Below are 107,837 nucleotides of genomic sequence, written 5' to 3'. Positions count from 1 at the left end.
TGTGAATCACTTGGAATTCTGTGTGAAAGGGAGAAATGACGTTACAACCCAACTCTCAGTGTGCATCTTCCACTCCTAATACTTAGTACTGCCCAAGCAAGAGCACAAAAAAGTAGCTGAATGTTTCTAGACATAGGGAAATCAGAACACAAACAGCAGAGCAGCTCCTGGATCATCACTGAAGGCTCAGCTTCGATCTGATAAACCAGGCTCATAAAGCTGTACAGAAAATCTTGAATTAAAGCAAAGCCTGGACATAACTGATCTAGACTGAGGTTTCAAGGTGTTTGAAGTAGGAGCTCAGCTCTAAGAGCAAAGCTCTTTCTTCAAGCACTCACTTAGATATTGATGCTACACTTACTGGGAATATAAACTCTCGCCAGTCAAAACCTTGGCAAAAGAAGCAGAAAGGGTATTATTAAAAAAAAAAAAGGCATTTTAATCTGGCAAACAATCATTCTGAATCACTCTAAGCAGCCATGGTAACAGTGGATATTAAGGTGTTAATGGCTTCACTCCTATTAAAATTAGTTTTCAAAGCAGGATCAATGCTACCCCCAAAGCACCATTTAGCTAAATAACTAGTTTCACAATAACTTAAGAGTTCCCCACTGCCATGAGGAAAGCCTTAAGTTGCCACATAACATAACACACTGGGGCTGGTGAACTTGGCACCCACAGCACCGCTGCATTCTGACCTCAAATAAAAATTATGTACTTCCAACTAAGCAGATGAAAAGCTGCAGGGCAGAGCTGAATGTGCAGCCCTGAAATGGTTCACTGTGTACACAGCACGCACTGCTTGAGGACGGTGACTACTTATGGCTCCCATGATGTGCAGCAAAGTGACATTCCCTGCCCACTCCAGGGGCATGGCTGGGCTGACTCAAAGTGAGGGTGACTGCACTGCACACGAGGCTCAGCTCACAGCAACTGCAATCAAGGGATGAAGCAGAGAAAGGGCAAGCAGAGGAGAAGGAAAACATCGCTGTTGGACGCACAAGAGGCCACATCCAAGAATGGAAAAAACCATCCTGCCCTCTTGCTCAAAGACTGAGTCATAAACATTTCAGTTTTCCAAGGCAACCGTAAGTATGAAAACTGTTCTGGATTTTCCTGCCCAGGGCAGGGAGGTTGGAACTAAGTGATCTTTGTAAGGTCCCTTCCAACCCAAACCATTCTATGATCATATGATTCACACAGAAAACCCTCATTAACATCACTCTGCACGTGCCAAACTCCTTCTCAGCCATCCCCATTCTGAGCAACAGCAAAAGTCAAACAGAGACATCTGTGAACTCGCACAAAGAACAGAAAGTTCCCAACAGACTTCCCAGCCCTCAAACATTCCCACTCCATTTTGCAACGAAGCCCAGGGAGTACATAACCACTTTATTAGAGACACATGACACCAGTTATGGTTGTTTGTACTGATTTTCCCTCTAAGTTTCTCCAGTCACCACCGAAACTGGACACACAGTGCTGCTTTGCACTGTTACCTGCCCCAGCTGTTTTAGTGGCAAATATAGCAGTCTTGGCAGTTGCAAAGCACTCTGTGATTGAAAGACACTTGAATATTCACTCCGTGCTCACCTATCAGCAGCAACAGAACAGCACAATATGGGCAGGCATAGAGCTCCAGTGCTATACAATTGACTGCCTGGGCTCCTGAGCACCCACATCCCAGCAGGCACCTAAAAAGCTGCAAAGGTGAGAAGGAACAGGACCACTGCAAACTTCTCAAGGCCCTGTCCACCACTTGTACATTAACCTGCAGGCTCTCAGATGAAGCAGTTGGCTCTTACTCTTCACCTGTGCTGTCTACAGTCCTGTTAGCTGAAGGGATAAGGGCTATACACAAACAGCAAATTGGCATAAATTATAGCCACTACCATAGCACTTCACACAGCACAGACTGCACAATCCCACCTTTAATCACTGTGCATGACTTGCTCATTCAGAAGGGATCTGTGGTAACTGCAGATCACAGGCAGAACTTGAGCAATAGTGGCATTTTGCTTTGAAGCAGGCAAACAGTATGTAGGGGCTGTATGAATAGGCATGTCTTGCATGTGCAAGACTTGGAGTCATCCTTCCCCTCTGCCCACACTGGCACACAGCTCATGGACGTATCCTAAATGGACAAACTGCTGAGAGCTTGAAAACAACACAGAAAAAAAGGACAGAAAGGAGTAAACTACAAAGCAAGTGGGTTAGTTCTCAGGGGAAAAACATGGGGTGCATTAAAACATTCCAAAATTTATAAAAGGCTGCTGCCAAGAGCAAGTGGACAAGCTGCTCTTCACATCCTCAACAAGAAGAGGACCCCTGAGAGCCACACAGGGGAGTTGAGGTATAACAGATAAAACTAACCATTCACTATTCCACCAAAAAAGCATAACAGTCAGGAAGTAAATTCGTTTTCTTAAAATTTTCCATGATCTTTTGTATCTCAGAAGCTCTTTGCTTTACTTATTTAGAGGTATGCACACCTGTTAATCTTCACAGGCCCTTACTGTTAAAAAATTCGAACCATATATTTTTCCAACTTCACTGCAAAACAAATGCCCATGTTACAATCTTGGTCAACTCACAGCGTTAGGAAATATCAATAGAAGGAAGAGATTGAATTGCTAAAATGAAGGATGTAGCAGGTAATGGTCTTGATCAATGGGAGCTTCCAGAGATTAAATAAAGAAACCCAAGGAATGGCATAGGAATGGCATAGCCCAGGTCCACTGTGCCTGCTCAGGGAGACGTGATTATTACATGGCTTTTGGAGGTCTTACTGTCGTGTGACTTCTGCTTGACTCAGAGAAACAGGAAGCCTCTAATGCAGGATTAAAAGCTGAGAGCAATTTATTCTGTGCGGCAGAATACCTGGAGAAACACAAACATGATCCTGGAAAGACACAGCAAATGCACAGGTGCAGCTGCGAGTAGAACAGCATCCTGTGCCAGCTGATCTGGCTGCTAATCCACCTGGCTGTTAAAAACGTACTCCAGATGTATCTTTTCCCTAAGCAGAATATGCTCTGTGTGGATTCAGCCAGTGGATTCACCCCTTTTCATCCACCACAGTGAAGAGACCTTTTCTTCAAGAATTCAGTCCTCTTGGAGACGATCCTTGGTCACAGCTGAGAACCCTTCTAAATTTCTCTCTGGTTATTATTAACATCCTCCCATCTAACAGGGCAAGCTGTCATGGATCATCAGTCAGCTGCATTCAAGGTCTCCATGTCAGGTCAGCCCATGATTAAGCAACCTTGTGGCTGAATGTGCTTATCGGTGTACATTTAATTAACACAAAGAGTCTTAACTTGCACCTCCCAGCTGCTGTGCAAGTTGTGCAAGGTCTATCTCCTCCAAAAGTCACGTTCAAACAACAGACAGCCATACCATATGCAGACAGGCACACAGACCCAGAAATGGGAAATTCATTGGCTGTGGGCAATGATTTCATTCGGGTTGGAGAAGGACCCCCAGTGAAGGAAAGGCTATAGGGATAAAGGGGATCTGTGTGTGGGAGGAAATCCTGCTCTGTTCTTTAAAATAGAAAATAAAAGCTGGCAGAGGCAAAGCCCAGGCAGCAGCGGCGATGCAGGCCACAAAGGCAAAGCAGGTCACAGGAGATGGCTGACAAATGTGCCAAGCTTGGATTGTGTTGGGCCGACTGAAATAGGGCTCAGCCTCCTGTGAGGCAGATGAAAGAGCTGGGGCAGCCCGCTCTACACGTTCCCCATGGAGACATCTCGGCACCTCAGGAACTCCTGGAATCCCTGGTGTGTGGCTCTGGCACCACAGAGACTACAGGAGAATAGTCTAGAAGGCTATTCTAGATAGAAGAGCCATTAGAAAACTACCAAGAAACATCCAGCAAAGAGGTGCTTAAGGACAAGAAAGAAGACGTCCCCACATACTCCAGACACATTCCAGTCAGAGGAACAAGAGCATGCCAGGGTGGAAAGGGCCCTAAAAGAGCCCTCAGGAGCTCTGTAATATATGATGATACACAGAGCCTTGGCTGAGGCCTAGTAATAAGCACCGCCATGGTGACTCAGAGAGGTCATTGTTGGCTGGACACGGGAGAGCAGCAGGAAGGAACAGAATAACTGAGGAGCAGGAAGCCCCTGATGAAGGACTGATTGCCCAGAGCACGTTCCTGGAGAAACAGAAACATGCTTTTCATCTCCATGACGTACTTCCATGTCCGGACAATTCTGAAGTCTCTGCTTTCAATATGTGCTTAAGAAAGCCCTCCATCCTGTGCACACACCCAGCCTGTGGCTCTGGACACACAGCATGGAAAAGAGAAGACCAGCCAAAAGGTGAGAGGGCAAGAATGATGGAGCACTGGAGATACAACAGTACAAGCCAGAAGCCAAGCATCTGCTCTGCTCTCTCACTTTTTCTCAATGCAACAGCCAGGGAAAATGCTTGGTCATGATGTTCCAACAGGACCTGCTCTCCATCCCTGGGAACATCTGCCAGAATTAGTAATCCCATATCAGAGGAGGTGAAGCATTGAGTGTCCAACAGCACTTGTAACCTTTTTAGCAATTTTTGCATGCCTGCTGATTTCACAGCAATCATCTCTTTCAGCTTAAAATAAATGCAGCCCTTCTGAAAGTGCTCAAAGAATTGTGAATTCCAGCATCTGAAAGAGATGAATCTCTGTCCACGATACTGCTGCTGACAACTCAGAGCAAACAGGTGAGCCCCAGTTTTGCCCCTGTGTTTGCATCCAGAGGACATCTCAGCTTTTTCTCTTCTCCCGTACATGAGGCTTCATATATTAAGCTGTGTAATTAAGCAATGGGTGCTCTACTCCCACACGGGCTTCTACATTCCATAGGAGACCAGGCCAGAGTGGATCCACATCACCCATCTATCTCCAAGAGGCATTAGCTCTTTCTTCAGACAGGGCTTCTTTGAGCATGAACCCCTCAAGAAGCCTTTTTGTGAGCTCTGGGCTTCCACACCGAGCACAAGGACTAAGGGAGGTCTCCTGCCTTCCAGCACAAACCATGATGCTGCTGCAGCTTGGCAGTAGCTGAATTGCATAACCAGCAAAGAACCTGAACAACAACAAGCAAAACTCAGCCTGAGGGGAACAAACCTCAGCTTCAGCTTCACAGTGGGATGGTGCATCCTGAACTGGCTGCACAGCTCAAGATGCATGGCTCCCCCAGTATTTCTGATGTGTTGTCCAGATCTCAGTTATAGACAACAACTACACCATGAAAAGGGAAAAAAATTGGGATAATGTTTGTGTTTATATGGATGCCAAGAATGTCCAGAGCTACAGCCATAATGCAACAGACATTTAATATCCTTTCCACAGTGAAACTAATCTCCAGCTACCAGTCCTCAGGATAAACCTAACCCAGAACCAGAATGCCTCCATATCCTATTCTACAGCCCAAGACTTTCTAATCAGGCAGCAAGCTCTGGCCACCAGCAGGGACCTGGCAGCAGGCTAGATTAAAGCGAGATTAAATTTCCTGTACCTCTCATTAGACCCAGTGATAATGCTTAGAATACACAGGGAAAGCCCAGTGGCAAATAACCTAATTAGAAGTGAAAGTCTCACACCTTCTTGGTGACCAGTACGTCTGCTGAAGCTGAGGGCCACAGTCCTTTGTAGTCAGCAGGATAGCAAGAGGATGAAAATATGGGAAGCTGTTCTGGGCCCCCTCCTGCTGCCCCCACCAAGGATCCAATGCTTCTCTCTATGGAAGATTCCCAACACTTTGGCTGAAATGACGCCAGCACTTGGGCAGGGCTTGGTGTTATTTTTAACACTTGCTCACATAACTCTTTGGATGAATCCTGGGAAGAGCTTGTCACCAAAATAGTACACTGTGGGCACTATTTATACACCCACTGGCAGCATCGCAGGATAAGCTAGAGCACCCCTTTATCCTCCTCACAGGGATACAGCAGGCCCTAAAAACATGGTTTGCTGTTTGGGGTAGTCCTCAGAAGTGAGCCATCACCTGCAGGAGGCCTGGTATGGTATCCCTGTCTGTCCTGCTGAGGAGACAGATTCTTGTCCATATGGGAGGGAAGCCCAGGTACACCAGGCTCGGGGAAGATGGATGGCTGAGTGCACATCCCAGCTGCTATGGACTAAAAAGGGAACAGTTGTGCCTAAACACAGAAAATGCTGATGCCTTCCTATTTTATCTCTCCTTGGCTGCTGCAGGGAAATCCAGCAGGGATTGGGTTACTTGGTTGTCACCTCTTTTCCCAAGAGGGAAGCAGCAAAGGTGTGCAGTGGCGGGGGCAGGTGCCCTAAATATCAGCAAAGTTCACTGGAAAGGAGGCACCAGACTAACAAGACTGACTGCCCTTTATCCCTAGGGACAGCATCAGCTTCAGGCCTTTCCATATAAAAACAGTGCGCCCTGAAGCACTAAAAGAAAAAAAATCAAAAGCAAACTACCCTTTTGAGACTATGCAAGGAAAAGAGGCTCTTCCCCTGTCTGATTTTCTGGGTTAAAAATAACTTCTCTAAAGCCATTCCCGAGCCTATTGGAACTTCCTTGATTTTTGTCTTCAGTGAGTTTCTCCTCCCACCCCCTTTCTCCCAAGACACATCAGACTCCTCTCTACTCTCACATCTCCTGGAGAAGCAGGTGACATGACCTGAAGAACAGGCACAGGATGCTGCATAAGAACAGACAAGACAGAGAAAAGAAGACTCCATCTTGAAGCAGCAAAGTTTGATTTTTCCAGTATGTAAGTAAAAAAAAAAAAAAGTTTACACACATCTCCTTTCCCTGCAAGAGAGGCTACAGCCTGAGCAGCACACTGGCTGTCTATGAGAGCTACAGAACAATTCAAAATAAACCCACTAATTGACACATGCTGTAAAGGCAGGGGCAGGACTGGTCACATTATTTGGTCATTAATGGTCGCATTACTTTTAGCAGAACAAACAGAATTGGGATCAGCTCCTACCTTGCCAGATACAACCACCCCAGGACGTGTGCTCAGCTCAGCGCAGCTGGAAGCCGAGTGCAGCAGCACTGGCATGAGAGCCACAGGAGGAACACAGCATTCAGAGCCAGCGATAATCCAAAGGAAAACCAGCTCGTCCCCGTGCCGGCTCGGGGATCAGGGAGCCGTGCTGCGGGGAGTCTCCGCCGGCGGCTCCCCTGTGGATGCAGGATGGCGGGCACAGGCAAGATGACAAGGCACTTCTTCCAGACAGGAGCTGGCTGAGGAATTCCTGCTGCTGCCAGCCACCTGCCCCCCGCCAGGCACAGCGGTGCCAGGGTCTCACCCAGGGAGCACGTGGGCAGGAGAGAGGAGCGAGGGCGAGGGCCAGATTGCTAATGAAAGCCCCAGTGTAAATACAGATGCGCAAAGGAGAGGGCTATGGCAGAAATGCAGCTCGTGTTACACAGAGCCATTTACAGCAGGCGCGGAAAGCGGGGAGAGCGTGGCAGGGCTGTGCGGGATGGATCCACTGCCTGCCCGCTCGGACAGGGGGTGGGAGGGAGGGATGGACCCACTGCCTGCCAGGGGAAACATGGGGTGAAGTGACCACTAGCAAGGGGAGACCTCCCCAATTCCGCATTCTCCATCAGATCCTAAGCTCCATATGCATTAAGTGCTAGTAGTAATCCAAACCGATCCCACTCCCCATCCTGCACCCCAGCTGGCACATCCCCACGCCTTCCCTGGGGCAGAGTGCCACAGCAGCCCACCACGCCAGGGAGAAAGGCTGATTGGAGCTCACACCCACTCCTGTTGTCCAGGCCCTCTCCCCAGACTCCAGGTCTCCACATCTTTGACACCTACCCACCTCTCCCCAGTTAAACGTCTTTGGTATCCCTGCCAGGATTCTTCTTTCCCTGCCATCTCGGGGTAATTTACAAGCTGTACTGCAGTTGGATTTACAGCAAATATGGAATATGGGGAATAGAGACTAGGTTGGCATCACAGACTATTCTGAATTGGAAGGGACCCACAAGGACCCTCAAGTCCAACCCTTAAGTGAATGTCCCATTCAGGGGTCAAACCACAACCTTGGCTTTATAAGGACCATGCTCTAACCAGCTGAGCTCATCTCAAGGTTAAGAAGCAAGGTGTCAAAGGGTTCAGGGTCTTTTTCTCCACTGTGCCTTCAACTAGAATTAGCAGCAGAGGAGAGATTTGCAGGCTTCATGCACTGCCCATTAAACAAGCCTTGGAAGATCTTAGGGAGCGGCTGGGAAGGAGCTGTTTCAGGACACTTCATAGCTCAGCAGGCACTGCCTGTAAGCCCTGTGCCAGGCAGGCATACAGCTCACACCAGTGACTCTGGGTGAAACTGGCAATGAAGAAAAAAGAGTTCCCGTAGTTCTCGAGCAACCATGGTCTGTAAGGATCTGGAGGATCTCAAGCTCAGCGGTGTAAAACCTCAAGAAGACCACTTCCCTGGTCTGTGCCTCAGTTTCCCCCCTTGAAAAACAAGGACCATAACACTTACCAAGCTGCTGTGGATGCTTCAAAGTTGACTTCCTCATGGGATGCTGTAGCCTGTGAACAGGAATGAGCATTCTGTGTGACTCTCTTCCCACCCACACAGCAGAGATCCCTTGTGGCTTCCCTCAACATACAAGCTACTGCTTGCAGCTTTCTTCACCCTCACCACAGCAGGTACCCTGCAAAGACAGGGATCCCCATTACCCCCAAAAGCAGAAGCATCAACCCCTCTACCAGCTGTGCCCAGGCCATTTGCCAGGCAGGAATGCAGTGCACCAGCCCAGCCTCAGCCGAGCTGTCAAAGCAGCGGAAGGGCTGAGGCTGCACTGCTCTGGAATTCCAGAAACGCACAAACACCCTGTCAGCCTGCACCAGGAATGACTCCTCCCTGCCCCGGACCAGGCTGAATCACTGGAAATACCAAAACAACGATGAGGTCACGTTCCCCGAACAAAGAACTGGAGCCAGATATAGCTGCATGGAGCAGTGTGCTAAAAGGGGACTCGCTGTAGGGGCTGGGGGCTCTGGCAGACAGGCACCATGGGCATTTGTCTCGTTTAAAAACAGCTAGGGGCTGCCAGGAGACTTTTTTTCTTCTCTGTTGGGAACAGGGAATTGGCTTTAAAGCTCTATCCTTCCCGCTGAAAGAGGCACAAACATTCTAATGTTTATGAGTTCAAGGAACAAGGCAGAAGTAAAATTATGACTGGATTCTGAGTCCAGTGTTCCCAAAATCTCATTGTGATACAATGATCAGGCTTAACCAGTGAAGAATCCACTTGCAGCAAACTGAATGGCAGACAAAATATAGTATGTCCATTACTGCTTTTTACTCTTGCTCCAGCCTCAGCCAGCTTCCACCAAAAAAACCAAACCAAACCAAATGAAAAAAAAAACCCGAAACCTGAAAAAAACCCCACAAAAACAACCAAACAACAACAGCAACAAAACAAAAAACAAACCAAACAAGCCAAAATGCCAGAAACATTGATTTGGTAAGTTTTCAACAGGATGACCAGCATCAGAAATCAGTCTGTCAATGCTTCAAAAATGAGACCTTCATTATCAGTAAATAGACTGATTTCTGTCAATGCTTCAAAAATGAGACCTTCATTATCAGCAAATAGACTTTTCAAGGCTTTACAGTTCCAAACTTTCACAGTTCTCTGTGGAGAGAGGCTGGAGACATTTTGCTATTTAGACTGTGAAGGAAATTGCAACATAAGACTTGGAAAGGATAAAGGAATTCACAATAGAATTTGCAATAGCCTGTTCTTTCCCCTTTCCATAGGACAAGACATTTGGATGGATAACAACACCACCCACAGTTATGTGAATAAGAGGCTTGAAGAATCCAGACTTTCCTCCATCAGGGCACAAACCATATCTTAATCATAAGCCAAGAGGGAAAAAAGATAGGACTGGATAGCTAATGCCAAGCATGTCACCTGCCTGGCAGGGCAGTCAGTGCTCACTGGGCTGGCACACCCTGCAACAACCACAGCAGTGCCTGGCACACCGAGCCAGCCAATGGGCTGTGCCTGCATCAGTCCCCTTCTCCTGGAAGTCCATCCAGATTTGCTAATAAAAGTGATAAGAAAATCTATGGTGAGCTGTGTGTGACTCCCACAGGAGACTCGTGAGAGCAGAAGTGGTCAAAACCAAATCAGTTCATTTTCACCCCACTGTTCCAGCATGCTCTGGTAACCAGAACCACCTGAGAGGGTTGCACCACAAATCCTTCTGGTCTAGTGCCCTATCCCTGACAATGTGGCACTGGCATATAAAATTCACAGAGTGATTTCACTGAGTGCAATCAGAGTGATCTCCCCTAAGGACACATTCTTCCAGCCTGCAACAATCAGGAACTCCTAGAGCTGGAGGTCACACACTGACCATCATGTTTCAGAGACACTGAAACACATCTCTGCCATTGAGGTGTCTGGTTCCTTTTGGAATCTGTGTGTATTTTCAGTCTTCATGCCATCTCGTAGCAACATGTTCTACAAATCAACTGTGTTGAAAAAGGACTTCCTCAGCCTCCTGTCTAATAAATTATTTTGCTGGATGTGCTTCCTCTGCACTGTGAAAATAGCAAAGTTTATTAAGGTCAGTCTTTACTCAACTTCTCCCTGCTGAATCCTGTATTACAGATGTTTGCTCTTTCCCAGTATCATCTATTTTTGCTTGTTTCATCTCTCTTCCTACAGAAGCTATCCCAGTCCTTTAATCATCCTCATTCCACTTTTCTCTATCATTTCCAGGTCTACATTACTCTTTCTGAAAGAGGGTCACCAGCTAGTATGTGATACCCAGATGCAGGCACAATGTGTATCTAGTATACACGAACATATACCAGCAAATTTTGTTTCCAGTGTTTTTTGGCTACACCTGAACACTTAGCTGATGTTCTCAGATAATAATCCACAGTGACTCCAAACAGTTTGTTGTGGGCAGTGAGAAACTGTTTCCAGATCACCATTACATGTGGCATTTATCAGCACGATCTCCCATTTGCTGTTTTACCATGCTAATAGTTCTGCATGATGCTCCTCTAATTCCTCAAGAAGTTTTCAAACCAACCACCCTGACCAACTTAGAATCACTAGAAAATTATAGTCTATGTTTTCCAAACCACAGCTAGATGTCTTGCACAGGCACCCCTGGGACCAGGCACTGCAGGTACCAGAGCTTTGATGCCCTGCAAAGCACAGCATTTGACAAGGAGCGCTCCAAGCACAGTGACCAGGAATGCTGCATGACCTTTCAGGTCCCTTCCAACCCAAACTATTCTACATTTCCTGGCTACCAGGAACCTGTTAAGAAAATAAAGCTTAAATACAAAATATGATTCAGCGCCATCATCATCTGAAAGGACCTCTGAAAGAGCCTGCAGTGTTGGGTGGCTGAGACACATGCTCATCCACTGAGGCTCCACTGAAGACTCAGGTGGAAGTGCAGAGTCCACATCAATGCTTAAGTAACCAGAAATAAATATGCTCACCAAACACTCACCCCAGGCACAAGAGATGTGAACTGTGGAAACCATAATTTCCAGTCCAGGCAAACACACACAAGAATGAGGAGGTGGAGAAACTGTGGGCTTCAGGTGAGCAGTAGGTACCAGCAGCAAAACCTCAATGAGGCTTCATGTTCCAGAATCAGAAGAACAGAGACCCAGAGCCAGCAAACCTCATTAAACACCCCGCTGTGAGTCCAGGGCTTTGATGAAGAGCTGGGAATTAAGTACTCAGTGGAAGGCAGATTACATAAGGAAAAAAAGAACTGGGGGTAGCCAGCCTCCCTGTACATCTGGGAGGGACACTACAAGCAGAAAAACTCCTCACAACCAAGTTTAACCTGAAGCACTCCAAGTTGATCTGGCAAACCAGCAGGTTCTGACACTTGGCCTAGCGGCAGCAGAGGTTACCACAGGAAGGAGCATCAGGCAGCTACAACTACATAAAGTAACTTCATTTCATATCTTCCCAGAGTTCAAAGCCCAGGAATGGAGTGGAAAAGGGCAAAGGAGCATCTCTTCTATCCCTCATCTGTTTTGTACAAAATACTGCTCACACTCCCAGAAGGGAGACAGAAATGAGATTTTAATAAACCATAAGCCCTATGCAATATCATGGTTTGGGACATTACATTCTCCAGCTCACATTAAAAAAAAGAATTATTCCTGGACATTGTCCATTGAACACTGTCCTGTCAACAGATGCATTGACCTATCCAAAAGGCAACACAACAAAGCCACTGAGTAAGGAAAATGCAGGATACCAGGCAGCCTGCGCAGGAAAATGTGTCAGACAGCATCTGCTGCCACAGCAAAAACTGAAACAGAAGCAGAACTGCAGAGAGACTACTGCACAGCCATAAACCAGGCTTGCACCTTCTGAATATTCCATGATCCCTTATCCACAGCCTGAAGGTTTTTAAAGGATGACTGCCAGGAGGTAAGGAAGCCTCTGAAGCAGCTGCTCTAGGTGTTGCTGTCTAAGACGAAACGATGCAAACCCACTGCTGCCAGCAAAAGGTCACCAGACTGGAACCTTGCCCAGCAGCTTCCACAAAGCACACTAACTAGGAGACTTTCAGACTGCAATTTTTCAACATGAGAGTACAAATTAGTTTTCTAAATACAGACCTGTTCTCTTCATGGAATGAATGGCCTGGATGCCCGCAGGGCTGATGGAGGCTAGCACTTGATGACACAAAAGCCTTCAGTTTAAAATCCAGGGCAGCTACTGACTCCCTGAGTCACCTTGGTGTGCATACTTCAGGCCCCAGCTCCCTGGTGAACAAGGAAATATTGATGCTGCCTGCCTCTCCAAGGAGCCAGAATGCAATAAAGCTTAAAAGATCTCAGGATCCCTGCCATAAATCCCAAAATTAAGGGAGGCAAACAGGATTGCTCATTATGTGCAAAAGCCAGGCCTCTTCTATGAAAGTGCCTGATTTGGATGTGGAGGCAGGATGCAGCCAGTAACACAAACACTGGCCTTCCCTGGAGACACACTGCTCAGATCAGACGATGCTGTGTTTGTGGGGTGACCTGTGGGGCTGGTGATGGCACCTGCAGGCCTGGCACTCAGGTCTGAGACCAGCTGCTCTCTCAGGGCACACAAGGAACTCAGCAGCACAGCCCTCACCAGGACACACACAGCTCCCCCACAGCCAGGCACAATGCTCACAGTGTGAACCTACAGAAAGTGAGCAGTTGGGTCATATGTTTTCCTAATTCAGAGGAAGCCTGGCCCAGCTCCGATATGCCACAACATCTCCTGGTGTTGGGAGTGGGGGTTGGAAAAGTCGAGATCCATTTATAGCTGAAAAGTCTAGCAGAGGGCTCAGCGTTGGGTGGAAAAGCAGGAGCTGACAGCTCTGTACAGTCAGCTCCACCCAGCTGGAGAGGAGAGGCAGGCTGGGGAAAGAGACAGGGGTATGGAAACCTCTTTCCTTCAGTCTGGGGGTGATGGGAGAGAGGCGGCTTCCCTACAGCGCCAGGAGGAGAAAAAACACACTCTACTTCTAAATGCAATAAAAGAAGCAGGGCAGCAGAAGAGTAGCTTCGGAAAAACTGAAGAGTAGCTGTGCTGCAGATACAGCCAAAAGCACTCAGAGGTCAAGCCCAGGGCTCTGCACCCTTCTTCTGAGCCTTCATCACATCCAGCCCTGCAGCAACACACCTTTATCACAGGGGACAGGGACAGGGACAGGGCTGTCTGGGAGCTGTGGCTGGGAACTCAGCCCCACGCTTATTGAAAAATGGCAGCTCCCTCACTCCAGCATATTTACATCAGCCAACACATCAGCAGATGTAGCAGAATGTCCTTGCCAGCCCTCATGGAAAAAGCTTGGCCCTGAGGACAAGGCACCAGTTTAAAGCATCAGCATGCGCAGACTTATTCTGTGATGACTTCAGCTCCTCCCCATGTTGTCAGGCATGAGAGGAGAGGTATTGATGTAGCTAACCTAATTTAGCTAACAATTGTGCATGTTCATAATAAAATTAGGAAAAATAACCATTAAAACAGTGTTGAAGAACACAGGGATGATGAGACTGAAAGAAAAGCAAACACAGTCCTAGGCGAGGCAGTGAAATACCAGAGCTATTGTATAGGCACTGATAAAAGAAGCATCATGCAAAAAAAAATTCTGCTCACCCACATTTAAAAATTATAAACTCAAATGAACAGGTGCAGAAAGGGCCTGAGGGAAACAAAAAACCTATCAAACAAGAAGAAACTCAAGAGCCTGGCTTGTTTAGCCTAGGCAAATGTAGGCAGAGAGCGGATAGGATTGCTGTCTAAATATATCACAGGAGACAAACAAAACTGCTGAAGCAAAAGTATAAAGCTGGCATGACAACAAGAGAATAAATGCAGTGAACACATTTAGGTTGAAAATTAGAGAGAGAGAAAAATCAACCCCTAGGACAGGAAGCTTTCCAACTGGAATACCTGGATTTAGGAAGAATTTTATCAGAGGTCTCATGGGGTTAGAGGATACAGTGCATGTGCCCAGATATCCAAGAGGGCCTTTGTGCTCCTGGTTTTGTTCCAGCTGGTAATTAGCATGGGTCATTACTGAGATGTCTCCATTCATACAACAGACTTTGCTGAGTATCCAACTGGACAGCCCAGGGCAAGCACGTACTGCTCCTCTGCCCCCTCATTTCCTAAGAGCTGCTCACAAGTAAGGACTTCCAGGCTACAGGTCAGTGGGAGAGAGTTGTGTGGATGCACACGGGCAGAGTGAGAGCTACCAGGCAGCCTGGAATGCAGGTGTTGCAGTTAGCAATGGAGAACACCCTTGACGTGCCTCTGCCCAAACGCACCTGCTGCCCCATGGTATCAGGGACAGAGATTGCTCACTGTCACCCTGTGGGTTCAGGAGAGAGAGATGTTCCAAGCTCTCCTCTGCTGCAGTGTAAGACAAGGAAACACGTCACCACTGGTTATCAAAGAATCACAGAATGGTTTGCATTGGAAGGGATCTTAAAAACCACCTTGTTCCATCCCCCTGCCATGGGCAGGGACACCCTGCACCAGACCATGTTGTTCAGAGCCCCATCCAACAAGGCCTTGAGCACTCCCAAGGATGGGGCACCCACACCTTCTTTGGGCCTCCTGTTCTAGTGCCTCAACACCACCAGAGCATTATCATTGTCATTATCACTATCACTATCATTATCATTCTCGACCCCCAAACTGCAGCCCAGCAGGGCGGCAAGTATAGGCACAACAGCAAAACAATGTTCAAACTGTGAATATTTATATTATGGAATAATGAGGAGGGAAAAACGGAGAGGGCGAAAACAAAATCCAAAATCTATTTCAGGGATTAATTCTTGACATATCTGTGAAAAACCAGAGCTTCATAAAAGACCAAATTATAATTTTCAGACACGGCACAGACGATGACACGCGGCTTGACCTCCCCCGGGGAGCCCAGCAGAGCACCGCGCACACGCGAAGCAGCGGCCCCGCTCCTCCCCGCGCAATTCCAGCACAGTTCCCGCACAGTCCCCGCACCGTCCCGCCCGCCCTGCCACCGTCCCTTACCGAGTGCCCGCATCGCTCCGCTGTTTACAGCCGCTCCACGGGGCGGGCTCTCCGCGCTGCCCGCCCCCGCCGGGTCCTCCGCCTAAGGATGTCTGACGTTTCCTCTAAGTTTCCTCTTAAAACATCCTAGCCAGGATGGAAAATTTTGGGAATTTGTGTGCTTCCCGCGTCAGGATATCAGATGAAAAGGGTTGCCGTCTCAGATCCATTGTCCCACAGACCGTCCCCCCCCGTGCACTTCTCCGTATAAACTTGTTATATCAATTAACAGCGTGCCACAGAATCTATCATCCCAATATTCTCTTTTTATTTAAAAAAAACACAATTATTTTACAAAATCAGGAGTGATGTAGGACAGACATCACTGCCAGCTGATGTGTTTCAGACGCTGATTGTGTCAAACCACCAAAAGAATTCTATCTGGTGCAAGCTCATCCAACGGCTTTATTATCCCCTACATGTTGTAGCCAACATTTTCAAATCCCCTTTTAGCCAGAAGGTGAGTACTTTGCACGTAAACCATATGAGAAGAGAGGCACAGTGTCAGATTTTCCTTGCTCTGTCAGCACAAGGTCTGCCTCTGCTGCTCTGCAATATATTCTGCTGCATCAGATGCCAGGAACAGCTTTGATAGGACTTTCAATCCACAGACCAGTCTGGGTATCATGGCAATGTCGGCTTATCTGCACAAATTCTCCTTTTCCCCCTAACCCCAGGGAGGCTGACTGTGAAAAACATAATCCTGGTCAGAAAGCCATGATTGTCTCTGCAAAGTGAATGGTAAATCAGGGGGAGGTGACAAGCATGAACTACCACAGTGGTTTCCTCAGCCAGAGTGCAGGCTCTCACTTTACTCAGGTGTCTCCTTCCAGGGGAGATCACCAGATAATTTACTCCTTCCCTAGCAAGCAGCTCCTAGACACTGAAGTCTGGACCCAGTCCCAGCTCCAGTTTTGCACTGGCCGTGCTGAAATTCAATACCACAGTTTGCAACAAGCCTCCCCAAGCAGCAGGTGCAACAGACTAGTATGGTTGTGGTTTTTGTTTTTTTCTTTCCTGCGCTGAGTTAAAACACAGGGAGATGAAACCTTCTATTAGAGCTTAAACAATCTCACACAGTAATTGCTGAAACCGGGACCACAGGCAGCAGGGTGTTCCATGAAACGGGGACATGGCTGGCTTCTTGCCATCATACACTGCTTCCTGACAGCTCAGAGACTCATGGCAGAGTCTCATAAATATCAACTGGTTACTGCACAAAAAATCCAATTCAAATTAAGGAAGAAGTCTAAATTTGTATCATGGAGCTGAAAAAAACCCCAACCTCAACAAAAAACAAAACCAAAAAACCACCCCCGTAACAACAGCCAGAGGCTTAGTCCTCTGCACAAAAAAAGCTGCATTTAGACAGCTCAGCAGTGCTGGCAGAACAGACTCCCATGCTGCCACGCTGGCCTTCCACCCAGTAACCCGGCTGATTATGGAGCTGTGGTGTGACAAAACAGTGAGCAAATCCCAGTCCCTCAAGATCACCACGTCTTTAGCTGCGTCTGTGCATTTTAGGTCCCTCTGCTGGCAGTCAGACTGGTCGGATTTTCAGCTCTCTGATACCCATGTTTGATAGATAACCTGTTCCCAAGTAAATTTGAGCCAGCACAGAGAAACACTGCAGCCATGAAACACTGCAGAGACTCCTGAGGCCTCACTGAGTTCCTCTGAATTGTGGCCACTCTGCTCATCAGGGAGGGTGAGGGAGCCACCAGGCCATGCTTCATCCCTCACACTGAACCCCACCACCAGTGGAGCAAAGGCTATTTCAGCTGCTGGCCATGAAATAGCTTTCCTGGCTTCAGTCATTCTGGTTATAATAATCACCAATAATCACCATCAAGCCAGATATGCACACACCTCATTCTGTTAAGGGGGGGCAGATGCCTCGTGCTGGCAGCTGAGGTGAGCCCTTACCATGGCACGGGCTTCTCAGGGGCCAGATTTCCTGGTTTGAGCCATAAGGAAGCCTGAGCACCTTCTGCTCTTTTATTTTAAGTCTAAATGAAATGGCTAGTGCCCAGTTACAAAACTTGAGAGGGTTCTGAGGACAATAATCCTTTACAAGAGCAGATTTGCAACCCAGATAAATCAGGGCAGGCTGATGACTGTCAGCTTCTGGTCCCTTGACCTAGGAAGGGTTTCTCTGAGCTTGCAGCACTTCCTGATGGCAGATGTGGGAAGAGGGTGGTGTTTGGGTACTGGCCATCTCTTGAGAAAGTGTATCACAGTCAAAAGGCTACAAAATCACACGTTACAAAGGTTGTGGATTTGTGGGTTGTGTGGCTGGACCTAAGGCACACCTGGGGCCAATACTGTCACCCCAGTAATACGGCCCAGAGTGGATTCATGAAGAAAAATAGAAGGCACATGACTGAGAAAGACATTGCCAATTCAACCTTTTCCTCAGGCTGAAATTCTCTTTGCTCTGAGGTATATAGTTTGAGGGAGAAAACACTATTAGCATTATGAACAATCTCAGGGAGCAGAGATGCCTCCCACAGCACGCTCTCTCTTGTGCCAGGGAGGCCCTCTGGGATACCATGCAACTCCACCATGCTCCAGCTCACCCTGCCTGCCTTCCCCAGCAGCAGCACACATCTCTGGAGAAGAAACTAGAATCAGAGAGTGCACGTGGGTGAAAGGAAAGCCCCAAGTCCTTGATTTGGCAGCCCAGAGGGCAGAGTTCTGGGCAACCACTGTCTTGGTGCCTTGCAGGCAGCACAGCCTCCTCTCCTGACAGCCCTTTACTTTGGTTTGCTTTGTTAATCTTTAAGGGGAAAAAAGGGGGGGAAGGGGGGTGTGTCTTTTTTCTTCTCTCCTTTTTTTTTTTTTTTCTCCTCCGTTACAATCCTTTGTGTTTATATTTGTCACTGTTGGGTGAAAATGTTCCCGTAGTGGCAAAAGGTGATTTTGGCCTCATGTTCCTCCCGGACATGATGAGGGCTCCGAAGCCGTGCTGGTGAGAGAAGGCGTAGCCGGAGCGGCGCGTGCTGGTCCGGCGCAGGCGCCGCTTGGGAGAGGGCGGAGGGGGCCTCTTCTTGGCTTCCTTGATCTTCAGCAGGACCTGGGAACCACAAGAGAAGGCGGGAAAAGCAGAATCATTATTAACAAGCATCATTAAGTGCATCACTATTAAGAAGCAGAGCGGAAGAGGAGCAGAGAAAGGGAAACGAAAGAAGGAATCTGGAGGAAAAATTAGGAAAAGGCATCTTCTAATCTGTTCTAAAAGGTGTTAATGGGAGTATCATCTGTAGGTCATGGGAGGAAATGATTTCCATGAATTCTCCACATCTCTGATATGCCATGGCGGGGTATGGCTGTAGGACTTTCACTCAAATCACCCACAATGTGAAAGTCATCTCAACAAGTCAAAATTCCAGAAAACTAATAAAGGAACATTCAAGAATTGGCATATTTAATATAGAAAACAGGCTACTAAAGGGAGATTCTGATACATAAAATCTTGATTATGACGAATTATGATTATAATGATGAATGTTATAGAATTATAGAATCATAGAATGACTTGGGTTGGAAGGGACCTTGAGGATCATCTCATTCCAACCCTTGCTGCCACTATATCAGGTGTATCAACACCTTATGTGACCTGGCTTTGAATGCTTTCAGGGATAATAGAGATTTATGTATTCCTTGGCAGATGGGAAATAAATACTGCACTTTATTTGCAGGTAGTGGGCATTCTGTTCCCAGGTGTCCACTGAGTTAATCTGCTGCCAAGAACCTTTTCAGAATGGGGGTGTCTAATGCAGGAGGCTGCTCTTGAGAGCCTGTGGCTCAACAGAACCCCCAGCTGTCAGACTCCTGTGCTTCTTGCTTGGCACAATGGCAGTGGCAGGTGCTTGGCTTCTCTAAACATCAGGCCTAAACATCTGGGGGACTCTGTGGAGCTGGAAACCCACTCCTATCCTGTGATCATTCACTTCCAAGAGGAGGCAGAGAAGTAATTTTATGCTAGAGAGAGAAGGATGCTCAACCTCAGCAGTGAGGCTGGGATTCTGGGTGACAGCTGTGTTTGACTTCTGCTCAGCTGGGGTAAACTCAGCCCATTTTTACACCCCTCAACTGCCTCCAACTGTGTCCCAAGGACCTCCCTACCCAGCAGTCTTCTCTAGCACCTGCCTACCCTCTCTGTGAGGGCTGAGAATTCCCCTGACATGTTCTACAGTCATCCCGAGGATGACCAGGGAGGGCCTCAGCTGCGGTGCCTTCCCCTGGGGCTGTGCTCTGACCCCGATTCGCAGCAGCTTGGCGCAGGGAGAGGAAGGAAGCACGAGGTGGCAGTAGCATTCAGCAAATGCTCCTGCTTGGAAGCGAGCCCGGGGAGCTCTGAGCGTGCTGATGCTCTTGAGGGGTCCCTTGGCTGCAGTGAGCAGTGCGCTCCCTGCCCACTCCATCACTCCCTGCCTCTCCTTGCCCTGGTGCCCTCATCTTCATATTCCCGGGGATGGGAGGGAAGCTGGTTCCAGAGGGGGCATATAGCCATTGGCTACAAAAAGTAAATTCTGAAATAAGTAAAAACATCCCCAGCAAACATATATTCTCCGGTGGAGGGTGAAAGCCTGTGGTCTGCCAGGCTAAAAGCTGCACAGTGTCAGGGCAGGAGGAACATGCCACTGAACCACAGCGCTTAAACCCTGCACCTAAAAATAGTGCAGCTTTCCTGCCTCAGAGCAGTCTAATCCACATCTAAATAATCTCAGCCTTGGTCCCAGCTGCAGATGGTTTGAAGCATGCCAAACCCAAAATTCAATCCTTGTTCTCTGGGGAGTCAGGGACAGACAGATGGCAGCAGTTGCACCAATACAGACACACACCCCAGGTGATGCCAAGCCCATGAAATGTGGCTCCACGGTGAGCCTAGGCCATGGCAAGCAGGATTTCTGGTTTAATAAGGTATTTCCTTACTTTGTCACTGGGAGTTGGCTTTAACTGAGCCTTCAGGAATCGAAAGCCAACCACGGGCAGCACGCAGAGGGTGATGCTGAGGAAGATGGCCAGCCACACGTTGGGTTGGCTGAGGGTGTTACGAGCCGTACCTGGAAAACAAACAAACACACGATTAAAACTGCAAAAGCAGCAGCTCCCACCATTATTCTCTGTTGCTCTCTGTGATTTCAGAGTACCAGGCAAAATACAAGGCAGACATCTTCTCCAACAGTGAAATCACCTGGCTGTAGAGAGAACTGCAAAGCCAGTGTCACTGTCTGAGATGAGCAAAGAGAAATGCAATGTCCAGACATGATTGAAGCAACAACCCAAGTGGACAATGGTGTCAGAGTGAGTCTTTTCTCTCTGTGAAGAGTCAAATCACAGCAAAGGATTGATAGAAACATTCAGGAGACCTTAAGCAGCAGCCCAGGACTCCAGTGCAAAAGGAAGAATAATGCTTTCTTGCTTCCCTGCACCATTTCCTAAAGGATATGGAGTACTGGCTCTGCCCAGCAGGCGATGGGAATCACAGCCCTTTGTGAGAGGAGCTTGTGTTGCTCTGGGGAGCTGCACAGACAGTGTAGCCTAATGGGGTATTGGCAGCACCACTGCCACGTGGTGGCATGTCACTGAAACCTCCTTTGAAACCAAAGTGCTCATTTCTGGCTTTTACAAAACCGTGGGAATGTAAAATAGAACAAACAGTCTGCAAAACCCTCATTACAGGACTTAATGATGCTGGTGTTGGCAGTATATTTGCTGAATATTTTCTTTCCAGTTGGCCAAATTCTGCTGTAATACAACTTCACTGAAATTTAAGTAAACAAGTTGTCTTGGTCCAGACTAGAAGCACTTTCCTTAAAAATGGTTTCAAACTGGGCCCTTATCAAGTGGCCCTCAGCATTATGGCTTCTTTGACCAATGTAGTAACACCAGAGCAGCAGATGAGATACCCCTGGCAAGTGAGTTATGATCATCATAGAATCCTCAAGGTGGGAAGAGACCTTCAAGATAATCCAGTCCAACTGTCCACCTGCCCTGGGAAACTGAACAGACATTCTAACTTCTCTCACTCAGCATTTTTGATTCTTAAAGCCATCTCAAAGTGGATGTGATCATCTGCTTGAAAAATATGTTGCAACAACTAACCTGCATCTCCGATATTTCTAAGTTGGCTAAGCCCCCTATTGTTGTAGTGAAGATAGACAAAAGAAGTTTTTACTGAAAAAGTCAGTAAAAAATGAAGGCATTGATTAATACAAAAATCTGAGACTTGAAATAAAAAATGTTGGGATTTCATAAGTAGAGACTCATAACAATGCTGTATCTATATTGGCTATGGATGCACAGAGCTATTAAAAACATCTGAATTATTTTTAATTACTTTGCTTACATATAAGTACATGTTCTTCCTGGTCAAAGTCTCAGGAAATGGATTAATCATTTTTTGCATGTGTTCAGAAATCTGTTATGTAAAATAACTACAAAGGCCTGCTCAGCACTGGTATGTTTTGTTGTTGCGGATTTTGCCATTTATCCTGGCAGAAGGCTCACCATAATCACATGGCATTTTTCTCCTGTCTGACTGGATGTTGTACTTCTACGCCTTCCTATGCTAGAATGTTAACTTATTTACAAAGATCACACAGCTACAAATAAGATGCTCCTATATAGCTGTAAAAATTGGCTATCTGGAACCCAAACATAGAAGAGCAGCAGAAAGCATTCCATCCAGCTAATTAGGTTTATTTAAAAGACAATTCTTACGACTGCATGGGAATCTGCAAGGAAGGGAACATGGCACACATTCACCTGGATGGATGGGATTCAAAATAAATCCCAGCAACCCTCAGAAATATCCTGGCATTTCTTGCAAAAGAAACAACCAATATATCCTGAAATATACACAGAAATACTTGGAAACTTAAGGCCCTGCAGTAGGTCCATTCTGAGTGCAATCCAGATTTGTCCCCAGGCTTACCAATGAAGGGAAAGGAGGCTGTGAAGATCAGGTACATGCCGTCACTGTACATGGTGAAGGTGATAGCAAAATAAACAGAAAGGCTGCCCCAGATGAAGAACTGGTTGACAACTGTCCAGTAAGAGGTGTCCAAGCCAATCTGAAAGAACAGAGCAATGCAGCTATTGTCAGTGCCTTCCTGATTTAGCAGATCTGTGCTGAACACAGCTTGTCCTCTGCTTTGTACATCTCCCCCTGAGCATGCTATTCATTCAAGCCTCAAGAAATAACCGGTCACAAATCATAAGATTCTGGGAAACCACTGAAGGCAAGATTACTACATTTATCCTATTGTTCCCTCTTCTCAAGCATTCACTAGTGGCCAGTCCTGGAGACAGGATATTAAGGACTTTAAAGATCATCCTGTTCCAATCCTGCTGCCTTAGGCAAAGACACCTTCCACTAGACCAGAGCCCCATCCATCCTGACCTTGAACACTTCCAGGGATGGGGCATCCACAGTTTCTCAGGGCAACCTGTGCCTGTGCCTCAACATCCTCACAGGGAAGAATTTGTTCCTAGTATCTAACCTAAACCCACTGTCATCTCAAAGCCAGTAACTCTTTTTCTATTACTAAATGCCCGTGTCAAAAGTCCCTCCTCAGCTTTCTTGTGGCCCTTGGTAAGTACTGCAAGGCTGCAATGAGGTCTCCCTGGAGCCTCCTCTTCTCCAGACTGAACAATCCCAGTGCCCTCAGCCTCCTTAGCAGAGGTGCTCCAGCCGTCTGATCACCTTCATGGCCCTCCTCTAGACTTGCTCAAACAGGCCCTCATCCTTCTTATGCTGAGGGCCCCAGAGCTGAGCACAGTAAGTTCCAACAAGTCAGGCTTTATTCCCCACTCCTAAGCTGTGATGTAGCACTGAAAGTTAGGAGAACAAGCCTGCAAAGACTTCAGACAGCAGGAACTATTATCCAGGGAAGTGTGATTGATTGGTTTTCTTTCAAGAAATCTCTCTCATCCTGATGGTACCATCTGAATTTTCTACCACCAAGTCTTAGCTATTTCTTCCATCAAGTTCAGGCTGCATCACACATACATCATGCACTGGGCCAGGCTGCAGAGACATCTCCATAATGAAGAACCTATAAATAACTGCCTGATGGGAGACAGACAGTCCTGTGCTTCAAACCCTTCCCATAAAACTAGAACATGTCCTTCTCTATTCCCTGCCTTAACTAATTTGTCTGTTATGACTGCAATCTTCCCAAGGCAAAGAGTCTTCTTTCCTGTCACCGTGATCTTTTATAACACACAGATCTCCTGTTCTGTTGAACTGAGGAGACTAATCTGGTGTCAAGAGACTTTTGCAGTAGCAAATGCAATGTTTCAATGGCCCTCCAGATGCTGCTATCATGAAACAACTAATTCCTAAAAATATTACCTGGGATCCCTTACCTGTACAGACACCACGATCAGTAAGCAGGTCTGGGCCATCAGAGCAAAGGACTGGTAGTCAGCAATGGCCTTCCCATCACTCCTCACTGTATTGTACATGGCCCCATAGGGGATGAAGAAGAGGATGAGGGAGCTGTAGATGCCTTGCAACATGCACTTGACAAACACCACCTTGTTAAAGTAGAGGTTTTGCTGGCCAGGCACATACAGCTGAGGGAACAGCATGCTCCAGCGATCATCCACATCCTGAAAGCAGAGAGGAGACAGTCAGATTTGCTGGCAGCTACCCAGCCAAAGACACAGAGCCAGTCAGGGCTGCCATGTCCCTGTGACATGCATTTCCATGAGAAAAGGCCTAGCACACAGTTCACTCAGTTGTGCTTACTGGCATGGCACATCCCCAGGTCACCTGGGCATATTTTCCATAAAATATTTTACCTTTCTTGTGCTAAAAAAAAATTGACAGCTGATAAAAAAAGAAAGAATATACACTTCATCTAAAGCAGACTGCATGGTCTGTTCTCCAGAGAATTGACTGGAAGCTAAGGGTTAGAAAATACCTACCCACACAGGCAAGGCTGTCGGACTTGGATCCCTTAAGTGTCCAGAGTGGAGCACTGAACCACTGGAAAGTAGCCAATACCTCTTCATTTACCTCTTCATTTAACTTGTAAAATGCATATAGGAGCAGCTTTATTGCTCCTTTGTCTAGTCAAACAGTCACAGTGAGGTTGAAATTTGTGTGAAATTACCAGAGAAAGAACTCACTAGAAAGGCTGAACTTGCAAAATCTGGTTTCAAAGATCCAGTTAATTAATTGTTTTGTCTGGTCATTAGGAAGTCATTTGCCAGGCTTCAGGAACACAGGTAGTAGGGTATGACTGCTCCAGGGGAGGGTTGCAATGGCACCTGCTGCTGTAGGCAGCAGCCTAACCCAAAATCCTCATCACACACTGAAACCTACAGGCCAAATCAGGGTAATAATATTTATCTCAACTCCCTGTTCCTCACAGGACTACTTAAACCCAAATCATATGACTAGGAGGGAATACACCTTCTCTCTGGTGCATCTTTTGTTTTGTAATTTAAGTTCTCTCTTTCAGGTTATTATTTCAGGGGTTACCACAGTATGTAGCCAAAAGGTCAGCTGCTTTTGCTTCATAGAACCGGCTCAAAATACCTGGACACAAAACCCCTATGAATAAAATCCCCAAAGTGATGACAGAAACAGTACCTGATCAAAGAGACTCATTCCTAGCACTGGGAGAGAGGTGTATACCAAATTGTAAAGTGTAATGAACCACTCATCATAGACAGTCTGGGAAAAAACAAAAACAAAAACAAAGCAAGTGAAGTTAGCAAAAAGTTGTGCTTTCCATTTCTTTGAAAGTATATGCAATTACTTGCTGCAGCACCTTGGTTTGAGTTGTTACTGAGACAAAAGGGATGAGATGACTCAAGCTCAGCAGCCCTAAAGAGGGGAAGGATCACATTATGCCAGCCCAGCCTGCTGAGCACCCACTGCTGGCTGTAGCCAGAGCAGGATCCCTCTGCACCACCCTGCACCCCCAGCCCCTGATAACTGCACTCTCCACATCTGTGTTTGGTTGGAGGCTGGTTTGCCATGAACCAACTCCAGTTTTTTCACTCCGGATGTGTTCCTCTGGCAAGCTCCTGATGCCCACAGGCATCCCAGGTTGAACTGCTTGCTCCAAATATGCTAACAGCACAAGCATAGATCTTACAAGATCTGCACCAAACTCTAATCTGTGTCATCAGCTGATGGTTGCAATCACTTTGAATACTTTTGAAAATCCTGCAAGTGATGCATGTGCTTCATAATGCACCTAAATGCCGAAGAAGGTTTATATTGGATATTAGGAAAAAAATCTTCATTGAAAGGATGGTCAGTGTTTAAAAAACATGTGGATGTGGCACTGGGGGACATGGTTTAGTGGTGAACATGACAGAGTTGGGTTTTTGGTTGGACTCGATGATCTAGGAAGTATTTTCCAATCTTAATGATTATATGATTACATAATATATATATTCTGTCTCCAGGCATCTGTCCTCCAGCAGCAGCAATGGAGGCAGCAATATCTGCTTTATGCCTATGTGGCTAAAGAATACAGACCTGAGTTTGTTTAGTGAGGTGGGAGGAATGGCTTCGTTTTTTTCACTGTAAAATGTTTCCAGATACTTCACTTGAAAATGCTAAATGTGGATTTACAGAATGGTTTTAGTTGGAAGAGTGCTGTAGAATTCATCTACACCAACCCTCCTCCAATCAGCACAGACATCTTCAGGTAGGTTGGGTTGCTCAGAGCCCCATCCAACCTGACCTATTTCCAGGAAGGGGGCATCAACCCCCTCTCTGGGCAACTTCTGTGAGTGTTTTACAAAGTTCATTGCAAAAAACTTCTTTGTTGTTAATCAATCTAAGCTTAGTTTAAAATCATGACCCTTTGTCGTATTGCAATAGGCCCTGCTAAGAAGTTACTCTACAGCTCTCTTGTAGCACTTTTAGGTACTGAAAGGTGCTCTAAGATCTCCCTGAAACTTTCTCATCTCCCAGATGAATCAGCCCTCCACCCTCAGCCTGTCTTCACAGCAGAGCTGCTGCCCTCTGACTGTCTCCATGTCCCTGACAAAACTGAAGCCATACCTACCTGTGCAGAGAAGCCAGAGAAGAAGCCATACCAGAAATGCACCAAGGTGAAGGCAAAATTCTTGTAGAAGAAGTACTTGAGGAACTTGCACATGCGGATGTAGGACCACCGCCCATGGACCAGGAGCAGGCGCTGCAGGTAGCGGAACTGCGCAAAGGAGAAGTCGCTGGACAGGACCGCCTGCATCCCCTCCTGGCCACTGATGCCAACCCCAATGTGGGCAGCTGCAACAAGAAGGTCACTTCATTATACTGAGAGTTTTCACTGCCCCATTTTTTAAAATTCATTTTTAAAATGAATTATCCAGCACCGAATACCGTGTTAATTCCCTCATGGCCTCCACAGAAAGTCAGAATGAAAAGTTATTAAAACAAAAACAAAAAAAAATTTGGTGCACTAATTCTTTCAGCAGCACTATGATTTTGGCTCTGTGATCCATTTCCCATAAGTGGGCTTTTATTATTTGAATGAAATTATAGGTTCAGTGACAGTTTACAGATTTTTTTCTGAATGCTTTCCAGCAGCACAAATACTGTTGTTTATAACGGCTGCTATTATGAAACAATAATTTTAATTTATATTGACATGTGACTTTTATTTAATATGCATGCATGTCCTTCCAGGAGCCTTAAAATATCATCCCAGACAGGCAAAATCTTCAAACCATTTTAAATTTTCTCAGACACTGTGCTAAAAGGCAGACTGTAGCCTTTTTATGTTTCCTGGGCTTTATTAGTTCAATCAAATAATAAGATAGAAGAGTCACATATTTTTTTTTAGTAGTAACTTGCATTTATTAAACATGGACATAAGTTTAATGTGACAGCTAATTAAACAGCTTTAACTAATGAATACAATCTTAATGGCTGAAGGTTGGTTTGATTCAGATGTTTCCACTGAACTGAACTGATAAAACCCCACAGTCTCAATCCTCTTGTGGGGGGAATGGATTAGTTTCTAATTATTATGTACACTTTAACTTTCTTCTCCTTTCTTTGCTGACTGCCTGACTTATCTCCCTTGAAGCTCTCTACTTAGCCTTTTCTTTCTTAATTAAGAGGCTCCAGTTAATCAATTCTTGCAAATTAACACAAGGAATATTAGCAATAGGTCTGTCTGAATAATCTTAATTTAATTATACCTAGTTAGGATTTTTTTTCATAAATTCACTGAGGTAATGCAGCATCAAATGATGCTCAGGGATAGAGAGGCCTGGAAGCCTACCATCTGTAACTCAAGGGAGATAATTAACAAACAGTCCTGACACAAATAAATGCTGAAAAAAGCACCCCACATAATATTATACAGAATATTTACAGGCACAAAGATTTTTATTTCTGCTTTGAGTCAGGCCCTCTATGATCCAAATATACATTGCCCTTGTGAGGGTGGCCATGCAGACACACTGATTGACACATCACAGCCCAAGTAGGCCTTTCATAGAATCACAGAGCCATTGAGGTTGGAAAACACCTGTAAGATCATCAAGACCACTCATTTTGTCTGCTCTAAGGGAAAAACAAAAAAACAGGCACTTAGTGCAACCTTAGCTCCTGACGGAGCCCAGTGTGACCCACAAGGCAGGAGACACAACTAACCTGTAGTGAGAGTGCTCTGTAGAGATCTGCCAAAATCTGGGACACAGACATGTTTCTACAAAGAGGTTGGTACAGGAAGCACTCAGATGTGTTCCTGCTGCTAGCTTCCCTCAGAGAGCCAGCACCTCTTAGAGTCAGTCTGCTACAGCAGGCTGGCTGTCGGCCACCACTCACTTTTGATCATGCTGACATCGTTGGCACCATCTCCAATCGCCAGGGTCACAGCCTTCTTGTACTTCTTCACCAGCTCCACCACCTGGGCCTTCTGCAGGGGAGTCACCCGGCAGCAGATCACCACTTTGCACATGCAGGCTGTTCTCACCAGCTCCAGCTCCAGGTTCCCTTCCAGCGCATAAGCCTGGAAAGGAGGAAAGGAGGAAAGGGAGCGCTCAGGGCAGGCTGGCAGCAACTCCTGGCCTGACAAAGAGGGTGCAGCAGGGTGCCCACCACAGCTGAGCCAGGCCCTTACACCAGTGTGCGTGAATCCATCCACCCAGTCACAGGGAGCATCCCCACTGCACATCACACTGTGCACCCTACTCCTACAAGGTTGCACTTTGGGGGCACCACATCTGGATATGCACCACAGCTGGGCATGCACCACAGCTGGGTATGCACCATATCTGGGTATGAACAACAGCTGGGCATGCACAGCACTTGCTCTGGCTGATGTAACCTGACAGAGGGCAGAAGTGTCAAACACTAAAAGCAGGAAGCTGCTGCAGGGCCTGAGACAGCCTTGTGTATCTCCATGTGAGAGAGTCTCTGCTCATCCCTCTTGGATTACTGTTTAAGCTCTGAGAGATAAATAGGAAAGATTTCAATTTGTTAAGTGCCTAATTAAAAAAAATGTAAAAAGTTAAGCTCAGGTGGGCATGACATAGCAAAACACAAAACTAAGGAGAAGGCTGCTTTATTCTGAGTGCTGACCTTTTAAATCAGTCAGCTGTGTTATTTCTATTCGAGAAGCACTGAGATAATTGGATGTCTAGTCACCCCTCCAGCTCTTCATGAGGAGGAGGAAGCAGTGTGAGCTTTTCAAATTTCTTTCCGATCATGCTTTATGGCTCTGTTCTTTGTTGTCTCTTTTTAGCAGACATGTACGGAAGGAATCTTCAAGGCTCACTCCTGCTGAGAGCCATTATAGCAGGGCCCACTGCCTTGTCTGTGTAAGGCAGACAGTCCTCAGGACACATATTCTTTCTTTTTGAAACAGAGAGCTGTGAGTCACCAGTGTCCCCTTTTTCCTCTGTCATGGCAGCAGGCTTGATCCACAGGAGACCTTTTCATGGTTCAGCTTGAGTAATGCTGGTCAGTGCAGTAAGAGACGGCTTTTGCCTCAATATCCTCACTGCACAGCACCAGCCAAATGTTACCACTTTGTATATGTATAATATATCACTTTGTATATTAATGGTGCAGCTGCATACAAATAAAGTGGCATGATGATGCCATTAAGGATGCTGACAATTTTCTGTTCACTGCTTTCTTCAGGCAACCCCAGATGTGTGCATAGCCCAGCACTGCCCTACCACCCCTCTACAGGCAGGGATAGAGCACTGAGCAGGTGTTGTGTGTGGGACAGTATCACACCATTGTTCAAGCTTGTAGAAATAAATAAATGACATCTAGATTTGTCTGCACTGTCCTTGTGGTCCCCACCGAGGAGAAAGCCATAATCTTGGTGAAACTCATTGTGTCTACTGTGTGGACTGGCTGCTCCCACACAGCCCAGATTGTGTGGGACATATCCCCTTGCCAGGGTGTAGGCTAGTGTGTGTTTTTCCAGGAATATAAAGAAAGCTTTGACATCACTGCCAGAGGTGTTCTGCTAGCACAGCACTCAGGGGCTGCTCTGCAGGCTGAATGGATGGAGTAGGAGCAGGCAAGGGGTTTCCAGCTGATGTTCATGCAATGTACATGGACCAAACCTGACAGACCCCTTGTCTGCTTTGCAGTAGGAATCCAGGGGTTATGGCCCTGGAGTTCAAGGGGAAGTGTAAAAGAGGGAGAAAGAGTACTTAACAACCTAGGCACTGTCTGACAGTGTTTGGGGTCTATACACATGGCACATGAGCCAAAAGTAGAGAAAGATGAGATTTTCTTTTTTTTTTTTTTTTCTGGGCTCATGTAGAGCTGGAAGTGAAAATTTCTGAGCTGTCATTAAGAAAGGTAGCAATCATAGGGAAGAGAAGCACCGTGTTTGTGGGAGGTGGAACCTCCCAGAACTTTCTAAATATGTCTGTTTGCTATGTCTATTTGCTTTCACTGAGATCTGGGAAAGTAAAATACAAAATAAACCCGACATAAATTACATGTTCCTCACAGACAGGTTTGAATTGATCTAAGTCATTTTTTCTTTCCTCTAACTGGTTTTAAAAGATTTCCTAATCTAGATAATTTATTTCAGAGTTTCCCTGTTCTCACCAGGAAGACATTTCTTTCGCCCAGAACTCTCTTATCTCTGTTTAATTCCATTACTTTGTTTACCCGTTACAATTTTGAAGAGTATTACCAAGACTGATCAGTGTTCTCCAGGCTCAGAAATCCCAACTGACTTATTTTCCCCCTATGCTTTCCAGATTATGCCTGACTCAGATGTCTTTGTACTCTCTCCCAGACTGGTGTTACCTGCTCTCTTTCTAAGCAGTTAATGCAAACACTGAGCACCAAATAGATGTGGGATAACCCTCTGCAGAGGACAGCTAACTGTTGTTTTAGATCAACAGTGAGGCCTTCACTTCCCAAGCAGTCTTTAATCTGTCACAATTTAATCTAGAGTGTATTGCTTCAGTTTTCTTGGAGGAACATTGTGGGAGAGAGTATCAATATATTAGTAAAGTCCTAATATCTATATCCTATAAATTAAGCATATCTGTTTTCAGCTATATTTAGTAGAATATGTCTTTGGCATTGAAACCCACGTCTCGTGTTATCTTCTTGCTGCAAACACAAAGCTTGTTATTTTTCTAGTATGTTTCCAGAAATTAAATATGATCCAGTTACTCTATCCCTCTTGTTCACTAAAGATCAAGGCAAACTGTTCTCTGTTCCTGAAACATCTTCTGAAACATTGTCTGTCACCTTTGATGCCTCAGATAACCACTGAACCTAGTCTTCAAAAAGGAGGGGGAAACCCTTTGCCCTCTAGAGTTCAATTTTTAAAGCATTTTTCAGACTTTCAGTATGTCTTGCAGTAAGTTTTTCAGGGAACTCATCCCTAGCAAGGTTCTGAACCTTCCTTACCAGGCTGTGGCCAGTGATAACCAGACCATACACCCCATTTGCTTGCTCATCAGGTATAATTATTTGCTTTTTCGAAGATTTTTCAAACTGAATGTTGATTTCATCACTGTCCAGAAAGGAGTCTGGCTTCATCTTTTTTCTTGCATTCCTTAAAAAAAAAAAGAAACCAGGATAATAATGAAAATCCAAAAACTTTGCAAATATATATCTATGTTTTGTAAGAGCAACTTTATGAAAACAAAAATCAATGCTTCCCTTTGATAGTTCAGGCCAATTTTTACTGTATCCCTACAACAATATGCATTGTTTAGCTGCTGCTGTCTGCACAGATCATCCCTATCTCTGAAACTCTAACAAAGAGTTGCTAAACTTCTGCTGATTTTAAGTCAAAAAAAACCATCTGAGTGCCATGAAGGATGGTATCCCAAAAGACATTCAATTTTCTGTGCATGTTGTCCGGCAGCCATCTACTCCAAGACAAAAAGACTGTGAACCTTTCCCATTTTCCACCTTTACCTAAGAACCTGTGTCTACAGAGGAGGTGAGGAAGGAAGGTAAGTTCTCAGATACTGCCAAAAAAGTATCCAGACAAAAGGCATACCCACAGAAAGGGCAGAAATGTGAATAAATGGCAAGAGCAGTACAGCAACAGCATAGCTCAAATCTGGAGCCAAAGCCTTTGTAGCTCAGGATCACTTGTTGGTCAATTTCAGCTGATACTCCCTATCTGACCGTGCTTTTAAAGGTATAAACCTTTATTTAATTTGAGCTCTTGGATCAAGAAGCTTCAACATTTACACTCAGAGGAGATTTCTACATTGTGTTTAGCTTCTGGATCTTCCAGGAAGGCAGCTCTCCCTTATCTAAAGGAGAGCTGAATGAACTGCAACGAGGAAAGCTGACAGGGAAAAAGAAGGTGGAATGATACAAAACACAAATAGTGCTAGTGCACAGCACTGAAACTGTTTTTCAGCCATTTACCTCAGCTCATTCAGTACGTCATCAGATGTGCTGCCTTCAATAATGAAAACTTCTTCCATGTCATCATTCAGCAAGTTGCAGGAGTAACCAATATTCATTGCTGTCTCTGGGAAAGATAAACCAGGAAGATAATCCATCTCAGCAGCCCCAGATTCACCCACTTCTGTGGCCTTTTTGTTCACATGACAAAAGCTCTCTTTCTGACTCAAAAGAGACTGGAGCCTTTCAGAGTCAACAGTAAAAGAGCCAGGAGAGTCACTTTGATGGATGTAGCAGCAAATTTGACTTCATAAGACCGCAGGAAAAAAATAACTCTACCAAAATGAAAAAGCTTAAAATACCCTTTGATCAACATATTTGGTGTAACAAAAAAACATTTTGTGCTGATTCAAAATTTTTTTTTCTAGATTTTTAACTTGCCCTCTCCCTGCTTCCAGAAAAGCCCCAAACCACAGCTCTGGAAAAGAACAAGACATTTTGCCCATAAAATTCTGGAAAAGATATTTTGGTATTTTATAGCAAAACTATTGCATTTGGAACATGACAAAATTAAGTTTAATTTTTCTCAAAAATTCTCTGCTCATGTCTTGGATGAAATTATTTGCAAATACTTTTGACCTCCCTGAAACACCACTGTTTCAGTGAAAATGCTATGTCTCCAAAAGAATTCTGGAGTCTATTTGCTGTTCTTTCCATCTCCAAAAGCCCATGTTTTCTCCATTTCTATTTGGGATGATAAGAGCCAGAAACAAGCTGAAATGCACCCAACATCCACTTTAACATTAAAGTTTCTGGAAAGCAGGACAAGGTTTTTTTCCAGCTTCTTCATCACCTGAATGATCAACTGGATGAAGGTGACACCTTTTCACAGCTTATGTCAGGGACTATGGGATGCTTACTGTCACCTCTCCGAAGGCAAAGGATGCTGCCTTCACCCTGCTTCCACTCTCATGACAGAAATTAAGGACAGGCACGGGCTAGTCATCTGGTCTAATTCCAGTTAACTGAAATTTTGCCTGGCTGGCAATGAAGCAAAGCCGTGTAGGTTTGTCTTCTGTGCAGTTTTCAAAGAATGAGAACACAGGTCCTAGCAGAACCACCCCACCAGTGGAGGAGAAGAGAAGCAACCAAAGCTGTAGTGCCTTTACCTTGCTTATCTCCAGTGAGAACCCATATCTTGATGTTGGCTTTGGCAAGAGTCTCAATTGTCTGTGGGACCCCATCTTGTAGCTTGTCCTCTATGGCTGTGGCACCTAGCAGCTTAACAGAAATGGCAGGGAGTTAGTGCCTGGTTAAGTCCTCCCACTGCTACCAAAGGAGAAAGCATTAAACCTACTTATTTAAGCAGACACAAATGAAATCCCCAGGAATAAGGTTGTACTGATTGTCATTCTTCCTCCGCAAATTTACTGTACAGAGTACAGCCCTGATCCTGCAGATGTTTTAGGCTATAATCTCCCCAGGCTCTGATGGATTATGCAGATCCATGAAATTATTTGCAAGAATGTTTGCAGAGCTACAGGCCTGTGTTGCTCCATGTGTTCCCTTCACAGCAGATAGAACTTTAATAGAGGGACAAAGACACTCTGGATCCAAGAGTGTCCCCAAACCTCCTCTGGTGTGGAACTTGATCCCAGCTGTGCTGTACTGCAGATGTCACATGGCTGCTAAACATCTTCTCCAGCCCTTAACAGACCTGTGTCCACCCCTGGTCCACACTGTCACACAGCTACACCACAGACTGCTCAGGACACAAACCTTCATTATTTTTAAGTTACTGCTTTTTCTGCTGTTTGAAGGTATTTGGTGGCTTTTACCTGTCATCAAAGACACATGGAGCTTTCACTGCTACCTCGGGTTTCACTGCTACTACGAACCTCCTGCTGCTTGGAGACTCAGTTCAGAGGTTGGCTTTAAGCCTGGGATCCCTTTTGGCACCCTGAGATGTCCACCATACATCAGCTATGAGTATTATCAATGTAGGTAACAGCTCTGAGGGAACTGCTCTACAGGGTGCTCAAAACTGTACAATCCCTGCTGGACAGTAGTTCCTGATCCAGCTAGAGAGACCATGCAACTTCCAAAGGACAGCCTTTCCCTAGCTCACACTTGCTTCTTCCCTGAGCACTGCTGGCATTCTGGGCATACAGCTAATGGAAGGAGCAAAGGTGTCTGCCAGGATTTCTGGGGTTTCAAGAAAGCACTGCCATGAGTGCAAAAGCTGGATTGCTTCTCTTCAGATCACACACATGCTTTTCATTCATTATTCATGGCTCTAAAACACAGGCAAATCCTCCAGGGCATTTAAAAACTGTAACAACACTTGGGGAGAGAAGAATGACCCAAAGATCACAGTTTAGCTCAATTTCAAGTTGACATAAACATGCTCATGGATATCATCTATGCATCCTGCCCAGGGCTGGAAGAACAAAGGAGACACTCTCATGGGCACTGGAAATTATTCACTGCCTGCCATTTCAAAGGCTGGAAAATAAATAGATCAGCCATTTGGACATACAAAGGATAGCTATGAAATATTTGTGTCCACGTCATCTCCTGCAGGCTCTGGTATGTCACTTCATCACGAGAAAGCTACTCTGACACCCACGTGAGTTAAAATAAAACCATTCCCCTGAACTGGTGGCTGACACCACAGTTGTGGGCTCCTGATGGAGGTGCCAGTGAACACCCAGGGCTGCTGTGTTCTGACCTGCTCCTGTCACACAGCCCACTATTGCAGAGCTGTTTGCAGAGCAGTGTTTACCAAAGTCATTCTGAGCTGTTTATTGACAAACCACCACCCTCACTGCCTCCCCCAGAGCCTGGCCCAGATTTCCTGAATTACCAACCATTAGGTCTTTTTCAATCTCTTCATACAACTCTGACAGTTTGTCTTCCCGTCCCTCCAAGGCAGTGCTTGCTTCATGGTGACGCCTGATCCAGTCCTGGAAGTAGTCTTCCTCCAAGCTCTTATAGGCCACCACGAGTGTCCTCAGGCCTTCCCCAGCAAACTCCTGCAAGACAGTGGTCAGACAGAGGATCCAAGGTCCAAGAAGAACAGTCTGGCCACCTGGGCTTACAAAGGATCTTCAGAAATCGGACTGGTAAAAGCATCTTTGTAAAGTTTGCAGAGGAAAGGTGAAAAAATGACACCTTAGGCCACAAATGTTGGGGTATTTTTAAATAGCAATTCAAGACCACTTTATCATTACCATCTATTGTCCTTATGGAAACCAACAATCTCAAAAGGGCTTTTATACTTCCTGGCTCTAAATCTTTACACTAACAAGGCATTTGTTTCTCAGGTTTGTATTTCTCAACAAGAGGTTCAAAATAGTGAGACCTAAATAAACACTGAACACAGCCTCCAATTTTGGACGTGGGTTCAACATTTTTAGGGAATGAATTCTGGATGAAATGTACAGCATGAGCACAGCTAGTCATGGCACCTCAGCAAGCCCTTATAACTGTGATTTTGATGGACAGCATGGAGCTCAGTGTTTGGTGGAACAGCAAAGAAGCATTTGTGAAACGGGAGGTTTCTCCCCAGGCTTGAAGTAAAGGTGAATCAGAAACAGGTCACAGGTCTTCTAAAGGTCATGCACTGGATTTGCCATCTTTGTCCATATTACAGAATCATAGAATGATAGAGTATCTTGGGTTGGCAGGGACCTTAAAGATAATCTCATTCCAACCCCACTGCCATAGGCAGGAACACCTTCCATGAGACCAGATTGCTCAGAGCTCCATCCAACTCGACCTTGAACGCTTTTTCCAGGGATGGAGCATCCACAGCGTCTCTGGACAACCTGTTCCAGTGTCTCAACACCCTCACAGTAAAGAAATTCTTCCTAATAATTAATCTAAATCTTTCAGCTTAAAGCCATTAACCCTTGTTTTATCACTACATGCCCTTCTAAAAAGTCCCTCTACAGCACTCTTGTAGCCCCTTCAGGTACTGCAAGGTGTTATAAGGTCTCCCAAGAGCCTTCTCTTCTCCAGGCTGAACAAACCCAAATCTTCCAGCTATAGGAGAGGTGCTCCAGACCTTTGATCATCTTCATAGCCATAGACTCACTCCAACAGGTCCATGTCCTTCCTATGCTGAGGATCCCAGAGCTGGACAGTGTTCCAGGAGAGGTCTCACAAGAGCAGAGCAGAAGGACAGAATCACCTCCCTCTATCTGCTGACTGTCCTGGAGCAGCTCACATGGCACGAGGTTCTCATGCCTAGGCAACTAATTTGAGACCTAAAGCCACAGAAACTAATTTGTTTCTCTATTCCATAACTTAAAATTGGTGCTTAAGTGCTGTTTCTAAAATCTGGGGGTTTTTCTTCCTGAAGACAAAGTATGCTGGGGAAAAGGAAAACATCAAATGCAGAGATGTTGTTGAGAAGGAAGCTCTTACATTCAGGTGTTCTGTGGTCTCCTCTTTGAGAGAGTTGCAGGATGGATGAAGCAGCTCATAGAGAATGGTGTCAGCCCCCTTGCAGTACAAAGTCAGGTCACCTTCTGGACTCCGCACTGTGAGGAAGAGAAGAAGAAGTGCTACAAATCCCAGACTGAGCCTTTTGCAGTACAAAGCCCTTCCATCAAAACCAAGAACAGTTCCTACAGGTGTCTGAATTTCCCCAAGTTTTGGCAAACTCCCAGGAATCAAGACAAGCTCTGCTTAGAAAAGAGATTGCAGGTCTGAGCAGACACTATGCGGTCCCTACAGGCAGAACTTCACTAAAAAGTGAAGAACAACTTGTTTTTAGGGAAGTGGTTCTATTTTCCTACCAGTAAACTGTAACTACAATTACAAAATTCCTGAACTATTAGAGAAAGTTGGAGTGTTAATAAAGGCTGCAAAAACTTTCTTGAATAATTTCTCCATTTTTTGTTTGGGAGAAATTGGAATTTTTTTTAATTGGAAAAAACCTGTTTTCTCAGTTTGTTCTTGCTTTCTCCTGTCCTACTTCCTCAAATTTCACTGAGGAAATAGTGAGGAAATGAGGAAATTTCACTGAAAATTTAAAAGCTGATTAGAAGAAAGGCCTTTCTTGCATTGTAATGAGGGGAGCAAGATATATGAAAAGCTAAGTGTCTTTAGGAGGCTGGCTTGCATCACTCTGGTCCAGATGTTGAGATTTATCCCACTTGCCTCCTTTAAGTATTTTTCTGGCACTGTTGCTGTGTAATTATGAAGTCAAGGCAGCCTATCTCAAGCCTGCAGAAATAAATGTTATGCAGAGCACATTTCAAAGGAGGTCTCCTAGAAAAATTCTGCATCATAGCAAAATGAGGGACAGCTCCAGAACCTAAAAAGTCAGGAAGGAAAAGAAGGAGCAAAGGGAACATACCAATCACAGACATTCGCTTGCGAACATTGTTGAAATCAAGAATAGCCAGAAGTTTGTAGACTTTTGTTTCTCCCATTTCCACAACAGTGATGGTCTCTGGTGTGCGAGCCCGGAACACAAATCCAAAGTTTCTGGCAGCAGTGACTAGGGCTCCCTCATCAGGAGACTGTGCTTGATATACCAAGTTACCTGACATGCAAGAAAAAAAATGTAATGTGGCTTTTGACTTATTTCTGAGCTAAAAAAAAAAAATACAGCATCTAAGATATAATACAGCAGCTATCCCATTCCTTTTCACTCTATCCATAGAGGTGCAGCACTAAAAAGCACCTTATGTCTACACATCTCCATCATGTCCCACCAACCCATCCTCCAGGACAGTGCAAGAGGCCCCCTGGATTCTTTTGGGGATTTTAATCACTTCTTTGGCATCTAACATCTCACTGACAGGACAAGTTCCTTGGGTTTAGCCCCTTCTAGTCAGATCTGCATGTATTTTTCTGAGCAGTATTTTCACTTCATACCTGTCAATTAATTCTAGACTTTAAAGCATGGCTTTCATCCTGTCATCCTGACCTAGTAGCTGTGGGAATACTGGGTGAGAGGAGCTAATGAATCTCCAGTGGATAGGTACTCAATGTTCTTTGCTTTTTGGGGCTAGGAGCAGAGTAGAGAGAGAGCAGGGCAAGCCTCTGCCACCTCAGGGAAGCTGTGGCACCTGCAATTTCCGCACTCCAGAGATGTGGTGTTTGCAGTAGTGTCAGCTCCACCACAGGAACACACAGGGAGTGGAGGCCCTGGTCCTTTCTCTTCCCGTGTGGCATCTCCAAACACACTGATTTATGTGTAGCCATACACTACAGAAAATCACCAGGGAGCCAAAAGGACCAATAACAGCTTCTGTGGAGAGAAGACATGCTGTGGTGTGAGTGAAGATAACCACTCATTCCTGTGCCCTCAGCAGTCCTCACCTTCCTTCTTCTCCTCTGGCATCACCGTGTGGCAAAGGGAGAGCAGCCGGAAGAACCTGTGAGTCGGGACATCATTCAGCTTCACAGCTTCAACCAGGCTGTGGTCATAGAAGGCAAACTTTGGGTCGGCTAATGGATTGTAGGAGAAGTCAACCTTCTCTGTATTCTGAAAAAAACATGGCTTGGTATTATTTGTTGAGCTCTCACAGGGCTGTACACCAATTCCTGCCCAGCACTGCCCCTGTCTCCTCCTCACATTTACAAAGGACTCCATCCTGCAGGCCTGGCTGCTTGTGGCAGAGATTTGTGGATTTAAGGAAGTGGGAAGTCAGGAAAGGTATTTAATCATAGGACAGGACAGGCACTAGATGTGCCTTTCAGAGCAGCACTTAGGCCAAGAACCAATTAGCTAAAATGCCTCTCTGAGCGGCAGCTAATGCTCCAACAGGAGCCCTGCCAGTGGATACCTACAGCAAAGAAGTGCCTGCCTTCAACACATGCCTGCTTAAAAGCATCGTGCTCATGATGTCAAAAGCTGCCTGTGATAGTGGAATGCAGGAGCCCAGTTTAAAACAGTTCAGAAGTCTGTCTTATTCACCATGTTCTCCCAAAGCCAGAAAAAAATTCTGATATGGAAAAAATAGGACAGACAGGTGAAGTAAAGGTTAAACCCCACAGGCACTACCCATTTTGCCAAAAAACAAGGAGCCCCAAGCAGAGTGGAACACACTGGAGAAATGTCCAGAAGCTTACCACATGATGTGTCATGGAGTAATGGACTGCCAAGCCTGCCTCGGACAATTCTGACTCCCACCCTATCCCTGATGAGCTCAGAGTTTCCAGGATGGGAATCATCCTTTTGACCTCTGCACGCTGACATTTAGCACTCAGTCCAAGAGCACAGACTGACCCCTCCCACACTTGTCTGTGCAGCAAGGTCCAGGCACAGCAACATCGTGGGTTTGCGGGCAGCAGGACTCTGCTCCAGAGAGTGTCACCAGCAGCAGGGTGGGGTGGACAGCTGGCAGGAGTCCAGTGTGTGTCACCAAGCAAGGCTGATGGAGAGAGGGCAGGCTGGAGGCGCAGTGCTCAGCACAAACAGCCTGTTTCAGTGGGCAATTTAAGTTCTAAATGGATTGGAAATGAATCATTGGAATAAGGAGTGGGATTTTCATCATCATCTTGCTGTTTGTTATTTGGATTACTGCATGCAGCTTTCAGACATTTCAGAAATGAAGATGTGTGCATTTGTGCCTGCAGGCAGAGGCTAAAGATAAATGTAAAAATGACACATTTTCACACTTTCTGAAGTCCGGACATCAGAGGAATTTGACAGTGACCTTGCCATTGGTGTGAACTGCACTCACTAATTCCTCACTAAAGCTTTAATTAACTGATAAGGTTAATAAAATTCACAATGTCCAAATCTCCAACAAACACCAACAGTCAAGTGTTCAAGAGAAGTTGTGCATGCGCCAGGATGTCAGGTGAAGCAGAGGGGACAGCGGGCTGTTCCCAATCTGCAGGTTAAACCCAGGATTACTGCAAAGGAACTTAACTCTGGGAATTCTCTGACATCCAGAGGAACACACATCTCTGTTTGAGCATCAAGAGCATCAACTCTTGAAGGGTCAAAAGCATAATCTGTGCAGGGCTCTGTCCACTGATACTTATCCAGGTCCACTGAAAGCACAGATCCTAATAGCACTTGAGCACTTACCTCATTTATTTCTATCCTTTGCCCAGACATATCATACACATCACCTGCAAACAAGAAAGATTAAATTATAGCCACAAACTGTGGGTAAGTGCAGTCTCTGAGGCACAAAATTGAGTAAAGTGTTTCTAAGTTAGAACCTATTTTAAAAGTTTCAGTACATTGACATGGGCACTGATGACTGATGACACGTAACAATTAGTTTCTATGTCAACATGATAAAATCTGGAGACTGATAGATGCTTGAAACACTAGGCAGTTGCCATAAAAGTGACTGGCTTTTGAGTAAAGAAGACTTGTCTTGAGCTGAACACAGAGAGAACAGGGTTTCTAGTGCTAGACAGGAAATTAAAGTGCTTCCAGGGAATGATTTCTCTTGTGTCTTCTCCTTCAAAATCCAGCTCCTGGATCCTACTATTTGCAGCAGTCCCTGGACACCCATACAAAAGGAGTTTTCAAAGCTCATTTTTCCCACATCTAGGTAGCAAGGCTGCTCTGTTGATTCTCCCTGAATGGATGATCTGGTCATAGGAATTGAAGACAAGTCATCTCCAAGAAACATTATTAGAACTTCTGCCTGGAGAAAAGTTTCACTGAGAAGGTCTGGACTGCCCCAAGGCCAGCCAGTCCCAACACTTCATTGAAACAAGATCAAAATTCAATGAATTACAGGGATGATTGACTCATGTTTGTACCAGCAACCTCAGCTGTGACCAAAGTCAATTGTAGTGCTGGTGTGCCTTCATAAAGGCCCCAGGAGTGTAAAAGACACACAATAAACACCTCTCCTGAGAATCCATGCATCAGCTGATTCCCTGGGAACCATAGCCAAGAGGCTTTTGTGCACCTCCTTCCCTTAAGCCTCCAGAGGAGAGCAGAACTAAATCATCCTTTCTGGCATTGCTTTCCAGAATGCCCCTGAGTAGCAGAGAAGTACTGTGCTAGGAGGAAGCTAAACATTTAGAAAACTACAGGCAATAGATTGTTTGCCTTCTTTGCATGTATTTCCCATTCATTTCTTGAACCCTTACCCTGAATGTATGTTGGTGGTGACATGCACTTCAGAAAAGTCACCTAAGGGCACTTGATAGAAGAGATTTCAAACTCCTCATTAGCAGTTTTAATGTTAGATATCATAGTAACACTGTTTGAGATAAGGTGGTCTCCACATATGCACAGATTCATAGGAAGAAATATCTTCTCTTATTAGGTCAGCTGATAGCACCGAGAAAAGATGCAAACTTTCTGGTACATTAGTGCATCAGCAGGTCTGACACAGGCAAAGCAAGCATCCATATACAAATAAGCAGTGGCTAATTTCTCTGGAGCATCTAGTGATGTTAATCAATTAGGCAGTTAACGAACTGCTAGCACCTCTTGAGCAGTATGAAGAAAACTGCCTGGGGCCATAGCATGAACAAGCCTTTTAAATCAATAACTTCTAGGATCTAACAGAGCTAACAACTCATGTTTCCCATTTTTTCCAACTCGCTACAAACTTTTCTTTCTTCTGGTAGCTGAAGAATGTCAGGTGTAAAGACAAAGACTAGGTCATTGACTACTCCAACTACCTGAAAAGGATGAGGAAAATCACTGCTCATGACATGAGAAATTGCTGAGAGACACAGGGTGAGAAACTGACAAAATCTGCGGATGAGCCTCATGAGGGACGGCTGATTTCATAAGTGATAAGGAGGGAGTGAGTTATGTGAATTATATATTATATATATATATATATATATATATATATATATACACACACACATATATATGTATATATATATATACACATATGTACACACACACACAGACACACATATATACATATATAACTTGTGTATATATATATATATATATATATATACACATGTTATATTTTGCAAGGTTAGCAATACCTGGCTAGCCATGCCAATAATACCATAAAAAGCTGTGATTACCTAACTAGGGATATCAGGAAAAAAAAAAAAAAAACCAACAAATTTGAGTACAGATGATGTAAATCTGGGACAAATGAGGTGAAGCGAATAGTGTTGGGGCAGTAGTGGGGCAGAAAAAGGAGATAAAAGAGTGAGAAAAAAGAGGAAACAATTATTAATACATGGCAAATGATGCAATCAGGCTGTCCAGATATCCCTGATGGGTAGCCTTACACTTGATCACTGCAGCTCCTTACATGGAATCTGCTCTGGATATCAGATGTATTCTCTGTGGATGTAGAGGCACACAGCGAGGAAAACCCAGAGAGTAAGACAAACATACCATAGGATTTGCCATTGATGGAGCACTTGTTGAAACACATGATGTTCTGGGTGAGAGTTCCTGTTTTGTCTGAGAAGATGTACTTGATCTGCCCCAGCTCTTCGTTGAGTGTGGTGGTTCGGGCCTGAGCTGGCGTGTCATTCAGAGGGTAATACATCTTACGGTCCCAGTCGATGTAGAAACTGTTACCCAAGCGTATAATCTCCACACTGATGAAACAGAAACAAAAGGTGATGGAATATTCCTTAGCTTAAGGGACAAGCTCTTCATCTTCAGCACCACCATTATCAATTGCAGTTAGAAGACAACTTTGAAGGTAATGACAGGTTGAACTCATCAGTCCATAGGTGGCCTGTGGTAAGGGATGCTGCAGCAAGTCCCACTGAAATGATCTGCTAAGTTTACAGTAAACTCATTATAAAGCAGTACTTTATAGAAGTACTTGGAACATTTCAGCAGTTTTCAGACTGAGAAGCAAGGCAGGATCAGTGGGTTTCAGTTAGTGCCATTTCAGGAGGTGGTTTCCAGCAGAGCTGTGGGCTGAGTTGAGCCCAGTGGCACGGGATGAGCACAGCCATGTCTCCAACCACAGAGAGCTCCACACCAAGAGAGCCACTGTGCCACTCAGTACAACAAAAGAGTGGCATCAGCTTGCAGATGACATGAGTTTTTACCTTGCTGGGTGACATACTGGATAGGAACGGAATTCATTCCTCATGTTTACCAGCACAAAAGAGAGTCTCAGTAGCAAAGCTGACTGAAGGTAGCTACAATGATAAACTGAACAGGGCTTTGCAGTCTCTACCCCAGCCCCAAGTTCTGAGAGCATCACAGACTCACTGCCTACCTGTCACTCTTATTTGTCAATCACCAATAACCAACACAGCTCTGCATTGTCTGGGAGGAAAGATCACTCTCAGCTGCTCACATAGCACCAAGCACTTGAACCTGGTTGTACCTACTCACCTGGCAATCCTCACACAGTCCTGAGGCCACCTCGAAGAACAGGCCATTCATTCACTGTTAGCAAGATGCTAATGGTGGCAGGCTTCCAGCCCTGCTCCTGTAGCATCCTACACATCTACACCTCCCCTTTAGCTGCAAAATCATCCTCTCCTCTTCCAGGGCTCACTGCTGTCCCCACTTCAACCCTGACAAAACCTTCTGAAGGCAGCAGAAACAGGAAAAGCATCACTGTGGTTGTGTAGGAGCATCCATGATGGGGCTGTGTTAGGTTTTAGGGAAAATGCTGCTCCCAGTTAAGGCAAAAGCTAAATCTCTCCTAAGATCAAAAGTGACAGGAGCTTCTGGCACGTACCTGACGTAGAGTGAAATAGGTACCACTGTGTTTAGAATGATCACGTATGACCAGAACATGAGGAAGCCAGAGTAGGAGGCAGAGTTGACACCCTCTGCCCAGGGCAGATAGACCTGGAAGTAGTAGCCCTTATCATGCTCCCAGATACCATTGCCAATGGCTAGGATGAGACACATCAGTGCTAAAAATGCAAAGATCTGGAAAAAAAAAAATCGAAAAACAAACCAAACAAATCAAAACCAAACAAAATGTATTGCGTTTTAGAAACAAGGAATTTATTATGCACCAGTTAATCAGAAGACCCTAATGGGATAGGGTTGGATAGCCTAAATAATGGGAAAATGTGCCTAGGGATGAAGAGGCAAAACCAGCAAAATTATGACACTTTTACCTCAAGGACAAAGCTACACAGTGCAGAGTCTGGCAACTTGGAATTAGAAGTCCTCAAACAGCTGGGGATTTAAATCCCAAGCAGACATCTCAACTAGGGTGGTTACAGCAGCCTGCTCTACAGCAAATCTCATTAGAGGAGAGCTGAGCTGAGGGTCCTCAAACATCTGGCTGCACACTTGGGAATACAAATTGCCTGAAGGACTTTACCTGGCCATTTGCCAGATGTCTCACAGTCTTCCTCACAATATCTGAAACACTACTAAGTATAATCCAGCAGCATACAGTCTGGAATTTAGCACTGGATATTATTCTGATGGTTAGAGGAGAGTTAATTGCTTTCTCAAAGCTAATGGTTGCCTCAGCATTTGCCCTCACAATTTGATTACATTTCCTTTGAGCAAATAAAAAGCAACACCAACCAGTGATGCATATCCCTGGGCTTTAGAGAAGCCTGTTTCCCGAAGCCTAAAGTAACCAGGGCAACAGCAATTGGGAAGTGAATTTCAAATTAGGAAACCTTACTGAAAATTGGGGCTTGCTCAGGAACGCTATTTAACAGACATGAAAACATTACAAAGAAAAAGCATTTTTTGATCAAAAAGGACAAGACTGTAGCAATACATTTATTTGGAAAAGAAGACAGAACGGGAAGAAATAAATTTAACAGAAATTAATACAAAGTGCAAAGAATTACAGAACTGTGAATATTCAACAGTAATAAAGAATCAAGAAAAGAAAAAATTTAAGTCATAAACAGGTGTGTGAAAAGCAAATGTGTTAACAGACAGCCTTCCAAGACAAAGGAGAAAGGAAGGATTTCTGCCCTGTGGTAGATGAAAAAGGAAGATTATGTCCACTGACACAAAGCACTGTGTGGCTCTACCTGCTAATAAGCATTTTCAATGCAGCAAGTCCATTTAATTCAAAGATGGAAGCTTAGAGGATAGTTTTTAACCTTTAAAAAAGTTAGGTTTTAACAATGCCTTAAAAGCTGGGAAGACCCACCATCTTGGAATCCTGGTAATATAATTACAATATTTGTAAGGTAGAAATGGTGATGGTAGGGGATATAAACTGCAGTTAACTTGTCATCCTTCCTGAACAAATGATGAGAAAATAATTCTTTTGGCACGGTCTTTTCCAAACATTTGACATAAAACAACCAATATAATAATAAAAAAGTGAAGATATGGAGTCAACAGGCTGCACAAAAGAGCAATTAAAAATCTTCTTTTGCAAGGATAATCATTAGGGAGGAAATATCAGTAAGTTGGACCATTATGTAAAGGCCACACAGCAACAATCATATTAAAACAGTAATCAACCTTTTTAAAAAACAGTAATTGAGGGACAAACATAGAAACGTTGATGGTAAAGCTAATATTTGTACTGCTGAGGTAATCTGTGGGAGGAAGAAAGATACTTCTGTGGAGCAATATGAATCACTTGGTGAAAAGTTCATGCCTGATCAACTCAAGTTTTAATATCAAAAAGCCACAAAAGGGAACTGCAGTGAGAAAAGGTGGCAGACTGAGTTTCAGGGGACACATTTATTTCACACATGAGCAGTAGCTTTTCTATTTAATTGTCCGAAGCCAAATAAGTTGCTCAGCTTGTGAAATGGAGACAATATTGCTTGCTGGTAAGGAATGTGGTGCAGTGTTTTTAAACCTCTGTGAACCAGAAATTAAAACATACTTCAATCTGTGCTATTGTAATTATAAGGACTTAAGAGTATTTGAGAGGCATGACCCACCTCACTGCCCCAGAGGTTAAAAATTATCCATTTGCAGAATATCACAGTCCCTGTAGGAATTTCAATGTGTGATTCAGCAATAGAAATATATGTGGGGCAGGACAGGAGCTGAACTTTCCCAAGGTGTCCCTGCCCATGGCTGGGATGCTGGAACAAGATGTTTTTTAAGGTCCCTTCCAACTCAAACCACTCTGATTCTATACCACAGCAGCTCTTGTCTATAGCTGCATTTGATTTATGCACATTTTGTTTTCTATGTACTGGGCATGTCAATGCTCTCACTACCCCACTCCTGTGCAACACTTGTGCTTGCACAAGGCTCACTAACATTCTGTTTGATCTGAAACAAAGGGAAAGGACCAAGCCATTAAAAGCAGCCCTTGAGATTAATTTCTCTGCACAGAAACAACTCTGTGCAGGGTGCTGCAATTGTAACCACAGCCCTGAAGAGAATTACATGAAAAATCATTGCTTGTGCAAGCTCATGGAGCTTTCCAGCATGAGCATCATCCCTCCCTGGTTCCTGCCCATGCACTGACTGCTGAAGATTCTCTTGGTAAGGGTTTTGTAAAGAGGAAGTGACTTTTGACTTCAAGACAAACATTGACTGTTGGACTGTGAATTAAAACAGTTTCAGTTTCTTGATTGGTACTTTGAGTTCTGGTCTGGGGTTTGAAGCAGTCAGCTTTATAAGAGATGAATGTGAGAGTTCTCTTTCTCTGAAAATTTGCTCCCCTTAGCCTGCTCAAAAGCAGCTTTTGGAGAAAAAAGCATTTCTGGAGCTGGCAAGTGCATCCCCAGTGGAGGAACATTAACTTCTCTCTCAGATCAATGAGAAACACCTCCAAATGTGACAAAACAGCTATGACTGCCATCTGGGAAGGTTTGCTTCTGATTAACCCTTGTTGGGGCAGACCAGGGCAACATTTAACAGGCACTCCCTTGGCGAACCTGCTTAAACACTGCTTTGTGCCTGGAAGTTTTATGGGCAAACAAACACAAAATAACTTTGCCAGTATTAACATGGAATAAGCTTCACTACATTTAAATTACCTATTTATAGTCAGTCATGGCTGCTTTGTATTCTCCAAATCAAGAGCACAATATACTGCCTGTTTTTATGACCACACTCTGTAACCTTCGACCACCCAGTGAGCTGGAAAAACCCAGTGCCACATCCCTTAGATGTGCAAAGAGTCTGGTGTTTAATGTATGACAGAGCTTTACTTAGACACCAAAATTTTAGGTTCCTTAAAAATGTGTAAAGGAGACAAACACACCCTTGGCTCCTCCAGCGCCCAAGAACTCAGGCAGAGGCTGATGCAATCGGCTGCAACTTGCGCAGTTTTTTTTTAAAACAGAGCCAGGAGGTAAATTCATCTCATTTGTTTTTATAAAGAGAGGCCAAACAGATTGAAAGTCCTGGGTGGGACCCTTGGCTTGTGAAAGGAGATTTTAGCAAATCTTAATTGAACATTAAATTCTAGATTCCCAGTTCAGTTTTCCTCTGCTCTGTTTCTGTGCCCTGTGGATCCCTCCACAGTCCATTCTCCTCTCCAGCCAGAACATAGCAGAACACCTATTAAAATGTGAAATTCTTCAAATGCTTGAAAAATTTTGAATGTAAGAGGCCCAAACTTTGTTTGGTTTTCCTCTCCACTTAAGGGGAGAAAGGGAAGAAAAATACTGAGGGAGACAAGCTGATGATAAGTAAGCTTGATAAACCAAGATTTTTCTTGGTGTGGAGAGATTGGTGCAAGAGTATTAAAATTAAGGGCATGTCCTTACTGCAAACAGAGCAAGGCCTCAAGAAGAATTGAAGTTAACCCTGGAGTGGCTCTCTGTGCTGTGGCATTTCTGGGCATCCCTAGGCTAACTTAAAGGACTTTTGGGATCCAAAGGAAAAAAAAAACAGGAATACAGAGGCTGAGATGAAATGTGGACGTTGGCGGGTGGTGCCACCCTGGAGATGTTTGTGCTCTAAGTGCCTGTCCTGAGGAGGCATGAAGCCAGAGAGGGCAGGGAGAGCTCAGGACAGCCTTGCTGTAATGCACAGACTTCTGTTGGATGCCTCCCCCAGGGCTTGTTCCAGTGCCTGGGAATGGATCCTGTCCCAGCTGGCTGCTAGGGTGATCTGGAGAGCAAGAGTAATAGGGAAGAAGCAGAAACAGTGAGCACTGACCACCAGACCCTCCCAGTGTCATAAACTGAAGGTGGTGCAGCATGCATGGGAAAGCATGACAAATTTGCACTCAAGGGGAAATAAAATCTGAAGTGAATGCCCTTTTCTTCAAGCAACATTGATTAAAGTAGTGTCAGAGTGTGTGTCTTCCTTCCCTGAGTGGCTTTGAACTCAAGCAGTAAAGTCTTGAGAAAGTCTGTGAAAAAATCACTGTTTCTGCCTGGAAGTATTTGCCATTTGTTAAAACCACTGATGAGCTTAACCCTCAAATTCAATCTGTTTTTCAATCTGAGAACAGTGCCTGCTATGGAAGATTAGTATTCTCAAATTTCCCAGCTGCTTAAAACACCAGCTTCTGAGCATTAAGAGACCATGTCTAATAATTTACCCTAACGTGTTAAGTCAGGGGCTGGCATCATGTAAATTAGCAAACTCAATTACCAAGTCCTGTGCAGATATCACCAGGGATGCCAAGAAATCGGGAGGAAGAGAGAGAACTGCTAATATTTATTTAAATAGAAAATGATAAAATTAGCAGAAGGAAAAAAGGGCTTTGTAGGCTTCAAAATATTTCTCATGCTAAAATGCAGAGGAGAAAAGGGAGAGCAGAGTAAATGACAAGTTCAGAAGGAAAGTCCTTAATTCTGTCAATGTAATGGCCTTGCTTTGCAAGATGGGCTGGCAGAGGCACTGCAGAGCTCAGGCTGCTAATAAATTATGATGTACTTTTTCTTTTTTTCTTTAGTCACTTCTGATATTCCCCCATTTGTGTGGACAGAGAGGTGGAGCATCTGGAAATGATGAACACATCTGAAGAAAGGAAGACACATTAATCAGACTTACCACCAGCACAAGGACATTCATGAGCCGATCGATGCTTGTTCGCTTAAAAGTTGTTTTTCCGCTGTTCTGCATCAGTTTCGTGTCTGGCCCTGGAGATGAAGCACACTTGTTAATTTTAGTAATAAAGCTTAGCTGTTCTAAAGCTGATTCCCTCTGAGGCCCCACTGTGCTTTTCAGCATAAATAACCATCACAGCTCTCATGAAGTCAGGTACACGCAGTTTAGGAGTGCTAGTGGGAAACTTGGGCAGAAACAGTTTAAGTCATTTGGTCTGAGATTATATGGAGAGAGTCACATAAAACCACTAAATCTGGACTTTGACTCAACTCTTTTAACATTCAACCCTTTCTTTCAGATTTAATCACTTTTCCCAGCATATTTGGTATTGCTATGTTATTGGTGACATATTACGCATAATTTCACATGTCTAGAGTATAGAAACAATAGAAGGACTAGGCTCATCAAAAGCACCTATCTAATCAATAATATTATTGATGACCCTGATATTCCAATGTGGATGAAAATCATATAGAAATGATACAGAGTGTTTATTTCAATACACTTGTGAGAATTCTTAACCAAATTTAATTGTTACAGTCTTTCTTAGTCATATTGATCAAAACTCCCCTCATGTACTTTGTTGAGTGGATTTCTGAAACAAGAAAGTTTTTTCTTCTTGTACCTGGTAGAAACATAAATACTTGCTTCCTTTGTGCATGCTGGGTGTGCTGTATCCCCACCCTAGTGCTGCTGGACTTTGCAATCAGCATGTCAGTTTTTTACCTACCAGCATAAATAACAAGCCCAAAGCACCACTCTGTGTTCCTGATAGTACAGCCCCTCAGCAACATCTTCTCATTGTCCAGGGCATATTTCTCTCCCCAAAGAGTAAGAGTTCCTGTGAATTTATCCAGTTTGTTGTTTGGTGCCTCACATCTGATTTCTCCTGTGAAAAGAATGTAAAAGCAAAAATGGAAATCTTGGTTCAGCTGGTGTCATCAATACTGCATTCCCAGCTGCTCCTCAGAGAAACAATATTTCACACTCTAGTTACAGCTGACTCCTAACTCTGTCATTCCCATTCTATATCTTACATTTACTGATGTTCTGGGATGTTGCTTCTTCCCCATATTCATCTCAAATTGAAGGGACCACAGTGAACCTGCATTTATCCAATTCTTTGAACACAGCAATTTTTTATTGGTAGAGCACAAAACAAAGTTTCCACAGCTTCTATATGGGTGAGAAGAAATGTTGAACCAGCAACATACTTTTAATCCATTCACAGCAAGTTCATAGTGGTAGGATGTCACTGGATAACTTTAGCTAAAAGTGCTGACATCACCTTTTTTCCTATTTCATTTTCCCTCCAACTGCAGGAGCCCAAGTGAATAGAATCATAGCCTAAAGGCTGCAGAAGAGTAATTAACTGAGGTGTCTTTGTTCACTGATTTTTAATTTTATATGTCTTATAACACAAGTCCCAGGAGTGCATTAAAAGATACCACTACCTTCTTTGGCCACTGAGCAGACACTGTAAGTGACTGGAGTGTCTATTTCCACGCTTCATATTTATTTCTTGTAATAAAATGTGTTCAGATACGTCAGTATAAAAATGACTATTTAAATCAATTGCTGCACCCAACATTTAAAGATTCAAAGCAGAGCCCTGTGGATGTATTGAGAACTGGAAAATACAAATATGCCTTACTGAAAGGCAATCTAAGAGTTCAGTCTGTTCACTTAATCAGCAGTTATTTTCATCACAGGCTATAAATACCTACTAAAATACTAGCATTTGCAGAGAGTACAGTTCTTCTAGCTTCTTCTAGCTTTCAGATTTACACACCAGGCTCAAGAGACTGGAAACAAAATCCAGAGGAGTCCAGAAGAAAAGTACAGCTTTAAGTGTCATGACCGTCTTCACCACTATAGATTTAAAATCAAACATTGTGCAAATGATCAAAAAAGCAGCTCTAATCTAGGGCAGACGAACCATCAGACATGAAAGACTGAATAATTAGGAAATTCAGTGACACATGTGGCATGAGAATTCATACCAACAACTGTGCTGCTCTTCTATTTTATCATCTGGTTAGTCCAACAAGGACCAGACCTGTGCCCCATTGTTTCTGAAAGTCTCTAGTAACCAGGCCCATCTCACTGCCACCCTCACAAACACCTTGAAAAGCACAAACGAAACAGGGTCTTTGCACTGGAACCTCAAACAGCACAATGCAAAGCAAACCCAGGGCATGCTCTCCCACCAGGAACACCGTGCCTGCTGTGGGACAATGCTCCTGTGAGCACCCTGAGTGTCCACATCTGCTTTCCCATAAGCAGGTGGGTCTGGGCTTCTGGCATGCTGATTTTGAGATCAGAAGGGATTCATCCAAATGAGACTGACCACCAAAGAGTGAGAAGCTCTAAAGGTGCCCCCAGGGCAGCTGCACTGAGCCCAGTAGCTCTGCAAGAAGGCACCAGAGCCAGGCACGACACCTCCTGTCCCCCTCACCCAGTAACAGCAATAAGAAACCTGCAACACATTTCAGCATAAAGAGTTAAATACTACCAAGTCAACTGTGATAAGTAGAGGGTAACTGGAAAGTATTGTTGCCTTTCTGGTCTCCCAGTTCCCCAAATCAAACAAAGAAATTCAGTGTTTTGCAAGGATCCTCCTTATCTGAACCATCAAACATCATAACTCACATTAAGCATTCCACTGAGTGCCTGTATTAGCTGCACAACCCTGTCCTCTCTTCCTGTCTTAAAAAGTAATTAGATAAAGAGTTACATAAATATTTAAATATTTCTACTGAGGTTTGCTAAGGGAAATGCAAGGCTGGGTCTGATTCCAGGCACTCTTCCCAGTACACTGTCAAATATAAATCATCCTGGGAAACATTTTATTCATTTCAAGTATTGTGAAGAGGCCACTTTTATTTACAACATAAGTAAAATAGAGATTTAGAGAATAAATAAATATCCAATAAGAAAATTCTGAATTTCCCAAAATATTTTTAAATGTTTTTTTTAATTAAGCACTTCCAAGAACACTGTGCCCTTAGATAACCATCACCCTAAGCATGCTTGAAAGATTATCTAAGATTAAGATTTTGCTTACAAATTAATAGACACTTCAGCCTGCTCAGGAAAATAATTAAGGCATGCCACTCCAATTATTAACATTAAGCATCTAACTGTACACATAAAAACATATTTCTCAAGACCTAGAACACCCAGAACCTCAGCGATAATTTCAAACAAATCCTGATTTACTGAGCTGATACTTGGCAAAACTCACACATATTATTGCATAAAACCTCAACAAAGAAGGCAAAAGGAACTCTACCAGAGACAGCCTCAGCTATGCTCTCTGCCACATCCCCACCACTTGTCCTGGAATCATCTACTTATTTCAAAAACTTTTTTTTCTAAAATTATTTTTCCTCTATATCTAAAAGTATTTCCTGAGAGCCTGCAATCTTTAAGGCGTTCCAAGGACAGCAGCACTCATTCCACCCCTTTCCATAGTAACTCCTCCTGTAATCTTGACCTCATATCTAAGCCAGCAGAGCACTGCAGAACGTGACTAACACCACTTGGTCTGTTCCCTCATCTTCTCTCCACAGACAGATGATGTGTGAGGATGGAGTATTCTGAGTTTGACAGCTCCTTTCTCTGTATGTGCTGCTAAGTATTCTCTGGTATCCAGTGACAGGACACATGGGAGTGCTTGAAGTTCTACCAGAAGAGGTTCAGACTGGGCCTCTTAGGAAACATTTCTTCACTGAGAGGGTCACCACTCACTGGAACAGGCTTCCTAGAGAGGTGATTGATGCTCCCAGCCTGTCAGGTTTAAGAGGCATTTTGACAGTGACCTTAAAAATACTTTAATTTTTGGTCAGCCCTGAAGTGGTCAGGCAGTTGGACAAGATGATCATTGTAGATCCATTCCAATTAAAACATTCTATTCTATTCTATTCTATTCTATTCTATTCTATTCTATTCTATTCTATTCTATTCTATTCTATTCTATTCTACTCTGTTCTATCCTATCCTCTCCTATCCTATCCTATCCTATCCTATCCTCTCCTATCCTATCCTATCCTATCCTATCCTATCCTATCCTATCCTATCCTATCCTATCCTGTCCTTTCTTGTATTTGGTACAGGAAACAGTGCTGAGAAAAGACACACTTCTTGTTAAGCCCATCTATTCTGCTTGGCTTTAGATATTTTAAAACTCAGTCTTTATTGTTTCATTGAGAGAGAAAACGAGCAGCTTCAGGGTGAGGCTTTAGGCTGGGAAGGAGTCACCTGTCCTGTGTGCACAGTTAATCCTCAGGTCTGTGTGGTGTCTGGGAAGTTCCACTGATCAGAAGATAAATGTAATCAGTGCATCAGCATTGCTACATCAGTGTGAAAATGTTTTGAGATCAGAAGTAAGCATAAGGTTTTGGGAAAACAGTTTCTATTGTGCAGTTATGTGAACTCTTGTGCTGGCTTTTAAGGTGGGTAGTCTCAACTTGTGCAGACTAACACAAAAGAAAAGTGTCCATCCAGAAGAATTGCCACCAAGGCAGAGTCAGCTTGTAGCCATGCATGGCACCAAGACCTGCAAGCAAAGAGGGACCTTTTCTTTTACTGGTGGTGTTGATACCTGTTGTACAGACTGCAGAGTGCCTGTTCTGTTTTGCTGGCATTGTTTGCAGAGAAGACCTAGCAGGGGGCATTGGACAGCTTGGAAGGAAGTGTCCCAACCACTCTCTGTAATTTGGGCAAATAATCTGTAAAGTGGATTTTCCATTTATACTCACCATTGAACTCTGTCAACTTCTGAAGATCTTCTCCAAGCTCTGCAGTGACTGTCAGTGCCTGCTTCACCTTCAGGTTTGTTTCACTGTGGTGAACAACATAAGAAGAAAACATGAACTGAAAGTCATATGTGAACTGAAAACTCTCCTTGAAAATCACTTCTGCTCTTGAGGACAGTTTTCTTCCTTAGCCACCTGATGGACTGTGATACTGTACATCTGTTTCACCTGGCCAAAGGGTTCAGATTGTCTTTTTCAGTTGCACTGACAGGCATTCAGAGAAATTCTGAGGAATAGTATCAAAGATGAAGTGGCTCTGTCTTCTTAATTTCACCACAGAGCAGCGCACTCTCCACCCTGTCACTCATGACACATTTAAACCCAAGGCATCTAAGCATATATGAGAGCTCTGAATCTTTTCTCCCATGGTATTCTGATCTGGAAGATTACTTCAGTCCTGGGACTAGCTAGCTGAGGAGCTGGAAATGCAATGTCGAAAGAATACTGCATTAGTTCAGGGCCTCTTAGAAGTGGCACTAGTGTATATGAAAACTACAAACCCATTTTAAGCAGAAATCAGATGGGGAAAGTCCAGAGGGCTGTCTGTAGGGTCTTGGGAGAGACACAATTTCTTAGAATCTCTGGTCTTGCTTAGTCACTTAGACTGTTGCTAGTTCTGGGCAAAGCAGAAAAGGGAATGCAAACTGGGTCATAAAGATGAGTCAGCTCCAGTTTATTCAAATTAATACAAGTTGCAGCCCTCTGATTTTGTAGCCAGTTGTGTCCTGGAGTGGGCAGCATTTGGAAGCCTTTGCTGTGTGCTTGCGTTGATATTATTCTACAGCAGACCAAAGGAGATTACCAGAGTTATCCATTATGATTATTTCACCCAGATAATCTGTCTCAAGGAAAATACTAGAGGAGAAAAAAGCAACAGCTTCTGATGGGGACATTGCAGGGACATGTGTCTAACTAACTCTCAGTGTTAGAAGAGCTTTCACTGAAAAGTAAAGTCCCCTCCTCACATGTCATTCACACTCAAGAAGCAAAAGTATCCACCAGAAGACTTTATTTCAAGATACCTACCCAAGGTTTATTCTACATGCTATGAAACTCTTGCTGCCAAAGCTGGGGAGGTGTGCCTGCAGCACCCAGGGTCCCCAGGATGGTGGCTTTGCAGCGGTGGCAGGGGCTGCACACCAGGGCCAGGCTCACTTACCCGTCCAGCTCAGCTGTCTCGATGTACGTCAGGCTGTGTGGCTCACTGCTCGACAGCAACAGGAGATCGGCCTGAGCACAGATAGACAGACAGACTTGGCATGAATTCACACAGTCAGCAGGCATTGCGAAGCACTGCTGCTTGCAGTTACTACCACTGATTTTCTTGTGAGTGATAAGAATGGCAGAGATTAGCTGTGGTCAGGATAGAGACAAATGGTACTCACTGTCACAAAGTTGTTGTTTTCTAGTTTTATTATATCCCCCACTTGGACATTCATCCATTTTTGCTCCTTTAACCTGCAAGAAAACCCCGAGTAAGTAAGCACATACAGCAAATGCCGCTTGGGAAAGTGGGGAACTTAGCTCTTCTCCTGGGGCCAGACTGTAGGTGCCATCAGGACTTGGGAGCAGGGCCTGTCATGATGTGTCCTGATCCAAACTAACCTGGAGGACCACCATAGTACAAAACAAAAGCAGTACAAATCAATAAAAGCACTGTTTGGGCTGACCCATGCTGGGTTGAGACCAACCCCCAAAACAGCAGTGCAGTCCATGCACACTGTCCTTGTCCTTGTCTCTGCAGTGGCTACTCCCTTCCTTCCTTTTCTTAAAGGGCCACATTGCCTCAAAATACCCTCTCTGCTTTGTGTGAAAGACTTCATCTGGAAAAACTGCAGATTGTCTAAGGTTTTCTGGGTGGTACTAAGGGCAAGAGTAGCCAGTTTTCAGGAAGGTCAATGCAGGTGCTTTGGCTGTGCACTTGACTGTCTGAGCCATGTCTGCAGTGTTCTTCACAGCACCAAGCCAGATGTGCACACAGGAAGCCAGCTAAACTGCAGGCACCAACACAGCCAAGATAGCTCTATATGAAAATTCTAGAGGTGAGAAAGATCAGTCTCAAAACAGGACTGGGAGCTCAAGCTTGAGCTCAGTTTGACCTGGCTTATTCAGTGTTGGTTAGAACTGGACAGGATCTGTGGTTTCCAGGTTTTGAAAAAGGCAAAACATTATAAAATTTCTGTGTCAAAATTTGTTTCCTAGACACAGTAACTAATACACAGTAAACTAAGAAACTGGCTTACTTAGCAGAGAGCCCAAAAAACTATGTCCCTATTCTTCAGTTTCCACTTATAATCTTAACTGTTTGGTAATCTGTTGGAGTTTACACAACATACTGCTATCTATAGTGTGGAAAAAACTCACAAAGTACCTCCCAGCTGTCTACAGCTGTGTCCTATGCATAGTTGGACTCCATGGAGCTGCAAGCACATCTGTCTGCCACGAAAGCCAAAGCCTCTGCTATTTTTTCTGCAGGAAAGAACTAGCAGTACAATGTCCAAAGCACGCAGCTGAAATGTTTTGGGTACATCTAAGCCAGAAGTGCTACACATACTCAAAGTATAATGAAATGTATGAAGGAGATATTCCAGCTTCTTAATTTGAAATATCTTGTTGATAATGCCTAGGTTTGCTTAATGCAAAATAAGTGCTTTGGGTTTAAATGGACCCAGAAGATAGCTTTGCATGTTACTTGTGGGGTAAGGAGTAAAGTAATGCATGACTCTGAAATTCTTACTTAAACATAAACACCAGGAACAGAGAAAGTTTTTGTAAGCACAAGGTCACAGCCATAATGTCTGCACAGATTCTGGTACCGTGTCTAGGGTTCATTAATCAGACACATAGTCCAAAACTGCATGATGAACTAGTGGTGTGAAACACAATTCAATTTTAAATTGTTTAGTGATCCTTGAGAATCGTGCATGCACACACACAAAATATCAAAAATATTTACTAATAGAATGCTTTTCCCTGTGAGAACTACAGCAAAAAGGACTTACATGCCATTGATCAGGACCTGGACTGGGCGGTTGTTGACGTGTTTGTCGCTTTTGTGTCGATTCTGAAAATTGGATCAGAAGGTTAAAAGGCATTTCCAGGAAACCAAACACACAGGAGCCGTAGGCAGATCATTAACATTTTGGGTTTCCACCCAGCTGCCTGAATGGGTCAGGCAGATTAGGGTCACAACTGAGTCAGTGTCCAGCACATGTTTATGACAGTGACACAGAGCATAACCAGACTGCAAAGAGGAACCAGGCTTGCACTTGGAGAGAAGAAGGAGGGTAGAGCATTACACGTCACATTAGCACAGCTCTTACTCAGCTGGCATTGCTCCCACCCACCTTAGTCTGTAAACACCAGAGAAATTCATTCCTCTTCTCTCATACGGGAAGTGGCCACTGATGTTCTGGCATTGCTCCATTGAACATCAAAATCATTTTAATAATGAGAGAAAATCAGATGTTAAACTCAGCTCTAACATCACTCTGTGAAGTCAGTTGGGCTTTTGACTATTAGCTCTGATGGCAGCAGACTTTGGCCAAAGCTGACCAAGTTTGAAAAATCACAAGTGGGTTGAGCACTTGCTTCCTACCAAATTTTTTTTCCACCTAAATTGTACTAGATGACAGAGGATGAGTTCTCCGAAGTGGAAGCCTAAGAGAAGATTTCTGTGCCTGCATCCAGACACATCTATGAGTGATCACATTTTCAGACATGCTGAGTAGTTTCAGAGAAAGTCAGTGGAGTTGCTGGGCTGTTCAGCAATTTGGAAATTCTAGCTCCTGTTTCAGTAACAAACTATAGATTTTGGGGACTTAATTTCAGACCCCATGTGAGTGTCTGCCACCAGCTGAGTTTAAGCAGTTTATTTCAGTTACTGTGCTGAAGGATCACAGGCCAACTCCAAAGTACAGATCAGAAATACAGATCTTACAAAATCATCAATGGCATCCTTGACTCCTGATACAGCCAGCACCAGCACCAGAGGCACCACTGTTGTAAACCAGGCCAGTGAGGAAATCTGAGGAATCAACTGTAGGAAGAAAAGATCTGAGTTAAGACATTTCCTGCCAGTTCAGAAAATCACTGTTTCCTAATCAAGCCGCAGACAACATCTTTCTATGATACCTGAATACAGAATAAATACACAAATGTAGCTCCATCCCTGAAATGTGATCTGCCCCCGTCCAAAGGTGGGAGAGCCAGGGAACCCATGTTTTCCTACCAAAACAAGCTATAATTTAAGTTAGAAAAACGGAGCTGTCAGAAAGTGTAGTGGGTTGCTCTTTATTATTGTTTGCAGAATCAGGATTGCCAAATCCCCAGGGTATTTCTTTGGAAGTGCTGACATGGGCAAGCCTGCTGTGAGGAACTCAAGGGATATCTGAGCAAAACCAGCTGTGCAGAGCCCTCAAAAGCTTCTGTTCTTTGTTTCAGTAACTTCTCACATTTTGCTGAAGTAAATTTTGCATCAATGGACAATGCAAGCTGTTGCCAGGGCTGACCTTGCTCTCCCAAGAGTGGCACAGCCACTTTTGTTTCCTACATCTTTAACAGTGAGAGGACCAAAGAATTGAAGGTGATTCAGTTAGGCTGTCAGTCAAGCAGAGGGAGATGTCTTACCCCCACACAGTTCTCCCCTTCCTCTAGAAGTGCAGCACTAGGGGTGGAAGCAATGTGAAACCAGCATTAGTACTCAGAGTACTCAGTTTGGATCTGGGAATTGTCAACTCCATGTGCGTTGTGAAATTAACACTGATGCACTGTCATAGTCCAGATCCTACAGGCACCATAGCCCTGCTCAGCTGTACAGGCTGCAACTGCTGCCTTCTCACCTCTCTTGGAAAATGCATGTCCCACTGGTCTGGTACAAAGGAGGGGGAGACAGAGGCCCCACAGCCTGCCCATCACATCCACTCCTGATGCAGGAACAGTCCCACAGGGATGGAGTGAGGAATATGCAGACTAATGCCTGCCCTCTTTAGGCTATCTTGATGTAAAGAAAAAGCTGTGTGCTTTTATATATAGTCAACCTAGATGGCCTAGCAAAACACACAGTGGAATAATTTAAGGCAAATACTTTGAAATAGTATGAATTTGACAGACAAACAGCTAGAGTGCAGTACAACAACGCAGGAAATGTGCTCTCAGCTCAGCTGAAAAGGAACCTTGTCTTGAAAAATACAGATGCACTGTAATTTAAAAAATTCATTCCCTGAAAATAAGCAAAAAGGATCATATGTGGTTTGCTGAAGGCTTAACCACATTTCACCTATGCTTTTTTTTTGCTGAAATTGGGAAAAAAAAAAGCATTTGAGACATTATTTTGCAAATTTGTGTGCAGTGAAATGATCAACTTTAAAACATTAAGCTTGAAACATAATCAAAATTATACCCTTCTTTTGATAACGTGCATTCTGATATGAGTCAGCAATGGCAGAGTACACATCAAGGTGCAAAGGGGCAGAAATCCTGATATCAATTTATCCGGTGCGTTCAGCTTTCAGGGTATCATTAGCAGCAGGGATGAGCAAAGTGCAACACAATGCCATTGCAATCCACAGGGCTCAACAGTGCTGCCAGGGTCTGACACACTCCATACTGGGCACCTCCCTCACCCTGGAGAAGGGAGCAGCAATATCCAGCTTTATGCAAACTAGCCAAAACCTTGAGACTTGCTGATGTTAACTCCTTCCTTCCCAGGGAAACACCACAGGTTGCAAATGTGGTGTCCTTCTTGCTGTTTTCCTTTGTGACTGCCTGTGGAATTCACCTTAAAATCTGTGGGTAGGACACAACTTGGCTTTACACTACAGGATGAATAAGTAATGCAAATCTGAGGACAGCCAGGAGTACTCAGAGGGAGACACAAAGGGATAGTAGGGCAGGGCATGAAAAAGTTGCACAATTTGTTGAAAACTAATTAACTTTTTTCCTTCATTTAGTTCAAACCCTCATATCCAAAGGTAAAAGAGAAAATTGCTTTTTTCTGCCCTACTTTCTATGTACTGTAAGATTTTACTAAGATGCTAATTCACACCAGGACTATAGCTTGCACTTCATTACACCTGCCAAACATAGACTGGCTTTGATAACAGAGAACAATCTGCTGGAAACAGCACAGTGATTTCGTACCTGCAAAATCAGCAAGAAAAGGAAGTAAGCATTGGCTATTCGCTGAAACTGCTCAAACAGGTTGAGAGGCAGGAAAGTGAAGAAATTGTATTTCGATGTTTTAATTGAATTGTTCTGTAGGGAAAAAAAATGAAAATAAGGATTGGTAAAGCAGGAAACAAAATTACAGCACAACACATTTCAACTGTGTCTTACTTGCTTATATTTAGCAATAGCATTGTTCCCAACAGCTCAAAAAGTGTTTCCTTTTCCCCCACACAATCATGCCAATCTGGATAAACAGAGAATTCCTCTTGGAATGAGTGAAAACATGATGCTTGGCTTATGCCAGTGCTGCTGCAGGTAGATAAACTTGTACGTTTTTGCTTACAACATCTTCCCTTTATTAACAGTCTTCTTACTTACACAGTGCACAAAGAAAATTGAGAACTGTAACCAGAAGACAGCAATTTTTCTGATGCTTTTTGTCAGATGCTTTGAAATACCCATTGGCTGGACAACCCTACTGGAGGTATACATCCTCTCGGGAGCAGAATATGACATTATTATTATCATTTTCATCTCATTCAGCAAACTTTCAGCTCAGCAGCTTCAACGGGTGGCTTGTTTCTACTCCACAAAAATCACTTGGATGTGGTGCTGTGCAAACAGTCACTAACACAAGAACTCACTGTTTCAGTAAGTGAGCTGCAGCTTTGTTCCCTATTTCCAGTTTCCTTTTCTAATTTCAGATGGCCCCTCCAGCACAAGAAGTAGTTACTCCCCAGTCTGTCTTTTGCAAACCATAGAAAGAGCTAAGCCTGATATTGCAGAGCCGGGTATTTTCTTCCCCAAAGGTGATTGACCAGTCTGGTCCAATATGTGCCGCCAGCCAGACAGGTTCAATGCATCCTACTCACCTACCAGCTGCTGCTGTCCCTTTAGTTTTCAGTTGTACTAGACCATCTTTTCATATGATGTTTAACAGGTCCAGGTTTAGTTCTGGAAGGATGAATCCCCCCCTATTGTGAGAACACCTTAAATTTTTCCCCCTAGAAGCTCTCCAGACAATGCCCTTCCAGGGAACTTAAAGTGTGACAGCACAAGGAGGCAGACATGAAGCACACCTGAATTCCATAATAAATATGCTGGTTCAACAGGAGAGAAAATGGTGATTGTGGTATTTGTAATGGCCTTTAGATATTGGTAAGCTGGTGGGAGGACAGAAGCTACTAAGTATGAATCACAGCCCACTTCTTATCCTTGCAATTATCGGAAATCTCGACATCTACACTGACATGCATCAGCATGTTTCCAGCACTAAAACAATTATTTCAGGTTACCACTGAAAGGTATGTGTGGGGGAAGCTATTCCATTTTTGGCAGTTACTGGATTTCTCTACCTTCAGACACACAGTACAGCGTATGTTCTTCAGCATTAAAATCATGTTTTATCCCTTGGACAAGCCAAATGAGGAAATCTCTAAAACGGCAGAAATTAAAACAGCTTTTGTAGAAGAGCTAGCCAAATCCTCCTCTTGACTGGACTCCAGCAAGAAAATATATTTATCAGTGATCATCATATATACAATATTGCCTGTCTTGTGGTATAATGCAGCTACCTGCAAGTGTGGTTAACTCTGTCTATGCCATGACATGTAGTTCAATTTGGTTTATTTCAAAATCCTTAACCGTGGGGTATGTGTTGTGGACAGGCGCCATGAACACTGCTGAAACAGAAGCAATGGAAAAACAGCAACCTCTGCAAACTCAGCATACTAGGAACTAAATTGCTTGACAAGACTGTGTCCATCAGGCACACAGCTTAGCAGATTTTTTAATAAAAGCTGGATCTAAATAAAGAAATCTGCCCACTATTCTGAGGACAAGTATTGTGACCAATTACTCAAAGGAAAAACAGAAGATTGTTGCTGCAGGAAAAAGTAAATGCAGGGGACTTGACCTTTGTGCGTCAACAGATTTCAGAGGGTTGCATATAACATGGGAAAAACTACTCAGTAAACACTGAGATAAAGTTTATAGATCTTTGCCTGCAAAAATCTCAGAAGGGAATAAGAAAAGAATGGGAGTGGTTTATTTCAATTCCTGCCTTCTATTTCTGTCCATTAATTACGTCAGGAAAATCATTGAATGAACCACAGCCATTCATTTTATTTCCTATTGCCATTAGGCATGGTAAAAACCCCAGACATAACAACTTCCAAATGCTTAACTGCAGGAATCTGGATAGTCAGTATTTTCTCCATAGTTGTCAGGATCATTATATTGTTGGGTACATAATGTCTTTTGGGACACTAGGGCACTTTAGACCTGAGGATAAAGACAGGGAGTATTGTCATGAATCTTCTCATTTTTCTAGAATCTATAATTAAAATTAATCACCAGAAAAAAAGAACTTGTAATTACTATAAATATATCTAATTAAACACATAACTTGTTCATGGACCTCAGGGGCTAAAGGCATAGCAATAGCAAATTATAATGACAAACTAGAGAAAACTTCAGCCTTTCCAAATCAAAACTCTGCATTTTCACATCACAGATAGAGCTGAAGCACTATGCAAGGTATCACATAATCATGGAAATATAGAATGGTTTGGGTTGGAAGGGGTATTAAAGATCATCTCATTCCAAATATCCCTGCCATGGGCAGGAACACCTCCCACCAGACCAGGTTGCTCCAGCCTGGCCTTGAACACTTCCAGGAATGGGGCACCCACAGCTTCTCTGGGCCTCAACACCCTTACAGTAAATAATTTCTTCCCAGTATCTAATCTAAACCCACCCTCAGTTTGAAGCCATTCCTTTGCCCTGTCTGCTACATGCCCTTGTAAAAAGTCCCTCTCCATCATTCTTATGGGCTCCCTTCAGTTACTGGAAGGTCACAGCTAGGTCACACTGAAGCTGTCTCTTCTCCAGGCTGAGCAAACCCAATTCTCCCAGGAATCGGTTATGTTTTCGGGCAATACTACAGGGCTGTGTACTTTGACAGCTCAGGCTCTTGGCCAGCTACAGGGAAATCTCAGTTGGCCTCTGCTCTTGATCTTATCCTCTTCTGTGATGCTTAACATCATGAAACCCTCTCACTCTTTAGAGCTGGACCAGAGCCTGACTCTGGGGTGGGAGGGGTGCTACAGGAGCCTGAATCACTGCAGTGCATTAAATGGTCCACATGCAGCCATCATTTCACAAGCAATTCCTCTAATACATCATCTGCCTCACTGTGCCCACACTCTGCCTTCAATGGGGCAGACTCCCATAGTCATGGAGAGGAATAATCTTTGCAACAGCAATTAGGTATTGAGAGGCCTTACTGAAACTTCTGGTTTTCCTATAGATTCATTAAAACCAACAGCTAAGAAGAGCAGTTCTATGGGCTGAGCACAAAGATGGGGATGGGGAGCTTTACATTTACTCCCTGATCTGCCCTAGAGCTCTGGTTGTGCGAGGGCAGTCCCTGCATGCACCTGTGTCCTAAATGAGCAGGTCTGAGCGTGGTTACCCACAGGCAGCCTGGAGCTCTCCAGATGCGAAGCTTGACACCAGAGCAATGTTGTCTGTGGGTGAGGGATTATTCTCATCTGCTCTTTTCAGGGGCTAGATTCACACCTCCTGGAGGTGTGACTCCACCAAAATGCTGTCCCTAAGAATAGTGCTCATCTCTCCACAGTTACACAAGTCCAGATCTGGCAGATGAGCTGTTACTTTGGGGGTGTTTTCAGAAGCCCGCCTGTGACGTCCAACAGCAAGCAAAACTCAGCAGATGGCTCCTACCTTAGATCGCTGAGCAAACAAATCATCTCCTTGCCATAAAAGTCACTGGAAATAAGAGACACTGATGCTTTTGTGGCTAGATTACAGGGGCTAAAGTGTATGGCAAGGTATTGACCCTCTGAATTTATGCCCCTGGCTCAGTGACATAATAGCTCCCAGCAGCTGGACAACCTAGCCCCAAGTAAATTTTAGCAAGATTTTGGTGACCCCACAGGGAGGTGTTATGCCACAACACTTGGCAATTCTGTTGGTACTTGTGTAGCACAGACAAATGGAACAGCTGAGCAGGAGAAATATCTTTCCCAGGTGTTTTGGTAAAGCCTCACCAAGGAGGTGGCAGAAGTGCAATTCCATGGCACTCTGTTTAACTGCAGCAGTGCCATTGGAAAGAACACAGAAGCCATAAGCAGAAATGTGATCACAGTGCTGTGAATGTGCTCATGAAAAATTTTAATAGACTCATGTAACAGTGCATAATGTGCCACCAGGGCTTTGTTTTCACAGGGAGTACAGAACAGTCAGACCAGATCAGTTTTAAGACTCCCAAGTTCACTGACTTATTCCTGACGTTAGGCAGCAGTCCCAGCCCAACAGAAGACTGATAAAGACCAGAAGGATGTGGTGGTGTTAATCTGGTCCCTGTAAAAGTCCCTGTAAAAAAGCAAACTCCCAGGAGTAATAGACTGGCCAAACACTAGGGATAAAAATGCCAATTTCCAAAGCACAGTTCTCTTTTCTTCCCTTTTTTTTCCCCCCCATTTTTCTTTTCTTTAAACAGAAAAAGGATAGGAATGTCTTACATATGCAACCCCTTGACCCTCTCTTGACAGCATTAATGAAGTGAGTTCCAGGATCTCATCATATGTTGGGTATGCCATGAAAATCTGTAGGAAAGCATGATCACTGGTTGTGTTTTCCTGTGTTGTTCCTTCAGTCTGGTGTCACCCCATTACTGAGCAGTTAATCATCAGTGTGGTGAGTGTCCTTGTCATGGTGGTGCACAGGGCTGGCATGGCTGCTAACCTCATGTCATTGCTCACAGACAAGCCAAGCACAATAACCTAAAGGTCTTGTCTCTTAGGCATCCCCTTTGACAACACTGTGCTCTCCTCTGGCTCAGCTCAGTACCTGAAGCTGCTGCCTGTCAGGAAAGAGGAAAGAAGGAGAGGGCAGAGCACTGCTGAGTGGTGCAAAGGAGACAAACTCCAAACCACTGTTTTGTTTTCATTATGGTCTCACACAACAAGACTCCCAACCAGTGCAGTAGGAGTATTCTCTCCATGAGACTTAATCTGATGAAGAGTGGAAGACTTGATCCAAAGAAGTCTATGGACTTCACTGAAGATAACATCTGGCACAGCTCAATCTTTATGCGCTTCTCAGGGGCCTGATATGCCTTGAGGACCTTGACCTCACCTGGTGTCTCTAGCCACAAACCCTGTCCAGAGCTCAGGAGTTCACTTTAGATCAGCCAGGAGCCTTCTATCCTCATCTGAGCTATGTTGTAGAAGTTCCCATCTCCAGACTGTCGTCTGTCCTTGTTTCCCTGATATATCTATCCAGTTCTACTTCCTTGATGGACCTTAGGCCTCTCGTATAGATTTGTCTTCAGCCCTGTCTCTCACCACTTCTGCCTGGGTCCTGGACCTGGACCTGGTTCATCACCTCACCTTGCCTGGAATGATCAGGATGGACCCCATCACCAGCATCCTGCCCTGTCCCTGCCAGCCAGAGGCTGCAGGACTGCACCCTGGTTAGTGGGAGCTCTGCCTGAGCTGGATCACCTCCACTTCCAGCCTGCCCTTCTCGAAGTCAGCCCTGCTCTGGCTGCTCCCTGACAGTGCCTCAAGTGCTCTTTAGATGGACCCAACTTACACCTCACTAAAGAGCAGTGCAGGTTGCTGCTGTAGCTATTCCTTCAGGGACTACTGAGACCACTTTTCACTTCATCACACCACACTCCCTTCTGCCTTGAGCCTGAGAGACACTGGGTGACATTTGCAGGTTGAGACAGAAAGAAAGGGCAGCTGGTGCCACAACCCTGACCACACTGATAAGGACCTTGAGGATCACCCACCAGGCAGCCTTCAAAGAGATCAAAGCATGCAAGCAGAGGAGGTGGAGCAGAGTCTGAGCCATTACCAGAGCTCCCTGCTCTCCAATTAAATTTCAAACAGATAAGAACCCAGCTGCTGATCCAGCCCAGGCAATGTGTATTGGCTATAGGAAGTTATATACATCCCTCCTGTTTCACTAGAGACTTCATCAGCTGACCCGAGTCCAAGCAGCCCCCTTGCTGCTGGTCCTGATGAAAGAATGCTGGCTTGACCCTGGGTCCTGATCCAAGATGAAATCTGTCATTGACTCACAGGCCTTGCATTTCCTTTCCTATTGTCTGAAAGCCAATTTCAAAGTTGTTTTCACAGCCCTTCATGACGTCCCAGTGCAGCTGTGCTAAATTCCAATGTGAAAGCAAAGAATTAAAAAGGAACTAGGATCAGATCAACATTAAAAGTCTTCAGAAGAGATTTTCCTCTCCACAGTGTTGATGGAGAGCCTATCGTGGTGGACACACAGAGGCTGTCCCCTCTGTAGCTGTGTTGGGGTGAGTGCAGACAGATTAAGTTGAATGAAGTCCTTAAATCTTGCTATGTCACATCTGCCACCCTGCTTTCCACTTTATTTCAGTCTTTACACAGAACAAACCTCTTTCTGAATCCAGGAAGGATCTTTCTGTCTGCATTGTGAATAAACACAGGATTAGGACTTGACTTTTCATTTTTACTGACCTATATTGAGCCCTTTCCTGTGCTGCTCTAAGTGCCTTTTCATGCCACTCATTCACACTTTGTTTTTGAGTCATTCCTTACTAATTTTGTGAGCTGGTGGGTAGTGTTTATACCTTCACACTCAGCCCTTCCAGTTAACTGCACAGCACTTTGTTTTAAAGTTTGTTTAATTTTTCTAAGGCTTCTGCTCAACTACTGAGGCCTCATGGCTGGAGAAGTGTTGCAGGCAGGGACACACTGCAGTTTAGCATCTCCTGTGTTTTCTGACAGCTCAGGGAGGGAATTTGTCCTCTGAAGTCTCCTGAAGTTGTAGAGTGATGGAGGTGGACATGCCCTTGCATGCCGTGGCAGACATGGCTCTCCACGGTGCAGTACCAGGTTCCTGCAAAGCTGGTTTGAGCCATTCGGGAGTCTTGCTTCATTCCAGGAGGGCCACCTTTCAGCAGCTGCCAGAGCTGATGTCAGACTCCACACACAATAGAGTTTTCAAGTCTTTATCAGTTCGCCTCTTCTCCCTTCACAGATATCCTGGAGACTTTGCACCGGCAAGGGACAAAGTCCCACCAGGAATAGGGATATTCAGGGACAACACACCCACCTCTGGCTGTTCTTTCCCACCTCCCCGCTCTTGCTGTGATAAAGAGGGACAATACACCTCTGTACCTTTGATCTATGCCTACATAATAGAAACTGCCCGTTTAGTGAAAGGCTCAAATCTTCACAGCAGGTGGGACAGAAAGCCTGGCTGCACCAGAAAGTCAATATGCGACATCTAGGCTTGCATTTCCCTTTCTTTTTCCTTATTGGCCTTTCTCAGCAACTGCCTCACCCTAAAGAAACATTTACCGCCTCACCTAGCTTTGTTGCAAGAACCTGTTCTATAGGTTTTATGGCTAATGTGACCTTAAGTTACCAAGAAATCTGAAACTCAGTCCTGTGACTTTCACTGTCTCTAAAATACTTTTAAAGCTTTGTTATATTCGTGGGTTTCTTTTGGATCTTAGTGGTCCTTTCCCCCTGAACCACAGCCTAGTGCTTAGCAGAGCAACCCCGCCATGATGAGACAAATCTGAAAGTGAGGAAGGTACCCAAATTTAACCCTTCCCTGGAAAAGCTAACTTTCAGGAGCACCATAGATATGTTATGGGAGGATGACAGGAGACTATTTCCCTTTTTGTCATTTCCACGTTCATCATGAATCTACAGCATGGGCTGTGATGTAAGTTATGAGCAAGTTTATTCTTTCCATACACCCTAGTAACATGGAGTTAATAAACTGAACTTTTGCGAGGACTTATTGGAAATAAGCAGCCCAGGACATGTTGTGCAGCCCTGTACAGTTAGGGCAGTTCTTGCATCACCACCTAAAGTTGTTAGTACCTCACCATCCATTCGCCACTTCAAGGTTTGGCTCTTTTTTGGGCAGTTTCGTGGATTTCCCAAGCCTCAGTTTACACAGGACTCCAGAAATCAGGAGCCATAGCTCACTAAAATGAGGGTCATGATTACCAAAACTCACTGCCAAGTTTTAACGAATTATACTGAGCTGGCTTTTTGGCTGCCTTCACTTTATCACCTAATCTCAGACTTACCGAAATTCTGAAGCATTCTCAAAGTTGTCTACTCAATTGTAGCTATTTGCAAACCCTTGGGCACAATCAAGCAATCAGCTGGGAAGCACTGTCATGCAAAGTCAGTTTTCTGAATGGTTTTTCACAGAATTAGGCATGGAACCAGAAGAGTTGCTTGTTGCCTCTATCCTGACGTACCTGCCCATCTCCCTCCTACTTTCTTGTCCCACTACTGCACATTGCAACCATTCAGTGGAAGATGACAAAACCATGTGTAGTGGCAATAACCATCGCAGCACATTACTGGCAGATTGTGTGCAAATCAAGTTCACTTCCCCAGTCTCAAATCACCAGTCTTGATAAGACATTCATGCTGCATAGTACTTCACATATATTAGCTGCCATGCATTTCATATTCAGGATACCTGCAGCAGCTCTGGACCCTGGGACTCTCTAACCCATGTTTGTGGCTGAAAACTACTGAAAACCACATGTTGTCATCAGTCAAACCTGCTGGCAAGTCATGCTGTCACCATCACAAGAAATTTGTGTGTTCTAAAATGCTTACGGTTTTCACCTCTTGCCAAGAAAATACTTGTGATGTTCCTAAACCAAAACATGATTCAAAGAGCTCCCAGGTAACTGAATTATTAATTTCACCACTGGAATTCAGATATTCAAAGGACAAAAATTCACAGGATTCACTTTGGTATTAATTGGCAGCTGCAAACACTTTGAAAGAATGCAGTTTCAGGGCAGCCTCACAGAGGGGATGTCCCTGCAGGCAGGACAGATCTAGAGGCTGAGCTAGCCCTCCTCTGCATCAAAAAATGGTCCAGAAGCTTTGGAAATGAAGTTGCCGAAGGAGCTTCCCTGGCAAATTAGCCTGGCAGCCCTGGGACACAGCCAGCCTGTGTCAAGGTGCACTTTGGAATCACAGATTTCACGGCACCTAAGTGAACCTAAGTAGAGTGTTAGGAATCTGGCAGAAAAGCTGGCAGAAAGCAACAAGGGCCAGATTCAAAACCTTCCTGACAGAGATGATTTCACTGCAAAAGCTAAGGAACTGACACATTTCCTTTCATGTTTTACTTTAAATGGAGACAAATTTCCACAGAAAGCTCCCCCCAGGTTCCGTTATTGAAAGGCCTTGGAGCCTGATCCTGCAAACACTTTGACTCACAAATAATTTTCTGTAAGTGTGCAAAGTCACTGTGCCATGCTTTTCCAGAACTGGATCTCCTTCAGCTGCCCATTTTTCAGGCTGACTTAGCAGCAATCCACCTCTGATGGTTCATCTGGCTTTTGTTTGCCTGGTTTGCAGAGCCATAGCTGGCATGCAGTTCTGTTCACCCCTTTGAAACAACACTTGAGACATGAAACAGATGCAGCTACATCTGTGACTACATCTGCATGAAACAACACACACTGGTTACTTACAGCATATTCAAACTGCAGATTAAAATCACGGTTGTTTGCTTGAAGTTGTCTCTCTTCCTCTGCAAAGAAAAGGAAACATATCAATCACGCGTGAGGGTAAGCAGAGTCAATACAGATGTGAATGGAGCATCAGAAAGTGCAAGCAGACTTGCTAGAAGGGAGTGACACAGTGAATGGGAGCCCCATGTCAGGGACCTGGGGTGGCTGGTGACACTGATGGAGCTGCACTGTGGATGTCACCATGGCACTTAACACCATGGAACAAGTCTCCTCCACGCACCACGCGCTGCAATGCCAGTGTCAGCTGGCATGCTGTTCACCTTCCCACTTAACTAGTGGTGCTCACTCTTCCTGCCCTGCTCCTTCTCTTCCCCCTGAAGTCTCTGGAGCTTTTGCCATCAGCCTACAGCTGGTGCCCTTCTTCCAGTACAGGTGCATTTCTGAGCATTATTCCACTGATGGGACACCATCCCCACAGCTCTCATGAAATCAAAAATTACTGGAAGGATATCAAAAGGTCATCAAATCTGTCCTTTACCTCGAAGCAGGGGCTCGCCTGTCTTCCCCAAAAATGACATAGAAAACTCCAGCACCAGCTGTTTTTCAATCGCCTATTCCAGGACTGAAGTTTCCTCCCCCTAGGGCAGTTTTTCCTTGTATTATCTAACATAAAACTCATTACTTCAATTTCAAGAGGTTTTGTCTTCTCCCAGGAGCGTCAAAGGCGGTCTTCTGCTTCCCCTAAGTTCCTTGTGCTACTTGCCAAGGATGCAGAGTACAGATAGTTGAGGGAGGGGATTGTCCCACTCTGCTCTGCACTGGTACAGCCTCACCTTGAGTCCTGTGTGCAGTTTTGGGCACCACAGTGTACAAAAGGTATAAAAGCTATTAGAAAGAGACCAAAGGAGGGTCATGTGGATGCTGAAGGGACTTGAGGGAAAGCCATATGAGGAACACTTGAGGTCACTTTGTCTGTCCAGCGTGGAGAGGAGGAGGCTGAGGGGAGACCCCATCGCTGTCCAAAACTTCCTCAGAAGGGGAAGAGGAGGGGCAGGCACTGATCTCCCCTCTGGGTGCCCAGTGACAGGACCAGAGGGAATGGCCTGAAGCTGTGTCAGGGGAAGTTTAGGTTGGTATCAGGACAAGGTTCTTCACCCAGAGGGTGGCTGGGCACAGCAGCACCCCTGACAGAGTTCAAGACACATTGGACAATGTTCTCAGGCATGAGCTGTGGTTCCTGGGGCTGTTCTGTGCAGGGATTCTGTGATTCGGTGATTCCAAGTTCACTACACACTGAAAGCTGTTATGCCTTACACTAGCCTTCCCAAAGGTAAGCAGCTCCTATTTCTTTAGTCCCTTATGCATTAATCCATCAGAAGGAATCTCATCCTTGGTGCTCTCCAGTGGGCTTCCCAGCTAGTTCAGCCCATTCTGGATGGATGCCCAAAGTGGGCCATGGTTTGCAACCGAGGCCTTACCAAAACTGACCAGGGCACAAGGGACATATAAATTTCCTTGCAGACAATGCACATCATGTGTAAGAATTCACCCAGGACTGATTAAAAGTAACATCCTTATGCACCACCAGCACACAGAGGATGGCTTCCCAGAATATGACCCATTTTGGCAGATCCTTTCTGGCAGAGCCAAATGCCTCATCAGGCAATGCAAATCTTTCATTTGTCCTTGCTGAACTGCATCCAAATTCTTTCAGACTATTTTTCAAACCAGTCAATTCCAATCCTATCTTTCAGTGTGCTCCTAGCTCTTGCCAGCATGGTGCCATTCACAGATGTACTAAGTGTGTTCTTTATTCTGTCAGCCAAGATGTAGAAGTAAATATTGAATACCAGGCTCAGGATGGGATATACCCCTGATGAATCTTTCAAGTTTCCTTATCAGTCGTAAATATCTATTGTTAAATGTCTTCTTTTTTTCTGAAAAATCTGGCACTCACTGTTTCGTGATTTTATCTCAAGCATGTATCTCCAGTTTACGTGTAAAAATGCCACAAGTGACAGTCAAGATACATGGCAGCTATCTGAGGCTTTTTCAATAGCCCTCCAGCTACCACTAAAACAGAATTAATTTTGGTTTGATGCAGTTTTTCAGGACTGCTGACTGTTAATCATCTCTTCCCGATACACACTCTCCTAGTTACTTTGAAGTGGTTTGCTGTATTGTTTTAACCTTTACTCAAGTGAAGCCAATACATCTATAATTGCTCAGCTTTTCTCTTTTTCCCTCTGCTTGCTCTCTTCTCAGTCTTCTGAACTTTGCCTGCCTGTGAGCCAGACTCTCAAAGACAGAACTGCTCCAGGGCATGCTTTACCTTACCCAGTCAACCCATTCTCTCTCTATTCCAGCCCATAATCCATCCCTTTCTCCCCTGCTTTTGGCAAGTATTATGTTAGATATCTAGAGGGAAAAAGAGAAAAACAAAAAAAAAAAGAACCCAAAAAACCAACAAACACACCGCAACAAAACCCCTCTGATTTCTTAGCTTTATTTGCTAGGCTTTTTCCACTGAGCCTCCCCAGAGACCCCAACTCTTACAGAACAACTTTTATTGCCCTTTATGTCCTTGATAGCCTTTTCTCACTTTGAGCCTTTGCCGCGCTGTTTGTGCTGGATAAAACAAACTGGTTTGCACCTTCTAGAGGCATCCTTCCTTTGTCTGAAGCAAATGGAGAGCTTCTGATTTCACCATTTCACTCATCCTTCTAAGCCTTTCTCTGAAAGGTGATAACTTATACATGTGCCCTTAATATCAATTAATAATATATATGCCCTTAATATAAATTATTTAAGGAAATTACAGCTCTGTCTAATTCTCCCCCCACCCTAGGATTCCTTCCCATGAGGTCTCAGCTATTAGTTCTTCATATTTATTGAAGGTTTCCTTCTTGAAGTCAATGTTAAACAATTTGATACTGTCACTTTTTCCTAAGTATCATCACATCATTTCATAACTATTCCTGTTTACACTCCCTTCAGCTTTCAGAGGACCAGCCAGCTCCTCCCATTCCCTCCCTTTTGGAGGGAATCACTTCTGAAACAACCTCCTCTCCTCTCCAAAAAGTTACCCACCTCTGCACCAAAACTCTGTGCCAGCTGAGTAGGTCGTGTTCCTCTACACTTCTCTCCAGCTCTGCCTCTGCATAGATGGAATTCTTCATTTACCACCATATCCTGCCTCTCAGAAAACTATTTTTTCTTTTTTTTCTTTTTTTCATAAAACACTGCCCTTCTTGGTTTTCTATGCTTGTGTTCATTACCTTGTAGCATTACTAAGAGATCTGCAATTTGCTCATCTCTTTCTTCAAGCTGCATTTCAGATCACGTAGTCATGAAAGGAAAGCTTCTGCTAACCATACAGAGTTAGTTTTATTCTTTTTTATTAATATTCTAGCCTCGTGAGTTATCACAGCACGTGTTTATTACACCTATTAAATGATGTGTTAAGATTTCTAGCTCTTCCTGTTTGCTCACTCTTGCATTAGCAACAGTCTAAGATGTCCAATGCATTGAAGTGCTAGCCTTCCTCCTTTTCCTTCAATGACCCTGTAAATACACAGCATCCCTAATTTCTAAGCCCTTTTTCAGGTCACCATTTTTTGGTCTCTGTCTGTAGGCTATTTTCATCAAGTCCTCTAATCACTAATGTAAAGCTATGTTAGCAGGCAAATGTGCCTTTCTCCTTCTTCAGGCACATCTAACAGTATCAGTCATTTTGAAATCAGCTGCCATTTGCCCCAAATGGATGATTCAGATCAACCACAGTGGCTTCATTCAATATCCTCAAAGTGCTCAATCCTTCACTGCTTCCCTCAGACAAATTTTTCTTGTCTTCACAACGGGGAGAACAATGTACCAAGAGATCAGAGCCACTTATCTGGTGTCCCAGAGGAAAACAGAAGCAGAGCTCAAGAGGTTCAGACTTGCTGGGCTTCAACTATTGTGTTGTGTGCTCCTTCAGGAATTTTCCTGAGAACAACTGGTATCCTTAAAGCCAATGAAAGATAAAGCTATTAGTGAAAAACAGAACTTCCCAACACTTGCCTGTTTCCTGCCATACAGTAAGTGCTACCCTTATCCCCTCCTCAGGGGCTCCGAGTCTAGCCCTGGAAAAAGTGCCACAGAAAAGATAAATGGTATTAATGTAAATAGGAATAGATGACAAAGCTTTGGAGACCCTCAGTGTCACACAGCAGCTTCTGAAGTCCTTAGTGGCTTTCTGTTCTGTATGCAGAAGTGGAAATCCAAGTGCTGCAGGCAACAGCTGAACATGCCCTGAGCTCCTTTGCTCTTCCCAGGGCACACTGAGGGAGCCAGAAGCCATCTCCTTTCTCAGGTTGCCTCCAGGGTCTTTGCAGCCAGGGAAGAGGCACTTGACACATGGATTTGAACTCAAGAGTCTTAAATGCATTTAGAAAAAAGCTGACACATGTATGTGCCCCAGTGGGGAAAGGAGCCTCTCAGAACAGTGAGAGATGCACTCTCCAAGTGGCTTTTATGTGAGAAACATCAATGGCAGCAAACAGCTCTGGGATGACACAGAAACATGAGGCAGTGGGACATGAAACAGAACAGGAATGAGAATCAAGGCACTGCACTCCCATACAGCACCTAAGGGCAGGTTTGCTGTGATGACACTTTCTTAAGGCTCAGGTAACTGTGAACCTGGTTCAAAACTGAATGGAGCCTTTGCCTGCCATAGCTGTCCATCTCCTCAGAGGCAGTGTCCCTAAAGGCCAAAATACGAGGCCAATTCCTAGTGGTGAAATTTAATTTTTCCTGCTGGGTAACAGTAGGAAATATCTTTGGCTAAATCAAGATAAACCACAATAAATGTCACAGGGAGTCTCATCCAACGGCATCAGCAAGGAGAGCTTCCTGTCCTATGGCTACACCAAGGGAGAACCACTGTGACCACATGCACAGGGCAACACTGCCCCAGTGGCTTTTACCAGCTGAGGACTGTGAGGCCCTACTGCTGCCTCCTAATCCAGCAGTTCTCAACCACTGCAGACCACACGACTCTCATTTGTTTCTGGAACAGTCTGGACAGAAATGAAGTCTCTTGGATCATCACAATAAACAAAATATTAAGAAAAGTCAAGTATTACACCAGCTTTGCCTGGAAACCATAACTCAGGGTTTTTTGGCTGTAGATCCAAGCATGCATGTCTTATCATGCCCTGTTGATTCTGAAAGCAATGAGGAAAAAGGGAGGGGCAAGCTGTATGGGTATCAGATGAGAAGTTTTTCATTTCTTGAAACTTTTTAATATATCTCTAAGTAAATCAAATGTTCTGCTTCTGCAAGTTGCATTCACTGGAAAGAAGGAATGGTATTTGTGCTCCAAGTTATCATTTCACTGCCACTGAAAACCATTTTAAATTATTCATCAGTGGAAACTCGGCGTACATAAATATGGCTTAGTGCCCAGTTCTTGGTCTAACCACTGAGACCAAGTCACTGGGAAAGTGCCTGTTTTCTCAGGCAGACAGTTTTAGAAGCTAAACCTCAGAATAACATCTGTATTTAATAAAATTAAACCCATGCCAAAAAATCAGCTATAAATGTAACTGGCCAGCCCACCAGCCTTCTTACTTTAGGACTACTGCATGGAAAAGTCCTGCAAAAGGTTAGATTCAAGATCTGGTCAGACAGCCTGGAAATTTGTTTCTGGTTTATGCTAAGGATCATATGCCAAGAGAAGTGCTTTCAACAGGGTATTGGAAAAGTTTTGTAGATATTGGGTCTTGTGGCTCCAAGAAATGGGAGGTTAAGATCTGCCTGGTTTTGCCAAGTCCTATACAAACTAGGCACTGATACTCCATGCACGAAATGAACACAGCCCAATTAGGGGAGTGCCTGCGTAACTAACCCTGACAACAGAACAGAGACAGCATAAACTCTGTGAAAATAATAATCTCTCCTCCACCCTTTAAACAAGTGACCTCAAGAGCAAAAACTCTGCCCTGGACCAGCTACAAAGAATGGCATCCAGGAGCTGGACTCATCTCCCCAGCTTCCCTTATAGAGTGGTTCGTAGCAATGCTATTACCAAGCTGTGAAAGCTGTAACAGATTATTCTGGCTCCAAGGGAACTGACCCTACTGGGACTGTAATTCAGGTCCCTACTGCAACAGGCTATAAGAGGTCCCAGAAGACCCCCTCTAGTCACACATCTCATGATGTGTCTCCTGCCACCTCCTCCTTGTCCCATCTCCCTCCTAACTTTTGTTGTCCCTACTTTTGGGCACCTCATCATCACTGCTCCAGCTTCTGGCATCACCTCTCACCTGTGGTCACCTCACACCCAGCATCCAGGAGACCAGCCACCTCCTGACAGACAGACAAATCCTGGTCCTGTTTTCTGGTCTTTGCTGGACTGCTCCTCTATGTGCATGAGAGACTGAAAACTGCTATGGTGAATCATTCCCTCTATCCTCCCCTCAAAGAACCTGAGAATTACAGTCTCCACTGAAAGGCAACTCCATGGGAGAGGGCAAGTCATCATATACTGTGTTAGGCAACCAAAATCTTTTTCTACTGGGAGGTAATTATACAAGCTAATAGCTAAAATCTCCTTGCACCTTAAAGCAATAATTGCCCCTTTTTTGCAATCATTTGAGGTGAAATAACTATGCAACAAGTGTCTCGATTTGCAGGTGCTGTGTCTGGGTAGAGTCCCTGTCACTGGGGTAAAGACAACGGGATTATTTCTTACAGCACTGGTACCACAGAATTTCACATTCATAACACAGCAAGTGCCTTTCTGGGATCAGAGCTGCAACAAGTGAACTTCATCCAACACCAAAGCCAGGGATCCTTATGCCGAAGGTTCATCCTCTCATATGGATCAGAGGATGCATGGGTGAAGCAAAGAGCCATATGACAGGTCAGAGGGTCATAGTGGTTAAATATCTATATTTCACAGCCAGTTTGAGACACAGACATTTGTCAGACCCTCCTTTCCTGAGTGCCACCCTCACGCTGTAACCTGAGCGGCGCCGCGCACCTGCTGCTCTGCAGCACGAAACCAAAGCCCATCCCTGCCCTGAACTGCAGCCAGAGCCTGGCAGGGTTCAGTGAGCGTGGCTGGGGCAGCAGCAGCACTGAGAAACCACTGGGATGGAAAGGGGGAGAGGGAGGTCAGAGCCAAGCACAGCTTGGAGCAGGAACATGTTCAGCTGCCTGGCAAATAAATGTGGGTTTTTATTGACTCATAGGAGGGGCTGTCCTGGACTCCATGCTAAAAACCCACACATTTTTAATGTGCAGATGCCCCCTCTTCTGTGTAGACTCTCTGGCTGGAGAGGATTTATGCTGGCAATCACATGCATTTTCATCTCAGAAATGGAGTAGACTGTGCTGAGTATGAGGCATTTTATTAAGAAAAAGCATACATCATGACCTTACAGGGACACCATCATCAATGGGTTTAGCCCTCTTTCATCCTTCCTGTCTCTCCATTATTAAATAAATATATTTATTATGTCTTTTTGCTTCAAAAAACCAAGAATCCTCCTTCGTCCTGAAGAAATAAAATGCAATAAATACACTTTTGTGGTCATGATCAGTGTCTTTGGTGATTGGTTACTGAGCTCAGCCTCCTGCTAAGCATCAAACAAACACCACACATAGTGGAATTTCTCACACAAGTAAAACATTCCATATATCCCTGGTATAGAAAGCCAAAATATTTTGCTACTGGAATCACTAACAGAGGGCCCACTTTGGTGATGTACTGACCTCTTCCATTATCATACAGCAGATGAAAGGTCTGAAATAAAAAACCCTGAGGCTGAAGTGGAAATATTTTTTTGCTTCAGGTCTAGTGCATTTTTAATATCAACATAAAGTTCAATGGTAGACCCTGCCCTTTTCCCCTTTTCTAAAAGCAGCATTTTCTGTTATCGCCATAAGAAAAAAGAAGAAAAGACAGCTCCAAAAGGATGCACCAGATTTTCACAGCATGTACATTTGTGGTCGAATAGCACTCTTGGGACACAGGTGGAAGAAGTGTTGGATAACCTTAAACCTGATAATATTCTCTTGTAGCTTTTTCTAGGAAGGGACACAGGTTGACTCATCTCTTCCCTTTTCCCATCTCCTGCAATAACACCAGCTCTGGTTTTCCTTCCTTTCCTACTCCTGGCAATATCTCAGCCACCTGCCCTGGCTCTAGGCAGACATGGGGACTCATCATGTCTCAAAAATGCCTGGCAGCAAATTAATTCTCAAGAAGCATCTATGTCTTTTCATATTTGTTTCAGTACACTTCAGAATCAAATATACATTTTTCAAATATAATAGCAATATAAATGGTCTTTTCTTCATTTTGAAAAACTGATTTTTCCCCCTCCACAGCTGGTTTAGAATTTTATATCACTCCGTGTCCTTGTTTTATTTCTGATAATAGTTCACAATATTTTGACTAATATTAGTATGCCCAAAAAAAGCAGCTTTTTTTGTCTTTTGTTTTTATTTTGAAAACTAGTCTGACAGTGAGTGGCTGGCACATATAATTTCCTTTACTAGAAAACAGTATCCCTTAGACATGCTGGTAAATACCACAGCTTAACACAATTGCACATGTTGTTAGTAACAGCAATGCACAGTGATAGGAAGTGATGCAAAAAATCATAAAAATAAATACAGCTCCAAAACGAACTTTGAAAAGTTTTTCAATTCGCAGTTATTTCCCTCATGGGAAATTATGTAAAAATAAATACATTTTTCATACTCAATGTCTATTGTGGTGAGACACTTCCTATTGGATCGGAACGGGGATCCCAGAAGGCAGCTGAGCTAGATGTGCCAGTCATGGGCTGCCTTCCTCAGGAGCTGCCAAGCTCTGCCCAGAGCCTGCCTGCTCCAAGCCCAGCTGCCTTGGTGAGTGGCAAGAAGGAAAACCCAGGAGAGCTTTCCAAAAGCCCTAGTTCGATTTATAACCTCCTTCCTCCTCTCACAGTGCCCTGAGGCTGGGCTTGTGGAGATGAAACTGCAGTAATGACTGCTCTTCCATCTGTGATGACTGCTCTTCCATCTGCGTAGATGAATTCTCCCTGCTCTCTATTCCTATTTTTTTGATGGACAGTACCTGCCTATCCCTGTCCTCGAAGTATGAAGCTCCAGTATTGAACTAAACCACCATGGGAGGAAGCCAGTGAACAGAGATGGTCCACAGTTATCACAGGGCACCAGTTATGGGGATTTTTTAAGGAATTTTGAATGAGTTAGAGATGGGACCTCTGGGTTGTTTTTGTTTGTGTGATTTATTTTTTTATCTTCTGCATGGACAGGAAGGCTGAGTTCAGCTCACATCTTTACTACATGGTTCAGAAGGTCGCAAAACACCCAGTTACAAGACCTTTTAAGGATTTCTTGACCAATAAAGCACTACCAACAAGGATATTTATGTTTTTGATCCAATCCTTAAATCTTTCATCTTACAGACTCATGCTACAGTGTAAGCCAATCTTACACTGTAAGATAAGCCAATCTTACTACCAATTTCTTAGCCAATCATGTTATGATACACAAACCTACAGTACTACATTATAAACTTCTTGTTTATATTTGTAAGTACTTTTTTTCCCTACATCTAAACTTTCTTCTTCTTAACTTAACATGTCTCTGCTTTAAACTATAAATCCACATTTTTGCTTCTAGTACTCAAGTTCTGAAGCCTCTTCCAAGGTCTCAGATCAACTTCTGTGTTTAATTCCAAGCTTTTGCTTACAGGCCCAAAGTTCTAAGAATTCCTTGCATTTCAGATTCCAACAATCAGCCATCTCCAACCTTCCATTTGATGAACTAGAAGTGCCCTCCTTCCCCTCTGTTCCACCCATGTTCACTGTAGGTTAAACCTCAGTGTAAAAGATCTCAGGCACTTTTTCCATAGAAACACCTCTGCTGCTTATCTAAGAGGTGTACTTCCCTGCTTCAGCTGGAACAGCTTCACCAACATTACCCAGCAACTGGTCCCTCCAGGCATCTTTGTGTGTCAACATGAGCTGTGTTTTAGTTACACTCCTGATAAACTTCTATAAAGAACTTGAGACTATAAAAAGCCAACCCTTATCTCCAAGAAACTTAAGACCATGTAACCTGTCCTCTTAAACTAAACCTATCATATTTCACCTGCACCTCAGCTCATGTGGAAACCATGCCTTGCTGGGGAAAAATGCTGGGTCTCATGGGAGCAATCCTTATCCCAGGTCCAGCAGCTGATGCCTGAGGTAAAACATTCCCTCCAATTAAAGTCATATCATGAGCATGGCTCTTCAGCAAGGTTAAATGTCATCCAGCTTTGTTTTTGGAACAGAAATTTGGTCTTGCCATAAGCAGTACTGCCCCTCCAAGATGAGCACATGGGATGTACCCTGTGGGAGGGCCTTGCCTGCTCTCAGGCAGCACAGTCCTCTGGACTTCTACAAAGACAAAGACTCATAAACTCCTGGATTAAAATAGCACTTCAACACTGACATTCTAGTTAACATTCTAGTTAACACGTCTAGTTAAATGTTTGCAAGGAGAAATCATAGGTTTGGGGATGCAAGGCAAAATAATTAAAAACACAAGGGGAGGAGAAAACACTCTCAGCTTCCTGTTATGGAAGCTCCTCACTCCCTGATCACCTCTGCTTCCTTTATCCTCTGAACTTCTTCCAGTTTGCCTTCATTGGTTTTGAACTGATGATTGGATGTGAAAGAAATTATTCTTCCCAATAAAATACAGGGTTTGTATCTAGGAAGATCTGAGTTCCTCAAATATTTTTTTGAGCGTGGGGGGGCTGAACCATTCCCTGCTAAAACCCAGGCCCAGGCCCAGGCAAAACACAACACTTTCCTAATATAGCAACAGAATCTCTTTGATAATCTGAACAGCTACTGCATTACAAGTGGGGTGCCCTGAGTGGACAGTGGCTCACAGACAAACCTATGCTCCCTCATCTGCAAAGCCAAGATGGGGTAAAAAATATCTGGGGCTGGCAGAGATCCTTCCCTGGGAGCAATCACAACCTCCTCTCCCAGGACTGTCAGAGAAGCAAACGGATGCCTCTGCCTTAACACCAGGGCTCACAGTCTGCCCTGGTCCAGGAAGGGGAAATAGCAGCACAATTGCAAAAATAAACCCCTGGGAAAAAGCTGTTCAGTCCTCTGAGCTTGGAGAGGTTGGAAAAGAATTTCGTGTCAAAATACAAGTAGGGCAGTAATTCCATATTCATCAAATACAGAAAGGAACACCCTGAAAGGAAAGGCTAGAGACTTTCCCTCTTCACCATGTCTCCAGACCTGGATCCCCAACCAGAGACTGCACACTGGGTCTCTCAAGGTGCACACATGGGTATGCTCTCAGGGTCCATGTCTCTAATTTACTCTTCTTCCTGTTTCTGATTGGAGGGAACATCTGGGCCATTGCCATCATAAAATAGAATCATACAATTGTTTAGATTGGAAAAGACCTCCAAGATCAGCAAATCCAACTGTTTAGCACTGCCAACTCCATCACTAAACCATGTCCTTAAATGCCACATCTACACATCTGTTAAAAGCACCTCCAGAGATGGTGACTCCACCACTGCCATGGGCAGCCTGTTCCTATACTTGACAACCCTTTCTGTGAAGAAATTTTTCCTAATATCCAAACTTCCCCTGAAGTATTGAGGCCATTTCTTCTTGTCCTGTTGCTTGTTACCTGAGAGAAAAGACTGGCCCCCACCTAACTACAGCTTCTTTTCAGGTACTTTTAGAAAACAATAAGGTCTCCTCTGAGCCTCCTTTTCTCCAGGTTAAACACTCCCCAGCTCCCTCAGCTGCTCTTTATAAGACTTGTGCTCTAGACCCTTCACCAGCTTCTTTTCCCTTCTCTGGACACACTCCAGCACTTCAAAGTCTTTCTTGTGAGGGGCTCAAAATTGAACACAGAATTTGAGACGCACCAGTACATTTCACCATCCAAAGACTGCATTGGACCCTTGCAATGTGCATTGCTCATCCACCCACTCCCGCAAATGATTCCTGTAAAAAAAAAAACACCAAAACCCAACTTCCCCAAGGCAGCCACGTGTCACGACAGTGCACAAACTCTGGAGCTGGTCCTGTTGCAGACGTGCCCCCATTCACTGGCACCCAGTCTGCAGCACGCCTCCAAGGCAGTATGAAATGCAGGAAAAGGAAAGAAAGTGTATTTTCCCCCACCTGCTCTGGGCCAGACATATTCCCAAACAGGAGCTCAGGGACTTGCACGTGTGCTGTATTTACATTCCTTTGCTCCCATGAAAATGGCATTACCAGAAACTCACCTTTCAATTTCTTCTTTCCAAATTTTAATCCAAATAGAGACATCCCAAAACTTTATTTTAGTCCAACTCCATGGAACTTCTGTAAGAGAAAATAGAAGGGAATTCACAACACATAGAGCAGCACATACATGTCATTCTATGCCAAATAAATGGGGGAAACAAATTCTTGAGCACTGTGGCCAGCAGCCATAGTTTATCATCTAGAATGCATTAAAATTCAAAATAATTTTAAGTTTTCAGGTTGCACTGCATCATTGGGCTACCTTACCTGGGACATGCTGGTCAATTCATCACCTGACATGGCACAAAGAAGGGGCCATGGAGGAGAGACTGAAAGGGACGTTCTCACTTCATTGGTGCCATATGAAAATGAGAAATACACACCCAGAACTCGTACTTTAGATACAGAGGAACTGTGTGTCTACCCAGAGCAAGACCAGCCTCCTTGAAGAGGAGGAAGCAGCGGGAAGCACTGGTTTCCTGTAAATCTGCTGCTGCTCAACATGTGCTGGCTTACACTGTTGTCCATTGCTGGTGATCCTGCATGTTTGGAGCAGACTACAATAAAATTTTTCCTCCACTGGCTGCAAACTGCCTGACACAGAAGCTAAGGCCAGGCACCAGAAATGCATTTAAAGCCCTGAATATGTCCTGATAGGCAGAGGAATAGAGCATTAAAACAAAACAAAACAAAACAAACAAACAAACAAAAAAAACCCAAAAACAAAAAACAAAAAAAAACCACATCAAAACTGGCTGGTAGTGAAATTTTCAGTGCCCCAGTCATCAGACAAGTTTATTTAAAGGATTTGAAGGTGATGTTGGTGCTGACAACCTAGAGGATCTGTGAACATGAGAAAAGCTGGCACTGCTCTGTGACCAGGAGCCTGAATCAACAGGAGCACTGTAGCAGTTGCTTAAGTGGTCAGTGAGGCAAGCTGACACACTTGAGAGAGTCACAGTCTATCTAGAACAAGTTTTCTAGGTAACAGAATGTAGTTTTACAATTTTTCCTATGCTATCTGTGCAGAGCAAGGATGCCCAAGGAGACAGGAATAGCAAATATGTCATATTTTTGAAACACGCGCATGCAAACACAACTTATGCCACTGCCCAAATGCAAGCCTGATACAACACCACCAGTGCAAGCTTGGACTTCTGTGTTTGCAGAAAAAAAATGGTAAACTTTAAGGAAAACTCTACAATCCTTGCATATGTCCTTGCATATGCAATCCTTGTGCTCCAGATGCTCCAGCAAAGCTATATTTAGCAGCTGCAGTTGTATGAATCTGAATTCAGTGAGGGGTTTGGAGCCTCTCTGTGCTCACTCTACTTGGAAGATGTCCTTTCTCTATTCACTCCTCCAATTGTTTCTGCTCATCATCACAAGTCTTTTGGTATCACCTCTCCCCAGAACTTCTTTGCCTGTGAAGCCAAACCACTTAAAGTTAAAATATGCAATGTCACAACCTAAAGCTTTCTTGACCCTGCTAACCAAACTTACTTTCCATCCCTGACCTTAGTCTATCACTTCCAACATATTTCTTCCACGTTTTAGAATTACTATTATGTTTTACAAAACCCTACTAACAAGGACAGAGAGTTCCCCATAAGATGGTGGGAAGAGTGAGACACTCCCCACACACATAGAGGTAAAGACCTCAGATTTCCTGAAGCACCAGGAGTCACAGATCTGATAATCCCTCATCTAGTAATCCTGGCAGCACAAGGATGGCTGTAATCAAAATATTGATGATTACATGATCCATCTGAACTTTGGATGTTGCTGTATTTGCAGAACATTTCAGAAAAACAAAAGTCACTCCTCACTGTCAGCACAAATATGCAAAAGGTTAACTGGTTATAATCATCATATTGATGATTACATGACCCACATGAACCCTGGATCTTCATGTATTTTCCAAACTTTTTAGAAAAACAATCCCCAGCTACCAAACCTCTCCCAGCTGTGCACTCAATTAACAAGGCATATAATTTCAGCAGAGGGTGAAAAAAGGATGTTTATATTTTTGGGGGAGCAGAGAAGCGAAGGTGGTTATAAGCTTTCTTTCATCAGTAGTAACATGAAACAAACAATAGACTTTCACATCTTCCAAACAAAAACCTGAAACTTCCTTCAGCTCTGACACATGGCTTTTGTTAATTACTGTGATTCTTTGAACACTGGTTTCTGGTGGGACTGCAGCATGACAAGAAGACTGAAACAATACAATGTTTTGATATGGAAAGCATGTAGTTTCCACAGCTTCTCAGTGCATTAAATCAGGATTGCATGCATTGAACATCTTCATTCAGCAGTAAATTTAAATTACCATCATGGCAGCACAAATACCCTTATAGGCTTTCAATTCCCACAAAACTTTGCCTTTTAGGGCAGATGTGGGAGATAACTTTGCCACATCCATTTGCACCAATTACCTCTCCAATACATCATTGCCACCACACAGACTTGGCATACCTGCTCACTTAGTTAAATCCCAGGAGTTATGTATGAATCCTTCCCAAGCTGACCTGACCCTCTAGGCAAAACTCAGTTCCTGACTTGCCCAAACCACAATGTCATTTGAAAATGTGTCAGTATTCAATGGGCACACAGATGATGGCATTAAGGGCTGGACACACCCCTATTGCATTGAGGTATACCCTTTATTTTCATAATATTGCAAATATCTTCCTTTACTGCTTTGTTATTGACTCACACATCTAATCCCCACAGTTCTTTACAGAGGAAAGCCACTCTCACGAGGGCTGTAGCTTCTGTGCAAGGCTGCCTGCTCACACCCCCTCTGTGACAGTACACTGTCACACTTCCAGGTGTCTGTTTTCAGTCTGAGAGCTCGTTGACCACCAGCTGTCAGTGTGAAAAGAAACACAAGGAAGTAATGGTGAAATTGTCCCCTTTGGTGGAGCAACAGGTACTGCTCCCGTTTGTCTCACTTATCACAGCTTGTGCAGACAGATGTGCTCTCTTGGCTGACCTTGGCTCTTCCTGCCTTTCAGCCCCAGGTTTTTTTTCTTAGGTTATTTTAGACTCTCAATTCTACCTGCATGGTACAACGTCTTTGCACTTGTATTTATCAAAAACGTCCCTCAGGGCACTTTTTTCCCCCACAGATTTCACACACAATCAAAATTCATGCCCCTGTTCAATTTTCTTTATTTTCCTATTTTTTAAATCTCAGATTCCGTTTCCATTCCAAACTTGCAATGATGGGTCATCAGCCTCCTATCACTCACATCTATTTTTAATTACAGTTTTAATTTCTCTTTATGCTTTCCAGGGAAAAAAATTTAAAAATTATCAGGGAAAAAAGGTTATCTCATATTTCTTTTATTGTGTGGCATTAAGTACTTCTCAAATTTTGGTAGGACAATTTCACAGCCTCCTTTTCCTCAATTAATTAAAAACCCATAAACACACAAAAAATATTCTACAGTCAGAAAAAAAGGCAATTTCCTGTTTGTGTTAATTTTCCCTGGCACCAGCTATGGTCAGTCAAAGTGAAGTGCTGCTTCAGTCTCCTCTAGTTGCTTTCCACAGTCTGTGTTAGCCCTTCTGGACTCTTTGTTGTTCCACTTTCCACTTGATTATTTTTGGATTTTCTTCATTTCTTTTTACCCCAGGTACACTGCATTGTCAGTAATCAACTGGGGCTCAGAGTATTTGAGCACTCATGTAGGTCCCCTCAGCTTAACAGGACAACATGTTGCTTCCCCATGTTTTCAGGCCCTATAGCAGAAATTATTTAAAATTCAAATTCCCAATTCTTCCAAGGAATTGGGGGTACAAGCTACAAATAAATTATCCCCTCTCACCATAGAAAACTGTTGTACCTACGGGGCCCTATGCACTGTCTCTCTGCTGCTCACACATCTGCAATGTGTGACAATCCACCACTGACAATCCACCCGCTTTATGGCTGCTGACAGTTTGATCAAGGGCTCTGGGTGTTTCAACAGCCACAACGAGAAGCTTCTTTGACAGATCTTGAATAGGAAAGTGATGTTTTCTCACAAACCAAATTCTGCCTCATTTAAGACAGGTAGAAGCGAGGTGGGTCAAGGTAATCGCAAGTATAGGCTGGGCAGGGAATGGTTTGAAAGCGGACCAGAGGAGAAGGGCTTGAGGGAGCTGCTGGGGGAGAAGCTCAACATGAGCGGGCTGTGTGCACTCACAGCCCAGAGAGCCAAACGTGTCCTGGGCTGCATCCAGAGCCCCGTGGGCAGCAGGGCAGGGAGGGGATTCTGCCCCTCTGCTCTGCTCTGCTGAGACCCACCTGGAGCACTGCATCCAGCCCTGGGCTCCCAGCACAGGAGGGACAGGGACCTGCTGGAGCCAGCCCAGAGGAGGCCACCAAGATGATCCGAGGGCTGGAGCAGCTCTGCTGTGAGGAAAGGCTGAGAGAGTGGGGGCTGTTTAGCCTGGAGAAGGGAAGGCCTTGGTGGGATCTTAGAGCAAATTTCAGTACTTAGGCTACAAGAGAACTTGAGAGGAACTTTCAGCAAGGCATGTAATGCCAGGACAGGGGTGAATGGCTTCAAACTGAAAGAGAGTAGGGTTATATTAGATATTAGGAAGAAATTCTTTACTGGGAGGGTGATGAGACACTGGCACAGGCCACCCAGAGAAGGTGTGGGTGCCCCATCCCTGGAAATTCTCAAGCCAGGGTAGATGGGGCTCTGAGCAACCTGGACTAGTGAAAGGTGTTCCTGCCCATGGCAGAGGAGTTGGAACAGGATGATATTTAAGGTTCCTTCCAACCTAAACCATTCCACAATTCAATGATTTGGCTTGAGAACACAACTGCAAAGCTCCTCCTGCATGAGGGGTAAATTGCAATAAGCTACAACATGTGGGCTTTGCAAAGGTTCACTGAGGGCTGTACTGCAAACTGGAAGAGGAGGAGGGAGGCATTTCACCACAGCCTTGAGCAGCAAAATGACAAAAGGCATGGCACAAGTTGGATGAATGCAGAGCAGATGTTGTGGATGGAAAACATATCTCTTCTCTTGGCCTGGTTTCTCTGGACAAAGCTATACGATACATCAGATTCAATGATAAATATGAATTAGAATATACTTAGTGCCTCTGTTCCTATCACTTCATTCCCAGACTCTGTGAAATGATCCATGTTAAATACAATCATTTTTTGGAAGGGTTATTTTAATCCAGATCATGGGGTGTAGTTCAGTACAGACTGAAATTCCTGCCCAAGCAGTGGTCATATCAGATCTGAGGAGGCAGTGAGTTGTGCTGAAGTACGAGAAGCAAGCTCCTAGAAATGAGGAGAATTAGTCAGAAGAACAAGATTTCTCCAGTCGGTTTTGCCACCAAATATCCTGTGGTATGTGTACGCACAAAAAACTTTAAACCGCCCTGTGCAGGTACAAATTCAGAAAGCATATCATGCCTCCACTCACCTTTTCAGGTCAGGTCAGTTTTTGCACAAAAGTTTGGGTTTTTTAAAAAATTTCTGTTTAGATGATGTAATGATCACAAACACCCACCGATCTTAGAATTCTATTATTTTTCATGCTAAAGTACTACATTTCCAACCAATAACTCAACATATGAGAAAATAGATCCCAGACAGTAAGCATCATGACAAAAAAGGTTGAAAACTTCTTTTCTCCACTCATTGCTCTTGGTGGAGTAATGATGCTAAATACAAGATCTCAGGCCCTGAATTTTGAACATGTATCACTTTACACTGGATTTGGAGGCACATCTGAGAAAATACTAGGGATTTAAAATACATCAGGTCCTCAACCTCCCTGTTTTATCCGTGCCCTTGTTGCCAGATGTCATGTGCTGGAGCTGGACAGTCACAGTCACTGACAGGCATTGCAAAAGGAGGACATCGCAGTGCAGTGTTTGCCAAGGCTCTGGTTAGAGCAGCATTAAGGCCTGGCACACCTGGCACAAACTGACCTTCCCATGTGCCACACAAAGGTGTGTTTGCCAAGGGGCCGCTTTGAACTGAAGCTGTACTAACTGTTTCAGTCAAATTTGTCAAATTTTGGTTCCAAAGAGAACAATGCATTTGCTTTTCCTTACCAAAAGCAGACGCAAAATTTTCAGCCATTAGAAGTAATTAGTATTAATCACCTTTCAGCACTGAACTATGTTACTATTTGCATTTCTCCACCCCTCCTTACATCCTCTTGTGTTTGAATACTTCAACAGCAAAACAGGGAATACCATGTGTTGTACCACTCCCTGCTTTGCAAACACAGAAAGTGAGCTGCAGAGTGGACAACCAAAATGTGTGTTTTGAGTCTAAAAACTACTCTTTTTCAGGACTGAAATCAGATTTGCACAATTAAAAGCTGGCATAAGTTTAAGGCACTGTAAGTGGTCACTCCTGCCATCAGGGTTTACAAAAGCAGTGTAGCCTCTGGTTTAAATCTACTGACTCGGTGCGACGAGTTTGAAAGTATCCCTGAAACCTCCCTGCTTTTTCCACACCTGAACAGGTATTGTGGATGAGGTGAGCCAGCCCTACAGCTATTTTCTGGTGCTGTTCCAATCTATATATGCAGAAACCCATGAAACTCCGCGATCCCACCCCTACACTCCAATGTGCCAATGCAATTAGCTGTAATTGCGGGGAAACAGGCTCAGTCTGTTATCTGCCACGTCTTAAAGTAATGATCCAACATCCTCCATCTGTCTTCATTAAAACACTCTTTAAACTGACACCGGGATGGCAGTCAAAAAACTGCATTCAGCTCCTCTGGGTGAGTTAGTAGCGACGACGCTCAAGTTACGGATCAACAGCTGTGGCTGCGGCGGAGCGGGTTCCCAAAGAGAAAGGCAGTCTGATCCCTCTGGAACAAACAATAGCAGCTTCCCCGGGCGGCCGCTGCTGCTCCTGCTCCTGCTGCTGCTCGGAATCATGCACAGCTCAGCTCACTCCACCCAGACGTCTCTCAGCTCGCCCGTAGGCAAAGCCCAACCCCGAGCGCTTTGATTACGCTCCTCAAAACTCTTGGGTCTAAAAAAAAAAACCCCACAAGTTTCTGTCCCCCCGCGCACCACCCCGAAACCGGCAGGGAACATAAGAGAGCAGAAGGAAAGCGTTCAGTCTTACCCTTGAAGGCTTGTAAAAGTCACAGCAGCAAAGTTGCTGCCCTCCATAGCACTCCGGTACACTCCTCTCTTCTCATTTACACGCAGCTTTATCCCCTCCCAAGACCGACGGCTTCGCTCGCAGTCGCAGCGCCAGGACATTCACCTAAGGACGCAAACCTTATCTGCGGCGAGCGATGGGCATCGCGTGTCCTCTCCGACACCCTTAAAATCCGCCGCTGACTCGCTCTGACATACAGTGTCCCGGCAACTACACTTACTCCAAGTTCCCTACTTCTTACTTCAGTCACTCGGCTTGGCTCCTTGCCAACTCCTTCTTTTTTTTTTTTTTTTTTTTTTCTTTTCCTCCCTTTTTTCTTTTTTTATATTCTGTTTCCTGTAGGGAGGGAGAGTGTAGTAGCTCCCTTAAAAATAAAATGTTTCAGTGCTACAAACTGTGAAGGAGTAAAGCAGAAAAGCACAGCACCTAGGCTTGGGGAACCCCAATTAACTCCAGAGGAAACAGCTGCTTGCTTTACCTACCTCCTGCCGACGCAGAAGCTTTCAAAAAGAAACCAAGCAAGTAAAAGAGTCCAACATATCAAATTGCTTTCAAAAAGGATGAACTTGGGAAGGGATCCATTTCTTAGCAGCAGCCCCTCTCTCTGTGTCTGTAACACCAGAGCTGGTCAGGACTCCTTAAACCCAGAGACACAGTCCTATGAGCTGATCCCAAGGCTCCACCTCACCCACTTTCCAAAGTTGTGAGTAGCAAAAACTCTGCAGAGAAAAGCCTCATAGAGCACAATTGCATAACTCAACCACAGAGCTTCCTCCAGCCAGCCAGAGGATTGCTTGGGCACCGAATTGCTTGCTCATCCCGAGAGCATGACCTTCCCCTGCCCTCTGGGACACCTGCCTGACCACACTGTGGCCACAAGGACCCTCCTCACCAGAACCCCCCAGCACTCTCATGAGCCTTCCAACCTTCCCACCCCATTTTCCTACTTCAACAAACAAAACATTCATTTTTTTCCCCAAGTTGTGGGACTTCTCACAATACAGTGCCCTCCTATATGCCAGTCCCCTGGCATTTTACCTGCCAGCTGCTCTAATCTTCCAGACCAAAACTGGGGCAACTACAACTTTAATCCACTTCTAGCTTCCCTATACCTGTGAATTGGAATTATTTTTAAAGCACCATATTCTTTACATAGTCATGCTCACAGTAATGCCTGCCAGGAACATCTCCATGTATTGTGACAACACAAGAAGCTTTAGCATTTCTATGTGTACTTGTGTCTGAGTTTTCCTACAGGGAAATTCATAAACACTGTTAAAATTAATTTAATACCTACCCACTTGAATGCATTAATCAGCTGATTAATTATAGTAATACAAGAGTCAAGGCTTTGCCAAAGAGTATTTTCTGCAAAATGAAATTTTCTGTAGTCAAAGGATAGGTATGGAGGACTCTCGAAGCTGCAGTAGTAGTGCTCCAGTGCTGGTCATAAAGGTTAAGGAACAGAGTGGCAATGAAGAGGACACTCTTAACACCATAAGCAGTTTCTGAAAGATGAAAAATAGTCTGTGCCCTTTGCTATGACTTCAGGGATATTCCAACTACACCAATTTGAGACAATGCTCACTGAATTGGCTTCCTGGTTGGGACACACATACAAACAGCCAACATGGGACGTGGCACATAGGACTGATTTCCTGAAGATCCAGGTCATTTTCAGATGATTATGACCTTGACAGCATCTAACTGGAGAAGAAATTCCCCTTCCACTAGCCAATTTTCTTTTTTTTTTTTGCCACCCACACCTCATTTCAACAGCAACAGCAACATTTTTTTCCTGCAAGCAAAAGTACAAGGATCTGGACTAATTTTGGTCCTGCATATTTGGAGAATCTCTTGGTTTTGCCTCATTCTGGAGTTTTCCTCCTTCTTATAACTTTCATCGGCTTTTCTTCATGACATTTTAATATGTTAGTTGATTACAAGTCATTCTACACGACTCCTGCTTTCTTTGCTGCTGTCTTTATACTTGGATGTTACCACTTTGGCCTCAGCCACAGTAATTTCTTCTTTCCTAGAGCTAGGTTTGTCTCCTTCCTTTGACACACAACTGGAACCAACCATAAAGTCACCCAGCCTTGGGTCTTGTTTAGACTTTAAAATAGCTAAGGGTTTAAAAGGCTGTTTTGTGATTTTTCTTGGCACTGAAAGTCCATCTCACATACATTGACCATGACTTTTTCCCTCAGCTATGCTTTCCTTGTGGACTCCAGTGAACCTCCTCACGCAGGGAAGCTGAACCCACATGGAAGCACTCATAAGAGCAGGACTTACTCAGGGTTATGAACCCAACTCTGGGTTCTCTTGTTCTTGCCTTACACTTTGTTCCCTGGATAGCACCTTCACAATCTCCACATGATTTGTATCCTCCTCTGCAGATGTCCAAACATGCTGGGAGCACTGCTGCCTGCAGTGGCACTTGTTGAAATTTCACCTCCTGTATAAAGGGTGTACAGATATGCTGTGTGTTTGAGTGTCCCTGATGCCAGCATGGTTTGGGCAGAGACTCAGCTGGACAGATACAACAGGACAGCAGTTACTTGCCATGATCCACAGTGGTGGGAAGTTAAATCTGTAGTTTTTCCACTAAACGAGCTGTCTTCCTGGCCAAGCAGCCTCCTCCATACCATGCCCCTTCACCTTTAAATCCTCCACTTTCCCACTGCCCACTAGTCATAGAGGGCTAACTAGGGTGGGATGGATTTAAATTCATGCCATTAGGACCTTAGCCACAGACTTTATCTGGGAAAGTGACTACATTCCTTCAGCCTCTGCAGCATTTCAACTGTGATCAAGATGCAAAACTGAAGCCACACTAGCACTGTTTTAAAGGGTGCTCTCAGCCCACTCTCCAGATTAGATTTGGTCTTCCTTCAAACAGCAAAGCTGACAGAGCAGAGGACTATCTCAGGAGCACCCAGAACCCAAACATGTCTGGTGACCTAGTAACATTTTGAATGTCTTAATATGCCCTTGAGTAACTGGAGCAAACTAGAGGATAGGAGAGAAACAAAAGAGAAGCACTCCCTGGAGCATCCCACAATGTAGACTTAAATAAAATGCCAGTCCTTGAGAGAATCTCTCCCTATGATATGCCATTTTTAAAATTACTGGTGCTCATCTTGATGCCTTCCCAATGATCCAATATATTTCAAAAGGAGCACTGATGCTCTTTGCTTTCCCTTACTCTCTTACAGCTGCACTCTGCCACTCCTGAACTGCAAGGTTTGAAGCTCGACCTGCTCTGCCACGGCTGGTACCACGCTGCAGATGAGTGATGGTACCACTCTCTGATGAGCCACGCTGGGCTCGTCCCCCAAGCCCAGAGCTGATGCAATCTCCAGGGATCACTTCCACCCACCCAACCTCATCTCCATCCCCCAGAACAGCACAAGGGCATTGCTCAGTTCCCACCCATGTCAGTCACTGTTCCAGAAAAACCTTTCTGCGTGGCTCTGGAGGGCTTCCTCACAAACCCCCAAGGGTTAGCCTTAGATGACTGAATTGCCTCCCACAGCCTACACTTCCCTTGTCCCAACTTTCCCCACTAGTCCTGACCAGTGAGGAGCTCCTCGTGTAGGGGAGGGATAAGAAGCTCACTTCACTGTGGGGACACCTGAAACATCTGTTATTATGAGCACCTGCAGTGGGTCCAAGGGGTCAGATGGCTTTCCAGAGAGACTTTCTATATTCTCTTCTTGCCAAAAGTCAGAGTAAGATGCATGAGAAATACAGGACCGAAAGGAACAAACCAGGACATGATTGTCCACTCCTTGGCTATGAGAGAACTGTTTTAAAAATAGTCTGTAAGGAGAACATCCAAGTTGTAAACTGCTGTAGTCCAGGAAACACCAGCACAATCATAAGGCAAATAACAAAAGACCAAGGACTCCAAAATAAGCTGTATAACACATAAAGTGGCAGTGTTCTTGATCTCTATAGAGGATCCTACTGGTAGAATGCACACCACAACTCTGCAGAGGAAGGGAAAACTAAATCCTATGTGTTGTTGTTATCATGACCTGCCTGTGGGTGGAAAATGAAATAGGAGAGAAGGGTAATGTCAAGAAGTGACCAGTTGTTCTAGAGCTGTCCTTCCCTTTTGGGAGCTGCTCTGCTCAACTCATTTTACCACTCCTCCAAGGAATTCCAAATGAACCCAATTTGAAGGGGTGCTCTGGATTCCTTGCATCCATCTCTCTGGATATAATCTGAGGTGCAGCTCTAGCACTGCAGGTTCATACAGAAGTATTCCCAAACTTCACCAGTTGCTCCAGAAGCTGTGAGCTGTCCCAGTACACACCACATGGAAATGGTCACAAAATATCTCTGTGAGTGTGTGTGGAATAACCTGAGTCACACTGATCAGGACATGGTAGTGTGCCAGTTACCTTCAGCAGGGAAGGATGAGTGTGTGGCTAGAGATGCCTTTTCTCCACCAATGCCCCTTGCCCAGTATTCCAAGCCCTTAACAAACAATGGCCAGCTATGGAAAATAATGAGAAAAAAAAAAAAAAAGCCCAGACTCTTGTCTTTAAAAAGAAAGCAACAACTTGTTATGGCAGCTGTTGATCTCATCTTCCTGGCACCAACCCATGCAGATGTGATATCATCTGATATTTTAAAACAGAAATTGAAATAATGTCTCTTAGGTGTTGCCTTTGCAGCCCTTAGGAGATGGAGCTGAAAACCTTTTGGTCAAAAAAAACAGGGGTTCAGATGCTCAGATTACACTGAAGAGCAGAAGAAAGTGCAGAAGAAAATCAATTCTGCAGGGAACAAAGCCCAAGGCTACCTCATTTCTGAGTCCAGTTCCCACCAGATTTGGGATCTTGTGTTTACAGACTCCCTCCTGGCCAAAAATTTCACTGTTCTGGAAGGGAAGATGGTGTTGCAAGGAGAGAGGTCTGAAATGTTCTCTGTGATCCGGTGAGAAACTGAGTGACTTGATGGACACAGACATTGGAGGGAGCTGGTGGAGATCCTCCTGTCTCAGTATTACATTCCTGCAATTAAAATCCGTGTCTCTGCCTTTGCCCATGACACTGCATGGGCCCGGCTGCACAGGCAAAGCCGGGGGATTAATCACCTGCCCAGCAAACCCCAGAGGTGTCACACTGCCTTTAACACATATTTCCTAATCATCACCAGTGAAAAAGAGGGGAATCCCAGAGGGATGCCTGGGAGGGCTGTTAAAAGGTAATCACACGAATGTGAATAGAAAAAAAAATCGATAGCTGAGGGCACAGCGGCAGCCCAGCCCGCTAGAGCCGCTGAGGACAGTGTCCTTTGTAAGAGGGGTGTTGCACAAGGCCTATGGCTGCTATTGGCAAGGCAGCAGCTGCCACAAACACACTGGCCATGTATGGTGACACTTCAGACTGTCACTTGCCCACTCCTCAGATACTCATCAAAAAACCCAGCTCGAACCACTGAGGAATTAGGATACCCTTCAGTGGGACCCCGTGGTTGAACACACGGAGGAAATCCAACCCATGCCAAGCCTCCACATTTTACAGAGACTTCCCACAATCTTCCACACTTTTCTGCACTAGGTATGCGTGGAAAGGATGGGAAGTCCTTGGATCTCCATGGAGGAGATGGCTTCTGCATTCTGTTCAGCATCTGGGATTTATTTAGGTTCTTCATGATTTCATTACATATTGCTCTAAAGATCAATTATCCATTCCATGAAAGACTTAGTGATGTTCTGAGAGAATTCCTGTAAATAATGTCACATCCATTATGCTCATAAGCATTTTAACCATAATTCCAAATTGAACATAATGTATGCATGCATATCTCTACTGTGTCTTTTCCAGGTTACAATTATATCTATCCTGCCAGGATAAATATGGAGGCAACTTGCTGCCTGCCACAAAATGACTCCTAGTATCAAATTATCTTTTTTTTTTTCCCCTAGCATTATTTAATGAATTACATGTTCAAGGCTTGGCTAGATTAACGTGGTGGAAGGTGCTCTGTCCATGACAGAGGGTTGGAGCCAAGATGATCTTTAAGGTCCCTTCAACCCAAATCATTCTACAATTACATAATTAGGTTTTTATTATGTTATTATAGTTTTTGATGGCTAGATTGTGATAAGCCAGCCCACTTCAGAGAGGTCAGAGGGCCTTGGGGGGTGATCGATTGATATTCACTTCAGGGATGTGCAGCAGGACCAGCATTCCATTGAGCCATGATCCCAAAAGGGGATGTGAGCACACAAGAGTATAATACTGTAGTGCTACAATAATTTGTAGTGCTGATGACTGGGACTGAGTTGGCTTCTTGACCTGTCAGAACTCAAGTTCTGTGAACTTTGAGAAGAACAAGGAAGCCCATGCCTGGTGGTAAAGGAGACGCTCTGGAAAAAAAAATAGCCATCATAAAAAACAAGGCCCAGGGAGCCTAATATATTGACAAGAGAGAACTTGGCTCCCCTCTGGAATGTGAAACTTCAGGTAATTAAGTAAAGATCTAAAATATCTGTGCTAACACAATATGACATAAATAAGTGCAAAATAATTTATTTCCCTGGATATTTCCCCAACAAAACTGCATGACATTTTAATCAACAGTTTGCACTTCAATTGCAGCACCACCTTGGCAGTAAATAAGCCATATATATCCACAGCTGTGCCAGATCCCAGCACTGCCAGCCTTTGCTTTTATTCAGTGCAAGTTTAATTTATGTTATATTGTTCTGGCATCTGTTCTCCAGGTATTTAACAGAAGTGCATGTTCCTTTGCACTTGCTTGGCTGAGAGCAAAGACATGTATTATTCCCATCCCCGTGCACATGGGCAGTCAGTGTTTAGGCAGTGAATTCCTGTAAACGGAGATAGAAGTTGTGCATGTGAATCCCTCTGCAGCCTTATGAAGGAGAGGAACAACCTGATGGGTGCCTGTGGCCTTCAGGATGTGATGGCAGAGTGAAGGAGGACATGCTCCTCACCAGCAGCTCAGGAGAACCCAAAGGAGGCAGCAGCAGCTAAGCCAATGAGAAACGTGCAGTGCACACAGCCACAAGGATGTGGGTGTGTAGTGTAACTCATTTGAGGTTAATCACTGCCATTTCTTGTGCTGGGATATGTTGCAGTATCACAGAAGATCCCTTTAAAAACAAGGAGATACAGGAAAGGAAGAGGTAGGTATTTAAACACTGTAATCCAAGTGTTACCATTTGTCATACCATTCTGATTTTCATGTGCTGCTTAAGGGTTGAATAAATTGTGGGCCCCATAAGGAGGGACAGCATTTTCTGTTTCTGATAGAGTAATCAAGGCTTTGTTGGTGTATCTCCAGAAGGCAATGACACACAGCCTCAAACTGGTAATGTACTATATGAAGATAACACAACAAAAAACCCCACATTATCAAAAGACGCCGGGACTAAAGGGAATGAAGTAAGGTTTCAACAGTACTGTGCAGCACCAAATGCCTAGTCAGGAGAAATAAAGAACGTAGTTTTCTTAATAAGGAAGTAGAAAAACCCACGGCCCTTTATCTTGGTGTGGCACTGAAGCATAAAAGCTCAACCATTTTTGGTGCCTCCTCCCCACAAGGAGATAGATAATCTTTAGATAATCACAGGATATCCCAGCTTAAAATAATAGAAAGAGAGGTGGAAACTGCATGAGGATTAGTGCAGACAATGAGAAACTGCTCTTAAGCAAAATCTCCAGGGCGTGTTTTGTTATTTTAGGTTCTTTTTGCACTGCGTTCCATTATTTCCAAATCTTCATTTTTAACTTTCTTAGCAGCCTCTTAACATGTAAAGGGAACCTACAAAAACACTGGAGAGGAACTTTAGACAAAATCATGCAGTGATATAACAAGTGGGAATGGCTTTAAGTTGAAAGAGAGTAGGTTTATATTAGATATTAGGAAGAATTATTACTGTGAGAGTGTTAAGACACTAGCCCAGGTTGCCCAAAGGAGCTGTGGATGTCCCATCCCTGCAAGTGTTCAAAGCCAGGCTGGATGGGGCTTTGAACAACCTGGTCTGGTGGAAGTTGTGCCTGCCCATGGTAGGGGCCCGGGAAATACATGATTTTACTGTCCCTTTCAGTCTAAACCATTCTTGGATTCTGTGATTATAACCTTGAATCTTGGCAAAAAACCAACATGTTCCTCATTCCAGATGTGTCACATCTCAAAAGCAGAGCTCTGCAATGTTTTGCTGTGGCCCAGCTCCACACTGGGCTGCTGGTATCCCCTGTGCCCAGCTGCCCATGTAGCTGCTTAGGCTGGTTTGACAGCAAATATTCACGGGGCTTGAGTTAAGCAGAAATGTCTTCTAAGGACTGTTAGTATCTGGCCAAGTTCCCTGGGTGAAGCCAAGTACTAGAAAACACATGTAATCCCTAAAGACTTTGTAAAGATGGTGTAATCAGAACGGAATAAATGCTTTGTGTCAGCAAATGAAAGTCATAATTTCTCTCAGAAAAGCATGATTGGATTAGCTCTGGGGACGAGAGTGGTACAGAGATGTAAACAGGTCAGACAGAGGTCTGAGTGTTTCTTTGGATGCCATCTGCTTAACAGGTGGTGTCTGCCCAGGCAAGGACTTGAATTTTTTCCTACAATCACATTGCTGTTTTGGCTGTAGGAGAAAAAAACAGCATTAAACACAAAGGGGATAGTCAAAGTCAGTGTCCCAAGTGAGTTTGCAGAGCATATTTGGAAAGAGTGTATTTACACTAGTCCAGCAAAAAAATGCTGAGAAAAAATGCTATTTGTAAACCAAAATAAAGAAAAGCACATTTGCCTGGCCAGCTGACCTGCAGTACAACTTTGTAGCAAGGGTTGATCAGAAATTAAACTGGTGACAATCCAGAGAATGACAATCTCTGGCAAGCACACAAAGTCAAAAGTAATGTCTGGTGTCCAGGTGTAGCTGGGAAATCTCTCTAGCATGTGGTGAAGTTGTACTTCACACAGCTATACCTTGAGACTCCCAAAAATGCCTGGGGCGTGAGACAATCATGCCAGTGAGGCATGAAATTTAAATAGACCAAAGTGTATATTCCTTCATTAATCAATATCTGATGTAGTGGAAAGTTTTGGGATTAATGGTTTCTTGGAAAGTTGTTTCAGCAGCTGATCTTGCAAGTGTTCTACAATTTTGTTCAGGTTTTTGGTTTTTGTTTCAAGTCTTTTGCTTCTTAATGAAACAAGAAGAGGCCTCCATGGAGGCTGTACATCACACAAAGAGGAAAAAAGGAATGCATTTATTGAGCTGTGAAGGCCAGGCAGCAGAGGCAAAAGAATTCACTTTAGGAGCAAACCAGGACGAAGAGAAACAGCTGTAGAATTAGAAAGAAATTTAAAGACAAACCCAATTGCTTGATGGATATAGTAGTAAGAAAAAGCACTGGAAACCAGTGAATTTAATGTGGGATGCCTGTGTGTTTGCCGGCAGTGGAGCCGGGAGCTTCCTGAAAGGTACCTGAGAAGTCTGACACAGGCATTGAGGCATCAGTTGATCTTGCAGCAGATAGAGCTGAAGAGGATGTTAATTGGACTAGTCATGGTTTGCAGTCCCACAAATAAATAAATACAAATCAGCATTAGATTCAGTTTATGCTCACATAGCAGCTCCTATAAATTCAGCAGCTCAGGAAGAGATGCACTCCGATTTGGGTGGCTTTGCTGTGGGGGAGCAGCCTTTAGGATACATCTATCCCAACCAGTGCAAAGACAGAGCCCTCGGGGGAAAACACTCAGAGGACATGGCTGGAAGGGTGGAGGGGTCTAGAAGGCAAGGGAGAGCAATCCTAATTGGAATGCAAGACATTACTCTCTTGCAAACATGCATAAATTAAGCAAAACTATTGTTCTGACTCCCCTCACACCTGTACCTTTTGTACTCTTGTAAAGCCAAATCTGTACATTTAAGATGGGAAAGTAAACAAAGTCTTGTTTGTCCAAGAAGTGAAATGGCAGGTAGGGAATGCATTGGCAGCATTTCACAGGACAACAAGAGTATAAATCGCACACTGCAGCTGTTACTGAAGGGCAGGGGAAAGTAAGTGGAGATCTAAATATTAAACTTGTGGGTAATCCAGGTTCCCACTGAAAATGCAACTTGCAGTAACTGCACATCCCAGTAAATTCAGACCCACCAGAACAACGGAGCAGGAAGGAAGTAATGGATTCAAGAGTAACACTGAATCACCTATGGAGGCAGGCAGGGAGCTGCACAGGCCCCTGGAGTGAGTCAGGGAAAGGGAAAAGGAGTCTTGTTTATCTATGGATCACAGCCCCGTCTGCAACCCTTTCACTGCTCCTGCTTAGAGTATGGCATTGGGAGCCCTGGCAAAATCAGAACATTCCACCATTAAAGTGTGAAAATCAGCTTTAAATATTTAAATATGCATATAGATTAGGTATAGGTCTACAGACTGTAAAGCAGAACTCACCGCTGACTTTTCCTGCTCCAAGAGTCTCGGGTACTCAGGTAGATTTTCCTCCTTACCTCTACACCACTTTACAGGTGTGCAGGAACAAAGCTCTGCTCCTCCTGCAGCCAGTGCCGAGCACATGAAAACAGCCAGTGCCGAGCACATGAAAACATCCAGTCTAAGGGGCTGGACTGATACCCAGACTAAACACTGCCAATCTGACTGTGTGCAAGGTGAGTCCAGAGTCTCCCTCTAGCACAGACTGGTCATAACCAGGGATCTGTCTTTGATAGAGACAAGCTATTCCCAGTGAAACTGTCAGCATTGTTTCCTGGCTGATCTGAAGAGAGCTATACTGTTACCAAAACAGCATGATTTACTGTGATACCAGCAAATTAGCCTACCTTCCAGTGATCTTTGTTTTACTTAAGACTGCAACAGTGACTTTCAGTAATGCAGAACTTCGTGTAAGTCATGAATAAACCAACACCTAGAACCAGAGCTAAGGTGCAGTAAATCACACATTTGACTAAATAGACATCCACAGGGAGCTTTTATCACTAAGAAAAATAAGCCATCCACCGAAAAGGAAGTAAACAGTTACTTCAATACTATGAATTGCAGTGTTACCTTCCTCTGATGCTTTGCAACCAAGTTAATGCTGAGAAATAAAGAGAGTGCCTCTGATCACCAGTAGTATGGCCTTAACCTTTGCTTTCAATACTGTTTTTGAAGTAATTTAATATTTGCAGAGTTAGGTATCACTGCAAATTTGCTTTACCTAAAACAAAGAGGTTCCTTCCCTCATGGCCTCATTTAGCAAAATCTCCTTCTGGCTTTCATGGGACTTCTTTTGCAGGTGCCAGGATACCTAAATAATCATGGGCAGAGAGAGAAGAGCAGTGCTTTGTGGTGAAAGTCCTTTTTCAATACATGTTAAAGTGTCTTACTCCTGGGATGAGAGTCAAAATAGTGCCAGATGTGAGGAAACATTGGAGGACTTAGTAAATCAGATGAGCAAGGATTTGGGGGGAAGGGGTGGTGCAGAAGATACTTTGGATGTGTTACCTCTAGCAAAAGCTTTGCAAAGTCTTCGGGCATCCACGAGTTGACTTTGCAGTGTGTCACATACTGGCTTAATGAAACAAAAATAACTACGCTAAGAAAAGACTGTCCAGGAGAAATCACTATCCTCTGATTTCTATATAAGGGTCTTAAACAAGTGGTGCAAATGCATACCCGGTCTCATACCCTCCAGTTTTAAATGCAGTGACACCATTTATCACTTAGCACACACAGGCCAGAAAACAACTTGCTAATTGGCCCATCCAGCAGTTTGAGAGAGAGCACATGCCCTCCAGAGACAATCAGCTCCAATGCAAACCTCTTTATGATGGAGGCCTGTGTTTTGTGTCTTTATTGTTAAATTAAAATGCAATTGGCAATAATGATGATAGGGACAACTCAGAGCACCTTTCACAGAGAAGGAGAGGCCCAGCTCTCTCTTCTTTCTTCCCAGAAATTTACGAAGAGCGAGAAGCAGGGCCTGGATCCAAGGCCAATAAATGAACATGTGCTTTCCCACCGACTTTGGAGAGCTTTACCAAAGCCACACTGCAGTGGTCCCAGCTTGCTTTAGCTTTGAGTGCTGCTGACACACCGGGGCTGGCACTGCGAACAGAAAACTTTGAAACCAGGCTCATTATCGAGAAGTAACATTCACAGATGGAGTAATAATGCAGTATGCAAAAGAAAAAGAAAAAAAAAAAAACAAACAAACACAAAAGCTAAAGTCTGGGCTTCTGTACAAGTTTTTACATTTTTCTCTTAGGAGAAGAAATAAAGAAATTGTCCTACCTGGCTGGTCTGTATCTTGTGTTCAACCTGGAGCCGTTTGTCACGCCGAACAGAAGGGATTGTTTCCAGCACCATGCAAAGAGCCGCAGCTTGTTTTGCGCTCCCTGGACACAGCTGGGAGGCGAGGCTGGCGAGGGAACACCGCGCTTCCCGGGATGCGGGGCAGGCTGAGCGCGATCCGGGAGTGTCGGGATGCCAGGGTGCGCCCCGTGCCCTCGGTAAGGGCTGCGGGGGAAAGGCAAAGTTCCCGGGGCCGTGGGTGGAACGTGGCACCGCGCAGCGCTGAGTAAATAAAAACTGATCGTTGGACTCGGGTGTGACACCAGGTGTTGCAGGGGGTTGTACACCGCAGGCAGGGCTCCGGGTTCCGTCTGGGGGAAATGCAGCCTGTGGTGCACCCTGCTTGCCAGCCCAGGCGGATCCTGAGCTCGGCTTTTGGCAGATTTGTCTTCTCGGACAGCACTCGGAGGATTTCAGTCACAAAATCTGTTCTTTCTTACAGGTCAGACATTTCACTGCCTCCCATAAGGACCTATAAAATGCACCCAGCTTCTGTGGGATGGTTGCTTGTTTGAGGAGTTTAGGGGGCCGAGTGCTGCAGGATCCTGATTCGTGTTTCTGGATTCCGTGGTTATGAGGAAAAACCATGTAGGTTCGGCTTTTGACACACTTTTTTTGTTTCAATGCCCACTTGAGACTAAATAAAACATTTACAAAGATAAATCTGAGATAGAGAAGAGACGGAACTAATCTAAAAAAGCCACCTAAGTACAACGGTGATAGGGTGCAATATGAAAACTTGCAATAAAATTAAATTGTCTAAGTAACGACGTCTATCTGCAACACCAGTATTGCATGCTTTCCTACATTTTGATAATGCAGACTTCCAGTGCTAATTCACAAGCTTTGATTTGCTCCTTTAAAGTCTTTTTGCAACCTTCTTCTAGGTTTAATGACACCTTCTGCCTGAAAAATTCCAAATTAGTGCCAGGTTTAAATAGATAACGATTTTTTTCAAAGAAATTTTTTTTTTTTAAAACATTCTTTCCAATATGCTAAATCATTGAATCAGAAGCCTTTCTAAAAGGTAATTCACACCTTCTTAACCACCTTATCTGTTTGGGGCGTTTTTTGTTCTGTCTGTTCTTGGTTAATGAAAAGAGATTCATCAGTACCACTGTTTCCTGCAGCCTTTTTCAAACTAAATGTGTTCTTTCGCTTTCAGAGCAGCAGACGGGATTGCAAACATAGCAGTGAAAGCTTACAATTTTCTTCAAAGATCTCCTAGTAGATAATGGGCCATGGTTATGACTAATAGGGTCATGTGGACACGACCCAAAGAAGGAAGGATAACAGCCCAAGCAACACTGAAGTGAGACTCAAATCCCCTCTCACATCTGTGAGAGATCCTGGATGAGTCAATAAATGCTGCTGTGCTTCTCTTTCCTTATTCATAAAAGGGAATAATAATTCTTCACTTCATCAAGAGACCAAACAGGAGACATTGCCAACTACAAGGTATTTAGAGACACACCAATGATGCCTCAGAACATGGGAACTTCTAAGTCTCTTTCATGTAACAAAGGCAAAGGCTGACCCAAAGTCCTGTTAAACAGACTTTTTTTTTCCTCCCCCAAAATGGCAATAATCACATTTCTTTTGGGCACAAATGAATAAGCTTTTTTTCTGTTGAGTTTCCAGTTATTGTATTGGGTCATGATACTATTATTGAAACAGGAGGTCTTCTTAAGGGAAAAAGGTGCCACAGAGTGAACTGGAAATATGACAGCCTCTCCTGTTAGCATTTTGCCTCCAAGCACTGCAGCTGTGAGTCAGCGAGCTGATAGGAAGACTTTTATGTAGCTTTCAGAATTAGTCTTGGAGGATACACAAAATTACAATTCTTTCCTGTCCGTGCTGTGTTGGTCACTAAAGTAAAAATAACTACAAATTAACAATGGTTAACAATTTGGACCCGAGAATACGGCTTTAGATTGATGTTTTTGTAGCATGAGAACTCCCTTCGTCTGGAGTTAAAAAGCTACTATTTAAGAGTGATGCAATTTTTAAGGCAAAAAGAAAGACATGCTGCTGCCTGACAAAAAGCTGTGTTGCAAGAGCTGCTTACACGATCTACTCTTCTCTTAAGACCTTCAGCACTTTTCCAGAAGATCTCTTCCAGAGCAGTTCTTTCAAAAGTTCTTGTCCCCTTTGCAAAACACAACGTTTTTTGGGAGCATTTCTGCTTTCTCCCATCTTGTGGTCTGTGGGTCTCACCAATAACCCTTTTTTCTCATGCTCTGTGAGTTCAGTGCCTGTTTCAGAGCTACTGAGGGAGTTTCTTCACCCTTGGTTTCTACCTTAGAAATATCCTGCCAGGCTGTGGCTTCCTGCTGGGCTGTCATGTGCTGAGAAAGAGGCACAGCAATGGACAAATCTCTCGTGGCTTATTGCGGGTGCCAACAATAAGCACACCAGACATTCAGGGATAAGAAAGCTTGGAATGACACTGTGACAGGGAGCTGTATCTTAGTTAGCCAGCTTTGTAACTCTTTAAAGATTTTGTAGTGTACTATGTTTAATTAGTTAAGGAATGTTTCACTGTGCTTTTAGCTGGTTTTCATTTAGATCTGCATTGGCTGAGTGTCAGTAAAAAACCTTGAGAAATTACCTCACTGCACCTGCAAAAAGGAACTACATGGATCCATACCCCTTAGAGAATTTAATCGATAGCTGAAGGACAAAATTCAATAGAGAATTGTTTAATGGTTATCATATAACTACAGATTAATTAGATGTCACAGAACAAGAAAGATAACTAGAGAAAGTTAAGGCATCAAAGGTCTATACACCCCAGAAAACTTGATTAATACATTGCAGGTGCAGTAAGGGACCCACTTCATAGGCTTGTACACCTCAGAAAACCTTATCAATGGTAATGGTCTAACCAGGACAGTGAATTTAATACAGCACTGTTTAGCTGGATAAAACTTGGGTTATTCATTAAACAAAGATAGATGAGATACCCTGGTAGTAATTAAAATAAATGAAACACCTATGCCATGATGCAATAAATTGGGCAGACTTTCGGGAGTGTTTATTAAAAAAATCTTAGGTGTTTTAGTGTATATAAATGTGTGAAAATTGTTGTTTCTTTAAACATGTCTATGGTGAATAAATTCCCAATATGCTCCCAATTTTGACTCAAAATTGTTATTAGGAATGTTTGTCTAAAAGCTTTTTGCTGTTAGATTTAAACTTTTTGTTTCAACTGACAGATGAAGTGGCAGATATTTGGGTTTGGGACTTCTACATATCCAAAAGAAAGGATAAAGACTAATGAAAGAACAGGCCCTGAAACACAGATGCATTCATCAACCACACAATTTCATTCAACATTTTGGGCAAGGACTATCCCTACTTCCTTCACTGGGTCTTGCCATGAACGCCACAAAGACCATAAAGGTCATCAGATATACAAAACTGAGTCTCAAGAACATGTATTGGTTGGGTGTGAGGAGACTTTGATTTAGGGACACCAAACCTCAGACTGGTTTGGCACAGAACTTCCTGCAAACAAAGACAGGTTCCTACAAACCACCAGGGCAGTTTCATGGGGCATCCACTTTAACACAAAACCCACTGCCAGAAGCCCCCATGTACAGACTGGAAGCTGATTTGGAAAAAGAAAAAAGAAAAAAAAAATTTAAAATTGCATTTTTGTTGGATCATTTCCCTTACCATATTCCACTTAAACACCAGGAAATGATCTCACAGGAATTAAGGGGAGTTGCCCTGGGAAGGTGACACAGTTGGCAGCCCAGCTGAGGTGCCTTTACAGCAGCGCACACAGCCTGGACAACCACAAGGAAGAGGTGGAAGCCAGTGTGGTGTTAGAACACTGTGACCTTGCTGCCATGACTGAAACTTGGTGGGATAAATCCCGTGTGCAGCGGTGGATACGGGCTCTTCAGAAAGGACAGGGCAGGAAAGAGAGGCAGGGGGTGCCCTCTGCATCAAGAGGTGGATTGAGTATGAAGAGCTGTCTTTGAAGAACAGCCATGAGCAAGCTGAAAGCCTGTGGGTAAGGATCAGGGACTGAGGAAACAAAGGGAACCTTTTGGCTGGTGTTTACTACACTCCCTGATCAAGAGGTGCCTGTTGCTGAAGCCTTCTTGCTCCTGCTATGGGAGGCATCACACTTGTAGGCTTTAGTTGTGCTGGGGGACTTCAACCTCCCAATATCTGCTGGGAAAGGAGCACAGGGAGCTGTAAGCAATCCAGGAAACTTGTGGAATGAAAGATAGCTTCTTGAGCCAGACAGCCCTACCAGAGGGGATGTGGTACTGGATATGCTGGTCTCCAACTCAAAAAAGGTAACTGGGGACATCAAGACTGGTGGCAGCCTGAGCCACAGTGACCATGCATTTATGGAGTTTTAGTCCTGGGGGATGTGGTCAGGTAAGGAGGTAAAGGTCAGGAACTGAACTGAACTTTAGGAAAGCAGAGTTCCAGCTTTTCAGGGAGACCCCCTGGGACACTGCCCACAGGGACAAGAGATTGGAACAGACCTGTCAGAAGTTTGAGAACATCTCCCATAAAGCACAAGAGTTAGCAATCACTAGGAGCATGAAGTCAGGCAAGGAAGGCAAGAGACCAGCATGGCTGAGTAGAGAATTGCTGGTCAAACTAGAGGGAAAGCAAATGCACAGCCAGTAGAAACAAGGGCAGTGAGCTGGGAAGAGTATGGAGATGAAGTATGGTGTTGCAGCGATCAGGTAAGGAATGCCAAAGCAAAGCTGGAGCTGAATGTGGCAAGGCACACAGAGAAAAGCAGGAAGGGCTTCTATGGGTGTGTTGACCAAAAAAGGAAAGTCAAAGAAGGTACAACCCCCCTCTATGTCCCTTGTTCCCCTTTGGCCTAGACAAGGTTGAGGGTTGGATCCATGGGAACATCATAAGGTTTAATAAAACCAAGTTCAAGGTCCTGCACCAGGGTCAGGGCAGCCCCTGGTGCCAGCACAGGCTGGGCATGAACAGCCCCAGAGCAGCCCTGCCCAGAAGGCCTTGGGGGTGCTGCGGGTGAGAGGCTGCACATGGCCCAGCCATGGCACTCACAGCCCAGAGAGCCAAACGTGTCCTGGGCTGCACCCAGAGCCCCGTGGGCAGCAGGGCAGGGAGGGGATTCTGCCCCTCTGCTCTGCTCTGCTGAGACCCACCTGGAGCACTGCATCCAGCCCTGGGCTCCCAGCACAGGAGGGACAGGGACCTGCTGGAGCCAGCCCAGAGGAGGCCACCAAGGTGATCAGAGGGATGGAGCAGCTCTGCTGTGGAGACAGGCTGAGAGAATGGGAGTTGTTCAGCCTGGAAAAGAGGGGACTTCAGGGTGACCTAACTGTGGCCTTCCAGAACCTGAAGGGAGCCAACAAAAAAGATGAAGAGCCTTTTTACAAGGGCATATATTAACAAGGGGGAATGGCTTCAAACTGAAAAAGAGTAGGGTTATATTAGACATTCGGAAGAAATTCTTTACCCTGAGGGTGGTGAGGCACTGGCACAGCTGCCCAGAGAAGCTGTGGGTGCCCCATCCCTGAAAGTGTTCAAGGCCAGGCTGGATGGGGCTCTGAGCAACCTGGTCTAGTGAAAGGTGTTCCTGCCCATGGTGGCTGAATTGGAACAGGATGATCTTTAAGAGCCCTTGAACCCAAACCATTCTATAAATCTGTGATCTGATTCATTGGCATTAAAGCTATGTCTGCACAGTGTAGTGACAACTGGTGAGCTCTGGCTATGTCCTTGAAGTTATTGTCAGACAAATCAGACATAAAGGCTTTCAAAATTTTTTTTTTTTTTTAAATACATCTTTTCAGCCACTGAGTTCAAAACAGGGTCTCACAAAGGCTTGCACTGTCACAATCCACATAAGATGAACCGTGGTGCTTGGGTTCGGCAGATATTAACTCCTTAAACCAGCTTATGACTGAAACCAGTATGTCATGGGAGGGTGCCTTCACACATGTCAGAAATAACAGCAATAGAAATCTCCCAGTGGTGCCTACAACATGGGCCAGAGAGTGGATGCTACTGAAATGAGGGAAGAACAAAATGTCTGCTGTTGAATATTCAGCCTGACCATTTACTGAGAACCCTATTCTATGAAGAATATTTGCAATAAGGCAGCATTAACTTGCCTTCAAAGACATGACTTAAATCTCTGGAGGGAACTCCCATGTATA

General features: G+C 44.3%; 1 protein-coding gene across 1 annotated transcript; it reads right to left on the bottom strand.

The window, feature by feature from the left end:
• Positions 1 to 18,441: 18,441 nt before the first annotated feature.
• On the bottom strand, positions 18,442 to 101,447 carry LOC136568967 (phospholipid-transporting ATPase FetA-like). Its single transcript, XM_066569213.1, has 27 exons — positions 101,330 to 101,447; positions 69,839 to 69,897; positions 60,265 to 60,378; positions 58,064 to 58,162; positions 57,126 to 57,187; positions 55,509 to 55,581; positions 55,283 to 55,353; positions 54,067 to 54,149; positions 50,034 to 50,192; positions 49,247 to 49,335; positions 44,073 to 44,269; positions 42,755 to 42,963; positions 40,499 to 40,542; positions 38,779 to 38,944; positions 37,808 to 37,996; positions 36,871 to 36,986; positions 35,310 to 35,474; positions 33,609 to 33,720; positions 32,461 to 32,566; positions 31,480 to 31,627; positions 28,408 to 28,591; positions 26,636 to 26,859; positions 25,201 to 25,284; positions 23,967 to 24,212; positions 22,531 to 22,669; positions 20,526 to 20,656; positions 18,442 to 18,663 (listed from the first exon to the last, which is right to left on the bottom strand). The coding sequence occupies exons 1-27, from the start codon at positions 101,445 to 101,447 to the stop codon at positions 18,442 to 18,444; spliced, it is 3,609 nt and encodes a 1,202-aa protein (XP_066425310.1).
• Positions 101,448 to 107,837: the final 6,390 nt, after the last annotated feature.

The sequence above is a fragment of the Molothrus aeneus genome, chromosome Z (genome assembly GCF_037042795.1).
Source record: "Molothrus aeneus isolate 106 chromosome Z, BPBGC_Maene_1.0, whole genome shotgun sequence".
Taxonomy (NCBI): Eukaryota; Metazoa; Chordata; class Aves; order Passeriformes; family Icteridae; genus Molothrus; species Molothrus aeneus.
This window is presented reverse-complemented; position numbering and strand designations above follow the sequence as displayed.

Bases quoted from the DNA above. Each gene is read 5' to 3' on its own strand.
- LOC136568967 (XM_066569213.1), bottom strand. From the start codon at position 101,447: ATGAGCCTGGTTTCAAAGTTTTCTGTTCGCAGTGCCAGCCCCGGTGTG. The intron at 40,543-42,754 runs GTATGTTTGTCT...TCTTGTTTGCAG, and splicing joins CATCAATGGCAAATCCTATG to GTGATGTGTATGATATGTCT. The intron at 18,664-20,525 runs GTAAGGAAATAC...TGTGGTTCCCAG, and splicing joins AGCCAACTCCCAGTGACAAA to GTCCTGCTGAAGATCAAGGA.